The 121,896-nt window shown below is 37.7% G+C and overlaps 6 protein-coding genes across 25 annotated transcripts in view; 3 read left to right on the top strand and 3 right to left on the bottom strand.

Annotated features, from left to right (window-relative positions):
* Positions 1-253: 253 nt before the first annotated feature.
* dnaaf4 (dynein axonemal assembly factor 4) lies at positions 254-42,476 on the bottom strand. 3 transcript variants are annotated; one of them, XM_077568965.1, is made up of 11 exons: positions 42,304-42,476; positions 10,073-10,200; positions 9,686-9,833; positions 8,847-8,980; positions 7,648-7,864; positions 5,243-5,388; positions 4,374-4,483; positions 4,136-4,289; positions 2,355-2,460; positions 1,347-1,485; positions 254-402 (listed from the first exon to the last, which is right to left on the bottom strand). In XM_077568965.1, the coding sequence occupies exons 1-10, from the start codon at positions 42,380-42,382 to the stop codon at positions 1,367-1,369; spliced, it is 1,341 nt and encodes a 446-aa protein (XP_077425091.1). In that variant the 5' UTR covers positions 42,383-42,476; the 3' UTR covers positions 254-402; positions 1,347-1,366. The 3 variants fall into 3 exon arrangements, with proteins under 3 accessions (XP_077425091.1, XP_077425093.1, XP_077425092.1); XM_077568967.1 differs by lacking the exons at positions 254-402; positions 42,304-42,476 and adding an exon at positions 10,279-10,460 and having other exon boundaries at positions 410-1,485; XM_077568966.1 differs by lacking the exons at positions 254-402; positions 42,304-42,476 and adding an exon at positions 10,288-10,460 and having other exon boundaries at positions 410-1,485.
* On the top strand, positions 12,296-30,804 carry LOC144053627 (aminopeptidase N-like). The gene is made up of 21 exons (XM_077568272.1): positions 12,296-12,599; positions 13,217-13,523; positions 14,536-14,678; positions 14,782-14,918; positions 16,478-16,604; positions 17,095-17,249; positions 18,512-18,625; positions 18,741-18,884; positions 19,018-19,083; positions 21,412-21,477; positions 23,653-23,828; positions 24,126-24,202; positions 24,456-24,589; positions 24,678-24,733; positions 25,888-26,035; positions 26,495-26,586; positions 27,882-27,989; positions 28,067-28,234; positions 28,319-28,459; positions 29,954-30,035; positions 30,214-30,804. The coding sequence occupies exons 1-21, from the start codon at positions 12,296-12,298 to the stop codon at positions 30,370-30,372; spliced, it is 2,904 nt and encodes a 967-aa protein (XP_077424398.1). The 3' UTR covers positions 30,373-30,804.
* Positions 33,109-49,843, top strand: LOC144053983 (aminopeptidase N-like). Of its 4 annotated transcripts, none has more exons than XM_077568963.1 (24): positions 33,109-33,113; positions 33,708-33,798; positions 35,092-35,189; positions 36,003-36,119; positions 38,445-38,631; positions 38,725-38,867; positions 39,954-40,090; positions 40,388-40,514; positions 40,685-40,839; positions 40,931-41,044; positions 41,257-41,400; positions 42,858-42,923; positions 43,072-43,137; positions 44,856-45,028; positions 45,146-45,225; positions 45,301-45,431; positions 45,570-45,625; positions 45,942-46,089; positions 46,204-46,295; positions 46,927-47,037; positions 47,782-47,949; positions 48,041-48,181; positions 49,147-49,228; positions 49,305-49,840. In XM_077568963.1, exons 6-24 carry the CDS (start codon positions 38,744-38,746, stop codon positions 49,458-49,460), a joined length of 2,271 nt encoding a protein of 756 aa, XP_077425089.1. In that variant the 5' UTR covers positions 33,109-33,113; positions 33,708-33,798; positions 35,092-35,189; positions 36,003-36,119; positions 38,445-38,631; positions 38,725-38,743; the 3' UTR covers positions 49,461-49,840. The 4 variants fall into 4 exon arrangements, with proteins under 4 accessions (XP_077425089.1, XP_077425088.1, XP_077425086.1 ...); XM_077568962.1 differs by lacking the exon at positions 33,109-33,113 and adding an exon at positions 33,121-33,130; XM_077568960.1 differs by lacking the exon at positions 33,109-33,113 and adding an exon at positions 33,499-33,554 and having other exon boundaries at positions 33,653-33,798; positions 49,305-49,843.
* A 522-nt stretch (positions 49,844-50,365) lies between these two features.
* Positions 50,366-88,897, bottom strand: LOC144053847 (synaptic vesicle glycoprotein 2B-like). Its single transcript, XM_077568694.1, has 15 exons — positions 88,606-88,897; positions 79,097-79,646; positions 76,525-76,748; positions 70,679-70,859; positions 67,166-67,317; positions 66,931-67,064; positions 65,473-65,562; positions 64,081-64,194; positions 62,628-62,716; positions 62,463-62,538; positions 60,475-60,563; positions 58,304-58,437; positions 57,653-57,850; positions 55,356-55,515; positions 50,366-54,108 (listed from the first exon to the last, which is right to left on the bottom strand). The coding sequence occupies exons 2-15, from the start codon at positions 79,336-79,338 to the stop codon at positions 53,925-53,927; spliced, it is 2,067 nt and encodes a 688-aa protein (XP_077424820.1). The 5' UTR covers positions 79,339-79,646; positions 88,606-88,897; the 3' UTR covers positions 50,366-53,924.
* A 10,035-nt stretch (positions 88,898-98,932) lies between these two features.
* On the bottom strand, positions 98,933-109,659 carry LOC144053778 (dual specificity tyrosine-phosphorylation-regulated kinase 4-like). Its single transcript, XM_077568588.1, has 13 exons — positions 109,510-109,659; positions 108,048-108,227; positions 107,885-107,948; positions 107,638-107,801; positions 105,873-106,009; positions 105,409-105,549; positions 105,176-105,314; positions 103,765-103,840; positions 102,596-102,768; positions 102,464-102,524; positions 102,255-102,354; positions 102,064-102,164; positions 98,933-101,266 (listed from the first exon to the last, which is right to left on the bottom strand). The coding sequence occupies exons 1-13, from the start codon at positions 109,639-109,641 to the stop codon at positions 101,184-101,186; spliced, it is 1,551 nt and encodes a 516-aa protein (XP_077424714.1). The 5' UTR covers positions 109,642-109,659; the 3' UTR covers positions 98,933-101,183.
* A 3,180-nt stretch (positions 109,660-112,839) lies between these two features.
* Positions 112,840-121,896, top strand: part of LOC144053481 (F-actin-monooxygenase mical2b-like) — a 49,471-nt gene continuing 40,414 nt past the window's right edge. For all 15 annotated transcript variants that reach the window (XR_013294443.1, XR_013294441.1, XR_013294442.1 and 12 more), the window contains exon 1: positions 112,840-113,013. The gene's annotated coding sequence lies outside the window, so the exon portion shown is untranslated. The remainder of the gene's footprint in view (positions 113,014-121,896) is intronic.

Genomic DNA, 121,896 nt, shown 5'->3' with positions numbered 1-121,896 from the left:
CCAAAATGTATAATATTTCAGGCTTCTAAGATAAAGATAATTTTTTTTATTATTATTTTTTTTTTGTGAAGAATCAACGCCAAGTAAGATATTTGAAGCAGAACAAAATTTGGGGGATAATTTAAGCTTTTTGTTTGTTTGTTTACAAAATGATACCTGAAAAGGTAGGCCTATGTGAAATTATTCAGCCCCAAGTTGACACTTTGTAAAACCACACACAAAAAAAAAGAAGAAATAAAGAAGGCTTATGATATCAGTTTCACACAGAGGACTTTAATGTTGCTGTCATGGTCTCAATTACTGTAGGTACAGGTCAGTGCCTCTTCCACAATCCTAGAAATGATCCTTCTGTCCAATTGGTACGTTTTTTCCATCACAGTCAGTTGGGATGAGGTTGATTGTCTGGACAAAGTAGTCAATGAATCTTCACCAAGCAGTGTCTTTCCAACACATCCTTACACAATAAGAAGTGATTTTGTGTTTAATTGTTTCTAGAGAATTGCAGTCCCAAGTTTGTGGTAATTTGCTGTCCCCCTTTGGTGAATTGAGGCTCTCACACATAATAAACTTTATTATCTGCTTTATTGTGCTCTATTAATAAAGCATCATAAGGCTCTAAAATTCTATGACATAATTACTTATAAGCTATTTATTAATGTACAGTATATGGTAAATGATTTTAATGAAGAGATTCTTAGTATAAATAGAGCCGTGCACAATGCAATGCCATACAAATTCAAAACAAAATAAAAACTATAATAAAAAATCCCAAACTATTATAAACCTGGTGTCAACACTACCTTTCATCTGCTAAGGCAAATGGAAATGAAATATTAAGTATTAAATATTATTAAATGTTAAATAAGGAAAGTGATGCTATTCCAGTGTAGCGCTTGTCCTTATTGGGTTGGTGAGGGTGCTGAAGCTTCTCACGGTCACCGTGACCTAACTTTAGGCAAGCTGCGGGATGCACCCTGGTTTGGTCGCCACCCAGTTTCAGTAATTTATTTCCATGTTTCAAAATGACCAAATCACTACATTTCTTCTTCCTGAGTCGAAACCTTTTATTTTCAGTATACAGAGAGAGCAGTGTATACATGTCATACGTACAGTACTGTACATATAAAAAGCCTACCCAGCCCAGTTCAAATGACAGGTGGTGTCCCTTTAAGGGGGCGCGGCCTTGTGAGTGACGTCAGAAGCGCTGACTCCAACTCAAGTCATTTATATGGTTATTCAGTATTTGCGTCTTCTCCATGCTCTTTGGTGTTTTCTCATTTTGTATTTGTGTGTTAGCCCCATTCAAAAAAACTGCTAAATACCACATTGACTAAAAAAACAACAACCTTTTTCAGTATCATGGCTTTCACTTTGCCACAGGTTCTTCTGCACTGCCTTGTATGATGTCCCTAATTTGGTGTGTGTCCGCCTGCAGTGCTTCATTGTTTGGGTCAATCTTCAAAGCAGTTTGGTATTCTTGTAATCCTGTGGAAAGAGTTAGCTGAGTTAATATCAGGATAGCCCAATAGGTGTGCGTTCTTCCCCCCCAAAAAGAAAAAAGGTCACGATAACTCTCGCTATGTGGCTTACTAAGGGTGTAATGCAAAACAATTTAAATAATAAACTTGGTTTTGATAACGAACCAAATCAACATTTTACATTTGAATGTCATTACATTTTAAAATCACTACATCCTTGAATCATGTCACACTCCATGTATTAAGATATGTATTCAATAATCTTTTATGAGAGATGCACACCAGGTTCAAATTGCTATAAAACGGTTTGATGTTGCTGATATATCGTTTAAAAAAAATCAATTAACTTGAATTTGGATTTTGGAGAGCTTTATACAAAAATAATGAATATTATTTTTTACTGCAGTGATGGGCAGCAACTCATATTATAGTGAACCCATTATATTTGGCATTTGCTAATGTTCAATAAAATATTGTAATTATTTTAGCGCCATCTTGTGGCATCATGGTGCCAAGGAACTTTAGTTGACGTCACAATCCTGTTTTGTTGCTGCCGCTGCTTTGGTTTTTACTTTGCTACTTTGACTTTGCTGCCATCTTGTGGGCAGAAAGTTGATAGTTTCAATTACTTTTTGTTTTTTTATGGTAAGATACTGCGTCTTCAGCCAGTGCCATTGATGAAGTGTTTTGCTGTATCAAAATTTGATTGTCAATATTCCAGTTTGAACATATTATGCAACAGTACTTTACTTACAGTACAATTTCCTACTAAAGTCTGATGAGAACAGTTGCTGTTTAGTGAGCGGGTTGTTAATTTGAGTGCTTTGATATACGACTCTGCTTAGTCAGACTCGGTCCGCGTGGTGCATTTCAGACCTTCCGCATAGAGCTGCAGCTGGCAGAAAGCAGAGCCTCGACGCACGTGAGCTCTCGCTCGGGCAGCCGCATTGGCAGAAACGGCTGGAGTCAGCAGTTCAAGAGCCTGCAGAGAAAGATCCACTTCAGCCTTAACCACCGCACAAATACATTTTGAAATACAGCATTATAATAAAACCTGGACAGGATATAAATTTACTCAGAGGCCATTTTCAAACCTTAGACGAGTGTTGTGCAGTATTTGACTACAGGAGCCCGAGACTACGGTTAACATGGACCCTATGAGGACGAGCGGTATAGAATAATATTACCTTAATATTAATAATAATAAACAATGGCGTCTCTCAATCCACCAAAATCATTATCGGGTTAATGCCTTTTTGATGTAATAGGCGTAGAATTATAATATCGTATCGTGAGCTTAGTACAGTATTCTCACAGTTCAATGTTTAATGATTAGTACTTCAGTGTAGAATTTTAAGACCAAACAATGTTTCCTATGCATAAATCTGACTGTGAAAGTCTGGCTGTCATTATTTAGAGTGTGCCTCATATTTATATTACTTACGTTGCTTCATGAGATGTGTCACACACAAAAATCTTTGCTGTGCAACTGGCTGTGAGGAGCTTTTTTAATTTATTTTAAATAAAGACTGATTTCAACATTGAATAAGTTTAAATCTACAGGAGCCATTTTTATTAGTGTATTGACTGGCAAGGGATTCCATGCCAGTTGCATGAAAAGCTCTATTGGAAATCACTTATGTGCAATAAATCATAACTTAGTATCAAGTTTCCACCTTCACATTTCAACCAAGTCCCAAGTTACTGTGGCAAAAATCAAGCCAAGTCGATTTCAAGCAAGTCAAGTCATTAAGTGAAGCAAGTCATAAACAGTGGCTACCTGTCAATCGAAGGTGCGAGGGACAATATTTAAATAATGATTAATGATTACAATTAAATACTTAAAATGTATTTTGTTTATCTGCGGTGTCTCAAAGGAGCACATACCTCTAGTACGTGTGCACAGAGAATCGCTTATATATACTCTCGTTAAAAATTTGACAAGCGTAGTTGGCCCTCGTGCAATACACAAATATTAGGCACCATGTTGGGCGCCAATTTCCACTGCCCACAGCCAATAACATTTAAATGGAATTACTGCTCTTGCTGATCTGAACAGGAGCCTCATCCAACATGGACGCCACATTTACACAGCCGGCCGTCAACATATATACATGGCAGCCATATTGGATGAAGCTCAACCAGGCTTTTGCAGCATATCGTCGCTGCTATGTGAAAAACACTTATGTCCATTTTTGTCATTTTTAAAATTTTTATGTTTTGGAGATGAAACTGAATGCAGACATCCCTAAAACGTTAAAATGTATTTAAAAAAATGGATGTGAGTATTTTTCACATAGCAGTGACGATATTCAAGTTTTGTCTTCTTATTCAACAGTGAAAACTCTATCAGATTTCACTGCTAGAGTACAATACTGACATATACTATATAATGATACTCACTTCAAAACTCACATTCTGGCTAATACCAAAACATGCCTGTCAAAATTCACTTGTATATAAATATAAACCATAAACAATGCCTTTAAGTGCCATCACTTTGTTTACTTTTTGATAAGTATTGCTGTTGATGTAACAATAATTTGCTGCCTTTCAAATTGCCCGAATACTAGTTTAGTGTTTCTTTGTTACTTGCCAACCTACTAAAATCACACCAAATTAATCAGGCATATAAATAACATTGCAACCATTGTGACCTGAGAGGAGTCCTCAATGGCTTTGTGAAAGTTCCGTAGCTTGAGATGACACGCAGCCCTGTTTGAAAACAAAGCTGGGATCTTTCTGTTGAGTCTGATCGCCAGGTTGTAGGCATTCAACGCACTCAAGTAGTTTCCAGCTGCAAAACATTTGCTTGGGGAAAGAAATATTTTATTTAGTAGTCTCCTACACCACAAGTCAGCACCTACGATAGTTATCAATGACGACTTGACTTACTTTCCTTTCTCCTTCAACCAGTCGGGATTCCTTTCCTCCTCCCTCAAGTCCTTCAGCTCATCAAGATCTGCATTGACCGCACGCCTGGCCTCGGCTTGCTTTTTCAGCCACTGCGGTTAGTGGAGCAGCACAGGTGTTGGGTGCAATTCTTAATTTTTTGTTAGAGTTTGTTTGGCGTCAATGGAAACATATGCACGGCAACACATTAAGCCAGGAGTGACCAAGTCCGGTCCTCGAGAGCCCTGTTTTCCATGTGTATCTCCACTAACGCACCTGATTCATGATCAGGATAATTATCAGGCTTCTGCAAAGCTTGCTGATGAGCTGATGACTGGATTCAGCTGCTTGAAGGAGGGAGGCATGGAAAACAAGCTGGATAGGGGCTCTCAAGGACCGGACTTGCACCTTTTGTATTAAACGTTTCTGGTGCAAAGATGTGGCAGCTTATGAGTTTGTGTTTCTGCTTATTACAAGCTACTGGGATGCTTGCTGGAGGAACCCCCCCCCCTTTTTTTTTATTATTATTTTTTTTTAAACGTGTGATAACGTGGGTTGGTGTACTAGGTCTATTCAATAATTGGATTGGAAAGTCATCCAAAGTTGTGACTTTTTAAAAGGTGAAAGGACAGCTCCTTTGGCCAATGCTGTGGTGTGCCGACCATTATCTTGAGCGATTCAACTAACTTGACGTCATTCCAGCAGAGGGCAAGTATATTTTCAAGATGTATTTTCATGCTGCCATTGTTATGTGTTAGCCTAGCGACCAGAAGTTAGCACGCCAGCACATCCCAGACGCAGAAATTGTGTGTGCTTTGAGTCCATTCATGGAGTTGGGACAGTTTTGAGTCTGGACTAAAATATGATGTTACCTCTTCTTCCTCCTCAACTCGTGACTCTCTGAGGGCTGTCGGGAAAACTCGAGGAGTGAATGAGACCTGAATGTTTCCTGGAACTCTGGGAGCAGGAAGATCCATTTGCTTTTTCTTTCGCTCAGCTTCACTGACACTTTCTTCATCTAAATGCAAGAATGAAATTTGCATCTACAACTATGTACAGTTCTCATTATAAAAGAGCACAGTTCAATATAGATAGTTGATAGACAACCATAAGGTTTCCTTCTAATGTGGGCCCATTGATAGCAAATTTCAATGTGCCCACACAAAAATATAATATTTCAACAAATGATTTTCATGGTCCATCAACATTCTGAAAATTGCTCGTGCCAGTGTTATTTTTGGTTTACATTATGTTTAGTTTTGTCATGTTTTCCCTGTAGCCATTTTATTATGTCCTGTGCGTTAAGTTTTTGTTTCGATTTGTTCTTGTCAGCAAAGTCTGTTCGTGTCTACCAATAAATGTCCATCCATCCATCCATCGCAAAACCGGGGTCAGGTCGCAGGGGCAGCAGCTTCAGCAAGGAAGCCCAGACTTCCCTCTCCCCAGCCACTTCAACCAGCTCCTCTGGCGGGATCCCGAGGCGTTCCCAGGCCAGCCGAGAGACATTGTCTCTCTAGCGTGTCCTGGGTCGTGCCCGAGTCCTCCCGCTGTTGGGACATTCCCGAAACATTTCTCCAGGGAGGCCTCCAGGTGGCATCTGAAACAGATGCCCGAGCCACCTCAACTGGTTCTTCGCAACGCGGAGGTAAAAGCGGCTTGACACTGAGTCCCTCCTGGATGACCGAGCTTCTCATCCTATCTAGATAGATATAAGATAGCTGAATGGTACACACAAGCGACCAGTCTGACGAGTCTTCTTCTTTTCCTTTCGGCTTTTCCCTTCAGGGGTCGCCACAGCGAATCGGTTGCCTCCATCTAACCCTGTCCTGTGCATCCTCTGCTCTAACACCAACTACCTTCATGTCCTCTTTAACTACATCCATAAACCTTCTCTTCGGTCTTCCTCAATACCTTCTGCCTGGCATTTGGAAATTCAGCATCCTTCTGCCAATATACTCACTATCTCTCCTCTGGACATGTCTAAACCATCTCAGTCTGGCCTCTCTGACTTGATCTCCAAAGCCTCTAACATGTGCTGTCCCTCTGATGTACTCATTCCTGATTCTATCCATCCTGGTCACTCCCAAAGAGAACCGCAGCACCTTAATCTCTGTCACCTCCATCTCTGCCTTCTGTCTTTTTCTCAGTGGCAATGTCTCCAGACCAAACAACATCGCTGGTCTCACCACAGTTTTATAAACCTTTCCTTTCATTTGAGCTGAAACTCTTCACACCTGACACTTTTCTCCACCCGTTTCAGCCTGCCTGCACATGCTTTTTCACTTCTTTTCCACACTCTGCATTGCTCTGGACTGTTGACCCCAAATACTTTAACTCCTCCACCTTCTTGGTCTCTTCTCCCTGTAACCTAACTCTTCCACTTGGGTCCCTTCCATTCACACACAGATACTTTAAAAAATATTTAAAATCATCCCCAAAGACATACTGGTGCTCAGAAATATGTCCTACCTGTCTCCCTGATCACATTTGCTGTAGTTGTCCAGCGATCTGGAAGCACCTCCTGACCATCCAGAGCCCGTCTCAACTCCTTCCTGAAAGTCATACAACACTTTTCCCTTTTCAGCTTCCACCATTTCGTCCTCTTCTCTGCCTTTGCCGTCTTTGTCTTCCTCACCACCAGAGTCATCCTACACACTACCATCCTATGCTGTCTGGCTACACTCTCACCTACCACTATTTTGCAGTCGCTGATCTCCTTCAGATTACACCGTCTACACAAGATGTAGTCTACCTGTGTACTCCTACCTCCATTCTTGTAGGTCACCCTATGTTCCTGCCTCTTCTGGAAGAAAGTATTCACGACAGCCATTTCCATTCTTTTTGCAAAGTCAACCACCATCTGTCCTTCTGCGTTCCTCTCCTGGATACCAAACTTGCCCATCGCCTCCTCATCACCTCTGTTTCCTGCACCAACGTGCCCATTGAAGTCTGCACCGATGACAACTCTCTCACTTCTAGGGATGCTCTGCATAATTTCATCAATGTCCAACCAAAAAGTTATCTTTCTCCTCCAGCTCACATCCTACCTGTGGCGCATACCCACTAACCCACCAAGTGACCAGTCTGATGAGTAACAGGTCACGAACAAGACAAAGACATAAGAAAATGGGCACAGGGAAATCATGATGAAACAAGAAACCAAATTAAATACAATCTAAACCAAATAAAAAACACAGATCATGAGATGGATAAAACCTTACTTTACAGACAGGGTATATCTTTTTTTTTTTTTTTTTAGAACTCTTACATTACTCACCAAATATGGCCTTTCCTCCACCTGATTTGCCATTCTCACTGTTGTGTTTCACAGCTTTTACTTTATTTAAATGATTGGTCTGAGTTTGGCGTTTGAGTCGCGCCTCTTCCTCAGCTTTCTTGTTCTCCTTCAGCTGCCATGCTTCGAGTTCAGCCGTGGTTCGCGCTCGTTCAGCATCCTTCATTTTCTGGATTCGTTCTCGTTCTTCACTTTCAATCTATCACCAGATAGTAAAAGTGGTTATAAAGGACTGCGCAAAGACTTAGACCTGTTCAATCTTTTGGTTTTATTAAAGACTGTTACTTAATAGCATTCAATACTGTTTTCAAAATGGTAAATAGTAGGACAGATACAGCAAAAAAATCCACAATGCATTAGCTGTTTTCACAATGGCCATTTAAGCTGGTATTGTGATTGCTCATTCCTGTCTTGCTGCTCTGTATGTAAAATGCCAATGCAGGTTAGGGAGTTAATTCAACTTCTGATTTTGTTACTTTACGAGGGAGTGAGTGAGAAGTGGGTGAGCGGAATGTAAAGTTTAACACCTGATTTGTCTTCAAAACATTTGTCACATTGGGCTGATTTTGCCATGCATCTAATTGTCTGAATGTGAAAAAATGCAACATTAAATTATTTTGGTGAGATCTGGATTTTGGTGAGAACTAGATAAAGGCACATTCAACTTTCCCTTACTATTCTTGGTGAATATTGAGCGTGCAAAAAAGCAAATCGATAGAATGAGGAGCAAAAATCTGCAAGTAATTAATGCTCCATCCTCAAGATATTTACAATTGCCTACAGACTTAAACACACTAAATTTGTTTAATTGAAGCCCCTCAAGTCACTTCAACATACTTCCTTGGCATCAAGATGCCACAAGATGGAAGCTCGTCATCTTAATTCAGCATGTCACAACACGGCACCCAAGTATTACTCTTATTGTTTTGGCATGAGCACAAAAACAGTTAATAAGTTAGTTTTCCATAAATAATGGAGAATAGGTTCAAAGAACAAAAACTAAAATATGCAGGGTTTACGCTATTCAGAAATGTATTGTTTGAATCATTCATCACACAATCAATACGACAAATAATGGAGACTCATTTGTGTCATCAGTGGATATATATATATATATATATTATATATATATATATATATTTATTTTAAACATTCTTTTAGAAAACCAAAGGGTTTCTTACATTCATCATTGTCTTCAGAGTATATTTCTTCTCGTTGTGCTTTTTCTCCGATCTGTTTTTGGTCTCTGCAGCAAGCTTTTCCTGCATATTGGACAGAGCTCGCTCTCGGATTTCCCTTTTTGTTTCTTTATCATCTGAAACAGAGCAGAAAGAAAAAAAGTCATACTCCAATAGGAGAATTTGCAATAACATTTTAACAGTTAATCTTAAAAGTTAATAGAAACAAAAGTCTTCTTTTATGTATATATATATATATATATTTACCATCGGAAATATTTTTGAATTTAAATTGTATATTAAATTTACTGAGCTGCCAGTCATCATACAATGGGCAAAAATGATTTATACTGTGTGTGTGTGTGTGTGTGTGTGTGTGTATATATATATATATATATATATATATATATATATATATATATATATATATATATATATATATATATATATATATATATTAAAAATTCAGCAGGTCTCAGTAACCCTATGAGCAAATTATTTTAATAAATCTCTCATGTTATGTTGTCGGTTTAAGAAAAAGCTGTATTTTCAAAGTAATTGTTCCCATCTGTCCGTTCTATAATTTTTTATGTTGGAAAATGTTAAATACACAAGTTAGATGAACTAGTTTCCCATATTCACAGAAATATATTTTCATTTTTATTAAAAAATAAATAAATAAATAAATGAATGTAGTAGACACAATTTGGAAGGGAAAATTGGTTTTCCAAATATTTGACTCCTGGTTGGCTCATTATTGACTTATTTGCGACGAATGAAGTATGGTATCCATACCATAGAAGGTAAAAAAGTATGACAATAAATGAGACATGCAATCTTACATGTGCTTATTGACAAATTTTCCCACTGTTTGTTAGTCCTCTTTGACAAACTGATCACTGCAACTCCGTCTCCAATCTTTGCTGAGCTTTGCTCATCATCAACAAGCTCAGAAGGGAACACTTCCAACAGGAATGGTGGGAAATGAACCTAATGAAAACAGATCACAAATCTAATATGTATCAACCAGAATGGTGGGAATAGAACCTATTGAAAACAAATCACAAACTGTTTTATGCTTATAAGCAGGATTTTATTGCATTATTATATTTTATTTTATTTTTTAAATCTCACCAAGTAACTTGGCTATAATGATAAGTGTCAGTGTATGCAATGTGTGTGTTAGTCAGTTACTAAAAAACTAATGCGTTTGTTTAGCTCGATTATACCTTCAGGTACTCGTCTGACGAGACGATGTCCACCTTCTTGGCTCCTTTCAGAGGCACGCTGATAAAAACCATTGACTCTGTCTGCGTCCACGAGTGGTCTGTCACGAGCAGAGGCATCTGGTCGGGGCCTACATTATACAAAGCGCAGGCGGATTCGACACAAACTTTCATTTACACCGAAACCAACCAAGCACCGAAACACTGACTTTTGTTACCTGGCACTTTAAATTAGGACGACGTTCTTTCTTTACAATTTTCTGTTAGTTTATTTAATTGGTGGTATTTCTGGTTATGTATTATCACTTACTGTCGAATAAAACTTACAAGTCACGCTTAATTTATGATTCAAAACGACTTTATTGCGACGTAAATGTGACAGGCAAAAGGCTACCGGAAATAGTACAACAGAGTCTTGTCGCTATGGAGACCATGGAGCCTGAATGTTGCCTTCAAATATGTCGGAAACACGAGCGTCACATAATTCACTATGGTAAAGTAGATTTGATCATTCTCACGAGAAATGGATGCCATAAATCTAATTTTACTATTCTACTATTTAAACGTTAGTAGCCTTATTACGCCCCTAAAAGATGATGCATTAAAAGTGACCACATGGCAGGAATGGATCACTTTTACTCTCAGTGTGAAGTGGTTTAATTTTCCTTACCCAAAAAACAAAACAAACAAACAAACAATAAACTTTTTGATGACAAGTCGCAAATTCAGCAGCAAACATTTTATTCTTATCTTAATGTGCATTTTATAATGCAATTTAATCACGTGTTTATTAAAAAAAAAAAAGTTTACTACTGAATTGCCATTAAAATGTATTTCATTTATGATTGATGGAGATTACATAATAGGAACCTTTGCTTCCAGTTATTACCTCAGTCTTCATAACAGCTTCCTGTTATCCATTCTGAAGAGGCCAATTGTCATTTTATATTGCATTCCAAGGTTAAGTTGTGCATTAAAAACCTTTTCCATAAATGTTCACAACCTTGTTGCACGTGTAATCAGATGGAGATAAGTTAAAAAAAAAATCGCTTATCTTTTGAACATCACTATTGTATGGGTGAAAGTGAATAATTCACTTCGACTTGGTTGTATCTTTATTGTCTGGCTAGAGCAAAAGGTGACCTCTGTCGTGCTTTACTGCTTTTGGGGTGTTATACAAAAGGTAATATGATTATCAACTTATCATTTCCCTGTCGTTTTATTGACTCTCAAACCATTCAATCATATCCTTTGTGACACCGTCATTTTTGCCCATCACTGGTACCAATGACAAACATTCATGTAAAATAGTAAACAACTCAATACAGAAAATCAGCACCTTGAGAAGTGAAAGCCCCTATCTTCCAAACTAAACTGACTCCATCTGATTTTTTTTTAGAAGTGAATTTGTTCACAAAGAGAAGTACAAGTACTGTATGTGTCAAACAATAACTTCATCTGTAAACTGCACATTGAATCTAAATATTACAATGGAACGGTGTGCCAAAAGAAACAGCAGGGGGGAAAAACCCTAACCACACGAACCACTTTTATGTCTCACACAACCTTGATATTTTATGTTGTTCCAGTGTGGAAAAAAAAAGAAGCAACTTGACTGTGAGTGTTCTGAGCAGTCACGAACAACAGTTAAATTAAATGACAAATGGTAAGTGAGGACACAGAGTGAAGACAATGGCTACGATGACATGGTTTAATGATGTAATGTGTTAAAACATCAAAATACCTATTCTGTACAAATTTGCACAAACTGTCACTAATATATTGTAGATGTATTGATATGTCAAACTTTCTTTCTGGCAGACTGATTGATGTCACAAACTGCTTTATGATACTCATATTTTAGGGCATTTGGGACTTTATATGATGTACAAAAAATACATAAGAATGTATATCTTGGTGTGTTTTTTAAATGGGGACTTTGTTTTTCAATACAATATGACTAAATAAAAGAACATTTATTATTACTGTACTTAACTTTTGCAATTAGTATTGAGTGACAAGTATTGCAAGTTACTAATTGTTAGAGTAATGAAGTCATCCTTAGGTAACTGGTGGGTTGAGTTAAATGTCACTGTTAACTCATCAGCCAATACAGTAATAAAAAAAAAAAGGGAGGAGAAATGCTGTACAGGGCTACATATAAAAGTTGACCTTTTCTCTATTGTATGCACTGCTTCAGACTGGGGTTCACCTCCTGGCAGCAAAATGGGGAAAGGGTTCTTTATTAGTAAAGCTGTTGGGGTAGTTTGTATCATCCTCGGAGCTGGTGCTGTGGCCACTATAATAGCTTTGAGTGTGGTTTATTCCCAAGAAAAGGCTAAAACTGATAATCACGTGTCCCCAACAAATGCAGCAACTACATCCAAGCCCGCTGCCACGACAACTGCCCCATCCAACAATCCTTGGGACAAATATCGACTGCCCAAGAGCCTGGTACCAGAACTCTATCACATCTCACTGTGGCCTCGGCTTACTCCAGATCCAGAGACAACGCTCTATATTTTCACAGGTAAAGTCTTTATTTATTGAATCTGTAGTCTAAATTTTTTCACTCAAAAACTGTTAAATGCTGTAATTCTCATGACTAAATTTTGCCAGAGAACATAGTTAAGCACAATGTTCGATAAAGTGAATTTTATTTGGTAGGTGTCTTTTATCTGGTTGTGAATATTTGTTTAGAATAAAATCCTTTTTTTTTTTAAATTGGTTTGACCAAAGTTTCCATAATTTTTTGTCTCCTTTCCCAATACAGTAAAAACATATCCAATTTTCCAAATTTAGAGTTGATTCACATTTTTTTTTTTTTTGTATTTTAGAAGCACCATTTAGAAATGTGGCCAAAACTTGTTTCTTCCTTTAAGATGGGGTAATGGACACATTTTCAAAATGTATATATTTTTTTTATATATAATTCTTCTGTCACAACGTCTTCAAGTGATTTGCCACTTTACCTACACAAACTCACAGCTTGGTGCGGTCATATTGCAAGACTTTGAGATAGTAGTTTCTGGTTTAAAAAAAAGACACATTTTACACATTTGTGTTACATTTATTTAACATAATTTTCAACTATTAATATCATTTCTTCACTTTCTTTCCATCATATCACACTAAATGTCATTCTAGGTGATTCCAGTGTACAATTTCTGTGTGCTGAGGAGACAAATCTGATTCTCATCCACTCCAATAAACTCAACTACAGCAAATATGAGAATGACCAAATGGCGGAGCTCATAGCGGTGGATAGTGAAACCAAAGCTCCCTCAATAGTTTCCTCCAGGCTCCAGAAAGAAACTCAATACCTGGTCTTAACGCTGGATAGTAACCTGATGAAGGACCACCGGTACAAGCTTCACACAAAGTTCACTGGAGAGCTGGCTGATGACCTTGGAGGCTTCTATAGAAGTGAATACATGGAAGATGGAGTGAAAAAGTATGTGTTCTTGTTTCTGTTTTTGTTAGTAAAATATGAAAAAAATCATTACTACATTCACGTGCGTAAGATAATCTGCTTCTCTGTTTTCTTATCTATAAGACATTTTATTGCCCTCCTTAACATGTTTGATGAAACAAGTACCCCCCCCCCCCCCCATTAGTTCATGGTTAATTTTGTGGAAAAACTATATATATATATATATAAAGAGTAAATAGATGGAAATATCCTGAAATCCTTTCACGTAGACTTGTTTAGTACACAAAAAAAAATGCTAACCCATTCACTGGGTATTTTATGGATTTTTAGTAGTTCAACCCAAGGTTGGGTTAATTATTTTGACCCAGCAAATTGGGTTGAAGATTGGATTTGGGCAGACTGAAGAGCTCAAACTGGTAGCCATTTTAGAGTTTTGTGTTCTGAAGTTGAAGTAAATTTAATGTAACATTATTAGAAAATTTCGGTGGTGACTGGGCGGCTCATTGGTTAACACGATTGATTTTGAACATGGTGATCCTGATTGAAATCCTGGTCATGGTGAGCGGTAACAACCAGTTGGGTCTGTAGGCAAGACCCTTTATTCTATCTATATCTTAATCTTGACTAAAAAAGGGTATGTTGTGTCAGGAAGGGCATCAGGTGTGAAAACTGTGCCAAACATATTAAGTGAAGTTCTTCTTAGAAAATGTTGGGAACAAAATTTTTATTATTTTTAACCTGGTAACACACTTTTTGGTAGCGCAACTTATTATGTATCATTTTGTAACTTTTTACCCCTTATTGGATCAAAATCTTGACTCAACATGCTTGATCAAATCCTCAACCCAACTCGCTGGGTATAAAAACCCAGCACTGGCGCAGTCCTTTTTGGACCTAGCGATGAGTTAGCTATTTTACCCAGTTGGCACTACTTTTAAGTTTTAACCCAACAGTTGTAAGAGTGCAGTCGTTTTTCCCAGAGTACTATATTTGATGCAGAGAAATGACAAGTTTAATATGCTTTATTGTTCAGGGTTGTTGCAACAACTCAGATGCAGCCAACAGATGCCAGGAAGGCCTTCCCTTGTTTTGATGAGCCGGCTATGAAAGCAATTTTCCACATCACTCTGATACACGACCGTGGAACTGTGGCACTCTCCAATGGAGAACAAAAAGGTTCAGACACATGGCAGTGATCATTCATCCAGATTATTGTTACCTTGATTTATTTATGAACTTTTGTACTGTTGGTTACGATCCATCATATCATTTTCTGCAGAAACAAGTGAAGTCGTCATTGGTGGTCAGACTCTACAGCAGACAGTTTTTGAACCAACTGAGAAAATGTCCACCTATCTTTTGGCATTTATTGTCAGTGACTTTGGTAATATCACCAACAAGATTGATGATGTCACGGTAATGTATTCAATTCAGCAATACTAACAATTGTATTTGTTTATTGTTGAGCTTATCAACAAGCTAAATTTGTAAATACATGTTTGCATTGCATACAGTATGTGACAATAGCAAGTGCTCAAAACAAACAAAATACAACGGACCTTTAAAGATACAATCCTGGGCATTTTTGGACCTTCTATGGACAATTCCGAGCTTGCGTCACAAGTTAAAATGCCGGTCATACTCGGTGAAAGAGAGCTTTTCGCTCATTGAAAAGCATTGAACTTTGGGTCATTCTAATTTGATTTGTTAGGACTATTTTAATTTCAAAATTTGATTAAATGGTATTTGTGTAATGATTTCCAGAATAACCGGATAGTGGATCCCACAAACGCAGAGACACAAAAGAGTGTGGATTGACAAATTTGATTGTACGCAACCGAATTCTACGACACAAAGCGCTGGACGAAGCCAGGAGAAAAACAGTTGACAAAAGTCGCTTGCAAAGTATGCAAAGAAAATAAAGTAACAAAAATACACCCGAGGGCTGAAGAATCGCACAACGCGAATAAGAAAAAACAAAATACAAAACGAGATATACAAAGCGGATAAACTAAAAGCGACGTTGGGAAAAACAACACGTGGATACTAATCACTCAAGCGTAAAGCTGAGGAAACACAAAACTACGGCGCAAAAAAAGCTCAACGCGTGGCGTGGTTAACAAGCACTCAAGAAAACAACATAAAATTATGTCTCAAAAGACTCATGAGGTCGTCGCAAGCTCAATACTCCGACGAGTAGTATCGGCAGTTCCAGTCCTTATAAAGCGTTGATTTGTGAATGAGAAACAGGTGCGGCGCAGGAGGACACGCCCCTCTACTCAATCAGAGACTGAAAACAAAAAAAACACAACGCAATAAAAGCACAAACATAACAATTTGACAACAATCTGCCTGGTTTGCATGCTAGTCACAGGCAAAAGCAATATAATACGCCGTGTAAAGGAAGCATTTGCAATTTGCGTTGCATTGTGGAAATATCAGAAAAGCCCGGATGCTTGGAATTGTCCATTTGGAAACGGTTTACCCCATGGAAATGACCAGAAATAAAAATAATCCGTTTTAAGGACAAAGTCTTGACAGACTAATACAACATTTTTACAAGTAACAGTTTAGTTTAGCGTTCTTAGCTGTCAGAATTATACAAGTGAACAAATACATTAATAAAATGCGTTAACATCAAAAATAGTCTATGGCTATTGAGGCTCGTCCTTCTTTTAGATTACAAGTATGATATCCAAAGAAAAAACAAACAGTCCTGCTCAGAATCAATCCTAAGGCAAAATGTTCTTCTATTATTACTGTATCAAGGCTAGCACAGGCCTGGCCAGCTAGCGGCGGTAGACCAGCTGGGTTAGCTGCTCGCATGACAGAGAGACAAATTCATCATCAGTCTTTGAGTGTTAGCATTTAAAGACAATCGATGTAACGCTGCTTTGTTCGAGTGAATCTAATAGATCTCACTTCATGAGATGTATTTCATTTTCACATTAGCTTCCTGTGTTTTGTCGGTTTAGATTCGAATCTTTGCCCGCAAGTCAGCAATTCACTCTGGCCAAGGAGAATATGCTCTTAACAAAACTGGACCAATCCTGAAGTTTTTGGAGGAATATTACAATTCCACATATCCTCTGCCCAAGTCAGGTAAGTCAAATATGCTGTTTCTACTTTCCAGGGTTAAACAACCTATACTGTATATGATTTTTCTTCTTGGGCAGATGATTTCATTATGTTAGTATTTTGTATTTATGCAGAAATAAGGGAGGGACAAAATTTGTAATCAGAATGAACTTGAAAACAATGAAAATTGATCCATAAATGGTAAAATAACGAGGCTGCATTTCTGTGAATTCACCAAGTAGGCCTAGTAGTAGCTTGCAGACATACCAAATTTTACTTTTCAATGAACTTCTTTGACAGCACTGTAGGCTCATTCATCATCCATTGTTGAAGAATGACAAGCTTTTATCAGCTCATCAGAGGCACTATTTTATCTCTTTGTGTTTGTATTTCATGGCTCGATTGGGAACTGCATCCTAACTGGTCATAAATGACAACGTTAAACAGAAACAGCAGTCATTCAAAGGTTGCCTTTTGCAAACATAAACAGTTGCTTTACTCTTCTTGAATACAGATCAGATAGCCCTGCCAGACTTTAATGCTGGAGCCATGGAGAACTGGGGTCTAATCACCTACAGAGAGACAGCTCTCCTCTACGATGAAGCCTTCTCCTCCAATGGCAACAAGGAGAGGATCGCCACCATCATCAGCCATGAACTGGCTCATATGGTTAGTTTACATAAATAGTGGTCAACAATGCATCACACCTTTTTTCAGTAAGGCCTAAAACGTCACCTTTTAAACCAGTGTGGTAGATGCAAATTTGAGTGGAACGATAAAAGTTCATCATCACCCCAAAGGCAAGACCAGACAACTCCAGTTCAGACAGAGCATTTTTATTTTAAATTCACTACTTTGATGGAAATAATTTGTTAATGAGCATTCACGGTCTGGAGCCCATGGATTTATCCAAATTCAGAGATTATGGAGATGCTCCATGCCTTAACTTCAACCACCTTCACTTTCTGCTTGTTTGTAGGTTTTGTTGTCTTCAGTTGAAGCAAGCATTGACATCTGACCACTAACTTGGAATATTTTCCTTCAAAAAGTGTTTAATTCTTTTATTATTTATTAAATTGATTTATTTATATAATATTAATTAATTAATATTAATTAATTAATATTAATATTTATATATTATTTATTTATTTTATTATTTATTAAATATATATTTATTATTCTTTTATTTAAAAAAATACAATAAAAACTACATATATATGGATAGTAGGTGTGTGCCCAAAAAATCGATTCTCATAAGAATCGCGATTCTCATTTAGTACGATTCAGAATCAATTTTGAATGTCCCAAAATCGATTTTATTTAAATTATTTCCTACTGTCTTGCCTTTGTGCCTTTATTGGGAGCGCTGTTCATGTTGTACTCGATTTGGCCACTTAGGGGCAGTATGGTTCCACGCCGTCTGTTACACTGTTAAGTTATAGCCACATTAGAGAGTAGAAGGAAAAAGTCCTGATCAAGTTATTCCAATAAAAGTTGTTTTTTTTTGTTGCGTGGAGCCGTTCTTTTGAGTGATAAAAGTGCCCCGAGTAGCGTGCTAATTAGCATTAGCGAGTCCGACTGGAGTAAATCATCACGATTCTTTGCACATTTATAAATTAAAGCAAAAATCATTGTCAATCAAATCATTTTGAATTAGAAATCGTTCTCAACCGAAAATCGATTCTGAATCAAATCGCAGACACAAAAATCGGAATCGAATCGAATTGTGAGACATTCAAAGATTCCCACCCCCAATGGATAGGCCTGTTGCTAATGAACATTTTGGGTGGTTGAAAGAAAAAAATTAATTAAAAAATGACTTAGTTATCACACCTCAAAGTAGCAATTATTTTTATTTATTTTTTGTGTGTGCGTGTGTCAAGTGTCACCGTAACAGCAGCAGTAGTAGTATTCTATTTTTGTGCTTTTAGTGGTTTGGGAATCTGGTCACCCTGAGGTGGTGGAATGACTTGTGGCTCAATGAAGGTTTTGCGTCATATGTTGAGTACCTTGGAGCACATAAAGCTGAACCTGACTGGAATGTGGTGAGGATCGCTTTCCAACTCACAGAATCTCCAGAATCATTCTCATGTTAGATGATAATGATTTCGATCAAGCACTAGTTAGTGACCGTGCTGTTTCAAATATTTCTTTCAACAGAAAGATCTTATCGTGCTGAGCGATATACACAGGGTGTTTGCTATCGACGCATTGGCCTCCTCTCACCCTTTGTCCTCCAAAGAAGAAGATATCCAGAAACCAGCACAAATCAGTGAGCTGTTTGATGCCATTTCATATAGCAAGGTAACTTCCTACAGCAGGCCTTTCACACCTACCTGAACTTTTAACATCTCTCCAACTGAAGCAAAAAGCATCTTTTTTATTGGGTAATCAGTGAATTTGCATTTTGATCTACATGTTTTTCCTTCATATTTAGGGAGCGTCTGTACTAAGGATGTTATCAGATTTCCTGTCTGAAGAAATCTTCAAAAAGGGCCTCAGGGTAAGGATTGTTTGCACCAATATTTACCACCTGAAAAATACTCATGTGATGCTTGAAATAATTTTAATTTTGACAATTTGTGTACTCACAACCAAGGAAGATGCTGTGTATTAAAACTAGGGTTGCCACAAACACTTATTTTACTAGTCGACAAGTCACCGATAGTAGTCGGCTAGTCGCTATTAGCTCTTTGACTGCCAAAAACGTTAAATAACGTTTAGTAAAATCCTATGGAGGAGTGCCAAAGACGCTAAAAGACGTTTTTTTTCAAAACAGAGGTGAAACTAACGATTTTCTATTGTTGATTACTCAAAAACGGAATAAGGTAGAAACAAACTTTTTTTTCTGATGAAAGATGACAGTCCAAGCTTTCATTTGGTAGTATGTGTGTTTCCATAGTCCAAACACATAATTTTCTGTGGACCTTGAAAGATCAGTCAAAAATGCTTAAATCGGATGGCACCCACGGCATCCCTTTTCTGAAAACGTCTGGCAGTCAAAGAGTTAGTTGACTTATCGGACCATATCCAAATCGCAGCATATCACACCAGCAAGCTGCTGGTCTTATATAACCGTCATTATTTTACAGCTTAAATTATTTAAGGTATATGCAAATTAAAAATAAAGATGATTAAGTTGATTGTGCATTCCACTTTTATTCATCTTTATTCCTGACATGTTTATAAATGATGGTGCAACTTAAATTGAAGGTGTGGCACATTATTAGCTGTAAATGTTTAGTGCATTTGAAAATGGAACCAAAAACTATTTATTTCTTTTTAACTCATTCACTGCCATTGACGGATATAGACGTCAAAAATTCATTTGAATTATTTCTATTATAAATTTTTTTTTTCCACTTTTATTAACAAGAGTATGAAAACCTAGAAAAAAATTATTTACATTTAGAATAGATATACAATTTGTGATTAATCGTGAATTAACTATTGAGGTCATGCAACTAATTACAATTTTAAAAATGTAATCGCCTGACACGATTTAAAAAAGGAAAAATTATTAAAATTTAGGGGCGTCAGGCGACTACATTTTTTAAATCGTAATTAATCGCATGACTTCACTAGTTAACGCACGATTAATCACAAATTTTATATCTGTTCTAAATGTACAATAAAAAAAGTCGAGGTTTTCATACTCTTGTTAACAAAAGTGGGGGAAAAAAGTTAAACTAATAGAAATAGTTCAAATGAATTTTTACGTCTATAGCCGTCAATGGCAGTGAATGAGTTAATGTAGAAGATAGTGACATCAGATGAGTAAAATATGAAAAAGGCACCAACGTAAAATAAACACTTATAATGGTTTTTATTTTGTTTTTAGTAGTCCTTTATTTATCCAAAATATTATACAAGTACTTTTAAAGTATTAAAAAAATGGATCTACAAAATCAAAATGAGGTTTGCACATGAAACATATAAAAATAATCATTAAATATTAGGAATTAACATATTTTTTAGCACTGTAATGTATATTGTCATAAACAGGCTTATGTGCTACCATCGTGGGTTGTGGCAAAAGTCATCTTCTGTTAGTTTGAGTGCTTCTGTTTCCGAGACCTTGAACACATCACTCTGTTGGTGAGTGTGGGAACGAGAGTGAGAGCGAGTGTGTGTGCTGTCTGTGTAATGGCTACGGCCATACGGTGGCTTTGTTTTGCTTGTCAATAAACCAGAAAAAAAGCATAAAAATACGATGACGTCGACTACTAAATTAATTGTTGACGAATTTAATAATCAACTAGTCATGACTTGTCGACTCATCTTGGCAGCCGTAATTAACACTTTTGAAAGCCTCTATTCAACAGGAATATGAAATAGAATACAATATATAATTTAGTTATAATAACTTTTCCTACCCAACATGCGTTATGAATTGGCAATTTTCCAAATATGAAAATCTGAATCAATAACATTAGTGTCATATTAAACACTTGACTGTGAATTAGGTGCTTCTCTGGGGTAAAATGGTGGCAGATCAATATGAGGCAGTGTTGGTTTGCCCACAATCAGAGTGCCCGCACACGTGCAGTGAATGATTGACACTTTGTTGGGAACACCTTCTGTCTCTGATTGGTTATTTTTCTTCGGGGTCAGAGTTATTTTTTCCTTGTGCAAGATGGAACCAGGGTTAGCATTTTTTTTATTCTACAAGTCATATTACAGTAACTGTTTTAACAAATTTGCCAAAAAAGGGATTTTTGAAAATAGAAAACTTCCCCTGCCAAAAAGTAGGCTTTGATTGCATGTACAATGATGGCTGCATTTACACTATATATCCACTTTTACCTTTGTGTTTGTCTATATCCTTCAGACCTACCTGGCTGAATTTGCATTTGGAAATGCGGTTTATACAGACCTGTGGAATCATCTTCAAATGGCAAGTATTTTTCATGTATCATTATATAATAATAATAAAAAAAAGTACCCTGTATCTTCTAATAGTGGCACATATTCTGCTACATGCTGTGTGTAAGTTAACTCATTCACTGCCATGAATTCATAAAAAAAAAAAAAAAAGCTTATTAAGAATTAGGGGCGACAGGCGATTAACATTTTTAATTGTAATTAATCGCATGACTTCACTAGTTAACTTACGATTCATCACAAATTCTATATCTGTTCCAAATGTACAATTTAAAAAAATCTAGGCTTTCATACTCTTGTTAACAAAAGTGGGAATCAATGTGAAACTAATAGAAATAGTTCAAATTAATTTTTGACGTCTATAGCCGTCAATGGCAATGAATGAATAAAAAAAGAAGAAGAAGAAAACATGATTAAAAATTTGGGGGCGTCAGGCGATTAAAATTAGTAATCATAATTAATCGCATGACTTCACTAGTTAACTCACAATTAATCACTAATTTTATATCTGTTCCAAATGTACAATTTAAAAAAATCTAAGCTTTCATACTCTTGTTAACAAAAGTGGGAAACAATGTGAAACTAATAGAAATAGTTAAAATTATTTTTTGACGTCTATAGCCGTCAATGGCAATGAATGAATAAAAAAAAAAGAAGAAGAAAACATTATTAAAAATTTGGGGGCGTCAGGCGATTAAAATTAGTAATCATAATTAATCGCATGACTTCACTAGTTAACTCACAATTAATCACAAATTTTATATTTGTTCTAAATGTACAATTTAAAAAAATCTAGGTTTTCCTACTCTTATTAACAGAAGTGGGAAACAATGTTAAACTAATAGAAATAGTTCAAATGAATTTTTTACGTCTATAGTCGTCAATGGCAATGAATGAATAAAAATAAAAGAAGAAGAAAACATTATTAAAAATTTGGGGGCATCAGGCGATTAAAATTAGTAATCATAATTAATCGCATGACTTCACTAGTTAACTCACAATTAATCACTAATTTTATATTTGTTCTAAATGTACAATTAAAAAAAATCTAGGTTTTCCTACTCTTGTTAACAGAAGTGGGAAACAATGTTAAACTAATAGAAATAGTTCAAATGAATTTTTTACGTCTATAGTCGTCAATGGCAATGAATGAATAAAAATAAAAGAAGAAGAAAACATTATTAAAAATTCGGGGGCGTCAGGCGATTAAAATTAGTAATCATTATTAATCGCATGACTTCACTAGTTAACTCACAATTAATCACTAATTTTATATTTGTTCTAAATGTACAATTAAAAAAAATCTAGGTTTTCCTACTCTTGTTAACAGAAGTGGGAAACAATGTTAAACTAATAGAAATAGTTCAAATGAATTTTTTACGTCTATAGTCGTCAATGGCAATGAATGAATAAAAATAAAAGAAGAAGAAAACATTATTAAAAATTTGGGGGCGTCAGGCGATTAAAATTAGTAATCATAATTAATCGCATGACTTCACTAGTTAACTCACAATTAATCACAAATTTTATATTTGTTCTAAATGTACAATTTAAAAAAATCTAGGTTTTCCTACTCTTATTAACAGAAGTGGGAAACAATGTTAAACTAATAGAAATAGTTCAAATGAATTTTTTACGTCTATAGTCGTCAATGGCAATGAATGAATAAAAAAAAAAGAAGAAGAAAACATTATTAAAAATTTGGGGCGTCAGGCGATTAAAATTAGTAATCATAATTAATCGCATGACTTCACTAGTTAACTCACAATTAATCACAAATTTTATATTTGTTCTAAATGTACAATTAAAAAAAAATCTAGGTTTTCATACTCTTGTTAACAGAAGTGGGAAACAATGTTAAACTAATAGAAATAGTTCAAATGAATTTTTTACGTCTATAGCCGTCAATGGCAGTGAATGAGTTAATGACCGTGATCTTTGTGTGGGTTCACGTGCATGGGGTCAGTTGTTTTACTGAGTGCATGCGCCATGGGTGAAGCGCAGTGTTTCCCAGCCTTTAGTCAGCCAATGTAGAAACATAAACATTTAGGAAATTAAAAATGAATCCTGTAAATACAAAATCAACACAGCAGAATGTTGCCAGTGTCTAAAATGTGTGACATCACGGAAGCAGGACAGTACTGTAACTTGCGCGTCAGTTGAACAAAGAACAATTCTGTCTCTGCAGGCCGTTAAGGATAGCGGCTTAGGTGGTCTTCCTGGAACTGTCGATGACATCATGAACACTTGGGTGCTGCAGATGGGCTTTCCCGTGGTTACAATTAATGCAACAACTGGAGTTATAACCCAGAAACATTTTCTCTTGGATCCAGACTCCGAAGTTACTGTTCCATCTCCTTACAAGTATGAACTGTGTTCAATACTTTCAAATGTCTTCATCCAAAGACAAGTATATCATATATCGTATATCATATCATTTTTCCCCCTGCAAGTGAATAACTATGATTTGACCCTTTTCAACATATGGTAGTTATTTACTGTACATTCAAATATAAATAAATAACAAACCTAAAATCTAAATTTAAGAAATACAAGAGATTATACCCACTGGAGGAATTACTACAAACTACAAAGAAAGACAAAAAATTATTTTGGTAGTGGCCCAACAAATGTGTATGAGTAATCAATTGTCTTTTGCAGTTATGAATGGATTGTACCTATCAGGTGGATGAAGAGTGGAGTCCTCCAAGATCAACGATGGTTAACGAACGAAACAGGTCATTTGCATTAGTAGTTTGACACAACGTAGCCACCAATTAAAAAAAAAAAGTTATTCTCAAATAAACACCCCTTTGACAATATTATTATCTTAGTCGATGCAGTCTATTGTTCAGATTTAGCCTGTGACTCTATTGTCACCGTCAGTATCAACTGTATGTCTAAATCCCCAACACCAGTACCTTTACCAGCCTTGGCACATAATATACTCTAATAATAGTGACTAACCCATGTTACGTTTCTTCTCTCTAGATACAGAAGAGTTAATGAAGTTATCAGAGTCCGATTGGCTTCTGGCCAATCTCAATGTGGTGGGTTACTACAGAGTTAACTATGACCAAGGCAATTGGGACAAGCTGCTGGAGGCTCTGAACAACAACCATTTTGTGAGACATTTTGTGACATCACCACACTGTTTTTCAACACCTTTTGATTTGTTTCAGTCAAGTGATAAGACTTTTGTGTTTTCTCAAGACCATACCGGTGATCAACAGAGCTCAGCTAGTGGATGACGCCTTCAACTTAGCCAGGTACAAACAAACAAACAAACAAACAAACTATTTGACCAAATATCATTATAATGCAATCTGTCTAACTAACTAACTAACTAACTAACTAACTATTTGACCAAATATCATTATAATGCAATCTGTTTTTGCAATTTTGTTACACAGCTAATAACGACAGGCCTCTACACAAATTTTTGCACTGGTTGCAGTTGTGCAACCAACTTTTTCAATTGGTCGCACCAGCATAGGATTTGGTTGCACCCTTTTTGGGGAGGTACACCATGACCGTATTTGCTGATGTATTGTTGTCTTAATAGGCATACCATTGTTTCGTATGACGTAAAGCTTGACAGTAACTCAAGATATTATATTGTATCTTTGAGTGTCCAGAAAAGCGCTATATAAAGCTGATGTATTATTATTATTATTATTATTATTTGCAAACAAGCAGTGGTTGACAAAACAAGTCTATTATTTGATATAATTTTAAAAGAAGACCCCAAAGGCTTTGCTGTCCTAATTTTGTATGATAAAATAAAATACAAAACAGCAATAGGCCGTGTGGTGTTGGGACACAAATAACAAGGCAAGAGCGTATACAAAAAAAAAAAAAAAAATTTTTACTGAACACGCTATAAAGTAGTTCACAAGTGAATCGTATCGTAACCTCTGCTTCAAATAGTCGCCATCTTAGAAGTCCTCTCCTTCTCTCATGTGTCCCAATGTTATCTGAGTAACACTGCCACCTAGTGTTGCTCAGTGCGCTCCCCTTCCATTCATTTCCGAACAGATCCTACTGTATGTTATAAGCTTCAAGCAGCATATCTTTGAACCGTTTCCATCTTTACTGCCTGATGAGGAGAGTTTTAGCCACGTTTTAAACAGTGCGACGGCAGAAACATGCAAAACTAGTGCCAACGGATGACATTTTTAACATCACATATTGAAAGGTTAGCCACATTTGCGAGCATATTAGTCACAGTCTCAAGCCCTGAATTACTAGAAAAGTAGACAATCGCACCATTCGATGAATAAAATACAATTTAATAACCACCTCCTCGTCATGAACACAACAGATGCAGTCATGTATTATATTAAATAATATGCAGTTGAGATACGGTATGAAAAACGGACTAATGTTGTACTCATCTTTGCAATGCTTTAACCCCCAAAAGGGCGGAGCTCATCCCCACGGTGCTGGCTCTTAAAACCACCAAGTATCTGGATAAGGAGAGGGAATACATGCCCTGGGAGTCGGCCCTAAACAACCTGGACTTCTTCTACCTCATGTTTGATCGTAGTGAGGTTTATGGTCCAATGCAGGTGGGGGTTCTTCTTGTCATGAGAAATACAACAAATACACTACATTGATTCAATGAGAAAGGCTCAGCTTGTTAGTTGCCTCAGAATAAACATTTTGGAATTAAACTTGGTGGGTAAAGTTTGGCTCATTTAAGGCATGGATGGAGTTTGATGATGAAGGTCTTGACTAAGCCCACACAGAGCAAGCAGTTTTGGATGAACCAGAACAGAGACTGTGATCCAACACCACTGACCTATGATCGATATTCATGCTTCTTCACAAATATTCCCCACAAGAACTTCTCAAAGAGACACATTCCATTTTTGCAAACGAGTAGACGTTTTAGGAGCAGCTATTTTCAAGAACCAGATGTTGCCGCATTTATACTATGCGTATGCGTGTGTATTTACAGTATGTGCTATATGCGCATGTAAATGTTGTTTGCTCTTATCATTCAAGCTCATTCTTGTTTGTTTCAGGATTACTTAAAAAAGCAGGTCATCCCACTGTTTGACTATTATAAGGACATGACTAAAAATTGGACTAAAGTACCAGATGGACACATGGACCAGTGAGTAAAGACTGAAGGGAACATTTCATTTGCCCCTGAAGTAATCTGCCACACTGTATTAGACTAGACAAACTAGAAAAATTCCCGCGGAAATTTTGAATGGGACTGCTGACTCTTTGGTAATGAGCTGAACAGTTTAAAATTTAAACGACTGGAATCGCTCAAGAAATGTGGAAGTTAACCATAATCTAAAAATATGTCACTGTCACTTTAACAACGCACACCCATTTTTGACTTGGAGCCGTCACGCGCCCCACATTCCATTGAGATTCTATGAGAGACGCACCCCTTGAACAAAAGCCTCTCACGACTTAACGGTTCAAGATACAGATTCAAGAAATGGCTCGTTAGAACGGCAAGGGTTTGGGGAACACGAGCATGTTCTCATTTTTTTAATCGGATGAAAAATGACCAAATGAGAGCAGGTTGAAAACTTGAAATGAAGAGCGAAAGGCGCCTGAATTTAACATGGCAGAGATAGGCGAGTTGGTCCGACTTAAAGGGAAAATAAAGGTACTAAATGACACCTTAGCCAAATAAAAGTTAGTTTGTCTGAAAGAAGTCACTCGTGACTACAAAATGTGAGAATTTGACGTCTAGTGAGAAAAGATTGTGGCCATGGTGACAACTTGAAGTGAAACTTTTGACTTTTGGCAAGAGATTTGTTGCTTCCCGGCACTCTGGCTAATTGCTAAAACAGAGTGTGTTAAAATGCTATATGACTCACTGTCTTTGAACCCGCACAGAGGGGAGAGCTTTCATTCCTTAAAAAAAATTTAGACACTGAGCTAAAGATGGGAAAAATTCCTACAAAATGAGCTAAAATTCGTATCGGTCGGATAACGTATGCGTGCACAGCATGTCTTGGAAAAAGGTGCTTGATGTGTGATTTTGTCTTTCCATTTCCCATTCATTCCTATGGCACTTTTTGGGGTAGTTTTTGGGGTATTGCGTCGCCGTGGTAAGTGGGAATTCCTAGAAAAATAATGCCGCACCGAGTCAGATCGAGCCGCATCGTTTGATACCTCATTTGTCCCGGTGCGATCTACGGTACGGGCCGCATTTTTGCGGAAAAATCCGTGGAAGATGATATAATAACCGCAATAAACACATTTTTGTAGGATAGTAATATGTGCTGCTTGCTACGCTCAGCAGTCCCATAATTAGACATCTTTATTATTTAAAATGTCACTAAGCTATTACTGTATATTCATCAAGATTCCTGTTTTTAATCATAGTGACTGTTACTCTGTTAGACTGTTAGTCCTTGTTCATAACTTTGGATTTCCATGCAGGTACAATCAGGTGAATGCCATCAGTGTGGCTTGCAAGACAGGCCATCCCGAATGCCAAGAGAAGGTCACGATGTGGTTCAAGCAATGGATGGATGACAAAATAAACCCGTAAGTAAATAGTAAGATGTGTCCTTTTTGTACTTCTATTGCCATTTGTGAGTTTCTGAAACGCCATCTGTCTCCAGAATACACCCCAACCTACGTTCTACTGTCTACTGCAATGCCATTGCAGCAGGGGGCGCTAAAGAGTGGGACTTTGCTTGGTCTGAATTTCAAAATGCTACCATTGCGACTGAAGCGGAAAAACTCCGTGCTGCTTTGGCTTGCACAAAGCAGCCTTGGCTGCTAAATAGGTACAGTAAGTTCTGTCCAGATCATCATGACATCATACCATACTTTTTTACTTAACGCCAAATCAATGTGGCGGGTCTCTTCAGGTACCTGGAGTACACGCTGAATTCCAGCATGATTCGAAAGCAGGATGCCACCTCCACCATAGTCTACATTGCCAACAATGTGATTGGTCAGTCTCTGGCTTGGGACTTTGTCAGGGCTCATTGGTCATACATTTTCACACAGTGAGTAGGAAGTAATACTTTTTAAGTGCTTCACGTGTAGCCTGTTAACCATTAAAGATCACAGCATGACTGTTTAAAAGTGCTAAAATAAACTTTACAGCCCAGAGTAAAAGCTTCCCATGATTGCAGCTACTACAGTTATATGGCATGTCAGGTGACTTATTTACCTGACATTTGATGAAAAGAATCTAAAGGCAATGAAACGGTCCCACTCACGTGACATCAAAACTGAATGGCAGCTTTACAGCTTGATCATTGTGAAACTTGTTGCAGTTCAAATTCTGCTGTGCTGACTGTTGATCTCAGGCCAAGTGCAACATGTTCAAGTTAACAATCAATCCAGTGCTTTAAACACATGTTAAATACAAATTGAACGTTTGAACCCTGTTTCAAGGAGTTGTTGTCATTTGCATTTTCAGCATTACATTATTACTGTATTATGTTCAAGGGTCTCGAACATATGAAAACTATCGATTTTTCCAAAAAGTTACATTTTTTAATTTATTCCTTTTGTGTGTGCAAGTATTATCGCTGTTTTTTTTTTTTTTACTGCCTGATAGGTGAGGTTTGCACGATCAATTCGAGGAATTCAATTACGATGGTTCCAGCCATGAAAATGAACTGCTTTATAAATTTGTAGATGATTAAAGACTGCGAGTCCGGGCTTCGGCCTTCCTGGGTGGAGTTTGCATGTTCTCCCCGTGCTTGCGTGGGTTTTCACCGGGTACTCCGCTTTCCTCCCACATTCCAAAGACATGCATGGCAGGTTAATTGAACACTCCAAATTGTCCATAGGTGTGATTGTGAGAATGGTTGTTCGTCTCTGTGTGCCCTGTGATTGGCTGGCAACCAGTTCAGGGTGTACCCCGCCTACTGCCCGAAGCCAGCTGGAATAGGCTCCAGCACCCCCGCGACCCTTGTGAGGAAAAGCGGTCAAGAAAATGGATGGATGGATGGATGGATGGATTAAAGACTGGCAGTTCCTAATGGAGTTTAAACAATTACTATCAAGGGGAAAATACAGTGCAAAGAAACATTTGTTTGTTTACTTGTTTATTTTTTTAGTTAACTTTTCTGCTTGGTGACTCAGACCTTGTGTTTTTGTCATTTTGTCATCGAGGAATTCAATTATGATGGTTCCATCCACGAAAATGAACTATTGTGCTTCATAAAATCGTAGATGATTAAAGACTGAAAGTAACCAATGGAGTTTTAAAAATGATTTTATTTATTTTCTTTAGTTAACATTTTCTTTAGTTAACATTTCTGCTTGATGAAAAAAATACTCAATCAATTCCAATTCCTTTATGTTGAAAAAAATATTACTTTATTCTTAAGCCTGCTTCTTTTCTTGTTGCTCTTTTCTCATTAAATAATACTAAACATGTTCCTTTCCACACCAGTTACCGTTTACTATGACTATTAGAGTTTGTTTGAAACTTTGTGTAAAGTTTTAAAATATGATAATATCTTGTTGTCTTTCTGCACTTACAGGTATGGAGGTGGATCTTTTTCCTTTTCCAACCTCATCAATGGAGTCACCAAACGGTTTTCCAGCCTTTTTGAGCTCCAACAGGTTTGCTTTTCTAGATAATTTAACAGTTTGGAACAGTTATCATACCAGATGCATTATTCCTGACTGTGGCGGCAAACAAATTCAATTAAATTAAATAATAATGTTTGTCTGTTCAACAAAGCTTCATAAGCATTACTAACGATTCTAATAATAATGATCACTTCCTTTGCCATTGCAGCTAAAGCAGTTCAAAGAAGATAATGCAGAGGTTGGTTTTGGCTCGGGGACCCTGGCAGTGGATCAGTCCATCGAGAGAACCATCGCCAACATGAAGTGGATAGCAAAGAACAAAAACAGCGTCCTAAATTGGTTCAAGGATGAAGCAAAAGCTTTATGATGCCCCCACTTGCTGTATTTAAGTGTATCAAATTATATTTGAATAATTGTTTGAGAGAGTAAGCACGCCCCCCCCCCACCTTGAAAATATAGTCTTCATTTTTGATCTTAACTTAAGATTTGTTTTGCCTTCTCTGAAATAAGTAAATGATTCAGTATTTTCATTTGAAAGAACTTTTTCATGCAATTTATTTTTAATTATTCAAAATTGGCTCACCCTACTATTACACGATTTGAATTAAAACAAACTAATTTGTATATACTGTCTGGAAAGCTTTGACAGTCAAGGGTAAAATGACCAAAATAATTTGAAGACAGATGCTTTGATTACCAATTTGCATACTATAATTCCGTTATTTATTTTTTTATTGCATTCAGCATGTACTAAAGCTTTACTGCTTTTGTCAAAGTTTTTGCCATCAACATCCTTCAATAAATGTGTCTATATTTACAAATTTTGCCATGATTATTTGTTTTCCTAAACTGAATACTACATACAGAAAAAAATTACATGAAACAAAACACGTGCCAATTTAGAGATTTATAGAGATGTTCCTTCAATAAAGGATAGACTATATCACTTATATCAAACTTTATTTATAGAGCACTTTTCATACATAAAAAAGTGCTGAGCTATTAAACTTCCAGAATACAGTATAAAAAGAAACCCTCCTCCTCACTGCAACATCCCCATGTTCACCCCCCCCAACCCGTCCTATGTAAAATAAATAAATAAATAAAAATAAGTCATGACGGCGCACAGAGAAAGCATGTGAGCGAAACACCCTGAGGGGAGCTCATCCACACTGAGAGGCATGACAGCCCATGGCCCCAGAGAGTGTCGCCATCACAGAGACCCCGGACCCTGATTGACTGGGGTAGGCCCCACAAAGGAGAGCCCCCACCTCCCACTACCCCCAGCCACCCCTCCCAGCGCAAAACCCCCCTAATGAGGAAACACTGTAGCTAAAAGCTAAAAAAATAAAAACAGAATACAATTCTAAAAGCTAGAAATAATAACAAAATAAAAGCAAAGCTAAAGCACAATACAAATATAGGAGCTAAAAACAAAACACAAAAAAACACTGAGATTAATAAACTAAAAGAGTAAATGAGACCAATTAAATGCTGATTCCATATTTGAGGACTATAATGGCTGAGTGCAGCCTCATTGTGTGTTTTGGTCCTTACCCTAGGAAAAGATAAAAAGGTCGATACCAGATGGCATGAGGATCTGCAAGGGTTGATATTTTGAAGGAAGTACAAATATGGGTTTTGTCGTGCAATGTGCGGGTGCCATCACATGCCTTTACTGAGTACCATCAAAAATGATTGTTATGTTGGTGAACAAATTGTCAACAACTGATGACACGTATGTTAGGGTTCCCCAATTCCGATCCTCGAGGTAGTGATGGGACGTAAATTTGTGCCGAGGCTTTGGAGCATGTCGAGTAATCCAGAAAGAAATTGAAGAAGCGCGTATCGAGGCATGATTCATTCCGACCAAATGACGTCACAGATGGCGTGTGACACTTGTCACGGGTTCAGGAAGTGTAAAAATCAATACCCAAATTAATAATACACAAAACAAATATTACTCAATTACAAGTAAATTTAAAAAAAAAAATGCTAATTAGCAACTAAAGCATGTGTAATTATTACTAAACCAACATTGTTGCAAGAGAGCAAAAAGGCTAAGTAGTTCAAACTAGAGTTTTAATTTTGGCCACAAGGGGGGTTTGTGTGCACATGAAGCCTCACAAGCAGGATCTTGGAACAATAAGTTAAATTTTACTTGCCGCTCAGACAATCTTAAAAAAAAAGGTCCAGCAACGACTGTCCTGTCTGAAACTTTCCTAGTTCCTGTTAGATATTATAACATTTTTAATACTTCATTTCATTTATTAACCATTGTTATACATTGTTAACATTTTAATTCTTTATATTAACCTTGTCGAAATGTTTTGTGGACGTGGATAGCAGGTGGTGTTGATCTCGGTATAATTTGACCTTAAGGTGGGACATATTATTTAGTCTAAAAAATTCCTTCTCAGCGTTTTGTGCGAAAACACATTTAGTCCTTGAACAGAATCTGTCTCGAACATACGCCCACACCTGACTCCGTTTTCGCCATCGCTCATGGAAAAGTACCCAGAGAGTATGTTTTGTCTACAAATGAAAGAGAGGCGGTCGGTTTTAACTATAAGAAGCCATTTTACACGCGGAAGAGACACATTCGGCACTCTGAAGTTCCACCTGTTATGTGATGTTCGGAGCATGTCACGATGTCCAGAGATCTCTGTTAGATTAAATTAATTTTTGCAAAGGTGTTTTTTCTTACATTAAATCTGTCTTCAAGTTTTGGAACACGCAAAGAGGACAAATAATTTTATTCCTCTTTCATTCCACATCGATAAGTCTTTGATTTGACAAATCATGCATTGAATCTGTGTTGACTTTCTCTCTTCGCTGCTGGTTTGGCAACCTTAACACCAAATCAAAAAAATGGACTGAGCAAAAAATAATTAAAACTAGTGATGGCGAAATCTAAACTGTGTTTTGGTTCGTACCATAACCCAGTCGGAACTTGTGTTTCGAATCGCGGTCTCAGAATCAGGATGTCACGTGATAGTTGCCTTTCGCGTTCCATTACGCCTCCAAACGTCACGTTGTTTCAGCAAATCTAAAATTAAATAAAATGCCCCGCCACAGTTTGGGTTTATCCACAGGTGCAACTGGCAGGTAAAAAACAAGCTCGGGTGAGTAGAAGCACCTGTGGCGACAACCAAACTGTGGCAGAGTTTTTACTTTCTCGAATGATATTTCTCATCTCTGCTGTATACTCTGACTGAAACAATAACAGCAATGTTTATTTTCAACAAGTTTACGATGGGGATAACTAAAGAGTGAATTATGATCACCGTGATGAAGGAAACACATCTTTGCATTTCACGAGGCCGTGGGAACATGCACCGGACATTGTTAAAGATAACATTGTAAACTACTCTTATCACTCCCTGGAGTCAATGCTTGTCAGCTGTTTATATCATTACTCTGTCCTAATACGTCATCCGTTGCCTTGCATACAGTGAGACGGGGGGAATTAAGAAGGAAAAAGGGAGTATAACTGCAGAGTGCTGACTTTCACTTGTTTTTGCCATTTTGGATCTAAGGCCCTGGAAAGTAAGCGTGCTTTGGCTAAAATAGCCTTTTGCTTTAATTACACTGTGACTAGAGGAATGATGCCTTTTGGTGAACCTTGTGTTTGTGTTGTTTATTAGGTGATGGAAAAAATACGTCGGGTCAGCAAGTTTTGTATTCTGTGTGTGCTCTTAGCTCTTGTCTCTGCAGCAACCATTATCACGCTGTGGACTATTGCCCTGACAGGAGGAGATGAAGGTGATGATGTTGCTGCTCCTTGGGACAGGTAGGATTATGGGCCTCAGAAGATGTCCAACAGTTTACAGTAGTAATCTTGATAGGACATCCTTTTTTTTCTTTGTCAGTAAATTTGCTGTAAAACACACACACACACGGCCCAAAACACCACTTTTTTTTCTTTTTACTGGAGAGCTCAGTATTGTTCATTTGATTTGACATGTCATCATTGCTCTCTTTTTTATTTTATTTTATATATATATATATATATATTTTTTTTTTTTGGGGGGGGGCATGTGGGTGAGTATGTGCGTGCGTGCGAGTGTGTGTGTATTCATTAGTTCACCTAAAACCTATTAAAAAAAATCCCATACTAATAATATAATATAATAATAAATTGGCAAATACAGAAACATCAATGTAAGTTATCACGATGTGGTGGCTCTCGCTAACAGGCAGAATCAAGTAACCAGAATTAGGTTAAAAAATTCTATATACGTAGACCATGTTTCTATAAATTTTGATATTTGGTTTTTATTTGAGGCAGATATTTTTTTTCCATTAAAATGTGATTTATGAGGAGGTTAGACCATTGGTTGATATTCAGTTTGTTTATTTTTCCAGTTAACAAGAATTGTTTTTTTTTTTGCGATAGTAAGAGCTACAAGTGTAGATGGAAATTGTTTATGTGGTAAGTCAGTTGTTGTTAGGTCACCTAGCAAACACAAAACACCACTTAACATATACTCCACATAGAATACTAAACATTAAGTTAAACAACTATCTAATTTTGTTGGATACAATTCGATCATTTTTTTTATACACTGATACGAAGTACAGGTTTTTTTGGTCATTTATTTAAGATTGTTTCAAATGAACACACAATATAAACAAATGAAATGGCATAATGTGTTTTATCTTTAAAGACAATATATCCTGCAGAAAGCAAAAAAACAACAAAAACTTTCCCATTTGACAAAGGCAGATTATACTGGATTCAATGCCGGTCAATCACTCGTCGTTTATCTTTATCGTATTTTTATATTTGAATATCCTCTTACAACTGCGGTTAATGTTATCATGACTGCTTAGCTCTCTTTCTCTCTCTCTCGCCCTCTCTTCTCTCTCCCTCTCCACCCCTCCATCTCTCTCTCTCTCAATCTTATCTTTTGCTGGTATAAATGTCTTGTTATTGTTAAGACAGTATCCACTTAATGTACATGACTATGTAACTTTTTTTGTGTGGATTAAAAAAACAAATACAAATAAAAAAATAAACGAATGAATGAATGAATAAAATAATAAATAAATAAATAAAGTCATCTGTGTGTTATTTTGTCAGGTACCGTCTCCCCACATCTCTGATCCCTCTCTCATACAACATTACCCTGTGGCCTCATCTAAGCCCTGACCCCAACTCTGGTCTCTACCTCTTCACAGGTGAGTCATAACATTAAATAGCTGTTTTGGGGGAAACGTTGCTGATACACTATGCACAATATATTCACTGCTGTTTAAAGATGACACTCTTTCAATGCATTTTTATTCTATTTCGTAAACCACAAGATGGTGCTGTGGGCGAAGAAAGGCTGACTCGCATTCATTTGCTGTTGTATATTGACACCCCTTATTTCCTATAAAAAAAAAATATATATTAAAGCAGTGCTTTAGTAAGAATCAAGTCATGGCCAAAAACTCTGGAAAATCAAGAGCTGATCTGTATTTTTTATTTTTATTTTTGCATGTTGTCCCCACTTTCATACTTAAAAGCATTAAACAAATGTGAATTTCAGACAAAGCGTACCCAATTAAACATTAAGGGCTCCTTTTTCATGGCCAGTGCATATCTGATGCAAGGTGCGGTGTAAATCTTACGCAGGGGCCGGCTAGACTACGTTTTGGAATTTTGCAGACCTATTCAAACCGAGCGTCGAGGCACATTTTAAAAAGGTATTTTTGTGAATACAGCCAAAACACATTTGTTTTGCTTCCAATCAAAGCGGCTCCATTCCATACGCGATTAGTGCACTGATACTGCAAGCAGACCTTAACGGGCAAATGATATAAAGTTGGCTTATAGGGAGATCATAGATCTGTGAAGTGGCCCCCCGTATCGTATGTGTTCTTATGTGAGCCTGCACCTTGATTAAATTGACCCAAAAGGTGTTACACTGCCGAATAACGAGCTCAAAATGTAACCTTGTTAACCAAGTACTCAAATATTTGCTGCACTGTGTTGCCTTTTCCCATCAGGTTCTTCTACTGTGACGTTTGAGTGTGCAACTGAAACCAATCTGGTCCTGATCCACTCCAACAAGCTCAACTACACTTTGCTGGAGAACAAACACATTGCCCTGCTTCTTGCTTCAGGTACATTCACAAAAACATTGACACATACTGAAAAAAATGGATTATATTGTGTGTTCTATTATGCCGCTCAGACCTTGAGCTATAGTATTTTAATTATTGTTTATTATTTGTTTATTGCAATGTATGTGGAGTTAAGCATGTCTTGGGGGAAAAAACAAGCGGAAAGGCAAAATTCTCAATCTAGCTTTAGCCAACCTCCCCATGATCATGAGTTGTGAATTGAACAAACTCACGAATACAATTAACCGAGATAAGTTAACTCCACCCAGGTGTCTAAGCTCTTTCATAGAACTAGTGAGAAACTTGCTTATCTTGGAGTAAGGCTCCTCTGAATCGAAAGGAGCCAGATTAGGTGGCTCGGGCATCAAGTTCAGCAGAGCAAGGCACGGCCAACATGGTGGAAGAACTTGCTGGAGTTCATGGAGGAGATTTGCGTGCGCAAAGTGCATTTACAGTAAAAAAAGAACTGCTAGACGATCTCTAATTGTACATGATGTAAATGTGGTCGTGGCTGGGGACTTGGAGACTGCCTTCCACCTTGATCGTGTGTCCGTGTTTATGCACAGCGCATGCCGCATTGCACGTTAGGTTAAACCAGGGCTGGACTGGCACAAAAAAAAATAATCGGCCCTGCCGTTTTGACTTAGGCCCACCGGCGCGGCCCAGCCTGACTCCTGCCTAACATGTAGTTCCAGTGACGTGCAGTGAGCTCTAGGTTTGGGTAGGCAGGCACTCGCAAATTGTGACGCACACACCAATGACAAATTTGTGTGTCGGCAGGCGAGTGTACAACATATCCCAGGGTGACCATATTTTCATTTCCCAAAAAAAGAGGACACTCAGCCTGACCTCGAGATACTTAATACTCAGATACAAGATGCCATACGTTCATTCTATTTTAACATATGCCTCCTCAATATGGGTAGAAAAAAATTAATAAAAAAATTACTCTCTTTTGAAGTCTTACATGTTTTGCTCTGCAATCTTTATTTTATTTTTTTCAAGCGGGGTTCGTACCCATCACCTCCGGTGCGGCAGCTCAACACTTGCCACTCAGGTAAAAAGTTCTGGGGCCACCGTCAGTCACTGCACAGTCCTCCAGCCACAGTAAACGTTGCAGTGCACTCGGCCTCCCATTTGCCGCACAACGAAAAATGGACCATTTCAAACCCGCTAGGACGCCCGGAAAGAATGTCATAAAGTCAATATCTCCCTGTAAAACAGCCTAATTCCTCACAAAATCAAGCTAGCAATGGCAAATACCAAGTTAAGTTAATCGAAGCACATCCACAAAGCCAATCTTTCCTTTTGCACCATTCTTTGTGAAAAGTACGAATAATTCTTTGTCCCTTACTTTGCTGAAGATCCGGTAGCAAATGCGTTGGTCTCCCATGCTTCAAAAGATGGCGTTTTCCCTCAACAGAAAGGCGTGAAAATAGTTTTATATTCTCCAAAGTGGCATCATCTTACCGCTTTGCTGTGTGTTTTGAATTCACGAATGCACTGCGCGAACGTAAGTTCGCATAGGACTAATCCAGCGACGTAAAAAGGCTGCGTAGCGATCTGCCTATTTGCGTAAAGGACTTTTCTACTGGGAAACTGACTACGCATGCGCAAACACACATCTCTACGCGGACAGGGCTGGGAAAAGCACAGTAGCGGTTTGCCTTCAGGAGGATAATTTTTGCAGAATTTTTGCCTGCAGGCCAGACGAAGTAATGAGTCATTTTTAATTGAGGTATGAAAATCACATAGGTAGTGTAGGCTTTCTGAAATGAAATTAATTAAATAATAATAATTAAAATAAATAGAAAAAGCCAAACAGTTTCAACTTTCATTTTAACCTGGAGTAGGCAGTGCTGACCTTGCCTAACCTCACCACACGTCACTGTGTAGTTCCACCTCTGATGTTTATTGATGAGGTTTCAGTTTGCTATATATATATATTCGAACTGGATTAACGGACAGGTCCCTCTAAATTGTGGAAAAATAATTATTAAAAAGCACTGGGCATCTGCCATTTATGCCAGATGGCCAGTCCAGCCTTGGGTTAAACAAAGGCTCTATTGGCAGTAGGTTTGAATTAGAGTGTGTAATGTGGTTTGGTGACCAGTCAAGGGCATGGTTTCAAGTTTTTGTTGTTGTTTTTCTAACTTTTTTTAATAGGTTTTCTTTTTTTTGTCCACACTTACTCACTTTTTCACACACACAAACATGGTCTCGAGAAGTGAACCTGCGTCGCTTGCACTGAAGGCAAGCGACGTCACGGCATGGTTTCAAGTATTAGCGTGCATTCTCACTTTTAAGATGTCTATTTTCACGCAGGCGATGGTTTTGTTCCAAGTGTTGCATCCACCTGGTTGCAGCCAAAGACACAGTACCTGGTAGTTCAGCTAAATGGCGTCTTAACTCAAGGAGGGACGTATCTTCTGCACACCGAGTTCACCGGAGAGCTGGCTGACGACTTAGCTGGCCTTTACAGAAGTGAATATGTGGAGGATGGAGCCAGGAGGTAAGATCTACTGTACATTTCCGGGCAATCTTTTAAGATGTGTTTTGAGTGAGGTCAGGTCAGACGCTCAGAATGATGATAACTTATTCACAGGATTGTTGCTAGCTCTCAGATGCATCCAACTCATGCCAGAAAAACCTTTCCTTGTTTCGATGAACCAGCTATGAAAGCTGTTTTCTACATAACTCTCCTCCATCCACCTGAAACTGTAGCCCTGTCCAATGACATTAAAACAGGTCAGTTTGAACTTTTGCCTTACACTTGAATTACACATAAATTATTTTAAATAATTGAAATCTTTTAATGTGTTCTGTGTAAATTAAATATGCACGTTTGCATATTTGTTTACCATTTGCCGATTCATGCACAGCCCTACTACTAAGTACAAATAAAAAAAATAATAACCAAATTAAAATAGTCATAATTAGAGATGGGACGTTTGACACTGAGACTCCGGAGCATGTGTCAGCCGAGTGAGACAGACTGCTCGAAACAATGTATCAAAAGCCCCGATGAAACCTCCGTGATCACGTGCTGATGATGTATGCGGCTTTATGCGCGCTAATGAGATACCGGAAATTACGTAACTGATTCAAACCTTTTGGCGCGTTAGTTAGTTATTCGGTATGTTTCCAACAAAAGTACTCCCACAATGATGCATTTAAAGTTTCCAATTATGCATTATTTTTTAAATCGTGTGTAGAAGATACAGGCTTGACCCAAGTATTTTCCACCGAGTTGCTATAAGCGCTTCTCCAAGACCCTCAGTCACATCTCCCAAAGACTGATGTTGAAATACTTGTCATCTGGCTTCACAGCGCACTTGTGTCATATCCAAATTATGTTTATAAAAATCGAATGAGTAACAGGACATCACATTGAACCATAGTACTGGTACAGTGTCAAAATATTGCAACACTTCCATGTGTACCTGATGATCATTAGACAGACACAAATGTAAGACTGAATGTACTGGTGTTATGTTATGAATATAAATCAATCAGGCTTTGAAGATTATAGCTGCTATGACTCCAGCTGACCACCAGATGTCACCGGTACGATCTATTTTATGGGGCTTTGAAACTTCGACTCTTTTTCCAAATCAATCAGCCGAAAGCCTCAAAAGCTTCACAAGGCTTCATTGTCCCATCTCTAGTCATAATCCAACAACAAAACATTTTTGGCATAGTGAAGGTTGAGAATGAAGCACAACTGGCAACTCGGATTATGTTCACTCCCTTCGCGATCCTTGCAAATGAAATTATCTCGCATTGATTTTCAATCATTTGTTGAACAATCTTTTGTGTTTGTATCCATCTCAGATGCGGTTAACATCACTATTGATGGCGTATCCGTGACAAAGACCACATTTGAGCCAACTAAGAAAATGTCAACATATTTATTGGGCATTGTCATCGCAGACTATACACACCTCAATGCTACACAAGGCAACATTTTGGTAATATTTGATTAGTGGCAGTAGATTAGTTTTTATAATGTCACATGTGCACCTATAAATGTGTTTATCATTTATATATGTATTACCATGTTAGAGTCGAAAATAACTTTTATGGGGAAAAAAAACCCTTAACTATTGGGTTTAGCTAGCTACACATGAACATACTATCCTGCTGCCTGCAATTACTGGATAACTATAAGCTCTTGAAAAGTGACTAAAAATATTTTATTTTCATTTCACTTTGAAACTTTACGTTAAGAAATAATGTGTGTAATTCTAACATGGTTGTGTTTTCAGTTGCGCATCTGGGCTCGGAGGAAGGCCATGGAGCAAGGACAAGGAAACTATGCGCTCAATGTGACGGGACCCATATTGGAATTTCTTCAACACAATTACAACATAACCTATCCTCTGAGGAAGTTGGGTTAGATCTGAACCATTGGCCACAATATCATTTTTGGCCCCTTAAATTTAACCTCTTCAATTGTGCAAGTGTTTAACTGCCAATGACGCTAACATTAAATGCTTTGTTAGTGAAAATATTAGAGGATGCCTCCAAAGACTGTCCAATCAATACTTTCTCTCATATCATAGATCAAATCGCTCTGCCAGACTTCTATTATGGGGCGATGGAGAATTGGGGTTTGGTGACATACAGAGAAACCAAGTTGCTGTACAGCCCTTTGACCTCCTCCAGTCAAAATAAACAGAGCACGACCATCATCATTGCTCATGAACTAGCACACATGGTCAGCTGCTGTTTACCTTCTCACACTTAAAACGAGGCCTTCGACTGAATGATTCACAATTGATGGTGTGTGATGTCATTCACTGATGCAGTGGTTCGGTAACCTGGTGACCCTGAGATGGTGGAATGAGGTGTGGCTCAACGAAGGCTTTGCTTCCTATGTATCTTATCTGGCAGCTGACTATTTGGAGCCAACATGGGGCTTGGTGAGAACCTCATTTCAGGGTTTAATCCCCCCCCCAGGCAATGACAAGTTTTTGTCTTGTTCAAGATGTTACAGTCCCACTTGTGCTTTGATGCTAATGTTACTCTTTTCAATTGTGTAAAGTGCTTGTGCAGACAGTTTTGCTGCCTTGCTACATAAATCTGTATTGTGAACTCCAGAAACTGATTACATATCACGTCTTCTTTGTTCTAGAAAGAACAGATCGTTGTCAAGAAAATCCACGGAGCGTTTGCAGTTGATGCCTTGACCTCCTCCCATCCTTTGTCTTCGAAAGAGGACAGTATCGTACTGCCCGAGCAGATCAGTCAGCAGTTTGATACCATTTCATACAACAAGGTTTAGGTTTAACACACCCACACACTCATACAGGTTTCCATATGAGATGGGGACCAAGGTTTTTATTTTTATTTATTTTTGTTATCAATTGGAAATGGCATGGGGGCTTGGCTCCTCACCGTAGTAATGGACAAATGAAGCTTCATGAAGCACTTAGACGCTTTCTTAAAATAATTGCCTAAATCTTTTTTTCTTAATTTTTCACGAAGCACACAGAATTGAACCATTTGCATCATTGAGGAGATGATTTAGGCAAAAAAAAAATGGTGGCAATTATTTTAAGAGGGTGACGACTTGTGAGAGATTATATATATATATATATATATATATATATTTTTTTTTTTACTCCTCTAGATGGCACTTTTGTTTCAAAGACGCAGTGGAAGTGTAAACAATGTAGATTGCACTGGCATTTATCTTTAAACCTAGAGACCAGCTAGAGGAGTAAAAAAAAAAAATATGCTTAATGATGCTTCATTTTCAAAATGCACAGAAGCTTTCACTTAGGGGAAACATCCCTTTATCTGTGTGCGAGTGAAGTACAGCCAACGCCAAGTTGAAAAAAAAAAATACAGTAACCAATGCAAGAATTGTGAATTTGGTAGTAAATCAGTAAATTGTAACATGACCTGTTAAAATGTAAGCTTTGGATTATAAAAATATGAGCCCCTAAAGCTGCAAATTTAACAAAAGGATTTTCAGTTATTTGCCGTCTATGTCATGTTTTGACAGCCTGTGCCTAATAATTTGGAAGGGTGCATTTTAATGTTCTTATTTTTTTTTTTTGGAAAAAAAAAATCTGTTGTCGTTGTAAACGTTGTTCAAAAACACCTCAACCATGCTCTAATGGTTGATGACTGTCATATTCATCGACTATTTAGAAAAATCTGAGAAAAATATTACCTTGGGGTGGTGGTTGCGGACCCAAGTGCCAGGAAGGAGGGCGAGGAGGCAGAGGAGCTGCAGTGAAAAGGGATTTCATTAAACAAAAACAAGGAATTAAAGAAGGTTCTGGCTGACAAACAACAACATCCAAAAAAAAAGGCAAGCAAGTGAAACCGTGGCAGCTGACGGGAGGAAAAGCTAATGGATCAACACAGACAGGGGGGAGACAAGAGACTATATATACACACACTAATGACAAAACGAGACACACCTGGGCAAGACACGAGTGGCGGAGGGCACTGATTGGTTGACACGAGGAAGGGCAGGATTACACTTAACAAGACCAAGGGAGACGCACAAGGAAAAACGGAACACAACATGATCATGACAGAAACTAAAAAATACATGACAAAATCAAACTGAAACCAAACTAAACCTAAACCATAACAAAAGTAAAATAAAAAACTAACTAAAACCTAACCCAAAGCATGACAAGTATCATTTGCAAACAAATTTGGAAATGTAACTGTATTTTCTTAATGAATTTCCTCTGTTGCTGTCTGATTCTTCAGGGTGCAGCAGTCTTGAGAATGTTGTCTGGTTTCCTATCTGAGCCCGTCTTTCTTCAAGGAGTCAATGTATGTGCCTTTGTGCAAATAAATGTTCTTATTTTTTGTTTTGCTTGAGTGATTTTTACTGATCAAGAATAATCATCAATATTGTCCAGAACCCCAAAACTAATTGCTTCTCTAATGCAGCATAATGTGCTTGTCTTTTTTTCTACAGAAATACCTGAGTCACTTTTCCTACAGTAACACAATAGGAAATGACCTATGGGATCATTTACAAACGGTAATGAGCTTGCATTTCTTTTCTTTTTTTCTTATTCCTGAGCCTATTCCAAAGATTGTTTTGAATCTGTCGCAGCTTATTCTTCATCAAATTGCCATCGTGAGTGATTTATGTTCAACATCAAGTTCAACTCCCAGGATGAGTCATTTTCAACTCAACTCAACTCAGTGTTGTCAAAGGGCATGAATGAATGTATGAATTGTATTAGCAATGCTGTGAAATACATGGAAAACTGCACACACAAACACCCGATTTATTTGTTTCGTTTTATGTTTGGTTTTGCTCAAGCAAAGGTGTTATGTGATGTAGTTTATGGATTCATTTAAAAACATCAGATAAATACTTGAAAGAAAGAAATAAAGAAAGAAAGACTGAAAGAAAGTGTTTTGTGGAAAACACTACTTCACCTTTATATTTTTATGCAGGAACTTGAGTGGTCGGCGGCAACAATGAATACACAGAGACTGATATGCTTTGCTAGAATAACTGTGCCTTTTATTCCCCGCAAACAGCAATCAACATTTATACTGTGCTAGAATAATCGTACGTTTTATTCCCCGCAAACAGTAATCAACACCTGCGCTATGCTACAATGATTGTACCTTTTATTCCCCGCAAACAGCAATAATCACAACTCGCTTTGCTAGAATAATTGTACCTTTTATTCTCCGCAAACAGCAATAATCACAACTCGCTTTGCTAGAATAATTGTATCTTTTACTCGCCACAAACAGCAGTCAATACACTACAACATTAAGCAGTATAATATGATCATCATCAGCGCTTACCTTGACACTAGACCGGAGAGCCTACGGTCCGGGTAGAACGAGCTGCAAAACGGCTGGGCAATCGTACGTGTTCCACAGCTGACTCTGTCCGGACCGAGCGCCGCTCCTATTCGTTAGCGTGAGAAACCGGGCTAGCCAAGCCCTTTCTCAGACACTTTCGAAAACATGTTTTGCGAAGCAGGGAAGGCTGTAGTATAAACAAGGAAGAGTTCCCAGGCTGATTCCGCCCTTTATTTACAAATTGTTGGGCACCTGGATTCATACAACAGTTCAGGACAACAACATGTCCTTAGATAAGAGGTTACATGAGGACATATCAAACCATGGTTATTTTCCCTTCAGAAAGAAAGAAAGAAAGAAAGAAACAAACAAACAAAACTAAGCTTGAGAAACTAATTCTCAAATTAAGGATATGAAATAAAGTGATTTTTATTTAAGAACCGTTTGTGTTATATGTTCTACTTTTTGAGGATAATCAACACGTACGAGTGAGGGTGCGCTCTAGGTATGACTAAAGTTTTCAGGGGTACACAAGTTGAAAAAGGTTGGCAACTACTGATTTAGTGATTTTAGAGGATTTGATGCCTGCTGTTTACATATTTTGGAAATAAATATGTAAACACCCATTAGTACTCATGTCCGCCGAGCTCAGAATCTGCCTGCCTGTGGCCCACTCAAATTCACTAAAGTTAGGTTAGAATATCTGCGCCAATTTTTAGACATGGACCGAGGTGAGCAGGCATATCCAGTAGAGTAGACCAACTTTCTGTTACCAAATTGCCATTTCACCTATCTTCAAGGGCACACCTTCCTTAAAGCCAGAATGCCCGTCTTGGCTTATACCGCTCAAGCGCCTCCATGAAAATCGGGATGTGCCAGTTTATGCACTCTGCCGCAGGTTTATGGAAAGAGCGTTACCTTTGTTTACAGGAGGTGGAAGCCAACAATATTTATCTTCCCCATCGAGTTCATGACATCATGAATCGTTGGGTACTCCAGATGGGCTTCCCCGTCGTTACCATAGATACTGCTACAGGAAAAGTAACTCAGAAGCATTTCTTGCTGGACACCGAGTCAAGCGTCACTGTGGAATCACCATACAAGTATGTTACCACACTTTTTTTTTTTAATAAAATAAATCCTTCAACTAGTATTTGACTAAATATTCACTACTCATTTTTTTTGTTATCCAAAATGTGCTTTTGTCATGAATTCACTAGCTATGAGTGGATCATTTCTATTGAATGGATGAAGTCTGGCGAGGTCCAAAGAGATATCTGGTGGCTGATGAAAAAAACAGGTATGGAGCAAAAGGATACATTTTCATATCTGCACATCATGAACTGTTTATCCTTGCCTGCCTTGCCCCTTGCAGCTATGAACTTGGAGATGAGGAGTGACAGCTTGTGGATTCTTGCAAATATCAACGTCACGGGATATTATCGGGTAAATTATGATCTAGGAAACTGGGAAAGACTTATGGCTCAGCTTGTCAGAGATCATCAGGTACAGTAAACTGATTTAAACACTAATCAATTATTTCATCTTTCTGCCTTTAATCATTATTTCTTGCGCTAATGTCTTTGTAGAATAAATGTAATTGCGATCATGTTATTTATGTGAACATTAAAATCTCCTGTGCAGGTTATACCGCTAACAAACAGAGCCCAGCTTATGGATGATGCTTTCAATCTGGCCAGGTAAACACCATGTCTGTGATACCCCCCCCCCCCCAATTTGCAACCCTTTACAAGTCATTTGTTGTAACGCATTACAACATTTAGTTGACCAATTGGTTACAAATAAATAGCAATGTTCAGATTTATTAACAGACTGACGTTGACATTTAAGAACATTCACCGTTTCCTCGCTAAAATATCCCACAATAGCGTCCAAAAACATATGAAAAAATATAAAAAAAGAAATCCATGAAGAAGATTTATTATTTCTCAACCAAATCATAAATTGTATAGTTCCTAAAAAAGTCAAACGGAAGCATTTCTGTTCACTTTGCAGAGCTTGGCTCATCTCTCCCTCACTTGCTTTGAGAACCACATCTTATTTGTATGCTGAAACGGAGTACATTCCCTGGCAGACTGCTTTGAATAACTTTGACTATTATTACCTTATGTTGGACCAAACTGAGGTCTATCACTCTATGCAGGTACGTAAATAGTAACTTTGAAGCACAACTCGGACACATTGTCATGTTTGTTGAGGTTATGGAAAGCAAAAGTTTGCAACTTCTACTTCACTCATCTCTCTCAATCACTTCCAGGCGTACATGAAGAAGTTAGTCACACCTCTTTACTTCTATTTTAAAAACATGACGTCAGACTGGACCCAGGTGCCACAGAGACAAACCGACCAGTGAGTATATCACATGGATTCTGACTAATTGTGGCGAGATGCAGGAAAGTTCAATTACAAGAACATAAAAGATGGAAAGATAATGGTCACCAACTTCCACTAGTGAGGATTCGAACCATGTAATAAGTATCCATGAAGTACTTGGTAAGCCCGTATCAAGGCTGTGATTATTTGCTTTTTATTTTTTTCATTTTCCAGGAGAGCTCAGTATTGTTCATTCGATTTGACATCATCATTGCTCTCCTTTTTAATTTTTTTTTATTTTTTTAAAAAAATGTTTTTTTTCTTTCTCTTTTTTTTTTTTTTTTTTTTAAATATATATACATATATATATATATATATATATATATATATATATATATATATATATATATTTTTGTATGTGGGTGAGCATGTGGGTGCGTGCGTGTGTGTATTCATCAGTTCACCTAAAGCACATTAAAAAAAAATCCCATACTAATAATATAATATAATAATAAATTGCCAAATGCAGAAACATCAATGTAAGTTATCACGATGCTGTGATTATTTGCTGATGCGGATGAACATGGTATAGTCTCAGGCAGACTGAACAAATGGACCAATGACACACCAAGCTGAGGGCCATGTTGTTGTTGTTTTCCCCTCACAGGTACAATCAGGTGAATGCCATCCAAATGGCCTGCAAGATTGGAATAACACAGTGCCAGAACTTGACCAGCACATGGTTCAAACAATGGATGGACAACCCTCAACAGAACTTGTGTGTTCTACGTAACATTATTCAGCCATCATTTTTCAGTCATAAATTCAATAATAATGCATTTACTTGTCGAGACTGGGGTGAAGTTGTATTTTACAATTTAAAAAATGTGCAGCATTTCCCAAGTTACTTCATGTTGAAGACTAGAGAGCTCTTAATATAAAAACAAAAACGTACTGAGCTGTCACCAACGTCTTACAAATGCAATTATGCCATCCAGTGGCAGAAAAATGACTTCAACACAAATCAATATCACACTCGTTTTTTTTTACAGTACATTACATCTTTTAAATGTTAACTCAATTTTATGAATTATTACAAAATTAATCTATTAATGACTAAAAGATGCAGATATATTTATTTTAGGTTAACATTATTTTCCACTTTCATGTCAACAACAGTATGGATATTTATTTTTTTTTATTGTATATTTGATTGTACATTTAGAACAGATAAAAAAATGTGCGATTAATCGTGAGTTAACTTTTGAATACTTTTTTTTATTGTATATTTGATTGTACATTTAGAACAGATAAAAAAATGTGCGATTAATCGTGAGTTAACTTTTGAATACTTTTTTTATTGTATATTTGATTGTACATTTAGAACAGATAAAAAAATGTGCGATCAATAGTGAGTTAACTATTGAAGTCATGCGATTAATTACGCTAAAAAAAATTCATCACCTGTCACCCCTAGAACAAACATATAAAATGAAATCAAACTTTGTATTTCTCTTGCCAGGATCCATCGACACCTGCGGGAAGCCGTATACTGCAGGGCCATCGCATCTGGTGACAAGGCAGAGTGGGAGTTTGGCTGGGCTCAGTTCAAGAATGCATCTGTAGCCAGCGAGGCTCATAAGCTGATGTCTGCCCTGGCCTGTACCCACAACACACAATTGCTGGAAAGGTGAGCACATTTTATTCATTCATGCTTTGAATACAAATGAAGTGAATTGGATTTGATCTGTTTTTAATGGCTGTGATGGCTCATTTTGTAGATATCTCTCATACACCTTAAAGCCAGCTATGATCCGTAGGCAGGACGCCGCTACAGTCATTGGGGCTGTGGCCAGCAACAGATTGGGTCAGGAATTAGCATGGAACTTTGTTAGGGTACAATGGGAGTACATGTTCACTCAGTAAGTATTATACACTAATGCGTGTTTGTGTCTTACTGAATGTGATGAATTGAATTTGATCATAATCTGTCTTTTCTTCATCTTCCGTTTTTTTTGGTTTAACATTTCCCATGCTGTAATTAAATTTGAGTTTGTTTGTGACAGAGAGCAATGATGACTTACAAGCAAAATTACTTACAAGCAAATTCAATTCCAGCGGTACCCCCAATATATGAGTGCCCCAACCGTGCCAGTAGGGCGGTTCTCGCCGCCAAACTTTTACTTCACAGCAAGTTTTGAAAAGACATGGCTAGGACCATACTTGCTATCTTCAGAATTGTGTTTGGCTGAAGGCTGTCATGAGCCTGCGCTACTGTACGGTAGCCCACAAGTGATTTCAAAACAAAACAGACAAGAAATCACCCCGGACAACAACGCGGCAAAACGTGGGGGCCACTCTGACATTTAAACTTTGATGCCAAGTGGGGGGGCTGCAAAATATTGTCTTGCTGGCCACAAATGGCATAAGTTTTTGAGACCCCTACTGTAGCGAGTCTCACAATCTGACCTGGGAATCCTTTTGAACAAGATAAGGGAAACAAAATGGATGGGGTTTAACCTGTTCCTGTTTAAGGCTACTGAATGTAGAATATTCAATTTCGAATCGCAAGTGATGGCAAAATGAAGCTTCATGAAGCACCTTTTTTTACTCCTCAAGATGGCACTCTTTGTTTCAAGATGCAAGTGGACATGTAATCACATTCCATTGCACTAGCCTTTATCTTTAAACCAAGATCACCATCTAGAGGAGTAAAATATATTGCAAATGCTTCATGAAGCTTCATTTTCCCATCACTAGACTGTAAACTGTATTTTTTGGGGGGGCGGGGCGAGTTCCATATTGCAGCTTTAAATTTAAAGACCAAATGATGTTCTTAATTTTGCTGTCCGCTATCTCCCACAAGTCACTGTATTCTTCTTTCTAGATACAGTGCGGGCTCCTTCCATTTTGCCTCGATAATTCATGACGTCACAGCAAGGTTTTCCACACCTGCCCACTTACAACAGGTGTGTCAATATGAACCAAAGTCATGTATTTTAGTCCTGAATGTGTCTGAACTATTTCTCATGTTTCCTCTGGTAGCTGGAGGATTTTGTGAGCGAGCACCGTGCCACAGGCTTTGGTTCAGCAACTCTGGCAGTGGAGCAGGCCGTGGAGAGGACCAGAGCCAATATCAAATGGCTACAACAGAACAAACAGGAGATCCTAGACTGGTTCAACAGCCAGACAGACCAGTGAAGTGTCAGAACGCAGCTGTGATTCGTTTGCCTACTAAATAAACCTTTGGAAAAACAAACAAATTTGTTCAAATATGGATTGTTGAAATAACACAATAATGTAATAATTGCCCCGAGGTGGTGCTCAAGAACCTGCACATTTGTCCTGGAAGAAAAAAGTCCCCTTTGTGCTACAGCTCATTTTTTTCCTTCATTCATAAATTTAAATAAATAAATAAATTCCATTTAAATGCCTTTTTTTTGTGATACTAAAAAAAAATCCCTAGAATAAATAATTTAAAACCTTTCCCTCCACTATTGTTGTGACCTGTGACTTGTAATCGGTAATTGGATCTTGGGGGAGATTTGAAGTGAGTTTTGGGATTGGTTACCCTTGAAAGGCCACACAAAACCTTCATGTTCTAGCCAGATGCTCCTGGCTGCTGTTAGCAGGATGCTCAGACTCATTGTTAGACCATCTGCTTATACAAGCACTGGATTCTCTTGGGGAGTTGAGAACGAGAGTGCCTGAGCTAATGTGGCAGTCGTGATGCAGCAGTTTTTGAGTGATGAAGCAAATGATGCTATTGACCGGCCCCCTCCCTCCAACACTTTTGGGACATCATGTATCGTTGCTTTCGCTGTCTGCATTGCAGGAGACCCTGGAGAGGTTTTGGAGGTAATGTCTCTGGAACATTCCCACATGTTGTTAGTCATTAAAAAAAAAAGACATTGATTGTTTTGAAGCTGGTCACAATAATTTGCAAATATTTGTGATGCAATATCAACATCAACACTATTTTTAGTCTCTTATTAGTAACAGTTACATATGCCTAACACAAATATTACAATATTATGTAAAAAGGATGTGTATGAATGTGTTGTTTTGGTCATAGAGTTAATCAATCTAGTTCAAAGACGGCAAAGCACTGACAATTTTGCTTTAATGATCAGATTTATCATTGCCACCAATACACACATGTAATAAATAGAAATCAAATCAAACCATGAACCACCAATGAAATGACAAACAATAATTTCAATCACTAGCACTTGGAACAAAACCAACTGTGAGCTTCGCTTTCACTTGGTTCCAGACAAAAATAATGATACGAGAAAAAAAAAAAGAAAGAAATAATCTGTAAATATTTTGTGTACTATTCCACTGTCATGAGCAATTTAGTTATTGGTGTTATGACATCAAAAATGAAATCAAGATACTCTCAACATTTGCTGATTTGCTTCTCTCTCTTTTTTTTGCGCCACATTGCAACAGCAATTATGATTGAAAGTCAAATAACTGCTGATAGCACAATTGTATAAAATATAAAAAAATCAGCAAGATAAAAAAAAATATGCAAACAACCGAAATTTGAAAACTTAAAACAAAATTTGCATTTGATTGGCTCATTAACTGTGTTGTAATGATGTGGAATATTTTCAAGGGAATAAATAGACTTTGCGGTAACAAGATTCTGATTACTTTTCTGAAACCCTTAACAAAATATTTGACGATTCATCATAAGTATTTGCAAAATTAAATTTAGCAGCTACAGCAAAATGATAGAACGTCAAGAGTATTGCTCTGTTTGTTTTGGATGCTTTCAGGTTGTCAGAAGCTTCTCTTACACCGTGGGGATTGCGCTGCTGTTATGTCTGACATGTATGTTGTTAATTATGTCCTACTGTACATGCTGCAATGGCCAAGTCGACATGCAGACTGCAGAGGTGGCAGGTAACCAACCTTAAGTTCACTCACTGAATTGAAGCAAAGCGGCGTGATGAAAGTGTTGATTCTACAGTAGTATCCTCTGTTATGTATGTTTTTGTTTGGTAACAGCTCATGTATGTTCACCTAAAGCTCGTAGATCTGCACACAGCAAGTGACCAAGTGTCATCAGAGGTCATCCTTGAAACGACACAACCAGAGCTAAGCAACAAAGTGAGATCAGCTTATTTTTTGTCTTTGGAGAATGCCGAGTATGAGGAGACCAGGGCTTGATGTCACACTTTTTCCACCTTTATATATTTAAACAAAATGTGTACCAGATGTAAGACCAAAGTCTCAGGAATATTTTTTGTATTGATGTCATTTTCATATTTTGTGTCAGTGCAGAGTTAAAGCAATCAAAAAGAGAGTGTGAACTTTTGACATTGGGTATGTTGTCTCACTACATGGAGTAAGATGTCACACTGGATTTGAGAGCTAATGAAATAAGGACCAACTTAATGTTGTTCTCCCATTTTTTTGTTTTACTTGAAAGTGAACATTGAAGTCAGACATAAAGTTGATCATTTCTTTGTCACGTGACAACTAATCCCAAAGTGACTGAGACATGTTGCCCCAAATTACCATGTTGGCTAATGCTAGCTCTAGTTAAATGTTAGTTTAAACCAGAGCAATGACTCAGGCCAGTGATGCATTTTTCATTGGCCCATTCCTTTTATATATGTTACGTGACAACTAACCCCAAAGTAACTGAGACATGTTGCCGCAAACAACCATATTGGCTAATGCTAGCTCTAGTTTAATAATAGCTTAAAACAGAGCAATGGCTGAGCCATGACGTTTACTGGACTGCAGCTCAGCTCACAATTATTCTCTTCTCAGTTTGACAGGATGTGACCTTATATATGACAAAAACTAGCATGCCACTTTTTGTTGCGCCCTCTGGTCGAGAAGATAATTGCAATGTGACAATTTAGCCATGTGACAACAAACCCTAGTCTCCATACATGTACATGTAAGTGTCACTTGTAACCCAATATGAGATGTGAGTCATATGCAGAAAGATGAATGATTTAGACTTTAGAGGAAGCAAAGACCAGGTGAGGACATTTTTTAAAGGTGCACATGTTGACAGACATACAAACAAGAGAACGTTAGACAAACATGCAGTTAGTCACTTACACAACCAAACAGAACCACTTGCAATAAATACATCAACATCAACATTTTACAAGAAAAATAACATTTCGCTCCATCACCCACACATGAAGCGTTCTTTCGTATGCGTTTGTATATGGCTTACGTAGTTAGTGTGTTGATAAATCAATTGTATGAGCTGCTTGGAATGCAACTATCACATGCCTGTTAACAAAAAAACAGTTTAGACATTAGACACACCTGCACATGTTCGGGATTTCATAAATTGTATTAAATGTTTTTCCTTTACAAAGGTACGCATGTTATTTTTGACTGACACTACTAGAGATTTACTTCATTCAAATGTTGGGCATGCAAATAAGTAAAATTCATTTAAGTATTTTTTTTTGCAAATTTGTTTATTTGCAGCAACCACACACACACACACACACACACACAAAAATGAAGTCATTGACAGTGCAGTGGGTTCATTTCCCATTCAGTGACAGTCTGTATGTGTCTGAATGGTCATCCACAGGATATCTATCAAATATATGGATGAATATTTAACATATTACACCTATCTAATAGTGTCAGTATAAAAATAAACATCCTCAATGTAAAGCAGCTATAAATTATAATACATAACCGACTATGGTTATAAAAACTTGATATTTGGCAAAATTCTGGCCAAAGGTATACGTGTGATGTAGCCATAAATTTAAGAATACTTTTCTTCAATTAGCATCGTTTATTCTGCCCTACATGTACCAGTAATTCCAGTCAATAGAACTGAAACAGGTTAACTCTTTGACTGCCAGACATTTTCAGAAAAGGGATGCCGTGGGTGCCAGCCGATTTTAAGCATTTTGACTGATCTTTCAAGGTCCATAGAAAATTATGTGTTTGGACTATGGAAACACACATACTGCCAAAACAAGATTGGACTCTCATCTTTCATCAGAAAAAAAAAGTTTGTTTCTACCTTATTCCGTTTTTGAGTAATCAACAATAGAAAATGGTTAATTTCACCTGTTTTGAAAAAAACGTCTTTTAACGTCTTTGGCACTCCTCCATAGGATTTTACGAAACGTTATTTAACGTTTTTGGCAGTCAAAGAGTTAATATTTAACAAATAATGACATTTGGACCAGCTGGATTTCTAGCTAATCACAATTTAAATAAAAAATGGAGTTTGTTGTCACTGAGACAATTCCATCCTTATATCGCCTTGTAAGGTCATTTCACATTACATATTTAACACAGACAACGTGGAATGATGATCAATTAGAACATGTGACTTGTGTCATCATAATGAATGTGCCCGTCATTTTAATTAGTGTAGGAATATTCTTTTCACACATTATCGCAACGTCACCCATCTCTGATCTTAAAAACATCTCATCACGCACATCTGATCAGCTTCTCTAAACACACATTGTCAACATGAAAAATAAACATTAGAAGATGGCATTTTGATTTTGAAAAGTGTTAGGTGTTTCTATCCTTGCTTTGGAAAGAAAAGTGCAATAAAAGTCAATTGGTGCTGCCAAGACTTCAACATCAAGCAAATACAGAATGTCTTCAACGCTCGCTTTCATTCCTGGACCTCAAGTGACCTTACTGGAGAATTTTCTCTCGTGTGTCAGGCAGTCTGAGGGCAACCATGCCGCCGCAGATCAGTGCGGCAAATGACAGCAGGATGGGGATGGCTTTGGTGATGCCCACAAAACTGGCGAAGATGGAGCTGCCGAGAACCGCCGCCAGCTTACAGAAAGCATTCAGGACGCCGAAGGCTGTTGCCCTGGGAAACAGACACAGATATAAGAAGATTTTTTTTCCCAAGCTTAAAATAGCTTGATGTGTCATCTATGTCATAAAGTGGAAATTGTTTTGCAGGTTTGCATATTGTTAGTACGGAAGCACATTGAATTCTCTTGGGGGGAATCCTCTTTTTCTGACAAATTTTTTGGGGAGCTATGCTTTTTTAAAAATATTTTCTACAGAAGCGTATTGCATTTACTGTGAAAAAAAAAAAAAACAGCTGTTTTCCTGACTATTTTTTTGGGGGAGCTTTGTTTTTAAATAAAAAATAAAAATAAAAAAAACATTTTTATTGAATATTTGCCCCTGTTTTTCTGAGTATTTTTTTCATTTATTTATATATATATTTTTTTTTTTACCAGTTTTTCTGAATATTTCCCCCCTGTTTTTCCTGAGTCATTTCCCCCCTGTTTTATAAAATCATTTTCTGTTTTTTTTTTAGTCCGTTTTTTTTTCTCAAATGAATGATACGGCTTCCATTAGTGGGTTTTTAAAATGAATTAATTATTAGTTCACCACTAGATGGCGCTAAATAATACACTGTCCCTTTAACAGCTTGGTAGGAAAAGTCTGGTGTCCTGGGCGATTTTAGCAGTGGGGCGGGGTACGGCTGTCCCCTTTTCTTTGTGGTCTTCTAGCCATACTAGCCTGGTCCACAGGAGTCTAACCTCCTCCATTACACACTCAGAACATTTTCATTACCTACAGCGTACACATTTTGCACATTGGGCACATTCACATTCCTAGTCAGAGTCTGCGGGGGTCTGGGAATGATGATGCCAACGCCGGGCAGGGTCATGGCACTTTTTGTGCTGATTGCTGGTTTGGCTGCTCCAATTCGCACCCCCACAGCCTACACCCTGAATTTAATGCATCATACACCTGACAGTGAGAGGAGGGTGGTGTCACGCAGGTTGGAGAGCTGGCAACCATATTAACAGGTGGGTCTCCACATGGCTCATGGCTTGACTTCTGGGGGGTGGTTTGAATCCCTATTTCTCATGTCTGTTCTGTCTCTCTGTATGTCCACTGAAATTCATTTCTGTCAGGCTACATTGTCAAAAACAATCACAGAGGGAGTTTTTCAAACTCCTCTGTTGCACAGCAAAAACGTTCTTTTTTTTTTCATAAACAGACATACAAATCAACCATTCTGCATGCCCATGCAGTTGAACAGGACAGGTAAAAAAAATAAAAAATCACACTGTTGTGACAAAACCAGGATACCTTTTAGAAGCAGGGTACAGCTCTACTGTCACCACCTCGATGCCATTCCATGCAGCCACACTGACGCCACAAAAGAGACACTGCAGGGCGATGATCGCAGATTGGCTGAAGCTCAGAAAGAGGAAAAAGGTACAACCTGCTGAGATCAGCATTGAGCCACCTAAGGAGACGATAATTCCAATTAAAATGACAAAATGTTACTTTGACAACTTGGCTGTTCATCCGATAATGTTGGACTCAAAATAAATTCTTCCACAACCCATATAAAGCGGTAAAGACTATTTTTGTGACAGACATAAATATGTGCGTGGCATCGATGCAAGAGGTTCGATCTGATATTAGTAATTTCACAGATGGGTGCAAGGTAACAGTTTTGCAAGTGGTGGGGCTGCGCTTCTGCGGGAGTGGTCACAGCCTTCTTTTTTTTGGGGGGGGGGCGGGGAGAGAGCTCAGTATTGATCATTTGACATGTCATCATTATTGTTCTCCCTTTTTTTTTTTTTTTATTTTTTTTTTTTTTTTTTTTGTTCACAGCCTTCTTTCATTCCCTGTAAAACTACTGGTCACTAGTCGCGCCCTAGAGCAGGGGTCAACAACCTTTACTGTCAAAACAGCCATATTAGGCCAAATAAATAACAGAAAATCCGTCAGGAGCCACACAACATTTAAGTCAGTGTTTTAGTGTTAGTCTAATGTACTGAGGGCCCAAGAGATAATTAGAGCTGCACCACAACACAAAAATAGGAGAGCATCATCCAACACGTAGACATTAATTTTCTTCTACCTTTACCCTTCCCTTTTTTGGATTTAATTTTTTTTTCTTTTTCAGACTTAGTTTTATTTTTGTTTTCTCTTTTTTTTTGTCTCTGTTAACTACTGTGTTTGTCGATGCTTATGTTGTTTTTCCTTGTGTAAAGCACATTGAGTATGAGTCCTTGTGTGTGAAATGTGCTATACAATTAACTTGCCATGCCTTTAGAAATTTGATGGACATTTTATGGTCATTTTCTGCCTCTCCTTTCCTTTTTGGACATTTTATGGCTATTTTTTGACATTTTTTTCCTCCCCTTTTTTTATAATTTTTTTGACATTTTATGGTAAATTTCAGGATTTCTTCTGTTGTTTTTGGATGTTTTATAGGTAGTTTTAAAAGTTTTAGTTAAAAAAAACAAAACGTTTCAGACTTTTTTGGGCAATTATGTGTTTTTTTTATGAAATTCTCTGACATTTTTGGCAATTTAATAGACATCACATGGTATTTTTTTTGCCTCTTCTTATCCTTTTTGGGCATTTTTAGGTAATTTATCAAAACCTTTTCATCTACCTTTTTCTGACAACTTAAAATGTGGACTGAAACTTTTTATTATTTATTATTAATTTCTATGTAACAATAATTAATAATTAATTTAAATAATATTTAATCTAAAAATAAAAATATATATTCATTTCTACATATATAAATATATATATTTTTAGAGATCCACAGGGAGCCACAGGACAGAGACTTAAGAGCCACATGTGGCTCCAGAGCCGGAAACACATCTGCACCGTGAAGTGGCCAAATGGAAATTGTGCCCTCACCACTGATTGCTCATGTGCCCCCAACCCCATAGCTGTGTCGGCCAGTGGAATAATTTCTAAAACATAATAATAATAATAATAATAATAATAATAATAATAATAATAATAATAATAATAATAATAATAATAATAATAATAATAATAATAATAATAATAATAATAGGGGCAGCACGGTGGCTGACTGGTTAGCACGTCCGCCTCCCAGTGCAGAGGACGTGAGATCGAGTCCGGGCTTCGGCCTTCCTGGGTGGAGTTTGCATGTTCTCCCCGTGCTTGCGTGGGTTTTCACCGGGTACTCCGGTTTCCTCCCACATTCCAAAAACATGCATGGCAGGTTAATTGAACTCTCCAAATTGTCCCTAGGTGTGAATGTGAGTGTGGTTGTTCGTCTCTGTGTGCCCTGCGATTGGCTGGCAACCAGTTCAGGGTGTACCCCGCCTACTGCCCGAAGCCAGCTGGGATAGGCTCCAGCACCCCCGCGACCCTAGTGAGGAAAAGCGGCCAAGAAAATGGATGGATGGATGGATGGATGGATAATAATAATAATAATGCATTCAATTAATTAATGTCCACAATGATTCAGAGAGTAGAGCTCTGTATGGTTTTATGGATTTAAAAAGATTTACAAAACATGTCTTGAAGCTGTCAAATCTCACAGTATCTTTCAGGTATAAAAATGCACATCAGGTGAATCAATAAAGTAAAACCCTCATCACCTATAATCTTGACTCTGCCAATCTTCTCCATGAAGAGGGCGGAGATGATGTTGCCAGGCAACACGGCCAGACTGCCAAGGAAGCTGACCAGATATATGAGGACATCATTCTCTTCGCCAGTGTCCATGTGGCAGCCACGTTTGTCATCCTCAAAGGTGTTGTTTTCCATTTTACACTCAATGAACTTCTCCTTCAGATCTACAGAGTATCGCAAAGAGCATAACAAATAAGAGAGGTTGAGGGTGTTGTCCCTCCATGATAGCATGGCTATAGAAATGAAAAATAAAGAATACCAAGAGTGGTGTCACAAAACTCGAAACTACAAGTCTTCCCCTTCAAAGTAACCATTGCTCCAGGATGGCTCTTCTCCCCCACTAAACAAATCAAACCGCAGTCGACATGCTGGTCATCTGGCCAACATTGAAGATGAAATTCAAAGCTTGTAGGTTTGGTTATAAACATATTTTCTATTGCTATTCCCTCTCGATTCTATTTCCTATCATTTCTGACTCACATGGTATATGAAGCTGCAAGAGGGTGGCCAACCCCGTGAAGTGACTTTTTCCATTCTACCTCAAACCATAATACTGAGTAAACATACCAGCCAAACCTGTGAGCCTCATCAACATGAGCTGCTTCACCTGAACCTACCTGTATTAGTGAAGACAGTGTTGCGTATGGTGCAGTTCTCAAACACTGTGTCAGTGGACTTGATGTCCTCAAAGAGACAGTCTTCAAACAATGAGTCCTCAAACTTGACAGACTTCAGTTCTATTTTGATGAACCTATGGGCATGGGATGGGACACACAAACAAGCCAAGAGACAAAGAAAACATGGACTCGGACTTCTAGTGCTGGGGCATTGCAGAAGGAGCAGAATGGTCTCAGTAATACATAGCGGTCAATCACAACCGCTATGCAAACAAGCTTTGCCGCATGCATTGATATGAACACCATGCATGTATGCATACATGATGGCGGTATCATATTTTAAGCAGAAAACTTGTTGTTGTATTAAAGTAAAGTCACATTCTGTCTTTTTTCAATTCTGCAATAGCATAGAAGTCAAGTAATATACAGTAGTTGTAATCACATACTGTATACTGACAACTTTGTTTTATGTCATTAAATATCGCCATGTACTGATGATTTAAAGCCTTAATAGCGGCTACAAAATTAAAATGTGTTACTTAACAAATGTATGTGCTGTGAATAGAAATTAATAATTTGACACGCATTTGGTGATGTAAATTCCCACGTATAACACAAAATGACATAATGTTAGTTGTGGATAATATGGTTTGCCCTTTTCTGCTATGGTGCAATATAACTAATTAGACAAGTATGTGTACCGGTTTTTAATAAAAAGGTTTTTTTTCTAAAACAAAACAAAACACTAACAATACAATAAATTAAAATTGCTGTGTTTAACCCCTGGGCGTTATTTGTCCATTTTTTGGCTTTTTGTTGGTTCTGACCAAGCCATTTCAAAATAAAATAACGCCCAGGGGTTAATGTGCACATTGCCATCCATAATCACTCTCTTTACCAGAACATTAATGTCATTCAATTAAAAGGAAATATATATATTGTTAAAAAGATATAAGGTAAAAATTAACTCTACACTTGGATTAAAAAGATTCCAATAACGACATTTGATTCTATACAAGGTAAGATGGGGAAACGCTCTTCAATCATAATGTTAAGCAGCCCCCCTGCTTAAACTGTGAACTTTTTGTGCTTCATCTGAAGCCGAGAGGATGTCAATACCACCACATCTGCCAGCCTGTCTGTCTATATCTGACAGTAATGACAAACACATGAAAACCAACAGGAACTGCAGTACATATTTTCTATTTTCAATATTTTCTGCTTTAATATCTAGAAACGTTCATACTAACATCACTCCACACCTTTTATCACTATCCAGGATCGTGCGTGTGTGTGCATGTAAACAAGATCTAGATCTAGTCTTAAAGCCCTTCTCTAAATTGCTGCTTGGTTCATTGGAAGATGACTTCAAAATATACTGAAAACATAGATAAGATAAAAGGCGCTGTATGTCTGTACTGGTTATTGTGGGTAAATCCTGTAAACACAGCGCTTAGATTAGCATAACATTTCTAAACAATAAAAGACTAAGCCTTAACTATAAACAATTTCAGTGAAAAATATACAGTCAAGGCAATGCTTGAATTATATTGTGAGCTTTTTGCCTTTTTCAAGCTGAAACTGACAGGAACGTAACGACGCATAATTGTCACCTTGTCATGGAAAGTCGTTTTAATGCAGACTCTGAAAATATGACTTTGTCTGTATCAAAACACAGTATCACAATATAACCTCAACATTGACCGCTAGAGCAAATCTTTCAACTCACTGGGTGCTTTATAAGGTCTCTGGCATTAATCCGCAGTTTATCGATCTATTCTACTGTAGGTACACCGTACAAAATGTCAGTATCCAACAATTAAATGATGCTTACGCGTAAACCTCAGGAGGTTTATCAGCGTCACAGCTTAAACATTTAGCTATCTGTAGGCCTGTATGCAAGAGCAAAATGAGCAATCACTAACTAATGTTTCACATACAGCACAGCATGCTCTTGAAATGAAATGGCTGATATGCTGATGCAAATGCTGTACACTTCCAAAAAGAGATGATTTACAATACTTTGACTGAGGAGGGCTGTGTCGAGAAGGTGGAGTAATTTCAACATGTCATATTTTGATATGAGTTCAGTAACCTCGTGATTTTATTTCAATTGCAACTCATATAAATGTCAAGTAAACAATTTAAGGGAATGGCAAGGTGGCACCTACTTGTCATGGATGTACTCCCCTTCTTTATGGACCTGATTCTCCAGAGAAAAATTGAAATGGAAGTTCTCCACTTTCTCTCTATGGAAAACCTGAAGACAGAAGCAATTTCAGCGAGATACAAATATTGGTGAACTAGTGTAATGAAAATAAATGCATATAATGACAATATCTGTCAGTTTGAAGTATTATAAGCAGGCTTGGGGAGTAACGGAATCTATCTATCTATCTATCTATCTATCTATCTATCCATCTATCTATCTATCTATCTATCTATCTATCTATCTATCTATCTATCTATCTATCTATCTATTGTTAGACATTATTAACATTTTTAATTCTTTATTTCATATATTAACCATGTTGAAATGTTTTATGGATGTGTAGAGTAGGTGAAATAGTGTTGAACCCTCAGTATAATTTGACCTTAACCTTGTTTTTGTCTAAAAATTCCTCCTCAGTGGTTTGCGCACACACATTCTCTTTGTGAGAACAGATTTTGCCACACACATACCCTGAGAGCACCATCACTCATGGCCACTCTAAATCCAGTTCAATTTGTTTATGAGATATTGTTTTGGGAAAAAAGTACGAAAAGTACCCTGAGAGTATATTTTGTCTAAAAAGATGAACACAGCTGCGGACTGTGTACGAAAATAATATTATGTAACATATTGTGTGAGAACCAATCTGTTTTACTTATTCATGATGGGAGGAGAATAGGTGTTCTCTTACTGATTTTCTCTTACTGATTTGGATTCTTTAAAAGCTGTATTCCGCAAAAGAGGGGGCACACGTGCACCCTTTAATGTCACCTTTTACGTGATGTTGAGTGTTGCCGTGACCGGAGATTCTCTGAAATAAATCATCCTTGCAAGGAGTTTTTCTTACAAGAAATCTGTCTTCAATCTTTTGGAACATGCAAAAGAGGACAAATAATTAGCCTCTTTCACCATCTATCTATCTATCTATCTATCTATCTATCTATCTATCTATCTATCTATCTATCTATCTATCTATCTATCTATCTATCTATCTATCTATCTATCTACTGTATCTATCTATCTATCTATCTATCTATCTATCTATCTATCTATCTATCTATCTATCTATCTATCTATCTATCTATCTATCTATCTATCTATCTATCTGTGGTGTGGTTGCTTTCAGTGACAGTTCGAAAACAGCATATGGCCATCAATCCATCAATCAATCAATTAATCAATCAATAGCCTACATGCTTTTTAATTACACTAGGATTTTTGCTACTTGTAGGTTGCCCGGGTCCCTATTACCCGCAAATAGCAGGGGCACATTGTATAGAATATATATTGTGGTGATATTTATTTTTATTTTGTCTTCATGATATTTTTTAGCAGGTAACTTGTAACTGTAATGGATTACATTTTAAAAGTACCCCTCTTGACCCTGATTATAGGTTAACAAATAATATGGACAAAATTAACATTTCACAGATGGGATCTGTGATTTACATACTGTAGACTGTTAAAAAAAAAAAAAAGACTTGAAAAAACCTAGTAAAGTGTTTTCACTCAGAAGAGTTTTAAGCACATTTTACTAGTTTAAAAAAAGCTACTCAAGGGTTGAGGAAAAAACCCACAACCTTCAGGTTGGGGGACAGCCACTCTACCACCTGCGCCAACGCCACTCTTGTGGTGTGTTAGTATATTGCTGGTGTCAGGTGTAATCCTCGTACCTCGAAGAGCATTTTTGGTCTCCTTTGGACAGTGCAGTATGGTGGCAAACAAGAGTGGCATGGCTCAGGTGGTAGAGTGGCTGTCTCCCAAGCTGAAGGTCATGAAAAAACTAAGTAAATATCACTCCCCATTTTTTACAGTGGAAGTCCTTAAGTGATGCCATAGAATACACATATCAACCTACAGAAAAAAAGTTTAGTATGAAAAAATAATATCTACATAATTACATAGAGATATTTGGATGGATATAATATATATTTCACTGTACATTACCTTGACTCTGGACTCGTACTCCTCATATTGAAGGTGCTTGATCATGTCTGGGAACCACACCGACAGACCGTAGTAGCTGTGACAAAGCCGTGTGACCAAAAAAAATCAGGTGTTTATAATGCAATGACTGGAAAGTTGTATGTGCGGGTGAAAGTGTGAACAAACCTGAACGCCATGCAGAACCAAATGATGGCCATAAAGAGAGTGGCAAATCTCAGCTCGGCAGAAAAAAGAGATACTACGTTCTTTAGTACCTGCGACCAAAACACAAATGCTGTACATATTACAAAAAATCGACATTGAATGAAACGTTCTAATTGGATCCACACAATTTCACACAGCATACTGCTTATCCTGTTCAGGGCTATAGGGTGAACTGGAATCTATCCCGGATGACATATGGTGAGAGATGAGGTACACCCTGGACTAATCACTAGTCAACCATAGCACTGACACGTGGGGTTCTATTTTTGTTGTTGCCTCATTCAGAATGACTGAGACACTGAGACAACGAACTAGGTGACAGCTACACTACAGCAATAAAATCTACCATAGCAAAAAAAAAAAAAAATGCTTAAATTGAATCCCCCACAAAAGAGTGGCTGTTTAAATTGCAGTTTTTAAATACAATCGTTTGACTTTTTCCTGGTCAAAAAAGGAACGAGCAAAACTAAAACAAATCCAAAAACATAAAAAAATATAATCACCAGAAACAAGATATGGACTAACAACAATAATAACCCATTTTCTCATATTCTGTGAGCTCCACAAAATCAATAGCCCACTTTGGGTTGAAGGCTAAATACTCTACATTATTATTAAGTATGAGCAAAACTGGCTGCCATTTTTTTGTTGAGGCTGCCATTTTTTTGCTGAGGCGGTGTTTGCACCTTTTCAATGTAACTAATAACGTAACTTTTAATTTGACTTCAATTAATCAATAAAGTAATTATGTTACTTTATGTACTTTTTCAATGTAACTGTAGCAACGCTGACTGTTAGTGAATGAGGTCCATTTTCTGCTTGGGAAGTTCAACATTACTCCAGAGCAGCAATTTAAAGGGGAAGTCAACGACCCCAAAACATTTTTGATAGTATGGTCTATGCAGACCCACTTGTCTAAATACGTTATTTTGCTTCATATTAAGTTAGTGGAATATGAGTTAAACAGCAAAATCCAGCCGTTTGTATCAGTATCAGAAGGCAGCCATTTTACCACTTGCTGTTGAATGAAAATGACAGCACAGTTGCTCAGGTCTCTGGTAACAACCAATCACAGCTCAGCTTCGGAAAACAGATGCGCTGTGATTGGTCGTTGCCTGAGCCCTAATCAACGTTGATGCCATCTTCAGTCGACAGCAAGTGGCAAAATGGCCGCCCCCTGAGATGGATAAAAACGGCTGGATTTTGCTTTATAACTCATATTCCACAGATGTAATATTAATCAGAATGTCATTTTTAGACTAGTGAGGTCACATATAACAAATTGTCAAGAAATGTTTAAGGTTGACTTCTCCTTTAAGGGTTGTGAGATGTAATACATTTGTCATTGGAATCAGTTTTCTGTATTACATTTAAAATATATACAATGGAACTGTACTGTGTGTGATGTACATACCAGTTTACAGAGCGTAAGCGAGCGGACAGCCCAGCGTTGTACAGCTGTTCCTGTAGCACTTTGAATTTCAATTAACTCATCCTCTGCTGTCTTTGGAGCCTTGATGTGTGTCACCTGAAGAAGGTAGATGAGAGGTGATATGCTAATCTTATCTTTGTCCCACGACCAATTAAAATTCTTCAACATCTCCAATGGTGTAATTTTTAATTTCCTCAAATAGAAGCAAAGAAAACAAACTTCTGGGCTAATGCAGATGATCCTTAAGGATGTTCCTAATATCACGCACACATCTTATTTCGTCACTTCTTCGACACAACTCTGAAGCTAATTACATGTAAATGCAAAAATGATATCCCTTTAAATCTAACTCTTTTAACTCAATCACTGCCATTGACGGTTATAGACGTCATAAATTCATTTGAACTATTTCTATTAGTTTAACATTTTTTTCCCACTTTTGTTAAGAGTATGAAAACCTACACTTTTTTTTGTACATTTAGAACAGATATAAAATTTGTGATTAATCGTGAATTAACTAGTACTAGAGTAAAGTCATGCGATTAATTAGCGGCCCCTAATTTTTAATAATCTTTTCTTTAAAAAAAAATTGTAAAAATAAAATAATTGTTATTATTATTATTTTTTTTTTATAATCTTTTTTTTTTTTTTAAGAAAAAATTATAAAAAATTAGGGGCATCAGGCGATTACAATTTGTAATCGTAATTCGCATGACTTCACTAGTTAACTCACGATTAATTACAAATTCTGTTCTAATACAATAAAAAAAAAATCTAGGTTTTCATAACTCTTGTTAACAAAAGTGGGGAAAATGTTAAACCAATAGAAATAGATCAAATGCATTTTTGACGTCTATAGCCATCAATGGCAGAGAATGAGTTAAATGAAGCCCTCCAGATATGTTAGAATATTCAATGCCGTCTTGAGAATATTAATGACTACTAAAAAGTGTTCCGTTTTTGTCATTAAAATGATCTTAAAACTTCAACCTGACTGAATGTAACTGAATGTGATCAATTGTGGGGGGAAAAACGTTGAATGCGATTCATATATTAGTTCAACTGTCTGGGCCTTTATTAAAGATCGTATGAGTTTGTGCATCAAACACATTGAACTGGGCATTTTCCTCAACCTTTTCTTTTGTTCCAAGGGAAGGAGTCTGTCGTCTGACTCAAAAGGCAATGAGGGAAGAAAATGCCATTTGAAAGCAGCCTTTTCAACCCTTCCCCAATTTTTGCTTGTAATTACCACCTTGGTCAGAGCTGGAACTTTAATGTTGAATTTAACTAAAAGTTGAGTAGACTGTTTCTGAATACTTTGCATTTGCAATACTATCCATATGGATATTAGATATAGTTACAGTATTTACTCACAGTGAAGACTTTTTCCGGCTGTCCTTTGGCTCTCCAGTTGGTGTCGTGGACCTGCTTCAGAATCATCCATGCTTCATCGTGCTTGGCATTCTGCTCCAAATGAAATCACAATTTTAGCACTTATTCCACACAGCAAGTCCACAGGTGGATTCTTAGTGTCTGTAGATTGACATATTTTTTTTTTTAAACAAATAAATTAAAAAAAAAAAATAATAAAAATGTTTTTTTTTTTAAATATATATACATATATATATATATATATATATATATACATATACATATATATATACATATACATATATATATATATATATATATATATATATATATATATATATGTATATATATATATATATATATACATATATATATATATATATATATTTTTTTTTGTATGTGGGTGAGCATGTGCATGTGCGTGCGTGCGTGTGTGCGTGTGTGTATTCATCAGTTCACCTAAAGCCCATTAAAAAAAAATCCCATACTAATAATATAATATAATAATAAATTGCTAAATGCAGAAACATCAATGTAAGTTATCACGATGATGATTAAGTAACCAGAATTAGGTTAAAAAATTCTATATACGTCGACCATGTTTCTATAAATTTTGAAATTTGGTTTTTATTTGAGGCAGATATTTTTTCCATTAAAATGTGATTTATAAGGAGGTTAGACCATTGGTCGATATTCAGAGTTTGTTTATTTTTCCAGTTAACAAGAATTGTTTTTTTAGCGATAGTAAGGGCTACAAGTGTAGATTGAAATTGTTTATGTGGTAAGTCAGTTGTTGTTAGGTCACCTAGCAAACACAAGTTTGCAGATAAAGGTATCCTACAGTCCAAAATAGCGGAAAGTTTTTCTAAGACTTTAGTCCAGAAATACATAACCGGAGTACATAACCATAAAGCATGAACATAAGTGTCTGTAGTGTTTTGTAAGCATTGGAGACAAATGTCGGAGTCTGAGAATCCCATTTTCTTCATCATATATTGAGTAATGTATGTTCTGTGAATAATTTTATATTGGATAAGTTGTAAATTTGTGTGTTTTGTCATTTTAAATGCGTTTTCACAAACTTGAATCCAAAAGTCAGGTTCCGGTGCTATAGACAAGTCTGTCTCCCATTTCGAGATGGGTAAAGACATTTTATCAGTATATGAAAGTAACTTATATATTTTTGAAAGTTTTTTTGCTGTTGTCGGAGAAAGCTTGTTAATATCTTTAGCTAAAACAGGCGGTTGGAGCGTACCCCGAAGTGTTGGAAGATTGACATTTTCAATGCGCTTGCAAATTTAATGTCATTTGACACACATTACATTGTTGAATGAACTCCTAGTTGAATTTTAAAGTCAAGCAGATGGCTGCGTTGAAAACCACACGACACCTACAAAGTATCCTAATATGAAATTGTTTAGCAAAAATGAGTATGGAGCCCAAACATGGTGGCAATCTGACCTCAAGCAAGAAGCGAGGGCTCTCAGGCATGAATGTTAGTCCGATCAGAGAGGCGATGGCAGGAAGAGCCGCAACAAGAACAAACAACCTCCAACTGTGAAACTGGAACTCTGTGCCCATACTGAACCCCCAACCTACACACAATACAAACACAAATACATTGTTAAGCTTAAGATTGTGCACCAAGTTGTATTGCAAATGTAGCTACAATTACAATGAATTATTAGGATCTTACCATATCTGGGAATGATTCCCCAGGCAGTGAAAGAGGCATAAATCCCACCAATCATCCAAAACATACACAACCAGGAAAGATGCTCTCCTCGCTTGTCCATCTGGAGGAACTCGGAGAAGTACGAGTAGACGATCGGCACTGTGCCACCGATACTGAAAAAATAGATGGACTCTTTTAACTACAGCTGTTTGCGGTCAAACATTATTTGCATAGAATTGTTTTCCCCATATTAAAACAATTTATTAAACTTGCATGAAATACACACAAGCTGTAATTAAAAATAATAATGGAAATAAAAGTTATGAAAATGGAATGTGCCTGTCCCTTCATCAAACAACAACAAATCCCACTTGGACCACTACAATACAGTCCCCTCTCTTGGTTAATGCTAATCCTTTGTTATCTGCAGATAAATAAACAAATAAATAAATAAATATGCATGTATGTTCATAGCTGATCAGAATGCATAATTATATAACTCATTAAAAAAAAAATTCAAATAGTATACGTTTTTTTAATTGATCTCTGATAATCTGTCATTAGTTATACTTGAAAGTTATTATTTATTATTTATCAGTAGTAGCAATCGGACTCTCATTTGACAGTTTATGGCTTTGATTCTTGGCTTATTCTTTCCTGTTGGGAGTTTGTATGTTGCCCCTTGTATGTGGTTGTACTGGCTTCACCAGCTTCCTCCCAAAAAGATGAATGTTAGGCTAATTGAAAACTCTAAACTGCACATCATCACCCTCTTAAGATAATTGCCTAAAATAATTTTTGCATATATTTTTTTTGGTGCCCAAATCATCTCCTCATGATGCAAATGATTTAAAAAAAAAATGTTGTGTCTGTTTCCCGAAAAATCTGAAAAAAATGACTCAGGCGATTATTTTAAGAAGGCGTCAACATGTACAGTATGTCTGCAGTGTACACGCCGCTTCTTGCCTGAAGTCAGCTGGTATAAAAAAAAATGGATGGATGAAAGGGTAGTACTACCAATAATAGTACAGACGCTCCCCTACTTACGAACATTCGAGTTACGAACAACGGTACATACGAACATTTCTGCGCGTACAGTATGTCGAAAAATGTTCGGAAAGAAATGCTGTAAGTTAGATTTTGTATTGCGCGTAGTGCTTCTTTCCGCCGCTAATACCGACGATTGGCGCTGTGAGAGCTCATTGGAGGCTGAGCAACGTGGCGAGGAGGAGGAGGAAGAAAACGCCGGTCCCCATGAAGCAGGAAATAACTTTTGAAGCCGATTCCAGCGACGACGAAGAATCTCTCATGATATAAAATCCTCCTCTTCCTCCTCCTCCCATCATCTCCTTAAGCATTGAGTATATCTTCCAAAAGTAAGTTAAACTTCATTATATTTATCTTATTACGTACATGTACATACTGTGTGTGTGTGTCTCGCTCTCTCTCTCTAACATACGTAGTACAGTACAGTACTGTACGTATTCTCTCCATTTTATTAAGTTTTTTTCAGTACAAACCAATACAGGTTACTTGTACAAGCCTTAAACATACTTATATAAACCTTCAATATACTTATATAGGCTTTAAACATAAATTATAATACAAAATATAGCACTGAAGCAACTTACGAACAAATTCACCTTACGAACGATCGTCCGGAACGTAACTCGTTCGTAAGGTGGGGAGCGTCTGTATATAGTTCCAAAACGATTGAAAAGAAGTCAACCTGCAACAACGTACCACAAAGGTACCACACCAACAGTACACGTGTGGTTTCCATTTGCTAAATACATTTGTACAACCACATGAAGACCCATGGTTATTTCACACGTACAATAAGGTAGGATGTGGCAGACAAGCTACACCTACACGACGTTTATTGATGTGGTGCAAGCTGTTTGTGGATGGGATCGTTTGCGCTGTGCCGTGACCTGATTTCTGAGTGTGTGAATCCCAGCGGACTGGAGTTATTCTGAGCTTAAACATTGTGCTTGGTCCCTGCAATCAAACACCAGACTGCGTGCATGCGGCAGTAAATAAAGTATATGAGCTTCACGGCTCAAGGAAAGATAATATAATATTTATTGTTAGACATCAGATGGTGACAGAGAAAATATTTATTAAATGCAGTTACATTAATTAACTGATGAGACGTTAATGGGTTTGGCGGTGGTAAATTTTGGTTATAAAAACTACTGAGTCAAAATGATCACAATGCCAGACATGATACAGCTACCACAGAGAATGTACCTGCTTCAAGCCAGGCATTGTCACCAATCCTCACTCAGTATGATGAGCCAGAACAAGTAAATCCAAGATTGATTATTTAACAGCTCTGGTGAAATGGATGCCCGCCAGTCTCTGTGGTAGATCAGGGGCTAAAAATGGTGCTACAAATCGTGTTGTAGGACCAAACTTATGGACTACATGCAAAAAGACTTTCAAACAAATTCATCTGCTTAATTACACTGGAAACAGTGGAAGTTAAATATGTTGCTGGGACTGGGGATCACTAGACCTTAGTAAGCAGTATAAATTACAATGCATTGGGGTGACTGCACACATCATTGACTTCACAGAAAGCGCAATGCTCAATTTCCACTTTTCTGGAAAGTGCCAGTTTTTATTTTAATAAAACAAATTTGTTCAAGACAGGAAGTTTAAGAGAAAAAAGTCCTGAAAAATAGTCAACAAAGCTAACTTGAATATAGAAATTTGTTAGAAATTCCTAGAAGACAAAGCCCCCATTCGGAGGAAATGTATAAGGCAAACATAAATTAACTTAAAATGAACAACAAAAGATAATATGACGAAGAGACATCCTCACTGTGGAAACAAATATTGCTCAGCTCTTATTTACATTTGCACATAAAGAAGCATGTCCCAAATTATTCATACACTTTGCAAACTGTCAAAGTCGATGGGAAATTTTAAACTTTCAAATATTATTTCAAATAGTCCAAGCTCTTCTAAAGCATCCTACCCTGACCCTGATTGATTAGGAAAAGTTGTCATGGCTAAAACAAAGGAGCTCATTGATCTAGCATTATCACCAAGACCAAATATGTGAATCTGGTCTCAAGCTGGTTTCCACGGTCACGAACCAAGCAAACACACAAAAGGACACTTGGCCATTTGGACAAGTAGAACAATTTTTGTCTTCTATTTTATGATCAGATTTCCTTAATTTGGTGTAAAAAAAAAAAAGGAGTGGTGGGGGTGGGGGTTGGGGGGTTACTCTCCAACCCAGAACATCATGCCCGCTGTCAAACATGGTTGTGGGAACCTTAATTCTGCTGCTAGTAGTGTACTGTAAATTAACAGGAAAAACATGTTACAGTGTCATGGGGAGAACAGGCAAACTCCACACAAGAATTCCGGAACCCAGATTCAAATCAAGATCTTCAGAATCGTGATTCACATTATCTCCGTATTTTCTGTGTCCATGTGTGAAAAGAAGAATAAGATGTTCATCCAGAACGGATTCAGATTCAAAAATGTTGTGTACGTGTTGTTATGCGCATGAGTTACCCAATGCCTGACAGCAGCCTGAAGAAGAGGAAGAAGCCATAGCTCTGGGCGAAGGAGGACAGGAAGACGAAGACACAGTCTATAGCCAAGGCCACAACCAAACAGCGTCGACGGCCAACTTTGTCTGCGAGACCACCCCATATGAACGCTCCTACCATCATACTCAGGAAGACAATCAGACCTGCAGAGAGAAACATTAGCATAAGTGTTAGAAACCTGAGTAAGAAGGACTTTTTCCTTACCTCTGACACATAAGTCGCGTTTCCACCGCAGGACGTTCGGGTATGGGGGAGGAGGGGTAGGGACTTTCACAGGAACCGTCCTCTCAACCGGCCCGCTTGTGGCTGTGTCTCCACTGCGGAGCACGACCCCATTTTGCAACGTTACGAGTTTCGATCGACACGTAAACGCCGTGCAATGGTTTCTCCCGTGACGTCACCCAAGCACCGCGCGACGAAAATCACGAGGAAAGAGAAAAACTTTAGGTGGTTGCTGTTTTCACTGCTTTTTATTTTATGTACTTGGTGTGGATGGATGGTTTGAGTGAGAGGAGACGGCGTCTATAGATGAAGAATTTTAAAATGCTAACGCTAGAGTGGAATGAAAATAGACAAAGGATTATTGAGAGAATTGTTTTGGTGGAAGAGTCTTAAGCCGAGAATGCATCATCGTCGCATTAAGGTCAGATCATTTTTTATACTAACTAATTTTTAGCCAATCAGCACGAAAGCCCGATCGGGAGTTCATCGGGCCGGCGGAGGACCTACCCTCGAGTAGGACCTCCGCTCATCCCCGTAAATTCCTGTAAATATGGCCCTGTTCTGCAGTGGAGACGCGCACATACGGGCCCCGTGAATTTACCCCCAACGTTCCTGCGGGGGGAAAGCGGCTATAGTGCTTAGTCATGCGGGGTTCCCTTGTTTTTCTATGAGGAGCATCCATCTAGTCCTGATTGATTTAAAGTGCCTTGAAATAATACCCAACCAAGGTTGAAATAACAAAACAAATATATTTAATTATTTTAGTGGATGACTCTCTCAGATTAACTGAGTAATGACATATTTTAAGAGTATGTGAAGAAATTAAAGCAAGTCTGCTTTACTCATAACCTTTCACGTTTTTGTAAACGACATTTTCACCCGTGGCTGTGATTGGTCAAAACAACGTGTACAAGATGCTGCATCGTCCAATCAGCTGAAAGTATTGTACAGAATGTCCCACCTTTCCCGAGCAAATCACCGTAGAGCAGTCCCAGATTGATGTTGTGGAGAATTCCCTTGAGTGAATCATAATAACAATGTAAAGTAGTCAGTGTATTGCTTGTATAATAGCATAAATTTACTGTTTAAAAATAACTCAACACAAAGCCATTCCCTACCACTGGCCTCTGGCGTACTCGCTTTTGTGAAATACTGTAAGTATTTTACAAAAAGTATATGCAGTAGTGCTGTGAAAAAAAATTGCCTGAGTTGGATCAGTTGTCCACAAAAATACCTCGCCACAAAATATTTGCCCCGAAGTTTCGCCGATATTCTGACACCAAGATTCTGACACCAAGATTCTGACAGTAGTAAACTTACAGCTCTGAAATGACCTTTTTTGAAATATTCTATTATATTCTATATTCTATAGTCTATTATATTTTTAAACAAAATCCAGACTAGCGGTACTTGGTACAGAAGAAACATGTACCAATTTAAGTTAAGTAAGTAAGTAAATACCTGTAAACATTCTTCTTTTGTTTTAATTCTTCGTATTAAGTCAGTGTTCCATCACTGCTGAGCGTTTTTTTTAGAACAGACTTGTGGCCTACTCATGTTGTTCTTGGGGCTAACTTGTACCTGCTGGGTGGAACATTTTTCTGTACACCCCTCCCCTCCCTGCTCAGCAACTGTTCACATTCACATTTACACCTATGGACAATTTAGAGTCTTCTTTAAATCCAACATGCATGTTTTGGGGATGTGGGAGGAAGACCCACAGAAGGACGGGGGAGAGCATGCAAACTCTACACAGAGATGTTCCAACAGTGATTTGAACCCAGACCTACTGACTGTGACTGTGAGAAAGAAGCGCTATTCCAAGTAATAATTCATCTGTTTTGTTTTGTTTTTTATTTTTTTATTTTTTTATTTTTTTATTTTTTCAGGAAAGCTCAGTATTGTTCATTCGATTTGACATCATCATTGCTCTCCTTTTTTAAAAAAAACAAACAAACAAATCAATTAAAAAAAAAATTAATAAATGTTTTTTTTTTTTATATATATACATATATATATATACATATACACACATATATATATATATATATATATACATATTTTTTTTTGTATGTGGGTGAGTAAGTGTATGTGCGTGTGTGTGTGTGCGTGCGTGCGAGCGTGTGTGTATTCATCAGTTCACCTAAAGCCCATTAAAAAAAATCCCATACTAATAATATAATATAATAATAAATTGCCAAATGCAGAAACATCAATGTAAGTTATCACGATGTAGTGGCTCTCGCTAACAGACAGAATTAAGCAACCGGAATTAGGTTAAAAAATTCTATATACGTAGACCATGTTTCTATAAATTTTGATATTTGGTTTTTATTTGAGGCAGATATTTTTTCCATTAAAATGTTGTTTTTTAGTTTTATAGATGCTTCTAAGGCATTTGACCATAGGAAATTATTTAAAAAAATTAGATCAGATGGTGTGAAGATGGAGCATACTGTACTCCTCTGTATACGGCACATCTGTGGTTAAATTATAGCCGAACTAGTTTGCAAAAAAATCAAGATAGCATATAATGATGCACTGAGATTATTACTAAATAGACCTCGATGGACTATCGCGAGTGAAATGTTTGTAACTGAAAGGGTTAACACATTGCAGGCGGCACTAAGAAATCTGATGTTTAAATTTGTCCGTCGACTAAATGACTCGAATAATGAAATTATTGTACGCTTGTCAAACATCAGTTGAAGTGCTACACGATACCAGTCCCAGTTCTGGAAACATTGATATTGTTGTCTTTTATATGATGTTTCCTAGTGTATTTTGGTATGTGTGTATTTTTACTCTTCTATTTTTATTGAGGAGTTGGTTTGTTTGTGGTTGGACTTTGACTCTATAATAAAGCATCATCATCATCATCATCGTCACCATCTTCCTTGTACAAATCAGTGAATTTTAAATTTAACGGTTATATAAGGGAATGTGATCTCAAGGTTGATATCTGGGTGAAGGAAGAAGATTGTCTGTGGCGATGGAATTACAGAAACTCTTCAAATGACTCAGAGTTGTGTGCAAACAATACACTTGTTCTGTGTGTTGCATAAGACTAACTCTGGAACACAAAACCCGTGTGCAGATGGCCGTACAACAGGGGGGGGAGCTGTGGCTGTGGTCATATTCACATTATGATCTTTTTTTTTTTTTAATATGTTACATGTTATTTAGTTAAGTGAAAGTATAAAAACACATTAGAATATTTCATATAAATAATAGCATTGGTGTCTAGACTGCATTTTAGAACATTTAATTTACAACCAAAACGGTTGATGGTGGCTGCACTGCAGCACTCTTTTTACTCCACCCATATTTCTTCACGTCACATCTCCATTTCCCTTTCGCATCCACTGCCCTGCTTATTCATTCACACACTGGAGTTCTCCCCCCCCCCCCCCCCGTCTGCATTTGACTGTTATTTGTTTTTCTTTTTCTGCTGCTGTTTCTGTTATTTTCTCACTCCTTCTTTCCCAGTGGAGTTTGTTTTGTTGCTCAGCCTTTCATCAAACGAAATATTTGTTCTCACAGTTCTATGAAAGTCGGACGTACGTACACGTACAGTATATATACGCTTCCCCTTCTAATCATGCTCTGGGTAACCTGTAGAATACAAATAAGTGACTCGAGTAAGCTCTTAATATTCAGAGCAATAAAGACACAGCACGCAATCCCTAGCCAGCAAGCTGATTCATTTCTGCATTCTCAGTGCCCAGTGGACAACCATACTTTATAAACAATACTCTCCATTACTGGCACTCATTCACATGGATATGTCCCAAACGGACTTACAGCATTTTATTGTTAATTGTGAAAGGTTCAACTTTACTGGCTATTCATTTATTTGTGATTATGCAGATAGCTAAATTTAAAACCTAAAATTAGAATTATATACATATATTTTCATTATCTTAATTATAAATAAAATGATTGTATTTTTCCAACTACATATAAGGCGCAGTTAAAAATCAACAGTGCGTATTAATGTATTAGTTGCGCTTGTGCTTGTGCGACCTCGATGGATTTTATGTGGTACACGGTACTCCAAAATCTGTCTAAATGTTTTAGTATGCAGTATAAATCCACATGAAGGGCAGGATGTCGCCTTTTAGGTTTGTCATCTCAAATTCCTTCCTATTTACTTTCACGTTCTCATTGTCATCTCATCTGCATCTACTTCCTAGCAGGTACATATTTCCATCATGCATGAACTCCAACACAGACTGAAGATATAAATAATAATATATAATTATTTATAATAATAATATTTATAATAATAAATTCCATATAGTGATTTTTTTAAAACACGTTTTACTGTGTTATGGATGCCTACCTGCTTTGCCATAGCCTACTTGTAAGAGTGTCCCCAATGAGAAATAGTACACCAAAATACTTCACCAAAAGCTGAATCTTTGGAGGAGGAGGGGCCTTGTAAATATGCAGCTTAGCAAAAGTACACTGTATAACCCATTATAGCCTATTAGCAATGTGACAAAATTTCCAAAAATTGACCGTCTGTCAAAAATGTTTAGTCTGGTTAAAATGGCCACTTCAACCTGAAAAGAAAATCAGATGAGTTCTGGATAAAAAAGTTTCCACAGTATACTGAAAAGAAAAGAAAAATTATGGCAACCTTTTATGTGATATTGCCTATAGAAAATCTGGTTAAAAATAAAGTATATATACATTCTGTAGAGTAAATTTGACTACTTAGAGTGGGACCAAATAGACTCCGTTTTAGAGTAATATTTACACTTGGAAGAGAGTAAAATAAATGATTGGGAAACAAGTAAATAAAAGTCACTCAAGGGTGGAGGAACAAACTCACGACCTTCAGTTTGGGAGACAGCCGATCTACTCCCCGAGCTACGCAGCTCTTGCTGTGTGTTGGTGTATCACTCATGTCAGTTTGAATCTTCTGAACTCCAAAAGACCAAAAAACAATATATTTGGTCTCTTGGAGATAAACAAACAGCAGGTAGTGTGGCAGTCTCCCATGCTGAAGGTCGTGAGTTCGTTCCTCAACCCTTGAGTGACTTCTTTTTTTCCCCAATTCTTTATTTTACTCTCTTCCGAGTGTAAATGTTAGCCTACTCTAAAATTGAGTCTATTTGGTCCATATTTGAGCCAAATTTACTCTAATTAGAGTCAAATTTACTCTACAGAATTAACTGTGTATAGAAGTAAAATTAGGGTAAAACAACCATCACTTTCTCAACATATCTCCTCAACCCTTTGCTTTTGTCTGCCCCTTTTTCGATTAGCTGACAAATGTCAGGCAAAAATGCAATTGCCAGGTATGATGTGTTTGTATGAGCAATGTATATTCTTGCCCTTTTTCTGTTGACGTCCATGTGGGAGGGTCACGTTGCACCACGATTGACAGGAGAAGTTTGTTTTGTGCTGAATTTGTCAAGTACTGTGAGCGAGACACTTAAAACACACCAAGACAACGAATCCCGGTGTGTGTGTGTGTGTGTGTGTGTGCTCACTCTTTTTAAAACATTCGTCATTAACCCAGCATGACCCCCAAGCGATATCATGTTGTTATGTGAGTGCCAGAGAAAACCTTACCCAGCATCCCTTTCTCTGCATTGGAGAGGCACAGATCCTTTTCGGCAGACGGCAGAACAAAGGCAACCACAAAACATTCCACCCCATCAGCCATGAGGGCCATGCCCAGCACCATGAAGAGTGTCCACTGGAACTTCCCATGGCCGCAATCTTCCATTATGTCCTCGTACTGTTCCGATAACTCCTGCAGTTCCGAGAGTGCGCCACCAGCTCGAGATTTTGCCCTGAGATTGCATATCGGGGTGGGGGAAGAGATCTTGATGTTGAATCACTCCCTATTGTGCTCACAATTAACATAAAAATGATAGATGATGTTAATGGAACAGAATGACTATTAAAGCTACTAATAAGACTCAAATTAGTTCTCTTTCTACCCTGTAGTCCCGGATGACATTTTTAGATCACATCAAAATGTTATACTTCTAACTATCTAGATTTTATTACTGCAATTAGTAACTGAGTTTAACTGAGCATCACAGTGTCTCCGGAAAGTATTTACAGCACTTCACTTTTTCCACACTGTGCCATATTTCAAAAAAGATTAACAGCCGTCAGTATTAACAGCCGTCACCTCCAAAACTACTGGATCAGTAACTCTTTGACTGCCAAAAACGTTAAATAACGTTTCGTAAAATCCAATGGAGGAGTGCCAAAGACGTTAAAAGACGTTTTTTCCAAAACAGGTGAAACTAACCATTTTCTATTGTTGATTACTCAAAAACGGAATAAGGTAGAAACAAACTTTTTTTTTCTGATGGAAGATGAGAGTCCAATCTTGTTTTAGCAGTATGTGTGTTTCCATAGTCCAAACACATAATTTTCTATGGACCTTGAAAGATCAGTCAAAATGCTTAAAATCGGCTGGCACCCACGGCATCCCTTTTCTGAAAACGTCTGGCAGTCAAAGAGGTAAGGTTTAATCCTTTGTTTTTCTTACTGAAGACATTTGGGAATCAGACCAAAAGGTGAAGGTGAAGATTCAGAATTCTGGCTTTCATTTCATGGTATCTGCATCTAGATGTGTTAAACAACTCAGGATGGAGCACTTTTTAAATGAGCAAAAGTATTGGAATGGAATTGACCGTGCCGTTCCAATACTTTTGAAAGGGACTTTATTTATCAGTAATAACTGTACCAAATCTTTTTGACTATGATGCCACGAGCTTTACATGTTGCCATTGTAGCGTGTTGTATGTATGTATAATTTCAAGATAAAAGTTACTCTAGTCTACTTTGCAATGAGGCTGTAACAGAAAATGTAGAAAAAGTGGACACTGACTACTTTACGGATGCACTTTAAGGGTCCTGTTTTCGTAGACAAATAGCAGGCACTCAGCATAAAAGTGGCCGCATCTTCCTCTATGGTGGATGACATCATATTTAATTTATAAAATGACAACAAGCTGTCTATCAAACCCTCTGAAACGTTGTAGTAATAAATGAATAAAATATATTATTCTTATTATTCTTAGAATGGGGGTCCAAAACCTGAATCCACATGGCAAAGCCATTCGATTATATGCAGAGCTTCCAGTGGTCAAATAAAAAAACAAATTAAAAAAAAAAAAAATAAAATAAAAAAAATTTAAAAAAAATTAAAAAATGAAATAAAAAAATACAATAAAAAAAAAAATAAAAAAAAATAAATTAAATAAAAAAATACAATAAAATAAAAAAAAAATTAAAAAAATTTAAAAAATGAAATAAAAAAATACAATAAAATAAAAAAATAAAAATATAGAAAAAATATATATATATAAAAATAAATAAAATTAAAAATTAAAAAAATAAAAATAAAAATAAAAAACTCCTTTCGTCCAAGCGTGAACCTGTTCAACAAAGTAGTTCTTTAAAGTCAGGTGTCTCTCTTTTCTCAATTATGGCCATTTTACAACATTTCCTCTAAAGGATTATCTGTGCAATGCATGTATCTGATCCAATATGTCAGACTTTTAAGGGGAAAAAAAAATACTATGCTCATGAAAGAGAGGGCTCAAAATGTCTTGTAGCATAAATGATACGTTTGGCGTTACAGGGTTTGCACAGATTACACAATAGATTTGAAAAAGTCAGATTGAGTCAAGACAGCTCGTTGATGGTTTCAGCTGCTGAACCGTCGTCGTTGAAATTATTTGCTCAACCATCAAATTCTGACATTAGTGGTTTTCGGTGTTGCATCATTTTATTATCTTGCTTATTTATTTTTATTTAAGTATTTATATTTATATAAGTATTTATGTTTCTATTTTTGTTTCTATTTTTATCATGATTTTTGACCTGATGGATTTTACTTCTACACTAAAAATAGCAAGCAAATTCATTGCAATTATCTTTTGAGAGGAGTTCTGGTGCTATTTGATTTGGGTGAATCTTGAGTTTATCGACCACAGCCAATAAAGTGTGCATATTGTTGAGGCCTAAGTTTTGCTGTCTAGCCCTTACGAACTCTTACAGTCATATAATCTATTGGGAAAAAATGTACAGAGTAACATTACCTTGGTAATAAAAACAAAAGTCATATTTGTTTGCCCACTTTTGTACCCTGTGAGTGCATCATGGATGTGTGTCTCACCTTGCAGCTCTCTGTGCGGCCTTCACCTCATCGGGATGTGGTATACCTTGATATTCTCCTTCATACATTTGGTCTTCTTCATCATGACCTTCAGTCGCATCACTTGCAGCGTCCTCTTCCTGGGGAGGGTATTCGGCCTGGTAACCATATCCATCGTGACCACCTCCATCACCTTCTCCATAAGTCCCATAGCTGTCACCGTCACTTTGGTGGTATATGTTGTTTTGGTAGCGGTCGGCCATCCTGTCTGGTTCTAGCTTCTATCAACGCTGACAAACCAATTGGAACTAGTGGTAAGTGTCTGTCTGCTTCGATTGTTTGTGGCAATATTCAGCAGCCTGTTTGATCTTTTAAGGGTATAAACTCTGATCCTTCAGTTATAGCATGATGAGTAAATTGCTCTGATCTGTTGGTCAGTTATTGTATTTCTTGCTTACTCGTTTTGAGTGTGTAATAATGCATGCCTGAATGTCTTAAGATCAGATTCAGTAGCTGCAGTGGTGTAAAGATGACTTCAGAGAAGTGAAAAACTTGTCTCCAATATCCAAACCTAAAGACAAAAAAAAAAAGTTCAGTTACTTTTTGGTTTGTTTTTCCACATCTTTAGGTTACATTTACATTATAGTTAATTACAGACTCCAATAGGTTCATGCTCTGATGTCCCTTACAATTCCAATCCTGAAACATGGACGTCGGGCAGCTTTGGAGCATGTTTGTGGTCCCAGCACAGTCTAACAAAGCTCCCTTGCCAGTGTCGACGTTACGGCAAGGGGGTCCCATACAGTACCAGATCTCATGCTCGAAAATAAATTTTTAAATTTAAATACACATACATGTCAACCCTAATTTGGTCCCACCTGTATTACAAACCCATAAAATCCTTATTTTCCCATAAAAATCCTTATGTCAGTTTTATCAATACTAAAGCTGTTTCATGCAATAACATTAATCTTACCTTACTTTCTTTCTTATATGAAGACATTGACAGTATCTTGTTCCAAATGACATTTTATTGCACAAAGAAAAAAAAGATTTCTAAATATCACAGTGACTGCCATCTGGCATCATAAGGTGAATCAATTTTAATCAAAATTTTATCATGGACGGTTGACTTTTTTGTTGCTTCACATTTCTCTCGTGCAACTTTGATTTCAAATGTTCTTTGACATCGTAAATGCCAGATGCCGCAACCTTAATGTCCCGTGAACAAAGCGAACATGATGCATACTCTTTTCCAAGTTTTGACGGACCAATTACCTTAAATAAATCCGTCCATTCCGAACGAAAACGTCCGGTGTATCTTGTTTTTTTGGCCGGCCTGTCCCCCATTTTCTCAACCACTGCGAACGACTCGCAATTTTCGCGCTAACACAAATTTCTTAACTGCGCATGTCAGGAAACTGTTAGAAGTCTCGCGCGATAGACGAGATTTTGTGACCGGTTGTTGTTTAAATCGAGCTTATGCACACGTGTAGCACGTAGCCGACAGTAAATACTAAATAAATTTAAAAAGGGTAAGCAATATATACTAATATTATTATTTTCATGAAAACAGTTAAATCCGTATTCATTTCCAAATACGCCCGTATGCTTTTGCAACACTTAAAAATCCGTAAGAAATACGGACAAACCTTATGGGTTGACATGTATGAATACACTATGCATACTTTTTGGGCTCATTTGCATAACTGTATTTGTAGTATTGTATCGGAAATGAAAGCGTTGGTATCGATTAGCAGACGCACACAAGGACCAGAGCGGCACAATATCCGCGCAGCCAAAGAAAGCTAATACATCGGTCAGATATTGAAAGGTCACAGCAAAATGATTTAGTTGCAGATAAAATTCACTTGTGCGGGCCTGCCACAGATAAATACATACGTGGGAAGCACTAAATACAGTAGCTACATGTGTTGGAGGAAGTATTAAAATATATGTAGCTGCACAAACACAACCACATGAAATTCTTGCTGAAGAAAATGTCACATATGCGACCACTTTGGTTACAGTCTCAAGCACTGATTTGAAATCTTCCAAGAACCAAACTTGTTTTTGTAATATAGGAGGAATCAATGAGAACATTTATGTGGACTTGAAGAACTTCACAAAATCGGCAATCATTTTGTAGAATCAAGCCTAATTCAGAGGTGGTGAGGATGTAATCATGCTCAGAATTTGATTTTTTTTTTTGTCAAATTTGTGTGAATGGAATTACTCGAGGGCCTGTCTAGTTCTACTGGTTTGTATCCTAGTACAGCATTTAATTGAAAATGCTATGTCAATACTTCATCCCAAGTGTCAGTGTGCATGGACAAACTTATGCAGCAACCATTTCGGAAACATCGTTGACAGGACATGACTGCACTCAAAAACACTGTATATAGTAATGACATATAGCGCATACCATTTTCGCTCAATCATTCATGTTGTAATTTTTTTTTTTTTGTGTGTGTGTTTACTGCACCCTCTTATTTGCTTTTCTTCAAAGTAGCCAATAATACAAAGCACAGAAAATAAAAACAATAATTAGTTATCTGAGTGACAGTTGACCAGCATTGATTCGATCTATCAACAACATGTACAGACAATTTGCTACTGACAGATGGGCAGCAGGAAATGAAATTCTGGCAGCCTCATCAGTTCGCCATTGTTGCACAGCCGGGCCTTATCTGCCCTCCATCTTTGAATAATACACGTAATTAATCTGATAGAGTCAGCAACATGCACTGAGGTTTTCAACAACTTGTAAAAGTTTAATCAGATCATTTTCTGATTCCAAGAATGTCACATTCAAAAATGTCTTTTCATACATTAGCAATACAATAAGATTTACAAAGGCAGTAAGCAATCATTTTGCAAAACTATATGCTGTTATTAAATCATGCACAAATATGCCTACAACCAATATGCAGCCATCTATAAGCTTGGCTCCTGAATGACGTGCAGCAAGACTTCATGAGAGGTGACTTGCCTTGATTCCTAATCCACTTTATCTCCTTTTAATAAAAAAAAAAAATGTTAGCTCTGAATTGACAAAATGCGAATAAAGGTTGTCTGTACTGTTCATGAAGATATGATAATGCCAACTTGACCATGGAAATGATGATTTTAAATTCCATAATTTTCTATGGAAAAATGAATTGTAAAGGCAAGCAAAATGTAGGCTCCTCTTTTTATGAATATAATTTTCTGGAATAGAATTAAACCTGATAAGAATGTGAGTTTAAGTGACACAATATAAGTTAGTGAAGGGGCATTGCTATAAAAATCGATATACTGTACATTGAAAATGAGTGGGCCATCAAAAGAACAAAGATTCACGCGTTGGAACTCAAACACGTAAACGAGCACTATTTCTTAGCAACTTCCTACTGAAAAAAATATATGGTTTTTGAAATAACTTCCAGCCATGTTTTAAAAGTGCAACCTCACGCAAAGTGGCATGAAAATGTTCCACTTATTTAGCATGAAGAAATTATTTGTGAGCAGAACATCTACTGAATGTACAGTAAATGTAGTGTATCAACAGAAGTGCATTTTCTAATCTTCATCTGTTTTTTCTGCGTCATCCTTTAATTAGTGGCTCGGGAGATGAGTTTTGTCTGGAACAGATGCTCAGTCAGGTTGCAATCTGATGGTTAATTAGTTTTAAACTTGGTTAAGGACTGCAAACAAGAACACATGTAAAACGCACGTGCACGCATGCTTTCACGTACACTGTCAAAACTAATAATAACTCAATGAGCTTGATTAAGTGAAGGTTTGCAGGTGCAGCAACGGGCGCAAACTTGATTGCTCACGCAAACAGATGTGGAAGCTGGTTTACTCACTGGACGCAGCTATGATTGCATCTGGCAAACACGCCATATTGCCATATAGTTCATGTATGCGTGTCGTGTGACCTTCACAATCATTAGTGCTGGTTGATGTAATTTAAATTATTAGCAACAGGACTGTTTCTTCAAATGACGCTCAAGACGAAGACGAGGCGAGAAAGCGCATTTGTGGTCCTTTATGGCGGTATGGAAACATGAATTGACCGGAGCGCGACAACCGATCAGACTTTAAATTTATCCTCACAGAGTCAGAGTGCTATCCCTCGATTCTGATTTTCCATCTTCTGATTGGTTGTTCTCATGGGCATAAATTGTTACAACCAACATGACTATGCAAATGCACAAGCAACACAACAGTTAAAACGAACAGTTTAGGCAGTTTTCAGAAACCATCATAACCTATTGTTTTACTTATTTGGACTTATACTGTATGTTCACAATCGTAACGTTTTTACTGCTCCCATTACAGCCTTTGTATTCCTAGCTAAACTATGATGCTAGCTTGCCTGTCTGTTTGGTTTATTAGTGGTGAATGAAATTAGACGTTTTGTGCCATCCCACTTTCGCCATTATCATCAACAAGATAATCCATTAATACAAATCAATGATCCTAGGAGCTGTTACTATTGCTGGTAGCCACATCACACCAACAAGCAGGCCTGGACTGGGCCATCTTGAAGGGCGGGACAATTCCCAGTGGGTCGCCCTATATTTCGGGCCGTGAATCGGCCGGCAGGAGCCCACACAAACGTTTCAAAATCGCTCGTTTTGAAATCAGACATTTAATGTCAAAAGTAGGAAAACTTTAATCCACGAATAGAAACAATAACAATATAACTATATTAAACCTTGTCTGTAGAAAAATAACACATTAGAGGAAAAACACGATCACAAATGTTACTAGTACCAGCAGCAAAGCATTATGGGAAAGCCTCCTACGATTACTGTTGCTCTCCAAGTTAGCATCAGTCAGCTCAGTAGTGCACCAGAAGTGGTGAAAATAAATTTCAAAATAAGAGTAGTCTTAGCTGCCGTAATCTTTGCTACATTTGCTTATTGGTTTCCTTTTTAATCCATATCCATGCAACTTTTAGTTGGAAATGTCGTCGTTCAACATTAATCTGTCAGTTAATGTGTTTTCAGCAATCAGACACACAAAACATGTACCCAATGTTGGAATATTCAACATTTATTTATAATTACACATTTTTCACATTGATTTAATATGATAGAACATTTTTTGTGGGTCTAGCAAACATTTTCACATGATAATCATAACACTTTATCAAAGTTTACTTGCCAACTTTGGGTTGTGAAAAATCGTGATTAAAAATAAATAAATTACTTGAGGTGTTTGTTTGCAGTTAGCAAGCTAAGATAGCTTGAAAGGCTTCGGCGTACAGCAAGACAAGTTTATCCGGACACAAACGATTTAATGAATGACGTTTTACACCAGTAACCCGTGTCAACCAAAAGATAAATAGAACATAGATTTGCTGCCACGAGACAAACATTGCCGTGTTGAACGCAGCCGATATCCTTCACTCATCCAGACACAAAGTAATTGTATGACTCCAGACTCTTGATAGCATATTAGCATCAAAGTCCTCCCAAGTGTAGGCACTCTTCTTTACAATTAAATAATTTTAAATGTTGTGTATTTCTATTGATTGTTTGCCCTGAAGAAAAATTCACTTCTGAATAAATAATTCTACTGAATGACTTCTGGGTAGCATGGTGGAGCATGTGTCTGCCTCACATTTAAAGGTTGTGGGTTTGAACCCTGGCTCTGACCTTCTGTGTGCGGCTGCATGCTCTCCTCATTGGGTTCAACTACAACGCGTGTTGACATGACATCTAGGACAACCTTCCACACAAATTTCAAATAGACCCCTCCCCCCAAATCTATTTCCTTCCATCCTCACTGTTATAAATGTTGCAGGTGCAGCTTGTGCCTTCATGTATATTAAATGAACGTTTGGTCCCCTCCCTGCCTGGTTGTTCAACCAATGTTGCATTCACTCTGGTCTAACATCCGTCTCCACCCTCAAGACTATTATTAACAGCAATAGTATGGAAATATGCTCTGAGTTTTCCTTTCCTTAGGCTTCCCTGCGGATTTGTGCTGAGAGTTTAGCCTTCAAGGCAAGCTGACAGAAGCACGTCTTCCTTTTGAAAGAGGAATAAAATTATTTGTCCTCTTTGCGTGTTCCAAAAGTTGAAGACAGATTTAATGTAAGAAAAAACACCTTTGCAAAAATGATTTTTTAATCCAACAGAGATCTCTGGACATTTAACAGCCTCTAATTCATCACTTAAACAGGTGGGATTCAGAGCGTCGAAATGTGTCTCTTCCGCGTGTACAATGGCTTATTATAGTTAAAAGACCTCCTCTCTTTTATTTGTAGACAAAACATATCTCTGGGTACTTTTCCATGAGCGATGGCGAAAACAGAGTCAGGAGTGCGTGTTCGAAACAGATTCTGTTCTCAAGGACCAAATGTGTTTTCGCACAAAGCGCTGAGAAGGAACTTTTTAGACTAAATAGTATGTCCCAGCTTAAGGTCAGATTATACCGAAATCAACACCATAGGTTAATATAAAGAATTAAAATGTTGATAATGTGTAACAATGGTTAATATATGAAATGAAGAATTAAAAATGTTATAATATCTATCACTTTCTTCATAATGACCAAAAAACACAGTATCTTCCTTTCAATATCTTAATTACTAAGGATTCAAGTAAAAAAAAAAAGAATCAAAATGTCAATTTGCGCTTTACCAACAGTAATACCAAGAGGTTTCAATCTTTCAGCTCACATACTGAAATAAAATTAGCACATTTTTTTTAAGTTTGGCAATCTCAAGAGCACAGCACAAAAAAACTCCCACTTGCTTTAAAGCCACCTGTTATCGTGTTATGATAACTTTGAAAGACCCAATGAATGAGCCCAAGAAGTATCTCACAGTACATACATATTATACTGTTGCAATATTTCAACTAGCTCAACAAGAATCATATGAAAATAATTCTTATTTTCTTTCTGGCAAGCAGAGTTTCAGTTTCAGAGCACATTATTGTTAACTGCAAAGAGAGTAGTTGTTTGAAGTCAATCAGTCCGCAGCTACAAATGTGACAGCGGGCAAGTACCAATTGCACACAATCTTGAACCCGCTCGCTCATAGCCAGGCCCAAACACTTTCAATGAGGCTCTAACATCATTCATACTTACGTACAGTATCAGACTAGATTTAAATCATGGATGTATGCTGGGCCCTACTCTGGCAGCCAGACCTCTGCAACAGGGTTTTTAAATCAAATGTAAATGTGAATGACTTCTGATTTGGGTGAGAGTCTAAACCAGAGGTGGTCATCGAGGGCCGGAGTCCTGCAGGTTTTGCATGTTGCCCTTCTCCAACACAGCTGATATATGATCAGCTCATCAGCAAGCTCTGCATAAGCCTGATAACGATCCTGCTGATTGGAATCAGCTTGTGTTGGAAGTGAGAAACCTCCAAAACCTGCAGGACTCCGGCCCTCGAGGACCGAGATTGCCCACCTCTGGTCTAAACTATAAAAGTCTAAACTTTGGGCAAAAAGAAACATTTTGGTCTTATTATAACAATGTGTGGGATTATTTAAAAAATACAAATGTTACATCATTCCTAAAAAGAAAAAAAGAAAAAAAAGAAATAGAAATTACATACATACAAGAAATACGGAAAGAACGATAATGCTCTACGCCAGGGGTGTCCAAACATTTTCCTGCCACATTCAGAAATATAGAAGGATGTAAGGCCCCCTTTTGAAATTCTTCACCTTTATAAAAAAAAAAGGTAAAAGCAATCTTCCAAGCAATTTTATATTGTTTATGAATTGTAGCTATTAAAACTCCCAACTACATATATGCTTTCTGTCAAGAACTTTTGGGGTGGTATACAGCCGTGTGACGCACTAGAAAATATCCACCCCAACCAAATACAAGAGAAATCTGGATAAGATTGACTTCTTTTTTTTAGGATCATGAATTGGAACTTCCTAACAGTCATGCAGCTTTCACTGAGCAGCCTGTGTGAGACTCAACTGAACACCAGCGGGATGAGATGAGGTAGGATGAGGGGGCTGCTGTTTATATAATACTTTGACTGCGTAAAGCTCAAAGCCTTTCTAGATATGCATCACACCGCAACCTTTACACACAACGACACTTTCTACCTGATAGTTTGTTTGGAATGGGGGAGGGAAAAAAAAACTTATCAAGTGGCTTTTAGTTTTGAAAATTGCAAGTGATGTGATAAGGGAGGCAAAAACAGAACTGGGCTGTGATGGATGTGAAAAGAGGAAGCCGAAGAGTCAGCCGAGTCATTTAGACATAATTAATAATGCATCGTGTTCCTATCTACAGCAGGAAGATTCTCTCTCTCTCTTTTTCTCTCTCTCTCTTTCTCTCTCTCTCTCGCCCTCTCTCACACACACACTTTAGCAATAGTGCAGTCCACTGAATCAAATTGGCGCTGAAGCAACCTGCTCAATGTTGTAACGGTTTTGAATGACAATCGAAGTTCCTTTCGGTGACATTGCTTTTCGCATCACAATGTAACAAAAATTCTAGTGATGGTCATTTGTAGAGCCCCCACACTGTTGGTCTGTTGTCCACGCCCATCCCGCAACTCAGCAGGATGGGAGCTAAAGCCTTCCGCCGCACTCGCCATGCGTATCACTCTTTTGGCAACTTAAACATTAGGTCGGTCTCATGCCTCACTATCAGGGAAAGGATTTCGCACAATCAACAACAAAAGTAATACAAATGTTGAATCCATCCTCATTCGGATCATGCTTGAGTTGGAGCCTATCCAAGCAAACTCTGGACTGTTTTCCTGTCAGTCACAGGGTACATACACTGTATTGATAAACAAACATTCACACTCATATTCACCTGGACAATTTAGAGACTTTGAATAATCCATTCCTTATCATTTAAATGAATGTCTTATGGAGGGCTGAACTTGCGAATGGGAGATTCTGAAAACTGAGAGAGCATAAAAATAAATTCCATCTTGACCTTCTTGCAACTTTTGAGAAGGGTTTAAAAATAGTCTTGTTGTCAACTAATACAGGCTTTCATTAAAATGCAAGACTTGAAACTGTTTGTACCGAAGTGGTTCAAATGTACCTTTTGATTTGAGAGTACAGTGAAGGTAGAAACAGAAATAATATGCCATCGAGTTCCATTGAACAGATGGCCTTGCTATGATATGCAACTAGGGAGCGTAAATAGGATATGTGAGTGATTTGAATGTGCACATTGCTTATGTAACACTGGCACACAATTTTTGCCTTTGTGCTTTCTGCCAGTTTTTAACGCATTTAAGTTATATTCTTACTTCAACACCATATGAAATAGCCTAAATGATGTATTTGACTTGTTTCTATACAATTATGGTGATCTGCAGAATGTATGTGCGATGCTCATGTTATAATAAAAATAAGTACGGTATATTGCTTGCATTGTTAAATAAACAATATCGACATCGATTTAAACCATTGGACAAAAGTAGAAACTTTAAATATTTGTTTTGCATTCGATAGCCATTACAAACAGCTTTGAACTCAAATAAAGCTTCAATAAAATTAATTTCAAATTAAATGCATAACAAATAGTTGACTTACCAGAAAGGAGTCAAACTGAAGTTTACGAGTGTTCAGTGGTGTCACCGCCTCACAATAAATCTATTTTGCAGCTCAATAATCACCCTCAAATCTGAATCTAAAGCTTGAATACTGTATGTATAGAGAGCATCAGTTGGACTACACAGGCAGCACGCAGACAGAGCTGGGGAATTAGAAAAGCAAAGGATAGATGCAGCCTCTCTTTCTCTATTTGGCTGTCGGTCTCTCTCTCGCTGCAGCAGTCCTCTCTGCTGCGTCCTTCCTATCTGAAGCACAGTGGTATAGTCTGCCTCTGTCCTGTATTATGTGCAAGACCATTCCATTTGTCTTGCTGCAGGGGGAGTCCAGGAGTGATGTGAGGAGGGAGGGTGTGTAAAGGGGAGGTGGCGTTTCGAGAGAAGCAGATGGGTGGCTTGTGGGAGGGGGATGGATGGAAGCAGGGAGGGATGAATAAATGAGGAGGTGGAGTAAGTGAGTGGGGATGCCCAGTGACAGATGTGTTGACTTAGGGTGAGATGCTTTCTGCACATTGATGAGAAAGTCCTGTAGATTGCACAAATATCAGACTCTTACTCCTCTGTGTCTATGGATTCAAAATTGTGTGTGTGCATTATTGTATTTGATTTCCAATCCATTTCCAATTTTTACAACATACCAAATTGACAGTGAGCACAGACTGCCAAAAAAGGCCCAACAATCCTTATTTGGATAAATATCATGACCTCTACACAAATGCAGTATGCCTCAATTTTGCCATTAAAAAAATCATACGTTGATAACATTATTCACATAGAGAAATATGATGAGAATTCTCAATTTTAAATTGTACACAATCGTGATTTTTTTTTAAATCCCATTCTGCACTGCATGATTTTTGTGTAGTCATGTATATTATCAAATAAAAACAACTACATTATTATTATTATTATTATTATTATTATTATTATTATTATTATTATTATTATCATTATTATTATTATTACAGCAACAAAATTCAATTAATAGTTACAACTCTTCCAAGAGATATAAATACAATGGAGACAGAATGGGAAGCCCGACGGGTCGTCAAGCAGATTCCCGATTTCCCAGATAAAAAAGAAAAACACAAGGGGGAGATGAGAAAAAGCAGCCCCAGCCTAAGCTCCTTCCTTGAGGTTCAGCATTTCAGAGTTGATTTCAACCCCCAAAGTGTGTTTTTGACACTCTCTGATTTAAATGGAGGTCAGTGTTGGAGTTATTTGATGTATTTAGTGTTAAACCAACTCTGCAGAGAGCTACCGGTAATCAAAATGCCACCCACTTGATTAGAACTGCTCTGCTCAAAGACTTCTCAGAGTGCTAAGTGTTATAGGTAAACATATCTGTATTTTTTTTAATGTTATGTTCATGGTTTCTTGTTGACTTTTTTTTTAATGACAATATCGGTAAAGTTCTTACATTATTGTGTTTTATTATATTTTTGTTAAAGTGTAAAATTTACATTTTCAGGAAATTATTATATTATTGTGGATGACTGATTAGCACGTCTGCCTCCCATTGCAGAGGTTGTGATATCAATTCCGGCCTACGGCCTTACTGGTGGAGTTTGCATGTTCTCCCCATGCCTGCGTGGGTTTTCCGGTTTCCTCCCACATTCCGAAAAACATGCATGTTAGGTTAATTGAATGCTCTGAATTGTCCCTGTGCGAATGTGAAAGATTGTTAATCTGTGTGTGCCCTGCGATTGGCTGACAACCAGTTCAAGGTGTACCCCGCCTACTGATAGGCTCCAGCACGCCCATGACCCCCGTGAGGGTAAGCTGTTCGAATAATGGATGGCTGGATGGATGGACCACACATACAGCATCTCTTGTGAAAGTACTATATAAATAAATATTAGCCTTTGAAACCTTTGAAAAAGTGACACTTTTGCAAGAAAAAAAACTCCGATGTTACAACATCAACAATGCTGTCACAGGGCCGTTGTTGCATCTGTGTTTCTAAAGCTTCTGCAGCAAAGTGTCTGAAATGGTGAGGAATCATCACTGCTGAGGACAGGAAGAACTGTTGTGTGCTAATTAGAATCTTCACGCCAGTATGAAATATACACACGCGCGCGCACTCGAATACGCATACTCACGCGCACACACAGATGTGACTGCTGTGTACTTTGCCTTCAGGTTGCAAAAGTGATTTCATAATAGCAGAAAATGTCGACCATTGTGTGTTCATAAACAGTCTTTTTGTATTCAATATGGCAATTTGCAAACGTTCTTATCATTTTTGTTCCAGTACACGACAAAATTAAAAATGTAGTAAAAGAAAAAGCGATACATAACATTTGACAAGGTAATTTTTACCACACAAAAATTATACTATTAATATACAAAAAATAGCCCACCCCATAAACCATTATTATTAGTATTATTAATTTGGCTTCAAATGAAATTGACAGGAAATAAATATTACAGGAAGCTGTGTCTAATGAAAGAAGCTGAAAAGATTATCGAGGGGCTTGGATGGCAGAACGGTGCTTGTGCTAAAAAATTTACACCCTGCAGTAGGAACCAGAATTATTATTGATTAAAATTCAATTAGGTGGCATTTACTTTCCCCATTCCTCAGGGGCCAAAGAAACCAAGACGAACTCTGCTTTCATCCCCTGTTGTTGGTTTAGTGATGTTACAGTGGTAACTAGTTAGAGATGATTCAAAATGCAGCATTTCTTATTCATGGAGTGGAAATATAGGGCACATTAAATCTTACTGCCTTTAATGTGCGTTTGTTCCTGCACATAAATTCCGAGGTATATTCCGTTTCTATTCTCTCACAATCATCACTAAAGAAAAATCTAAAGCAAAATAAAGTGTGATATGTATGACAATATGGCAGTTTGAATTTTGAATTATTTCATTCTGGTCAATGTGATTAAATAAAAGAGAAAACGCATCTCATTGAATTCATTACATAGTGCTCATTCACCTCCTATCCTGCCCCAATGCCACCATTCCTTTGACACATCAGTTGATCATTTGAAGCAGGAAACTGTGTACGTAACCGAGCACACACATGCAGAGGGAGGGAGGAAATCCTTAATCCCAGAGGTACACTTTGGCAGAACAGCACAAAGCTGGTGGTTGAGGATTAAATCAGTGTCATCACTCTGCCAGTCAACCGAACAGTCAGTCAATGTGAAGATGAAATACAAATGAAAATCAAAAACCCAATTTCATTTTCTGTGAATCTCCAAAAGGCCACGGCAGCATTTGTTTTGTAGTTGTCAAAGCCAGATAGAAATGGCAAAATGTGGACTGTGGATGTTTGTTTTGTTTTTTTTGTTTTTTTACATCAGTGTGCTCAATATTACCATGTTCACCCAATGATAATTGCAAACAGCCATGGACAGGGCAGACAGTAAGCAGTTTATTCATACTTTGATGTACAAATCATGCAAAATGAAACAAAGGGCCTGATCTAGTTTACCTTACAATCTTTCTTTAGAGGGCAAATAATCAGTCATTTGCATTTTATTTGTTACATCATGAGCTAGTCAGCAAAGGTTGAGGTGATGGCGGGCGCAAGGGCTGAATTTTCAAGACAGAGATTGCACATACTTAATCACTGCTTTATACATATTCAAAACCACACGGTTGCGCATTGTTCAAAGGTCCAGCGTTGGAGTTGAATATATGAAGTATGTTAGAAAAGATCTAGGACTGATGTCACAGAATTACAATCTGGGAGTTTTCCCTTTAATGTGGGCCGGACAAAATCAGATAACATGTCTACAAAGAGATCCTGCAGTTTTTTTATTTTCTTTGTGCAGTGTGCAATATGTTGTGGTTGTTAAAAGGGCTGTGTGTAATGGAAATTATGCAGGAATAAAAAATAAATAAATCACTGGGCTAGTCAGCAGCCATATTACTTTCAAGCACCAGTTCACATCCCTTGCAAAATCGTTATTTATTGTAATCTCCATTCATGATGTCATTGGGGAAAACCTCAGTTTTGTTTTGCTTTGATTACGGTACACAGATTTGAAGTTTTAGCTCAGAAAAAAAACATCAATGATTTCTCTCAGTCTTTAAAAAATGAGCGTCACTCTTGTGCGCCAACGCTGACATATCACATAGGTCTGCGCAGATCTAAAATTAGTTTCACTAAGACCGTTGCAAATTATACTAGACATCAATCCAACACAATGACACTATTCTTCCTTTTTAATGTATTGGTGATAAACTCAACACTGGTATTTCTTCACAAAAAAAAAGCTATTATGATAAAAATGTAATTGAAAAAAATAATATATTTTAACAGATCAGTGCTTCAAGTGAGCATTTTGGTTGGGTGGGCACGGCCCCCTATGGCCTGCCTAGGTGTGACGAGTAGTAACTGCAGTTTTTAGGTTGTGTTCTGCTTGACATGATCGGGATGAGCACAAAGAAAGTGATGAAAGACAGTCCTGGCAATGCCACCGATATTCTTTTGGAAACGCAGCAATTCTTGTAACGGTTCCCTGAAGAATGTAATTCTATGCTTTCTTCATGACCGAAAAGCAGTGGAAATAACTGACAAAACTATCAATACCAGGATATTTTCTATTTTCAAATGCCGAAGCATTGTATTGCTGCGACCTTCTATTTTATTTTATTTCTTTTTTTGAAGATAAGAAACACTCTGAGTTAACCAATCTGCTGGCACCATCTCCATCAAACGAGTGACACCCTGCTCTTCCACGGTTCTGGGTTTTCCAGAGTCTTTAAAGGGCAAGAGCATTTTTTTGGTATTCCATTTGACAGTGTCCTGAGCTGTTGTCCAGTGACCCTCAGTGGCAACAAAATGTCGTGCCATAGCCCGCCCAGACAACGAAGCTGCTTCCCTTAATGATCACTAAGGGCGTAAACGTGGGCGCTAAATTATGACCTCACCCTAACAGATTGCACATCATGTAGTGGAGACTGGATTATTATTTTTTTTGCACCTTGTGATCTGATGGCCAAATGAAGTCTGAAATAATGAAATGTAAGTTTTAGTGGAAGAGGCAAACTAACCTCAGATATTTCACATTTTTTACAGGCCCTTTTAAATCACACATTTATAGAATGTGTGCGCTTACAAATGTGGTCCAAACTCCTGTCTGAGGTACTAACACGTAACATATGAGAGCATTAACTTTGCTATGAAATATCTGACCATGACTCAGGGTCTTCCCGTGGATGATCAATCCCGGCTTAATACCTAAATGATCATAGGAATTGAGTGCTTGGTGGATAATTAAAAGTGGCACCATGAATACCTGCACAGTCATTGTTGCCTAAATGATAAATCTTCCAAGAACCTCGCTAGTGGCAAATGAGCCAGTGATTTACAACTCAAACATAAAAGTCAATGCTAATCAGCTAAGTGAAAGAGTGAAATTCTTGCTTTTGACTGAATTTACAATATATTCACTGTGCTGTTAGGTCTTTGCTTCACCACAAGTACGGTGGGTCATGGAGTACAAGCCATACAATGTTTAGCCATCATTGAGGGGGGGGGGGACTTTTCATCTGCAAAAGACTATTTGACAAGGATCCAGAAGCAGCGCTTTTCTTAGATTGATGTCTAGTCTGACTCACTGCAGTGCCAGTGATGCAGTTATGGATTGGATGAGAGTAGTGTGCCAAATGGCAATGCTTTTCTCCTTCAATTTTGATGTTGACTAAAGCAAATGCTAAAAAACAAATTTTAAAATTGTACAATATTGTACATGGAAATTAATTTACATATCATACTTTTGTAAAACTAAAATGGTTACTGGACTTCATTTGTATAACACTTTTCTGCCTTAGTTTCTCAGAGCACTTTGACACTGTCTCCTCATTTTAGTTAGTGATGACGTAGCATCAGAAGCAACTTGGGTGGTTCAGTATCTTGCTCAAGGATGCTTTGACATGAAGGGTTGAGGATCAAACCCACAACTGTCTTGTGTTCAGGTTGGGAGTCGACTGCTCTACCAACTGAGCCATGCCGCCATGATGTCTTTTGTCAATAATATTTGGATTATCTATCCATCCATTTGACAAACCGCTCATCCTCACGAGGGTCGCAGGCATGCTGGAGCCTATCCCAGCTGCAGTTAATGGGCGGTAAGCGGGGTGCACCCTCAACTGATCGTCAGCCAATCGCAGGGCTATTTGGATTATTTTTTAAATATATTATAAATTCTTCATAAAGTGACCCTGGAGTTGTAGTGGAGAAATTACCCTAATTTGTGAAGGAGTTTCACCCTATCTCACTTCAAAAATGTGCATTCTTCATACAATGAACAAGTAATTTTTGGAATAATTCTGAAACCTCCTGAAGCCCCATCACCAATTATCAGTTATAACACAAATCCTTTGTCAAACCTCAGTTAAAATGTTATATCTATGCACATGCACTGTACGTATCGAACTCTACAACTAACATAAACGTCTAATTAGGAAAACATTTTAATATATATTTTTTATTATTAACTCTTTCACTGCCATGGAGGTTAAAAGACGTCAAGTAAAAACCTACGGAGGGCCGCCAATGACGTTAAAAGACGTCATCCAATTTTTTATTTTTTATTTTTTGAAACGGGTGGAGGAAAGCCTTGCCCGGCTGTGGTGAAAGTTTCAAGCAGATCTAGTTAGCCTAATGACTATTTTTGGCCCCTAGATGGCAGCAATGACTCTCTTTTGACAAGATTGGGTAGGCGTCAGTAGAAGACGTGAGGCGGAGCTAGAGGGGACAATGGCTGGGGAAGGGAAGAGAACATGGCGACCGGTTGCAAGCGGCTCACGCTGGAGCAGTTTATTTCAAAGACGAAAAGCATCGACCAACGCTAAAGAGCACATTGATGACGACGATGATCATCATCGATGATGATGATGGTGACTCCGAGGTTGGAAGCATTGACGCGGCAGTAGAAGACGTGAGGCGGAGCTAGATGGCTGAAGAAGCGAACAATGGCGACCGGTTGCAAGCAGCTCACACTTGGGAATTTTTTTCAAAGACGAAAGGCATCGACGAATGCTAAAGAGCACATTGATGACGACGATGATCATCATCGATGATGATGATGGTGACTCCGAGGTTGACGCCGAAGTTGGAATCGCTGACGCGGCGGCTATGACGACGTCATAAAGGTTCACGGGCTAGCGATGCTAACACCGGAAAACGCGGAGCACAACCGAGCACGTTCAGGCGGACGTTCAATCGGACGACGAAGAGTGCCCCGAGTCCAATGCATATTCATCGGAGTAGTGGGTACAGTCTGCTACTTGCTATTCCCCGGAAAAAAAGGCCGTCAAGAAAGTGTAACGTCTGCACGCGAAACGGACAATCGAAGTGAAACGTATCTGTTGTGCAAATCCTGCTCCGTCTCCTTGCACGCAGGGCGGTGTTACAAATAATACACATAATTGTAAATAGTACCACAGTTGCACACATTTGTAAATAGTTTGCGAAATTGTTTTGTCAAATTGTTACACTGTTGAATGGAAATAAACGTATTTTGCAATCTAAAAACACTTTTTCATTGTTGGTGGTGGTGTATTACAGAAGTAAAGCACTATTTAGGTGTTTGTGGTATCATTCATGGACAAAAAAAAGTGTAGAATTCACTAGAGTGCATGAAATAACATCGTTTCACAAAAAGCTCTTTTTCTCCGCTTTTTGTTTCAAAACAGAGCATTTCGGTGAAACTAACCATTTTCTATTGTTGATTACTGAAGAACGGAATAAGGTAGAAACAAACTTTTTTTTCTGATGAAAAGATGAGAGTTCAATCTTTCATTTGGTAGTATGTGTGTTTCCATAGTCCAAACACAACATTTTCTGTGGACCTTAAATTTCAGTCAAAATACTTAAATCAGCTGGCACTGGCGACATCCCGTTTCTGAAAACGTCTGGCAGTGAAAGAGTTAAATTGACAATATCATAAATATAACGTTAAATTTTACATCTGTTCTCTCTAAAGTCTACAGCTTATTCTCACCAAGATGGAGCCTAATCCATCTGATTTAGTGTAAAAGGCGGGGTACACCCTGAAATGATAGCCAACCAATCACAGGGCACAAATAGACAATGAAACATTTGCACTCAAATTCACAACTATTTGACCATTTAGAGGAGTGGTAGGGAACCCTGGTCCTCGAGAGCCGCTGCCCTGCCTGTTTTTCATGTCTCCCTCCATCAACACACCTGATTAATGACCAAGATCGTTATCAGGCTTCTACAGAACTTGCTGATTAGCTGATCAGTTGAAACCACTGTGTTTGAGGAGAGAGACATGGAAAACAGGCAGGACAGTAGCTCTCGAGGACCAGGATTCCCGATCCCTGATTTAGAGTCTTCAGTGAACCTACCATACATGGTGATGGAATATGGTAGAAGACAAGAGAAAACCCGGGGATAACATGCAAACTCCAAATATGAATACCGGACTGCAGGTTTTAAACACAGCCTCAGAACTGTGAGGCAGATGTGCCAACCAGTCAACCACGGTGCTGTGCATATTTTCACTACAATTCCATTAATGCACTTTAACCAATGCAGAACTACTGTTAAGTGAATATTTCGTTTTTAGTATTCTGGTTTAATGCCTCAGGAAGCATGCCATGCATCAGCTGGAGAGCAGCCATCAAAGTCAAACAAAATACAGTTGTTTTTTTCTGTTCCAGTGACTTTGTATGATAATTGCACACAAGGTATTTGCTATTCAGTCAAATAGTTAACATGCAAATGTAAACAATTTATGACAATTTTCTTTGGAATTTCAATTAACTCTTGATCTTTTTCATCGGTGATTTTAGTTATCTGTAAACACTTTTTCACAATAGGAAAACTGGCAATCATGTTTAAATGCTGCAAAGTTAAATCATGAATATGGAAAGGGGAGAAAATGATTGATGAAGCTCTTTACTTGCCTTATCCTTTACATCGAATGTGGGTGGTTGGGGCTTCCCCTTGCTTTCCTAAAAGATGCTGGAGACCCCAACGAGATGATGCAGGGAAAAACGAGGAGGGAACAAGAGGGGAGAGAGAGGTTTCTTGATGCAGTCTAGACAAGGTCTGAATACTTATCAGCTGTGCAGGTTAGAGGATGGGGTTTTCCTCCCGTCATTGTGAGGGGGACAGTTTTTTTCTTATTTTCTCTTGCCCACCACATCCACGTGTATTTCATATTCATCCTCACAGTTATAAAGCAGACTTCCAGTGTCAGAAGCCATTTGAAATGCTTATCACGCTATACGCACTCACCAGTTTCTATGTTACCTATCTTGTTCAGCCCATTTCAACTGACATTTAGCGAAAGGCAGCCTGCATCCTGCACTGGTTGCCAGTCAATCACGGGACACATTTAGAGACAACCATTTGCATTTGTAGGAATTCAACACCTGCTGATTATCAGGCTAGTTACACAATGCATCATCATTGCCTCGTGTTATAAATCATCCTGGTCTTACATTAAGTGGCCCAGTGGCGCGGCCACTACGCGACCGTATCGGCCTACCTAAAATTTAGACGCTGGCTTGATTGGGCCAGTACAACCTGCGGTTTTACATTGGGTTCAATTGATTATTTTTCATGTGTAAGGAGTGTCATTAGACCTGTTCCTTTTGTAAACGTGCCTTGGGCTAAGTTTGCTGTGAATTGGGGCTACAATATATTAAACTCATTCACTCCCAGCCACTTTCACTGAAGTAATTCCCTTCGCTCCCGGCTGTTTTACTGGATTTAGAGTGATTTTGCCAGGCCCAATGAATATTTATATTTTGCTATAATAACATGGAACCTACCAAAATAAAAGTTAGATCCTCTTCATCAGGGAAAAAAATACACAAAACATTTTTAAATATATTTCTATCTGTTTTCGTTTTGCAGCAATTAGTATTAGAATGTAGCCAAGTTTCATCATTATTTACAAATCTGTTTTAAACTGTGGGGAAAACAGCTTGTTGCAACATGGCCCTGGTCGATCTATTATACTCTTGTTGCCACCTGCTGGCCGTTTTTGTAATATCTACTGTTGCTTCAACTTTTCTCTGCAGTTCAGAGACTGCATCAAAGCCTTCTGTATGCTGTAGCATAAAAAAACATAAAATAAATTAAAAAACGTATAAATACCTTTTTGGGACACTGGCAATATTTAAAATTTAACGTATTTATACGTTTTTGGGAGCAAATCAGTTAATATACTATACTGGCAGTGTTATAAAAAACACACCTGGAGCTTCTGCTGGAAGGTAGCAACTAGCAACTATAGAATGTGCATGTGCAGGAGAAATTGGAGCAATGCGTGAAAAAAATAACCAGACGTGAAAAAATAACCAGTTTAATTTGCCCATTTGAAAATTTAAAATTGACATGACCATATTCTAGAAAAATTAAGAAAAAAAAGACATGCTGCCGTCCTTCTCAGGGAACCTATATTTCTAAAAAAAAATTACCCAAAATAACATTACAAATGGGGATTACCAATCATCTCCCAAAATCATCCCAACAGGAAAACTACCAATGCAGTTAAATCCTGTGGATGGATCCCCAATTATTCATGAATGCTCATTTGGTGGAACCTTTAGTGAATGGGCTCTTTGCACAAATCCACTACTTCCTGAACTCAATACCACACACCTACAAACTGATTAATCCAGGTGTGTCTGGCCATTGTTGTTACTGAGGTCAGGCACACCTGGATTAATCAGTTTGTCCAATCATCAAAGACAGGAAATGAAGGAGTGGCACTGAGTTCAGGTAGTAGTGGATTTGTGCAAAGAGCCCATTGTCAATTTCTTGTCATAACACCAGCAGCATCCATTAAATCCAGTAAGAGTACCAGCTGGGTATTTTATGACAGCTAGCACATTACCGTCAAGGCTTAAAGGTCTAGATAGCCTACACCAATTGGACGTCGGGAGTCGGACAGCGTTGGGCCGACGGCATACGGCGTCTGATCAGTGTATAAACTACTTTCGTAAAGTCAGATCAAGTTGGAAAACGTCGGCGGGGGTGCGTTTCCAGCAAATTCGACATGTTGAATCGTCGTCGGGCGTTGGGGCATTTGATCACTGTGATTGATTGTTAGCTAGCGAATCAGCGCACGGGGCAAGACGAGGAAGTGACGAACGCGGATAAACAGTACAGATGGAAAGCCTGGACCATTTTTTTTAGCTCATTTTGCCCATCGTCACCCTTGTACCCTCCGCATTTGAACGTAGGAAGATGACTTTGGCTCTTTGGTTCAAGAGAGACCGGCATTGTATGATATTGTAACGAACTAAGTGTGTTGTGTGTTCCAGTGTGGCGATTTCTGTTTAGTTCTCTTATGTCCGACTGTTAGTAAATGCAACACAGGTCTCGCAGGAGGCTTCCTGGTTCCTGGCTTTTCTGATACTCCCTCGGGAGTTGTATTCTAGTTTCCGGCTACGGCCAACAGTAGCGTTTGTTAAGAATAAGATGAATAAAAGAGTGACATCCCAACCAACGTTTGCTGGTGGCGTTCTTGCAAGACGTTACAATATTACCTTTGGGGTATGTCGACAAAGGTATGAAAGCCCAACTATGGCATGACATGGGGACGTGACTGGATATAGCGGGTAGGATTTACTTTTATACCTGAGAAGTATAGCAACTGTTTGTAATTAGTACATTATTTAGTAAAAGTTAGTAAAAGTAACCGGTATTCATTTTGTTTACGTTTTTATATCCCGCCCCCGTAAAGAGGTTTCTGGTTGCATTTAGGAATAATGACGGTATGGTATGGAGGGGAATTACTTACTTACTTACTTACTTACTTAAGGTACGTAATAGTCAGTGTTGGTGCGGTGTGCATTTACGTCATATTTTCTACGCAACGTCCAGACGTCTGGGCCGACGCCACAGGCGGTAGGCGTCGGTCACATTTGGCCGACGTCGGATTGGTGTATCTAGGCCTTAACTCATTCTTTCACTGAGGTGGCTTCTAAGTACCTGCCAAAGCGTCCCAGTAGATCTGCATCCATGTCGTCCTTGCATGTTGGGGACTTCACAGAACACGGAGCGGCTCAGAACCACAAAGTCTCATTTGCCAAAATATTCTTGAGCAAGTGATTAACCTAAATTACTCTATATGCTACAGTATGTCAGTACACACCATCATTCGGTGAGTACCTTGGTGGTTGAAAGGCACTATGGCATACTGTACATTAAGTTTGCACTCTGTATATCCCACACTTCGAAGTGAAAGGTGCATTGGTCTTGGAGCTGGCTTTCAGTTTCAGCATTGAGTTGGAGGTGAAGATCAGCAGGCTGTTCGTCTGTATGTTGCCATGTTCTCTAGTATCCATTTGTGAAGCACTGAGTGGTAGGCATTCTCCTAGTCAGTTCAGGGATTCCTTGCGAAGGTCTGTAGAGCCATAAGAGTCTTGGGAGTCGTGGTTTGCACACTCGTAGTGGGCGCTTAGGCCTCTTGTTGTTGTCTCCTCTCTTAACTCTACTACTGACGTAGCCAACTTTGCTGTGGTGGTCTATTGAATGTTTTTAATATAAATGCATGCATTTTTAAATATACATGTAGTGTGTAATCCCAGTGTCCAAGGGTTCAGGCGTCCCTATTTATGCGGTACCAATGGCTGCAACAGTGGTGGTGCTATTTTGTCTCTCTTTAGTAAGCTGGTTTTGGCTGCCTTGACACCTGTATAGGGGTGGTCAAAACAAGAGAAATTATCTTCAGCCTTTTTAAACAACACTTTGTGCGCCCATACCCACTGATTACAAATCATCATGTGTCTTCATGTAAGGGCTAGTGTTAACTTGGGGTAGCTTCACACCAAGGGCTCAATTTTTGTAGGCAGTGCCCATGCGCTACAAAAAAAAAATGCCGCATCTTGAGTTTTGTGCTAGTACAAGCTTAGTTTAGTGTGTTGGGGAATCTGCTGTGGGCGTTGTGACGACTGAGGGTGTTTTTTTTTTTCATGCCATCGGCACACAATTTGGTGGCTGAAAGTAGATTAAACTCTAGACCCGCTGGTAGCAGGTCCAAGTTGTGGCGCAGGTGGTGCAATGTGATTTTGGTTCATTGGAAGGAGGTGCAGGAAGATAGCTTCTGAGCTCTGGGGATGTGTGGTAAGATTGTAGCAATCTATTAATTGAATGCATCATCAGTTTGTAAAGAGGAACTCTCCCAAAATTTATACCTACCATTGTGCAGGTGTGATCTTCAACTTCAAGGTTATTGCGGCTTAATGTGTGATTAGTTTAAGAAACCTGTGTATCTATAGAGAATCAGATCACGTTTTAAGAGCAATTCAGCTAATTTTAAAGGGTTTACATTATTTTTCTTGCAACTGAAATTAACACCAAATACTACCATTTCACGGAACACCAATGGTCATCAAGGCATTTGAGTGGAATGAAACTGGTAAGTAATACTAACATGTTAGTATTAATTCATCATCAATCACATACAATTACAGTGAACAGTTGACTCACTCATTTTAATAGTTGTCTTCATTGGTTTGGGCGCATCAGTGTTTAGGATCCATGGATGACGCAAAGCCTGTTCTGGCGTTAAGCGCTTCTTTGTATCATACCTGATAAAAGAATACATGCACGTCTTGGACCATCATAAGGATCTACAGTTTGAGGATATACTGTACGTATTTCATTGTATGTACTCTTACTCCAAGCAACATGAAATAAAATCCAGAAACTTTGGATTGCTTGACCGTATCCTCAAGGCCAGTGTGTTTTTTTGTTTTGCGAATTCAATGTCCGGGCTACCTGCATTGGACGGGGGGAGTGAAAAAGTAACCCAACAAATTTTAACACATGATAGGCTAGGGGGGGGAGGGGGGGCAGAAGATGGAGAAAAGTATATAAATGTACTTACCAATGCGGAATTTTTTTTCATTTGCTTCAACCTGCATTTCCATTGGTGGGAGGCCAAGCACCTGAAATGAATTGAAATTCAGTACCTTGGCTTAGACATACTGTATGAAACTGGTGAGACTTGCAGTCTTACTCTTGTGATAGAGTAGAACATGTCTGCTTTAGTATGGCCACTAAAGAGAGCGTAGCCTCTGTCGAGTTCACCCAACATACAGCCCAGGCTCCACATGTCAGTCGCTGGGGTAGAAGTTTTGCCGAGGAGCAGCTCTGGAGACATGTACGGTAGAGTGTAAATCGTCGGTCTCTCTGTGGTAGATCATATAGAAACGATATATAAGCTTCCGCATTGTTTGCCGTGTATAATTTCCTATAGTTGTGAAGGTTGATGGGATTTCCTGTCCCGTTTTTTCCCCCAGTGTGCACCATGGTGCTGTAAAAAAGTGTTTATCCCCTTAACTCTTTGACTGCCAAAAACGTTAAATAACGTTTAGTAAAATCCTATGGAGGAGTGCCAAAGACGTTAAAATACGTTTTTTTTTTTTTCAAAACAGAGGTGAAACTAACCATTTTCTATTGTTGATTACTGAAAAACGGAATAAGGTAGAAACAAACTTTTTTTTCTGATGAAAGATGAGAGTCCAATCTTTCATTTGGTAGTATGTGTGTTTCCATAGTCCAAACACATAATTTTCTGTGGACCTTGAAAGATCAGTCAAAATGCTTAAAATCGACTGGCACCCACGGCATCCCTTTTCTGAAAACGTCTGGCAGTCAAAGAGTTAATTATATAATCTATAATTTTATTCAATTTTGATAGGCAGTACAGAGTATTACTTTAAAGGGATACTTGACTCATTGAGCCGTTTTCAGCAGTAACAAAAAAATAATAAAAAATAAAAATAAATATTTTGTCCAGAATTAATTTGATAACTTCATTATTTTCATGTAATATTATTAACTTTAAAAACACATTTGTGTTTTTAAAGGTCAACTTTAAAAACACAACTGTGCTGAGGTAACGACCAATCATGGCTTACATGTTTTCTTAGTTTGATCAGCAAACTGAGCCATGATTGGTCGTTACCTGTTTCCTCAGCAATGTGTCAAAATTTTGTTTTTGAAGGTATTAGTTACACACACATCACATTAATTATAGAAACAAAAAAAAAGTATCGCCTTACTGTTGAAAATGACTTAATGAGTCAAGTATTCATATTGTGGTTGCACTTTGGGTGTACTTGCTCACTTTACAGGAGTCTGTAACACTGAGTTGTGACATTTAGTTGAAAAAGATACACTTGCCATTATCTTTCAAAAAAATGCAGCCTCCAAAATCGCTCACTGCAGCATTGTTTTCCTTGTCTAATAGAATGTTTTCCTGCAACAACAAAAAAAGATTAGATAGAATTTTACCAATAGTAGAGCTACTGGACTTGAATTGATTTTTTTTAAAGAATCGGATAAAGATGCCATTGTTGAGAAAAGATTTTGTTCACATGAAGTTTGAAAAGTGTATGCTGCTATAATGCATTCAATGGCACTATCACTTTGGGCTACATGATACAAAAAAGCTGCTCTTTGTGCAATATGATTCACTCAAATTCTCATTTTGTGTTGTTGTTTTTCTTCATTATATTATACAAACATTGAACAAATGTGAAAGAAAAAATGCATTTCCATACGAACAAATAAGGAATCTTTTGACCTGCAGTTTCAATAAAGTTGTTTTGTTTCAATACAGTTGTTTTGTTTCAATTCAAGTTAAGTTTGTCTTCATTCAAGTTTCTTTCTTAAAACAAGATCATTCACCATACAACCTACATCTTAAAAGCATAAAAACATTATGACAAGTCAAAAATACATTCATTAATTCATCAAAAATATTCCTCAAAATAAGATATTTTCAAGGTTTTTTTACTTAACAAGATATTCAAGATGCACTGTCTTGAAACAAGGGATTTCCATCTTTGTGTAATTTTGGTTATAAGTCACATTGTCTAAAAATTAAGTACATAGAAATAATTTCAGTCGTTTGACTAGAAATAAGACAAATGTTCTTGGCAAGATTTCGAGTTTTTCCAGGGCAGTATATGGTACCATCAAAAATGTTTTAAGGTGTTGATTGGTTTAATGATGCACTGACGCATGCTGATGTAATGACCAAAGGATTTGCTAGAATGAGCTCAGTTGCTCACTAGTGCTGATAGAAAAATGTTTCATGCAATTGTTTTACAAGATGAATCACTACAATAGCTATTAAAGAAAAACTATACGCATTAGCATCCAGCAATACAGCATGAGAGGTGTGTTAGAAAGGTTCCACTTCTGGTTGACCCAAAAAAAAGTTTTCAAACTCAAAACTACGAACGGAGAATGTTCCCCTTATCATGGCCTAGACTACACACCAACATGTCTACATTCCTCCTTCAGTGCGTGAGAAGAGGTGAGAGTTGTGACTGGAACACCTCATACATGTAGTGATGAGGGTCCACAAATGCATTATCTTGAGCAGGAGAAGCACAACAATGCTGTGGTCCTCCATTACTATTTTGATTTTAATGTATGGGCATGTGACAGTGGACTTAATATGTGTGTACTGTATATTTAACAGATGACCTTTATCACAATTCATGAAAATAGATTACCTTTTTTCTACACGTATGCTACATGTGGTTGCCTTACAAAGTTAAATCACAAAGATAACATTTCTTACCGGCTTGAGGTCACCATGAACAATCTTCATGCCTTTGAGCACTTGAAGACACTTGAGCACATCTGTGGCATATTTTCTAATGTCCCCATCATGAAGTCGTCGCATTTTGCTCTGCATTAAGGCTTTAAATAGGTCCTTTCTGAAAATAAATGGAATTCTTAGAAGTTCTCACTGCATGAATCAGAAGTTTTAGTCCAACTACAGAATGAAATTCAAATGTATGGTCAACTTACTCAAAGAGGTCAAATGTGATGCACAGATGGCTGCGAAAGTAAAAGTACTCCTTCATGTGAGCTATATTGGCTTTGTTGCTCTTGTCTAACTTTTGCAAGGTCCTTAAAACTTTTAGTTCCGCCTCCGCAAACCCATGACCCCTAGGAGCAAAAATATGTTCAAAATGATTATTTTTTTTAATGTATGTGTTATAAATGAATTGAGAAACGTACAATACGCAGTGCAGCTTTTACAGAAGTATGGAGTTAGTGCTTTTGTTCATGGCAGGGGTCCGCAGTTCCTTTCCTACCTAACCTGAATTTGTACGCAAGTTGAAACTTGCAATTGTCTATTTCTAACCTTAACGAAGTATGCTAAGTACTGAAGTCATATAAAAAGTACTGCAGTAACTGAGCACGTTGAATGACATTCTCAATGCCACCAAAACGCTTAACTATAGAACATTGGTTTGGTGACATCTTACTCGGTTGTGTTTCGAAAGACCTTGACTGCCACGAGCATTGTTGTCTTGTGGTCCTTACACTTGAGGACTTTTCCAGCAAATCCTGATCCTATCACCCTCAATATTTCAAAGCGGTAAGCCAGGTGGTCGCCAATCCGCTGTCGATGAAAAAGTCATTCATTTATTTACCAGTACTAAGTAATATGTACTGTAAAGTTTAAACGGTATAGGAACACATTCATGAAGCGTAAAGGGTAGTCACTCCACAGTAGATATTTTGGGGACACGAAAGAAAGAATATGTAGTGGTGCAATTCAATTTTATTTATATAGCACCAAATCACAACAGTTGTCTCATCACACTCCTCACCGAGGCTTGAAAGAACGTTTTTCTTTGGCAAACAATTTTGCTAATCAATGAGTTCATTTGAGCAGCAAATCAGTACTTTTGCGGAGCATTTCGGGCTGCAGTTTTTTTTTTAATATTTCAGCATTTGAGTATCCTACTGAAAATACCATAAAATAGTTGTGTATTCGAATAAACAATATTTTTACTTAGTACAATTCACTGTAATGAACAACCAATTGGGTTCAATTTATATATAATCAAGTTTTTATACAGTGTCTTAAATTCACCGTCAGGCATATTCTATCGTTTGCGCTTAAGTTAATTCCTTACGTGCCTTTCTCCTGTCTCGGCTTCTGACACACCCATGTGTAATTTGCACAGTTGGGCAAAACAATTGTTAAAACTGGCCTGTCATTGACAGATGCCCACTTTTTGGAGAAGGCTTTTGCATAACTGGCAAGTGCTTTTATGTGGCCTCGTAAAATACACGGACTGAGAAGGACCGTCTGTACTGATGCGGGTCCACGAACACAAGCATTCCTCAGTTGGTGCTCAGTCCGTGTATTTTTTCGAGGCTTCGCATCAAAAAGCACTCACCTAAAAGTCATAAAAGTAATACAATTAACTGCAACAAAAGTTTATTCCAAAGTAAAAGGTAAAGTGTAACTTTTCTTTTTTTTTGCCTGGGCAAAATAAATGTATTTGATTTATATTAAATTGAAAATGATGCTTTCAACCAAATAATGAATATAATATGAGAAAATGTAATCAATTTAATGGGAAGTGACGGGAGACAGATCTGGTTTTCTGAAGCTGAGCCGTGATTGGTTGCTACCTGGGGCCCCGAGCAATTGTGATGTCATGTTTAGTCGACAGCAAGTGGCAAAATGGCCACTGCCTGAGATGGATAAAATGGGTCAATTTTGCTGATTTACTCATATTCCACAAACGCAATATTAGTCCAAATTCCATGTTTAGACAAGTGGGGGCACATACAACGCATTATTTTAAAGAAAACGTTTGGATTGACTTCCCCTTTAAAACAGAATTAGGATATGATAAGAACCCACAAGAGTCAAACATTGTGCGGAACACTGTTCAATCAATCATATTGAATATGGAGAGAGTATCTGACAACTCCAAGCTTGACTCAAACGTCCCTCTAAACTTGTGGAGCATTGTCATAGCTCTTTGCCTGTGTGTCAACAGAAAATGTAAGTGTGTACACTCACTCAATTACAGAATGAGCTGCAGGTGATAACCGCTGGTGACAAATACGTTCGTGGAACTCAGATATGTTATACTGTAACATCAAATTACGTTATAATAACATGATACTTTTTTTTTTCCTTCTGGCGTGGTAGCCATACATTTCCATAGAAATATACATTGTATAAAAAGAAAAAGAAAAGAAAACAGTAAGTAGTTCTATACTTACTGGTTTGTAGAATCCTTGGTCATCATCAAATGACTTGGCCTCCTCAGATATGGTTTGTGTCCGAATTTTACTATCCTTTTTTCCTATGTACCAAACTTTTCTGTATTCTTTAATTTCAATCTGCTCATACGGTGTCAAGTATCGTCTGTTATCTCTAAGAATACCTGTGCACAGATGAACATATTATGTTTCACATATTTGTCATGAGAACAACACAACTGAAAGGCTGATGCCCTGAAGTTCTTACTTTCATATGTCATACTTGGTAAATTGAAAGTGAATATTTTGTTCTTGATGGTTGTTCGGTATGCCTGAATAGAATGAGAAACTGAAAACATTTACAATAAAACTTGAAAAACTTACAAATATACAGTAAACAGACAAATTTGCTACAATCCATTGGAACAGACCTGAATGGGTTTGGGGATGCCTTGTTGATGCATATGGCTGTGTGGGTAGCTGATCTTTTGACATATTAACCCAAATTCTGTCATCTGAGGAGGAGGATTTGATGGTGGTGATACCTTACTTTGTTCAGCACATTTTATTGACTTTTGGCGGTCCTTGTTGCTTCTTGAAGTTGGACTGATCTAGAAGTTTAAAATGTAAGGTTAATACATATTTAGGCTGCTGTGAACAAAATCATCTGTATTCATGTTGACAACCCGGATCATATCATCATGTCTGGCGAAACATTTGTCTCATTTACGGGTTCCATTGATTCATTCTAAAACATGCAGTCTACAGTTCACTTTAATAAAAACAATTCATTATGCATTATGTTCACGCAGATTCATCTTTGAAAAGGCTTGACATCTGACAGGCTGACCAGTATATGTTGTAATACTTAAAAAAAAAGGGGGGGGGGGGGCGAAAGGAATACATTAGGTATTATATTGTGCAAAGAGGTTTTCGAAACTATGACATGCAGTATAATGGTATTTAAAACTGCATTTATACTGTGTGTGTGTTCCTAATATGTTGGTACCATATAGGTTAATTAGAAGGACAAATTATGACAAAGCCGCTTACAGTGTCACTCCAATTGTAATACTATGTAAAAGTAAACACTTTTAATACAGGTCTTGCGTGGAGATATTGTGCAAATGTAACTAGTGTTATGTAGGAATTTTGAAATTGAAAACAGCCTAAAATCAAATAACATGAAGTAAAAACTATCCTTCTAAAACCCACCACAGAAACTAATCCAGAATTGCCAAATTTAACTATGTTAAATTTTAAAAGACATGATTCCATGCATATAATAGGGCTCCAGACTGTCCCTAAATTGTGGCATTTTGCTCCTAAAATCTGAGAACGAGCAAGTTGAGTTTTCATACTCGTCGTGCCTGTGCAACAAGTAGGCCTTGTATGTTCGTATTACTATTCTTGAATTTTTGTGCTGACAAACTTCTGCTCTACATTTCATTCATCACAGTAACAGAGAAATTTAGTGTAGTGAATATTTGTTTTGCACGTGAATTTACAACGTGCATCTCTAAAATTTCAGGTTAGGGCAGGCTTGGCTTCAGGATTGAAAGGTGGGGATTGACCGATACATAGGAAGGCGGAGAAAATAATTCATAAATAATAAATATATTTTAGAATATCAACTAAAATACTGGCGTGGCTTCAGTGGTACCAGACATAGGCTATTTTTGACGAGGCTACAGCGACCCCTAGCCCCGGTCCTGGGTTAGGTGCAAAAAAGAAAAGAAAAAAAAAGTTTAGTCTGCAGCCGTGATTATATTGGAATGTTGGTCTCAATTAACAGATGTCCCTGCATTTATTGCAGTGGTAGGTCTTAAATTACCCCATGCGCGGCCAATTTATCTCACATTTAAAAATATATATATCATAAAATAAACTTACCTTGTTGGGTTGCAACATTGCTCTGTAAATACATTGTCGTTTTGGGAATCTCCTCCAGTTTGCAGTCTTTTCAAGTCCCAAGCACCTCTGCTTGAAGACTTGACTAATATCAAGATGGTTGAAAGTAAACATTTATGCTGTCGCTTGGTGGTGCAATACGATTTTATCACTAAACCTCGTATTGACATAGGGTCGTTCTTTGAATTAAAGGCTCGTTGACATCGTCACAGTTTATCTAAAGACTTTATTTTGTAAACCAGACAAAAACTCATGCGCGCGTCAGGAGAAAATCGTCGTCACAATTTGTGTTAAACAACAGTTTGGTGCTGCCTAGTCCCAAGCTCCATCCACAGCACCAGCAATGCCACATGTCACACGATACATTTTACTTGATGGGCTTTCTTCATCCTTTACACACACAAAAAAAAAGTTCGTTCAATTCCTTTGTGATGGTGAGTGTTTGTGTGTGTCATTTATGTCTAATAATGCAAATAAACGGGCATACGTTGATACGGTGTCACAGCAGTTTTTACCACCGGTGGGCAGAAGAGGACAAAATGTCAGGCAATGTGAATGTTTCACAAACACAAGAGCTGTTAGGCCAGTATGGTGCAATATAGTAGTTAATTATCTTATCCATCTATTATCCATACATTATTCACTAAAGGTCACATTTGTGCTGGAGCTCATTCCATTAGATTTTGGGCGAGAGCCGAGAGGCAAGATCCATATTGACAAACAACCATTCACACTCCCATTAAACGTTTGCAACCAAGTGTATGCTGAGCTAATTTCCGGACGCTTCCTTCATTAGCATATCTGCCTCACAGTATAGGTTCCGGATTCAAATCCCAGGTCAGACCCTCCTACGTGCATGGTATTCCCATGCTTGCTTGAGTACAGGTGCTGATCATATAATTAGAATATTGAAAAGTCAATTCATTTCAATAATTTGTTACTTACGTGTTACATTAGTTCAGCTCACGCAAAGTTAACTATTTCAAGCCTTTGCTGGTTTCACTTATACAAATAGAAATCCAGTGTTTCACAAAATTATAATATTTCATGTTACCAACAAAAAGGATCTCAAACACAGAAAAATGGACCTTCTGAAAAGTGTAATTAAGTCAGTACTTTGTTGTACTTTTTTTTTACATTAATGACAACATCAAGACATTGTGGCATGGAGGCAACATATACGATAACAATTTTCAATGTTTTTCAAGTCAAGTGAGTTTGCTGGCCAACCAAGTACTACTGTTATTCCATGGCTAGGTATTGGTAGTTCTGGCTCTGTGGGCAGGTGCCAAATCCTGCTGGAAAATAAATCCTTGTCACCAAAAAGCTTGTTGACAGCGGGAAGCATGAAGTGCTGTGAGATTTCCTGTGCTGTAGACAGCTGTGTTAACTACTGTGGACTCGATAAAAGACAATGGAGCCTCAGCCACACCAGCAAATGACATGACTCCCCAAACCATTACTGACTCTGGAAACTTCACCCTGGACTTAAAGCAGTTTGACTTTTGTGCTTCTCCAGACTCTGGGAGACCTTGATTTCCAAATCAAATGCAAAATTGACTTATCTGAAAAGAGGACTGGACAACAGATTTTTCTCCTTAGCATAGCACAGACACTTATGACGCTGGTTCAGGAGTGGCTTGAGTCATGGAATTCTACAGTTGTAGCCCATGTGACGTCGACATCTGTATGTAGTGGTTCTTGATGTATTGATACTAGTCTCAATCCAATCCATAGGACACAACCCCCAGATTTTGGAATCCCCGATGCTTGACATCCTCTCCATCCCTGTCACTTGTGCACATTTTCCCGTCACTTTCCCCCCTTCTTCTTAACGCTTTGTTCATGTACTTTGATACAGTGCTATGTGAACATCTAGCTTCTTTTGCTATTTTTTTTTAGGCCTTTTCTCCTCATGGAGGGTGTCAATGATGGTCTTACGCATAACCGTCAGGTCAGCAGTCTTCCCCATGACTCTGAAGCTTACTAAACCAAAGTGAGACTATTTAAAGGCTGAGGAAAACCTCTGCAGTTGTTTGCATTGTCTAGCTGACATGATTGGGACACAGGGCGCCTACAACGTTGAGCTTTGTCACAATATTTTGTGAAACACTGGATTTTTATCTTTGTGTCTTTCTGCCCTAATCATCAAAATTGAAATAAATAAATGCTTGAAATATTTCACTTTGTGTGCTCATGTAACATGCAAGATTCACATGTGTGAATATGTGATTTAAAAAAAAAAATTGGTGTGTAAATTTAACCTGTGATGGAATGTTGACCGGTGACCAATCTAGTGTACTCCCGCCTCTTGCCCAAAACTCAGCCGGGACAAGCTAAAATTTCCAGTGACTCGAATGAGGACACGCCATGTAGGAAATGGTTGGATGGGGCCCCAAATCGCTGGTTAATTTCAGTTAGTGTTTGGAGGTAATTTGAAGTGTTGTGAAGTTGAATTAGGCTATTGTGACCACAATAAATACATTAGATAAATAAATAGATAAATAAATAGATAAATAATTAGATAAATAAATAGATAAATTCATCCATCCATCAATTTTTGTGACCGCTTATTCCTCACAAGGGCCGCGGGGGGTGCTGGAGCCTATCCCAGCTGCCTTCGAGCAGTAGGCGGGGTACACCCTGAACTGGTTTCCAGCCTATCACAGTAAATAAATAAATGAATAAATAACACCCAAAAAACCGACATGTATGCATTTGAAAATGTCTTTGGTATTGGTAAATACAAAAAGTCATTTGTATAAATAAAAATGTCCACATTTATACGTGCTTGAATAATAGGCTGCTTGTGGAAATATTTGTGTGACAATGACATTGATAAAGTGGTCTCAAAAAAATGCAATATGGCGGAATCCTCATAACATCATGACATTAATTGTATAATATAATGACATAATACTGTCATTTGAAGGCCTAACATCCCATGATGACGCATGCTTCTAAAGGGGAGAATCTGATTACTGTAATCTAAACTGAACATTTTAGCTACTGATTGCTGAATAATGTATGATATAGAACAGTGAGTGTCAATCTACTCGAAACAATAAGAGTTTAGCATCAAAACAAAACCTATTGCGAAGCCAATTTTTTGCTGTCAAATATATTATAATGGGTGACATTTTTAATTTATTAAATGTTTCTAAAATGACTTACTGACCGTCATGTTGTATACATGCAGATAAAGCTGCTATTAATGTGTGTGTTTTATTTTGAAAGGCAATACGGAAGCGTTTGATTCTGTATGATAACAGACTTTATGCAATTCAATTCAGTGAACTAGAAGTAAGTAGACACACGGGGCAGCGGTAATGTGAGGAGCAGACAGGACACTGGAACGGTGGAACCATTCTCGCGTCTCGGCATTCACGCCAACCTGTGGCAGCACTTTGGAGACATTATTTGGGAGACAACGCGGAATAAAGACGGAAGACTGCGACAGGTTACGTTACTGAAATGAGTTCCGCGGTAAGTAGCTGCCACAGCCGCTATGTGAGTGAGAGCACGACTTAATGTTCATCAAGAATGTTACTTGAATTTCGCACCTGACTGCAATTTGCCCAGTCAATTCTACTCTATCTAACTTGCTCAACGCGAGCGTTTTTTCTGAACGCACTGCCGTTTTATTTACGCTGTTTCTCGCTTGAAGCGGCACAACAGGTGAATTTTAAAGCAGGCCACTAGCTAAGGTGTAATGTTCAGGGATTTAATTCAGCCAACTCGTAATGTCACGACAAGTGGCGGAAAAGAGGCCGTGAGCACAACCACTGTCAAGAACATTGCGATAGCGTTCAATAATCTAATTCTACTTCAATAGTTTCGATAACTGAAATAAGAAATGGAAAGAGAGAAGGTTGTAGGTAAATCCTTAAACTGTGAGCTGAATTTCCCTTGACTGCAAGTATGTCTACCGAATCAAATTGTTTTCACAAGGACTGCAGTCATTTGGGATTTTCATTCCCCAGTGGCTTTGCTCCGTTTGAAACAAATGCTCTTGCTGCTTATGAATTGCTTTATTACAATGTCGAGGTCAAGTCACAAACAAGCCAGATTGTCAATATAAAAACAAAGAATATTGAAATATTGTACACACACCAAGGTAATATACTAAGAATAATCATAAGGCAGCAGTACCAATGTTTCCAGAACTGTGACTGATATCAGGTAGCACAGGGGTTTTCAAATCCGGTCCTCGAGAGCCCCATCCATCCTTTTTTTTTCCTCATGCCTCCCTCATCCGTCACACCTGAATCAATTAATCAGGATCGTTATCAGGCTTCTGCAGAACTTGTTGATAAGCTCATCATTTGATTCAGGTGTGTTGGAAGAGGGAAACATGAAAAAAAAAACTGCTGGAAAGGGGCTTTCGAGGACTGGACTTGGAGACCCCTGATGTAGCCCTTAAATTGATGTTTGATATTTCCGGCATATACATTTCTACATCAGATTTCTTAGTACAGCCTGCAAAGGTTTGAACCTTATACTGTATTTCCCCCGTTTAAAAAAATCACCATACTGATAATTCTTCTGCCAGAATCATCCACTAACTTAAAACCTCTTTTCCTATTAATACAGATTTCAGGTAGCCAACTACATGCAAGTCTTAAGACTAGTTTTTTTTTTTTTTTTTTTTTTTTTAACGAGCAGCACAATATTTGCCCCTAACCTGAAATTTAAGGGTGCAAGAAAAAAAATATATAGTGGTGTACGCCACAAGTCAACAAAGTAAATATTCATTCCATTCATTTTGTTAAATGAGCTGACGTTTAGAGCAGAATGTTGTCAGCAACAAAAGTATTACATTTTTAAAAATCAGCAAATTTACTGGTCACACAGGCACCGTTAGATGTAGTAGACAGTCTCAAAGTTTTGGAGCAAAATGCCACCATTTAGGAGCAATCTGGAGCCCTGACTGGTCAAAGCAACAGGTTGCGCTACAACAGGGGTGGCCAAGTTCGGTCCTGGAGAGCCACTATCATGCCTGTTTTCCATGTTTCTCTCCACTAACACACCTGATTCATGATCAGGATCGTTATCAGGCTTCTGCAAAGCTTGCTGATCATATGAATCAGCTGTGCCAGCGAAGGGAAACATCCACAACCTGCAGGACTCCGGCCCTTGAGGACCAAGTTTGCCCACTCCTGTTCTAAATGTTCCATTGACGCGATTCCAGGTTTGTTTGTTTGGTTTTCTTTCCAGTGGCAGAATCCTGATTAGTGCCATGTCAGTGTAAACAACAGCAAAACAAACAAACACTCCTGGATTTGGACAGCATCAGTTTGGAATCAGGCTACTTACAAAGGTTGATGAAAATCCCAATTTGACCATCCATCCTTCCATCTTTCCATCTTCAACATGCCACCTCCTGTTCAGTGTAATTGGGCAGCTAGAGCCGTTCCTAGCTGACTTCAGGCAAAAGGTGAACAACTACCCTGGACTGGTCACCAGCCCATCAAAAGGCACAGGGGCTGTTGAACACAAGCATTTTCTCGCCTAACATAAACCCCCCTTACTCTGCCCCTGATCATCGTGGTAATAAAAATCATGCTCAAGTGTTGGCACCTCGTAGAGAGCAGTTACTATTTTGCGCTAGAGAGGCTGCCGGCTCCAGACTGGCCGTAAATGGTGGCATTTTGCTCCTAAAATTTGAGACGGTACATTTTTCTTATACTTGTGCCAGTGTGTCCAGTTAATTTGCAGATTTTTAAAAATCATATTACTATTTCTGAATATTTTTGTTGCTGACAAATGCTCTACACTTCTAGATGTTCAATGCAGCAAGTTGAATTTTGAATCACTACTGCTACGTGTGGCTGAAAAATGAAGCTGCACACTCCCTTCTTCACATAGACAATGGGCGCATGACATCACACCTGCAGACAGAGAGCGGGACATTTCAAACCTGAATCTGAAAACTACCGGACGGAGGCTTGCAGGAGTACCCATTGTGAACAGCTATTATGGGATATTTACCCAAATATTTCAAAAAAGGACAAAGAATCTAATATCGGCCAAAGTCTAGCTGTAACCGAGCATTAGAGCCGGGTTTAAAAAAAAATTGAATAATCAATATTGAATTTATTTTCCTTTTCAAGCCTGATATTGAATAGATTATTTTAATGTCTTTTTCCCATAAATTCATTAAAAAAATAGAATTTTAAAGACCGATTTTTTTTCATCTTACTGTTTTCTTGAAATTTACTGTTCTAATGAGTTTAAAAGCATTTTCTTACATTTATGATAGACCTGACTTATTGCACATAAGGCAATGCAGAATCCTTTTAATTTATATTTACAATTATTGAATTAGAATTAAGATATTTTCATGTCATCCTTGCTGATGTCAATGTTTGTGTAACACTTAAGTGATTATAACGTGTTGTCCTTAATAAACGAAATAATTTAACCAGTTACTGCCTCTGCAAAATTCAGTTTGGAATTTGTGGAGTTTTTATCATGTCCTTGATATTTAAGAAGAATTGACGTTTCATAATTAATTAATCAATATCGCATCGCATCGTATTGAAGAGAATTGAATCAAATTGGGGGAAAAAAATAAATAAAATAGAATCGAACTGAACTCTTGTTAAATCAAATCGATTGAAGAAATTAGAATCGATACCCAGCCCTACTGAGCATACCTTCATCTTGTGCCATGAAGTGATGTGTTCTGAACTTCTGATGTTGCTGCGCTAATAATACATTGTGCGCCGTTTCTAAACTCAAAAGGTCTGATGTCATTACCATTGTAAACCAACGATCCCTCTTAAAGGTGCACTGTGCTGTTTAAAAAGGTCATATTAAAGCTTTTTCTACATCATGCATGCTCCACCAATGCCCAGATGAGCACGAAGAGCCCTGACTGTTTTACTCTGACTGCACCTGTCCGCTTTTATCTTCCCTTTGTAGTAGAGTGTGCGGACCCTGCATACGCCACAGTTTCTTTGGGGAGGGACGGAGTTTTTCTTTACTCCATTTGAAGTCATGTCTTTGTTTGTCAACTGTGGCTGTCGCTTTAAGATCGTGCACGTACTCGCACGCGCACCATGAACGAGCCTGACACAGATGCTGCAGTTACGCTTTGGGCCAGAGGTGGCAGTCGCGAGTAAATAAAGTGACAAACTGCACAAAGATCCTTTAATTAATCATACTGTACGTCGTCATGTATTGTATACATTAATGTAATGTGTGGCACAATGCATTTAACTTATGCAAATATCCTAATGGTCAAGCTGTAATTTACTAAGCATCTGGATGAACTTCAAAAGGTGTGTGTGTGTGTATAATATTGTGGAAATATTTAAATGTACATATTTGTTTTTATTTGTCAATTTTTCCTTTCCGCTCATTGTGACAATTATCAACATAAAATTTTCACATACGTAATTACACCCATATTCTGTCGCCATTATTTATTGGAGTTCTATTTCTTTCTGTGCTGTATGGTTTTCTCACCCTGCTTTGTATTACAAAGCTCTGACCGTGTCTAGATAAAACAGTGTTAGGAATTACTGGAATTAACAATTATGTTTTTATTATCACGATGTTGCACTTGACACCAAAGATGTTAATATCACATTCCCTCTTAGGCTTTTCTCATTTATCTTTCTGTCATTCAGTGCATAACGGCACGAAAACAAGCCACTGTGGCACACGCTGTTCCTGGAATGAGTGGTTGACTTATATGGGGGTGACACTGCACGTATCGGCATGAGGGGAGAGAGCAGGCGACAAAAATACACCAGGGAGCTAAGTGTTGCTGGCTGACATGGGCTGCTGTCAGATGAGAAAGGCCAAGTTGAGCTCCAGTGTGTCAGATAATCTTTTCATTGGTTGACTTGAGATTAAAAAAAAAAAAAAAAAAAAAACCTCATATTTTTGTTAATCTTTTGGGGGTCTTACTCTATATAAACAGTCATGTGTCAGACCAGGCTATAATACCTGTTCAATCCATGTTAAGAGCAGATTTAATCTTTTGTTGTTGTTGTTGTTGTTATAGTCAAGCAACCATTAACGTGAGTAGGAATCAAAGAATTATGGACTCATTTATCCAATAACTTATTTAAACTTTGTTCATTTAATGCTTTTGTTGCATTTGGCCGCTCATTCTTGCCTCCCACTAAGATAACATTGAAATAAATGTTGTTGATAATTGAATAGGGAAAATCAATGCTTGCAGTAATCGTTTAAATACTTAAAATATAAATTGTTATATGAATACATAAAAAAACAAAAACTATTTTACCATGTTTACTACTGAAACGAGAAATACATTCTGCTGCAAAATTGCATGCAGCTTTTCTTTATTGGTGACGGAACCTATTTAACTTAAATATAACACACATACACACACACGCACTGAAATTAAAAGTAATCTATAACTTTGTGGTTCTTGTAGGACCAGTGGGCGCATCTCAATTCTCAGGGTGCACTATAGGCAATTTGTACAATGATGAAGCGTTCAAATGTTGAAGCTTAAATTGTTCAGTGCCTAAGCACACTCTCTTTGAACGACTACTGCTGGAAGAAGTGCAGCAGTGGTTCAATATGTTGTAGCTTAGAACAATGATATCCCCATCAATTTTTAAATTTAAAATGTTGCTGAAAACCTTAACATAACGTGACGGGACAGCATTATTGTTTGACCATTGTTGACCAATAAACACAATCATACGCAATATGAGAAAATGTTGAACCTAGGGATTTTTTTTTTTACCTAATCAAAATACAAAAAAATGTATTAGCTTAAAAAAAAATCTACTATTAAAATTAATTTTCAAGGATTGTACAATGTTTTTGTTGTGTGCATTGTAATGTGCAATGTTTACATGGCTCAAGCAGTGCCGTAAAAGCTTACATTAACCTTCATTTGTTCATAAAATGTAAGTAGTGAACTAATACTGTCTTTTGAGCGCATGCATTACAGTTGACCAGCTGTCTTAAGTCTACTTTTAACCTGTTGGCGGCTCAGGACACGTTATTCTTTTATCTAATTGTGACTTCATGGCAATGCTGAGCGTTAGAGGCGGAGCCGTCTAAAAAAACAAAACAAAAAAATGGGGGAAAAAAAACAGGAACCAGCACAGAGAACTCCTTGACTTTTACTCCATGTATCCATCTTGAGGTGTTAATGTGTACAATACACTCTTATTACAAGAGTTGCACTGAGGTGATTGATCATTTATTTGAACAAAGTTAAGCCACACTACATACGACACATGTACGTGCGCACACGTCTTCTTCATTGGTCCATCTGCTTCTTCTTTGTGTCCGCACTGGGCAAAGGAGCACACTGTGACTAGACTACCTCCGCTCAAAACACACAAATGTGCTCAAAATTTCCACTTAGACGCTTGTAATTGTGGCACAACTTAACGCCACACTGTAGTGGCTGCCCAACAGCACAAACAATGCAGGGAGCAGGTTTTGCTTCAGTTTTTTTCCCTCCTTCTATCAAACATTTTCTATTGTAATTGGTAATGTGTCTGTCACGATGCATATTGATATTGAATTATTGCCCAGCCCTAGCAATGGTTTTGTAATGGCTATGCATGTAATGTACAATGGAAGTGCGGGGGTATTGTTTTCACAACAACTACTGACAAGTTTGTGGGCTTAATCCAGCCTCCGTCATCTACAGTTTGGGGCGCTAATACTATGAGGATTAGGAGTTTGATTTAAGGACTTGCATGCGACAGTCAAAGCTGGTCTCAGTACTTGTAAACATATGGCATTCAAAATGCATTGTGTTCAATGTGGCTGAGTTCTCACTAATCTGGATTTAATATAATTAATTTGTTGTACATGGGTTAAAGTTTTGTTTGATTTTCAAACAGACGTGAGTTAATAAATGAATTAGAGCTGTCAAACGATCATTTTTTTTAAATCAGATTAATCCCATGTTAGAATTTTGATTAATCACTTCATTAAAAAGGGCTTTTAATCAACATTTTTGCCTGCTAAATTTAAAGAGCAACTGTTACGTGTTAATTTTTTCGACATTTAATGTTATGAGGACGTCTTCAAAAAATTTTGATCCACTGCGTTCTCATCTTCCTCTTTTTCTAATCAGTTAATTGCTTGCATAATTTAAAATGGGGGGGGGGACCCAGATAGTTTGACATGAACAAATATTCTGAATGTCTTACACAAACATTTATTAAATGCTTTACTTTAATGCATGTAGTTATGTTTATTGCTTAAACACAACCTGTGCTACCTTTAACGTAACCATCCTGTGTCAAGATAAAGGATAATCTGTGGTCAAAATTAATATTGCTATTAATCTGCGTTAATACATGATTAATCCGATCATTTTTTGTGTGATTAATTGGTTAACACTTTAACTTTGACAGCACTAAGATAAATACAACATCATGAGTTTTAGTGCCTACACACTGCTACCCGTCTTGCCAATCAATGTAAATATTTGACTAATGGATTTGACTAAATTGTTCTATAGAGCCTTGTTCTAAAATTGATTCAAGTCCACCACCAGCGTTTCTCTGTTTCAAAAGCAGATACCCTCCCAGAAGGACAAGCATTTCTCCTGCAATCCTCCAAAGATAATGACCGAGTAGCTAGACAGAAGCCACTTCTTAGTTATTAGAATTGTACTGTACATGGCATGGCAGGTAACCTGGAGTTTGACCAAAGGCAAGAACATTTAGACCATGTGAGAGAAAATTCTCTGTTCTGCTCAGGCAAAGATTGAGCTGTTGCCATGAATACCAGATATTTGGAGGAAACCAGGCGCTGCCAGTGCCCATCACCTGGCGGAAATCATTCATACACTGAAGCATGGTGGTGGCAGCATCATGCTGTGGGGGTGTTTGTCAGTGTCACGAGCTGGAAGACTGGTCGGGATTGAGGGAAAGATGACATCCAGAATGAAAATCTGCTCCGGAGCACTCTTGACCTCAGACTGAGGTAATGGTTCATCTTTCAGCAGGACTACGGCCTACAGCACACAGCCAAGATATCAAAGCACCATCTGAATGTCTTTGAGTGGCCCAGCCAGCACCCGGACTTGAATCCGATTTATCATCTCAAGAGAAATTTATAAATGCCTGTCGTGTGTACTGACGCTCCCCATTTGATCTGATGGAGCTAGAGACGTGTTGGAAAGACAAATTAGCGGAATTGCCCAAGGATAGGTTGTGCTTGTGGTATCGTATTACAAAGGACAGTAATTGTTGTTTAAGGTCAATCAACAAAGTGTTGAGCAAAGGCTGTGAATAATATAGATTGCCCATTTTGCCTTTTTTTCAGGGAAAAAAAAATCCATATGGTCGATATGGGGTGTTGTGTAGAAGAAAAACTCAAGGTAACATATTTAGTCTCTGGAATAAGGCTGTAACAAGTGGAAAAAGTGAAGTGCTGTAAATGCTTTGCGGATGGACTGTCACTTGGCACCTGAAAAAATGAAATATGGGTAGTATTAATATTAACCTTTGATTATTAATTTCAAACAATCATGAAAGAGCAATATTACATCACTAACAGAGATGGGAAGTACAAATACTTCGTTACTTTACTTGAGTAGTTTTTTTCAGTACTTTGTGGTTTTTTGAGTATTTATATTTTAGACTAGTTTTTACTTTTATCTGTTACATTTTAGCATGAGTATCTGTACTTTTTACTTGATACGTTTTCAAAACAAGGACACAACTTTGAGCCACAACCACAACAGATGGACCAACGCGGCATGTCTATTATTATCGGCGGATTTCTTTATTATCTGGTTTATCTGTATGAAGTCAAATTGGTTGATAATTGCCGATAATTATCGGCGGATTTCTCTCTTATCTGGTTTATCTGTTTGACGCCAAATTGGTCACCGATATTATCGTGCATCACTAATTACAATGAATTATCAGATATATATTTTTTGGTAGCACGATTGAGGGCTTCATTTGAAGACAGACATTTTCACCGAATTGATGTTATGCAAAATATAATTGTAAATTCAAGGACGGTTTACTAAATGTCACTGAAATTGATATTAAACAAGGGTGTTCAGGTCGGTATCCATTTATTTTCATACCTTTTATAATTAATTTTAATACCTTTTATCACTCCCAGTCTTAAAGACTATTAATTTAGTGATGTCAAACGACTAGAGAGGGTAAGAGCAAAGGTGCTTGAAGCAGCATCAGGCTGCAAAACCTCTGCCTCATATTTTATTTTAGCAAGCATATGGGCTGATTGTGTGTCAAATTATACCTGAGAATGTTTTGTTATATAAGCACAAGATTATGTTAAATTTGGTGCCATTTAGCACGTGGGCGAGATGATGTTTTGATGCCACCGATTTCCTTTCCAATTTGATCCAGAGTGGAATTCAAGCTG

This window comes from Vanacampus margaritifer, chromosome 6 (assembly GCF_051991255.1).
Source record: "Vanacampus margaritifer isolate UIUO_Vmar chromosome 6, RoL_Vmar_1.0, whole genome shotgun sequence".
NCBI lineage: Eukaryota > Metazoa > Chordata > Actinopteri > Syngnathiformes > Syngnathidae > Vanacampus > Vanacampus margaritifer.
Note: the sequence above shows the minus strand (reverse complement) of the source record. Positions and strands in the feature narration are given on the sequence as shown.

Excerpts from the sequence above, each read along its gene's own strand:
- LOC144053627 (XM_077568272.1), top strand. The coding sequence starts at position 12,296 with ATGGGGAAAGGGTTCTTTATTAGTAAAGCTGTTGGGGTAGTTTGTATC. Across the intron at positions 17,250-18,511 it reads GCCATGAACTGGCTCATATG|TGGTTTGGGAATCTGGTCAC; the intron begins GTTAGTTTACAT and ends TTGTGCTTTTAG. Across the intron at positions 30,036-30,213 it reads GCCTTTTTGAGCTCCAACAG|CTAAAGCAGTTCAAAGAAGA; the intron begins GTTTGCTTTTCT and ends TTGCCATTGCAG.
- LOC144053983 (XM_077568960.1), top strand. The coding sequence starts at position 33,656 with ATGGAAAAAATACGTCGGGTCAGCAAGTTTTGTATTCTGTGTGTGCTC. Across the intron at positions 38,632-38,724 it reads GTGGAGGATGGAGCCAGGAG|GATTGTTGCTAGCTCTCAGA; the intron begins GTAAGATCTACT and ends ACTTATTCACAG. Across the intron at positions 45,626-45,941 it reads GATGCTTTCAATCTGGCCAG|AGCTTGGCTCATCTCTCCCT; the intron begins GTAAACACCATG and ends TTCACTTTGCAG.
- dnaaf4 (XM_077568965.1), bottom strand. The coding sequence starts at position 42,382 with ATGAAATCCCTTTTCACTGCAGCTCCTCTGCCTCCTCGCCCTCCTTCC. Across the intron at positions 10,201-42,303 it reads TCCGCAACCACCACCCCAAG|GCCCCGACCAGATGCCTCTG; the intron begins GTAATATTTTTC and ends TGTATAATGTAG. Across the intron at positions 4,290-4,373 it reads TGGTTGAAGGAGAAAGGAAA|CAAATGTTTTGCAGCTGGAA; the intron begins GTAAGTCAAGTC and ends TCTTTCCCCAAG.
- LOC144053847 (XM_077568694.1), bottom strand. The coding sequence starts at position 79,338 with ATGGCCGACCGCTACCAAAACAACATATACCACCAAAGTGACGGTGAC. Across the intron at positions 67,318-70,678 it reads AGGCTGCTGTCAGGCATTGG|TATCGGTGGCACAGTGCCGA; the intron begins GTAACTCATGCG and ends CTATTTTTTCAG. Across the intron at positions 58,438-60,474 it reads GGGGAGTACATCCATGACAA|GTTCATCAAAATAGAACTGA; the intron begins GTAGGTGCCACC and ends CCATGCCCATAG.
- LOC144053778 (XM_077568588.1), bottom strand. The coding sequence starts at position 109,641 with ATGTTTACTTTCAACCATCTTGATATTAGTCAAGTCTTCAAGCAGAGG. Across the intron at positions 108,228-109,509 it reads CAATGTTGCAACCCAACAAG|ATCAGTCCAACTTCAAGAAG; the intron begins GTAAGTTTATTT and ends TTAAACTTCTAG. Across the intron at positions 107,802-107,884 it reads ACCAAGTATGACATATGAAA|GTATTCTTAGAGATAACAGA; the intron begins GTAAGAACTTCA and ends ATCTGTGCACAG.